Source organism: Ovis canadensis, chromosome 15 (genome assembly GCF_042477335.2).
Source record: "Ovis canadensis isolate MfBH-ARS-UI-01 breed Bighorn chromosome 15, ARS-UI_OviCan_v2, whole genome shotgun sequence".
Lineage (NCBI taxonomy): Eukaryota > Metazoa > Chordata > Mammalia > Artiodactyla > Bovidae > Ovis > Ovis canadensis.
The window spans coordinates 30,727,539-30,871,717 of NC_091259.1; the positions used below are offsets into that span (position 1 = coordinate 30,727,539).

The 144,179-nt window shown below is 44.5% G+C and overlaps 1 long non-coding RNA gene across 1 annotated transcript; it reads left to right on the plus strand.

Moving 5' to 3' along the window:
- Positions 1 to 136,039: 136,039 nt before the first annotated feature.
- On the plus strand, positions 136,040 to 140,414 carry LOC138420060 (uncharacterized). Its single transcript, XR_011249176.1, has 2 exons — positions 136,040 to 136,440; positions 138,656 to 140,414. It is a non-coding gene; the product is annotated as an uncharacterized lncRNA (long non-coding RNA).
- Positions 140,415 to 144,179: the final 3,765 nt, after the last annotated feature.

Consider the following 144,179-nt stretch of genomic DNA (forward strand, 5'->3'; position numbering starts at 1 on the left):
CTGCACCTAGAAAAGCCCCATAGATGCTCTGGGTTCCAGAAGTTAATCCTCTCTGCACCCACTGCGTGGCAACAACTTAGCTCCTTCTGGGGATCAGGGTTATTAATCCCGCTAGTATAGCAAATCCTGCCTTTGTCCGTCTGTCCACTAGCATGTGCTAAGTCGCTTCAGTCATGTACGATTCTTTGTGACCCTATGGGCTGTAGCCCTCCAGGCTCCTCTGTCCATGAGGTTCTCCAGGCAAGAATACTGGAGTGGATTGTTATTTTCTACTCCAGGGGATCTTCCTGACTCAGGGATCGAAACTGCATCTCCTGTGTCTCCTGCATTGGCAGGCAGGTTCTTCATTACTTGTGCCACCTGGAAAACCCACTGGCATGGGTAGCATCAAAGCACTAGGTTATAGTCTCAGCTTCAAGGCCAGTGGCACTCTGAACGGCAGAAGAGAGTCCTCCCTGACAACCAGCACTCTTACCTGGCAAAGTCTAGTTTGCAGACAGAGCATAGATTCTGCAAGTTGAGGAGAGAGGTGTGGGGAGAAGGCAAGTCCTCCATCCACTCCTTGATTCCCAGACTCTACACCACGGCTGCTGGGGACATGCCACCATATAGGATGCTGGTTCAGTGTGTATACCACCTTCCAGATGACAGTGCCCTAGCCCTTTGGAGTATTGTCACTGAGCTGATACCTTTGTTCATTCTGCTGTGCCTTTAGGCCACTCCTTCTGGATGGCAGGGAACATGGTAAGACCAGTGAACCCCAAATGATGCTTCCATTGTGTGTCTCCTTTGCTGAGCAAAGTGGCCCCGGGAACCAGAGCTGCGTGGAGTCCGTGCAGCGCTGATCACTGTGGTGACACTGGAGGTGGGGCAGTGGCAAAGGGCCTGAGACAGGTGAGGCTGAGAGGATCTGGGAAGATGCACAAGAAGCGTCTTGATGGACAGAGGCTACACTCCGGTCCAGAAAGCAAGATGCAAACACCTAAAAGATGGGGCAGAAGAAACGGTGAGCACCACGAAATTTGGATGTGGTCAAGGTGGAGCCGGCGCCCATGGCCTGGGGTGGTCAGGGGGTTTCAGGAAGGAATATGACGGGACCTGCTCTCAGGTCACACACACACGCATGAGACTGGTGGAGAGGAAGGGGAAGCTATCCCAGGTGGCCAGGGCCAGTGTAAACAAGGACCCAGATGTGGGAGTTTATTCAGGGACTGGAACACAGCCCGGAGCTGGCGTGTGTGTGGTGTGTGCTGGGGAAGTAATCATTCTTATTTTAGTAGTAATAGGTAACCTTTGTTGAGTACTTGCTGGATGCCAGGCACCCTTCTGTACTCTTACCTGCATTACCTTAATTCTCACAACCACGGATTTCAGACCCAGGTGGCCTGACTTTAGAGTTCACACATGTAATTCCTACTCTACATGGCTTCTCAAAAACCATTCAGGAGAAAGATTTGGAAACCATATTGGAAATTAGGTGGCAGTGACTTTTTAAGCCTCAGTGAGTGGGAAGTCAGGTGGGCCCGTGTTGTCGGGGTAAGAGAGGATGTGCTTCGTTGGGTCATCCATGGTCTACCTGGCTGTCTTCCCCAGAGAGAAGGCATATTCTCCAGGCCTCAGGTATCAGCAGACATGCAACTCTGCACATTGGTAGGTGGTTTGTGTGTGTGTTTTCTCTTTCCCCCCACAGTGTATTTACACTCAAGATTGAGATAAACATCCATTTGCTTGAATACACGTGAAAATACCTTAGCAACTTCCTGCAGCTCTGGCCTGTTGCTAAGCAGTGACCCTAGTGTTACCATGGCAACATCATCTGAGATTGCGGAGTGCTGCTGGTACCAGCCTGCTGTTCCTGACATGACTTTGGGAAACAGGGCTAGGAGGGCCTCGGGAGCACACTCAGTCTTTAGGCTCAACCTTGCCCTGTGTCCACCTGAGGGAAACTGCCTGGAGAGAGGAGCTCTCTGATGCCCAGCTGACAAGGCCTGTGGGCCTATCGGCTATGCCTCACCTTGTTGCTCTCGCCCCATCCGCAGGGAGCCCTGTTGAGCAGGCTGGAGTTCAGGAGGCCCGAGAAGGTGGAGGGAGCTATTTCTCCACTCTGCTACTGAGAAAGGCCCTTTTAAGTACCTCTGTCCAGAATGGAGGAGCTCTGCACACCCTGGGGTGTGGCAAGTCAAGCAGGGGTATCCACTGCGGTTCAAGGCTGAGGGGGCAAGGGCAAGGCTGAGGGAGTTTTTATAAAAACTGGATTGCAGGCCTAAATGGAGAAGGCAATGGCACCCTACTCCAGTCCTCTTGCCTGGAAAATCCCATGGATGGAGGAGCCTGGTAGGCTGCATGCAGTCCATGGGGTCACGAAGAGTCTGACACGACTGAGTGACTTCACTTTCACTTTTCACTTTCATGCATTGGAGAAGGAAGTGGTAACCCACTCCAGTGTTCTTGCCTGGAGAATCCCAGGGACGGGGGAGTCCGGTGGGCTGCCATGTATGGGGTCGCACAGAGTCAGACACGACTGAAGCGACTTAGCAGCAGCAGCGGCGGCAGGCCTAAAGAACATCCTTCAGGTTCTCCTAAACCTCTCCTCTTCCTACTTCCACTTGGCATTCCATCGCCTATACTCTGGATTCCTTTCTCAGCTCAGGTGCTTTGAACTGGTTTAGACCAGGGCTGCATTAGCACCACCTGGTTACTTGTCAGAGTTACCTCTTTGTGGGCCTTACCTTAGACCTGTCAATCAGAGATATTTGGGGCAGAGCCTAGCATCTGTGTTTTAACAAGCCCTCCAGGAGGGTGTGATAGCTCTCAAGTTTGAGAGCTACTAGTTCAGATCTTGTGAGTAGTTTGCAACCCTCCCTTTGGTTTGGGTGTTGCTCTCCTATCTTCCGTGACTATTTGCTCTGCAACCTCAGGCCAGCTCTGCCCCATTCTCATGTTGTGTCCCAGCTCAGAGGGTTCCCACCATGGGTCAGAGCCTTGAGGACCCATTTTCCTGGAAGGAAAATTTGGATTACTCTCTTTTCTTGGGGGATCATGCTGCTGCTGCTGCTAAGTCGCTTCAGTTGTGTCCGACTCTGTGCGACCCCATAGACAGCAGCCCACCAGGCTCCCCCATCCCTGGGATTCTCCAGGCAAGAACACTGGAGCGGGTTGCCATTTCCTTCTCTGATGCATGAAAGTGAAAAGTGAAAGTGAAGTTGCTCAGTCATGTCTGACTCCTAGTGACCCCATGGACTGCAGCCCACCAGGCTCCTCCGTCCGTGGGATTTGGGGGATCACAGTGATGGGCAATTCAGGTGGATGGCTATAGGTAGTTGGCGTTAGGGAAGCAGGTGTCAGTGGAAGAACTGGGGTTTGGGGGTAGGACACCAGCTCTGAGAGATCTAACAAGGGCAAGGGCAGACCAGCAACCCTGATCCTAAACATGAGTCAGAGGCTCCTGCCCAGGGTGTTAGAAGTGGGGTGCTGATGGGAGGCTAAGTCACTTCAGTTATGTTCAACTCTTTGTGACCGCATGGACTGTAGCCTGCTAGGCTATGCTATCAATGGGATTTTCCAGTCAAGAATACTGGAGTGGGTTTCCATATCCTCCTCCAGGGGATCTTCCCCCACCCAGGAATCAAACCCACATTGCTTGTATTCTCCTGCATTGGCAGGCGTGTTCTTTATGACTAGTGCCATCTGTGAAGCCAAGTCTCCATGGAACTCTTACATTCCTGCCCTTCCTGTAGGCAGAGCACTGGGCTATCTTTTCAAGGTTGTTTGTATAGTGAACAGCTTGGAAGACAGAAATTTTGTCTCGTTGGAGCAAAGGGCATGCATGCTTATTGCCCATTATAAAAACTGGCTTTCCTAAACTCAGGCTTCCTGTCCTATAATACAGTCTACTTTGAGTGTAGACACCATCTTGCCTTCTTTGTGCCCTATGGATACTGGGGCTCGGGAAACTGATGCAAAAATGATGCACTGCTATTGCTGTAAGTAATCAGCTGTCATTTGTCTTTGACCCAGGAACATGGTCTTCTGTCAGCGTGCATGAAAATGCAGCAGGCTAACTTCTCACCTTACAAGTATTGTAAAATCCAACACTCTTCATGGTTCTTGGCAGGCACAGATAGGTCTGAGCCTTGAGAAGTAAAGAGCTGGATAGTGTCTGGGCCAGCAACAAAGATGACTAAGCTTAGATGGAGGGACCTGGGCTCAGTCAAGGGTAGTCCCATAGGTTGGGCAGAGCTGAGCCTAAAGTGTGGGAGTTAAGGGACTCCATTTAAAGGGAAAAGAGGGAAGAAGAGACTAGAAATCAAGACACCCATATACACACCAGGTAATTAGTTCTAAAGGAGACATCTTGGACCTAACATTGCCTGTACATTTGAATTATCTGAAGAGCTTTCAAAAAAAAATACCACTGCCTGGGCTCCGTCCCCCAAATTCAGATTTATTTGCAGCAGGATGGGTTGGTTGCTAGTTCATTAGGTTATCCTAATGAGCCAGTTTTGAAAACCACTGATCTATCCCAACTGCTTCCTATAATGAAAAAGACTCAGAGCACTGAAGTGACTCTATTGAAAGTCTACTCACTTCACAGTCACTAGGCTGAATTCCTAGATCCCCAGACTTAGCACCTGGCTCAAGCACTCAGAACCAAGGAGGTTGTTATATGAGGCTCAAGACCTAGACTCAGTTTTGGCCAGAGTCTCACCTGAAGCTTGCTAGCAGAGGCTTTCTTTCCAGAATGCACCAACCTGGGGACTCAGAGGGTGGGCTTTATCTTGTCCAGTATGAGCCTGGGTTGCTAAGCAACCAGACCTTCTTAGGCAGCCTGCGGTTCTGTGGTGGTGCTTTGCATGCTAAGTTTCCCGAGTTGGTTTCTGGAGACCCTCAAGAGTTTTAAGTCAAGAAGAGAGTTTTGTGTGTGAGTGTGTGGGTCCCCTCTTCTTTACTTTCCTGTTCCACATCAAAGATTCAAAGGTTCTTGTGCCTCACTGGATTTGGAGTTAAGAGAGCCAGGACTTTGCTTCTTCTTTCTGGTGGCCAGAGGCTTTTCTTGAAGGAGGGTGGGGAGTGGGGGTGGCGGGGAGGTAGGTTACAGCCTAAAGGCCTCTTAAATTTTTAAATATTTGGAAATAATTTCAAGCTTGCAGAAATGTTACAAGAATAAAAAACAGTACCAAATACACTCAGATTCCTCTACTTTTAACACTTAATCTGTTTTATTATTTGTCATCTCTCGCTGTATGTGTGTATATATGTGTATATATAATATTTTTTCTTAACCATATGATAATTAGCTGGATACATCATGATGTTACCCTGAAATATTTCAGTGTGTTTCTGCCCCAAATAGGAGCATTTGCTTTCTCTTTCTCCTCTATATCCACAGGATACTTACCAACTTCATAATTTAATATTAACACAATACTTTTAGCGAATTCGTTGTCTATCTCCCAGTTTTGTCACCTAACCCAATAATGACCTTCAGGACCCTTTTCCCCTTCTAGTGCAGGCAGGATCAAATCTAGCATAATGTGTTATATTTTATTGTCTCGTGTCTTTCAGTTCAGTTCAGTTGCTCAGTCGTGTCCAACTGTTTGCAACCCCATGAATCGCAGCACGCCAGTCCTCCCTGTCCATCACCAACTCCCGGACTTCACTCAGACTCACGTCCATCGAGTCCGTGATGCCATCCAGCCATCTCATCCTCTGTCGTCCGCTTCTCCTCCTGCCCCCAATCCCTCCCAGCATCAGACTCTTTTCCAATGAGTCAACTCTTCACATGAGGTAGCCAAAGTACTGGAGTTTCAGCTTCAGCATCATTCCTTCCAAAGAAATCCCAGGGCTGATCTCCTTCAGAATGGACTGGTTGGATCTCCTTGCAGTCCAAGGGACTCTCAAGAGTCTTTTCCAACACCACAGTTCAAAAGCACCAATTCTTCGGCACTCAGCCTTCTTCACAGTCCAACTCTCACATCCATACATGACCACAGGAAAAACCATAGCCTTGACTAGATGGACCTTAGTCGGCAAAGTAATGTCTCTGCTTTTGAATATACTATCTAGGTTGGTCACAAACTTTTCTTCCAAGGAGTAAGCGTCTTTTAATTTCATGGCTGCAGTCACCACCTGCAGTGATTTTGGAGCCCCCCAAAATAAAGTCTGACACTGTTTCCACTGTTTCCCCATCTATTTCCCATGAAGTGATGGGACCGGATGCCATGATCTTCGTTTTCTGAATGTTGAGCTTTAAGCCAAGTTTTTCACTCTCCTCTTTCACTTTCATCAAGAGGCTTTTTAGTTCCTCTTGACTTTCTGCCATAAGGGTGGTGTCATCTGCATATCTGAGGTTATTGATATTTCTCCCGGCAATCTTGATTCCAGCTTGTGTTTCTTCCAGTCCAGTGTTTCTCCCTTAATCTGGAACATTTCCACAGCCTTTCTTTCTCTTTTGTAACAGTGACATTTTTGAATACAGAACCATCCTCACACCTTTTGTTAAAGGATGTTGCTCATGTTGGATTTAGTTTATACTTTCTAATCATCAGATTTGGGCTATGCATTCCAGGCCAGAGCAGTCCTTCAACGGTGTCCTGCTCAGGGTGTCACACCTGCACTCATACAATGTCAATCAAGCACTTCTTAATTTCCATCAACTGCTCAAAGTGTTGTTCAGTTTTGCTGTTGTATAGTTACTATTTTATCATTTACAACTAATAAAAATCTTTGGGAAAACATTTAAGTGTATGCAAGCATCAGAATTTCCCCCTAGTTTTAGCATCCTACTGATGATTCTTGCCTGAACTGGTCTTTACTTGGATGGTTTGACGATGATGGTTTCCCATCTCCAGCACTCTGAGGACACTTTTTAGAAGATGGTAAAAGGAATTTCTTGGCCAGATTCACTTCTGAGCTTTGAAGGCAATACAAGGCTGCTGAAAAGTCTCCATCACCACCAGAAGCACCTGCATTCAGCGCCTGCCCCTAAGTTTCTCTCCCCTCCAAGTGCTCGGTAGCTTTTTTATTTAGGTTCTCAGTCTCTAGGTCAACCTCCCTAATCAGTGGCATGAACACAGTGTTTCTGCCTTTGAGGGACAGTTCATCCTTGTATTTATTCATTCAGATAATTAGCAAAGATTTCAGTGTCTCTAATTATCATGCATTGTATTAGGTGCTGGGGGAAAGTAGGAAATAAGACAGGCATTGAGCCTACCATCAAGAGGCTTAAAGTTGAGTGAGGAAGACCAACACTGTACAGATGATTCAGTATGCTGAATTTTACAAAAGGGACAATCATGGAGTACCTTATGAGCATGCGTCAGCAGGAGCTAGTCTCATCTGGGAGCAGGAAACCCTTCCCAAGGAAATAAAATTATGGATGAGCACAGATAATCTCAAGAGACAGTGGGTGAGTTGGAGAAGCTGTAGACCCTTAGAACTGAGTGTGCAGGGGTGTACTCTTGTCTATGTTGCCAGGTGTGTTTTGGGGGGGCTGTGACTCATAATGAGACCCAAAAATGGGTGGGACTCAAACTTTGGAAAGCCTTTTGAGCCTTGAAACAATTTTGGTTTTTATCCTAAGAACCAAAGGAAGTCTCCCAAGGATTTTAAACAGAGGAGTGATAAAAATTTAATTGAAAATTGAAAGGATCACTCTGACTGCCATGTGGGGAGTGGCTCTGAGTGAATGGTGTAAGAAAGCCAGAGTAGAAATAGAAAAATCAGTTATAAGGCTGGAGGGGCCCAGCAGGAAAACGATGGTTGCCTGACTAGCATGGCAGCAGAAGGGACAGAGGCAAGGCTTTTGTTTTTTCTGATTTCCCATGTCTCAATAGGGATCCTGGATGCTGCGTGAAGCTTAAATTCCTAGGGACCTGGCCGTTCTGTTTAGAGATGACAATGCTCATTAGAGAAACCAACCAAGATCTCGGTCCAGCTGAGAAACACATAAAAATTTCCTAAGCAAGAAGCTTACTGATACTTACTAAAAGTAGCTGAACATGGACCAAGATCTCACTTCTAGTTAATGAAATAGGTTTACTGGCAATTTTGCATTTGCTCTTTCTATTTTTACAAAAGGAGATGATCCCATTACTAAGTATTCCACAACTTAATTTGATTTGTGTAACCATTTGCACTCAGAAGTGTTATGGACATGGCCATCCTGGCTCACAGACAATACAGAGTGATAGTGGAATCTTCTCCCCCCAGCCCAGCATTCTTTGCTTTGACTGCAGCTTTTTGGCATATGATACTTCCCCATTAACTTTTATTAGATCCATAATTTTTTTTATTAACATTGAGTAATAACTGTTTTCAATAGCATCACTCTTCCGAGGAGCCTTCAATTTGTAGTCCATGATAACAGTTGCTAAATTGAAGTTTCTTCTGCCAGCATTTCACCCACAGTAAATCCAACCATTCAACCTCATCTTGCTTAAAAAGCCATGAAATTCCTGGACATTATCAGAAAAATGACCACAGTCAAAGTGCTCTAAATGGAGATGGAAATTGAGCTCTGGCCTATTTGAAGAAAGATGTTTCACAGTTATAGACTGGGAGTGGGAACGTTTAACCCCAAGTGAAAACCCTCCTCTCTGTGGGATTTCTACAATTAAAAGGAGGTTGTTTGTTGATCCACAGTTCCAGATTGGGACCACATCTAATGGAAGCTAAGAGTATGTCTTACAAGTAGCCATAATGGTTGTTTGTCGTCCCTCCTTTAAGGATGAAATGAAACTCAGGTGGAAAGCCTACCCAAAGCGGAGTGGGAAGGGGTGTGACGCTAGTCGTTCTTAGGGATGTGCTGTCAAATTCAAACATCTCTTACCTTGAGTTTCCAGTAAAGTTTCTCTCATTTAAAAGGACATGACTTTCATATACCCAGTGAGCTCAGTTCAATTTAATTCAATCCAACTCAATTCTATTCAATTTGATTTAATAGAAGATTTTTGATATTTTTCATGTTGTGTCTGGCAGGAAGCCTATATTTGTTCGATTAGTTAGGCTGCAAGCAATAAAAAATTGACAGTTTCTCTCTTGGAAAAGAAATCTAGAGACAGAGAGTCCGGGGCTCATTGGGCAGGTCACAAAGTGGTCAGGAGCCTAGGCTGATATCTGCTGCCTTCCTGTTCTCAGCATGTGTTTTCAATTCATGGTTCAACGTAGTTGCCTGAGATGTAGCCATCTTACCTGCTCTAGTAAGAGAAAGAAGAGAAGACGACCATCTCCCTTTCCTTTAAGGAGTTGTGTACGACTGTTCCACTTAAATGCCATTGGCAAAATTCGGTCATATGATCAGACTTATATACAGGGGAGAGTGGAAAACGATATTATTACAGGCATCTTCGGCAAAGCTAAAATTTAGAGGTTTCATTACTAAGGAAGAATGGGAGAATACATATATGGGAGATATCCAATAGGCTCTAACAAAAGACATGCAAGCTATCTTCTCTAAATTTCTTTTAAGCATGCCTCAATTGTTTCCAAAGTACTCAGGAAACATATTTAAAAATGGATGCTATCTATCCTTGGAAAATGAACTTCAAAATTCAAGATTCAAAGACTAAATGCTGAGAAAAAAAGGTACATATGTAGCTGGTGACTTTTAGAAACATCCAGAGGCTTCAAATGGTCATCCATCTATCCATCCACGTAGCCAGTCAACATATTTACTGAGTACCTACAATATGCCAGACACTGTGCTCATAGCTGAGGAAATGAATATGAATAAGCTAGTCCTCATGCTCAAGGAATTTATGATCTGGTGGGGGAAAATAGTAGGCGGACTAGTTATTTCAGGTGATAAATGCTAAGAGAGAGATAATCATTTATTTTTTCATTCAACAAATACTTATTGAATTCCTACCATGTGCTGCTCCTCTAGACACTGAGGAAACAAAAATGAAAAGTCAGATTCTCTACCAGATAAATTAAAGTACAGAGTGATAAGAAGGTCTAGTGGAGCCATGGGTAAGGACAATGAGAACATACAGAGAAAAGCTTAAGTCTGGTGAGTCAGAAAATGCTTCCTAGACTAGGCAGCTCTGGAGGCGAAACACAAAGGTAAAATAGAACTTTCCCAGGACCACCTTGGTTCTCCTTGTTTTGCCCATCAAGCATCGAGGGAATTTAACTCCTTTTTAAGAATGCTCTTATGTAATACAATATGTCACGTGTGTGTGCCTAAGTTGCTTCAGTTGTGTCTGACTCTCTGCGACCCTATGGACTATAGCCTGCCAGGCTCCTCTGTCCACGGGATTCTCCAGGCAAGAATACTGGAGTGGGTTGCTATGCCCTTCTCCAGGGGATCTTCCTGACCCAAAGATGGAACCCGAGTCTCTTCTGTCTCCTGCGTTGGCGGGTGGGTTCTTTACCACTAGCACTACCTGGGAAGTTCTCAATATGTCATGAGTGGCTGGTGTTTGCCAACAATCTATACTGAAGACTTTTGAACAGTTCTTTCTACTACCTGATTGGGTGCACAAAGATATTTACTTGGTAATATTTCTTGTGTGAGTGGGTAATGGGAGATGTTTATGATTTTCCTTGGTTTTAAGCAGACTTGTGATGGCAATATTTTCATCCTGTCTTGGGGCTGAAGGGCCTGACAAATGCATTCTCACCATGGCAAGGGATTGGAAACCAAAAACGATTGTGTCTCCAGTGAAATGAAGAGTCTGACAAAATACATCCTATCAGTGGAATGAAATTAGATATCTGTCAAAATGCATTTGTCCTCTAAATAACCATCCATATGTTTTATGTTTTGGCATAAATAGACATTCGTCAGTTTATCACAATTGTGCTGTCAGAGACCTAGCAATTCGAAACAGAATTTTAAAGATCCTTCTCGAGCAATAACCTAAGGAAGACTTTTGGGGGCTTGTTTTTCTTGTTTCCTATCTCTTCTCTTCTCTTCTTTTGATTTCTTTTGGCTCCCATTAGAGCCCACAGCTCATCACTAAAGAGAAGTGAAACATCTATTTTAAATCAATCCAATAATACTATGTTCCAAAGCATTAATTCTTGCCTGCAATCAGCTCCTTTGCAGAGTGCTGTTTGCTTCCTCAGGCTTCCTTCTGCAGGTGTCGCCTGTGGTGGGGACTCTGGCTTTGTGACCACTGGGAGCCAGAGGTGTGGGGTTTCTCTGGCCCTGTAGCACCTTTACTACTGGGCAGGGGGGCCTTGAGTCAGGGCTAAGAGAAAGAATGGGTGAGGCGACTTCCTGGGAGCTCTCCCACCCTGCTGGGCCACTGTGCTTCCTAATTTGTATTGGGTAGCAAGGCACAAGCAGCCAAGGAAATTTTATTCTATATTGGAACATAACTGATTAACACTGTCATGATAGTTTCAGGTGGAACAGCAAAGGGACTCAGCCATACATATAAGTGTATCCATTCTCCCCCAGACTCCCCTCCCATCTGGGCTGCTGTATAATGTTGAACAGAGCTCCCGGTGCTCTACGGTAGGTCCAGCCAAGGAAATTCTGAGAAGCGGAGGCCTGCCATCTATAAGCCTCAGTGGTGGGCATTTCAGTCTGTTTCTGAGCAGGGAACAGGCTGCTAAAACAATTACTATCTTGTCAAACATTCTGTCCAATGAAGAAAATTAATAGAGTGACTTTGCAGACGAAAGCACATTTTGACCAAAGTCCAGAACTATGCATTTAAATAAACCCTGGAATGAATGCTGTGATTAGCATTAATATTTGCCAAGGTCATAAATTCATTATTTAAAAGATGGTTTAAGAGCCAAGCCAACCAAAGTTGCCCTGGAGGAAGGGAGAACAATTGTGGAATTTAAATCAGGTTTTCATGAGGGCACGCTGTTGTCCAGACGCAGGGCAGATGGCCAGCTTCCTCTTGGGAGGTCAGCTCCGTGAGCCTCTGCTGAGTGGTGCTCTAGAGCTCCGCTTCTAAGCCCTGATGGAAGGAGGGAACAAGGGCGTGGATGGGGATAGTAAAGTGTTCACTCCGATGCGAGCCCCTTATGACAGCTGTTGTACTATACTACTGTACTTTTTCAAGGCACTGTGTTGTAAGATTAAAAATGTTTTCTTGGGCTTTCCTGGTGGTATAGTGGTTAAGAATCTGCCTTGCGATGCAGGGGACACAGCTTTGATCCTGGACTTCCCTGGTGGCTCAGACGGTAAAGTGTCTGCCTACAATGCGGGAGACCTGTGTGCAAGCCCTGGGTTGGGAAGATGTCCTGGAGAAGGAAATGGCAACCCACTCCAGTATTCTTGCCTGGAAAATCACATGGACAGAAGAGCTTGGTGGGCTACAGTCCATGTGGTGGCAAAGAGTCAGACATGACTGAGTGACCTCACTTGCTTTCACTTTCCAGAAAGATCCTACACGCCATGGGCAACTAAGTCCTTGGGCCACAATTACTGAACCTGATTGCACCAACTACTGAAGCCCCCGTGCCCTAGAGCCCACATGCTACAACTAATGGAGCCTGACCACCTAGAGCTTGTGCTCCGTAAGAAAAGAAGCCACCACAGCGAGAAGCCCCTGCACTGCACCTGGAGAGTAGCCCCTGCTCACTGCAACCAGAGAAAGCCAGCGTGCAGCAGTGAAGACTGAGCACAGCCAAAGACACATAAATCTTAAAAAAATAAAATAAGTGTTTTATCTTTGCATTTGTCTTTATATGTTGTTTGTATGAAAAGTATTCTCAGCCTATTACAGTGCAGTACTATCCAGCTGATTGTGTTAGTTGGGTACCTAGGCGAACTCTGTGGGACATACCAACAAACTGGACTGAACGAATGCACTCTCGAAACAGAACTCATTTGTGTGTAGGGGAGTTGCTGGAGATGGAAGGAAACATAGTTTTATCTACACAGGACTCTCTGGATCCTGGCTTTAAACTCTTCACTCCCTCTCCACTCTCTGTTTGCCTGACCCCATCCCAGCTCACCTGGTCCTCTGAAAGTGAAAGTGAAATTCGCTCAGACGTGTCTGACTCTTCGTGACCCCATGGACTGTATAGTCCATGGAATTCTCCAAGGCCAGAATACTGGAGCGAGTAGCCTTTCCCTTTTCCAGGAGATCTTCCCAACCCAGGGATCGAACCCAGGTCTCCCGCATTGCAGGCAGATTCTTTACCGACTAATCTATCAGGTCCTGTGAGTCAGAGCAAACCTCTCAACAGGACAGGTCTCAGTGTTTCAAATGCCATCAGCTCATTGTGAAAAATTCATTCCTATTCTTAGGCCCCAAACGTACAAAATTCCTTTATGATATCCATAGCACATCGCCATTAGCCTTTATTCATTATATATAGATATATATAGTATCTTTATTTTTGGGGGTATCTAAACTGCCCATAAGACAAATTTTTTTGAAGGAAAGGGGTTGGTCTTTTCATCTTTACAAACCAGGCCCATAGCACAGTGCCTGCTCAGTATATTTTTCTCCTACTCTTGTAACCCCAGAGTAAAGGTACTTTGCTCAGTGTCACACAACAACTTTTGACATCATCAATCAAATTCAGAGTAGTGGATACCATTGTGTGATACCAGGTTGTTTTGGACTTTTTCAGTGGATTGGAGAAATAGTATACATTGTTCAAAGTGTTCAGAAGGACATCAGAGAATTGGCTTCAAAATATAACAGACCAATCTTGGCTCACAGAGAAAGCCTCGAATATCTGAAGAAGATTGCTTACAGTTTTCTCATAGATTAGCTATAAAACATTTTTGCCAAATCATAATGAATATTTGTGGTTGAAGTGATCAACACAAAATAAAACTGACAGCAACTAAAATTACACGTTTTATTGGTAGGGATCCATATGGTACATTTTAGGGATGCAAAATTGGACTCAGGAAAATGGGGCTTGTTCAACATGGTGGCAAAGAAAATTCCTAATGGCAAAAATAATAACTAATCGTTATTTGGTACGGATAAATTTGATTGATGAACCCAATCTTTGTTTTAAAACTTCAGTTCAGTTCAGTCACTCAGTTGTGTCCGACTCTTTGTGACCCCACGAATCGCAGCACATCAGGCCTCCCTGTCCATCACCAACTCCCGGAGTTTACTCAAACTCATGTCCATCAAGGCGGTGATGCCATCCAGCCATCTCATCCTCTGTCATCCCCTTCTCCTCCTGCCCCCAATCCCTCCCAACATTAGAGTCTTTTCCAATGAGTCAACTCTTTGCATGAGGTGGCCAAAGTACTGGAGTTTCAGCTTTAGCATCAGTCCTTCCAATGAACACCCAGGACTGATCTCCTTTAGAATGGACTGGTTAGATCTCCTTGCAGTCCAAGGGACTCTCAAGAGTCTTCTCCAACACCACATGGAAAATAATTCTGATAAAAATTAATCTTGTTAAAAGGAAACAGATATGGGAAGATGGAAATGATTTAAGGGTGGCTGTATATAAAACAGAATTTAAATCAATTCAGAGGAGTTCATAGTTGAAAAGACTTGCTCTCTGGAAGGAAATAAATCAATGCTGGTATAATTCTGAGTAAAATGTGTGTTTTGGTAAATATGGAGAGAAATGTTTCTGCAGTCAGGGGTAAAAGTATGGGTCAGAAGAGAGGGTACAAACAGTGAGGCTCAGAAGTTCTGTCTTTCCTGGCATGCACTCAAATGAAGTATAAGTAAGTCCTTTCTTTACTACAAAAAAAACCAGAATTTTAAAAAATCTAGTTTTTTGTTATTTCATTCTTTCTTTTTTAAATAAAGAATTGAATAAGTAATAGAAAATAGTACAGGGATATGTACACAAAATCATTCTTCCCACTTCTGGCCCCACAGGCCCCAATATCAGTCTCCCCAAAGGCCGTTTACCAATTGGTTGCTTGTCTCAGAGAAAATGGATGCTAATGGATTTTAAACATTTTTTTCTCTATAACCTAAAATAAGATGTATATTTAGCATCACAAGCCACTATACAATTATGTGACTGTAACAAAGTCACACAAAACAATTTTTACCTTTACCGTATATGATAAGGAAATAAATAATAAAGTTAATGCTAAATATAATTTCATCATTTAAATAAAACATAATAATTTCCAAATGAAAAATGCAAGCATTAACAAACACTGATTACAATCCACTAAATTGATTTGGTGATCTATTATACAAATGGTTGCCACCCAATTTGTATTTACACTGTATTTACACTGTATATATTTGTACTGTATGTACAAATATATATTGACATAATCAACTTTAAAAAAACCCACAAATGGTAGACTTATACAAACTGTTCTGCATTTTGCCTTTTGTGCTTACCATTTTTGAGATTGTTATAGATAGTACATATAGGTTTGTCTGTTCTTTTTAATGGCTATATCATAGTCTGTTGTATGGATGTACTAGAGTTTGTAAAATCAGTTTCTCACTGATGCACGTTTAGATATTCTTTCTATTGCTACTATAAGTAGTACTGCCGTAAATAGGCTTGTGTATCCTATCAGGTCCCTTTTTAGAACTGGAACTTAAAATTCTATTACATGCTGCCAAGTTGTCCTCCTACCATGATGTACTGTTTGGAATTCCCAACAGTGATGCATTAGAGGGACTGTTCCTCTAATCAGTGTGTTATCAAACTATTGCTCTGTGCCTGTCTAATAAACGAACAAATAAGAAATTGTGATTTTAGTTTGCATTTCGTCTGGGTGTCATGGAACCTTTCACATGGTTAAAAGCCAATTGTATTTTTTTTCTGTAATGCTGTTTTAAACAAAAATTTGTTTCTGTTGGGGTTTTTGGCATTTTCCAATTGATAAATTTAAAACTCTTTATACATATGATGGAAATGAATTCTTTATCATATTTTTGCAGTATTTTTTCATTTCTTGCTTTCTGACTTTGTTTGTGTGTTTTTTGGTCATGAAAACATTTTGAATTTTGTATAGAAAGGTTTATTCGCTTTTTTGCATTCTGGATTTAATGCTTTGCTTAAAGAAATCCTTTCCACAGAATTACATAATCTGTTCTTATGGCTTATAATCTGCAAAATTACATAGTTCTCTTATGGTTTTTACTTTTAAATATTTTATCCATCTGGAATTAATTTTGGTATGAAGAAATGGATGGCCTAGCCAGTTATTCCAAACCAGTTACTGAATAATATGTATTTTTCCTGTTGCATTGAAAAACTATCTCCAAATAAAACAAATATTTGTATATGTTTGTGCTTACTCCTGAATTTTGTATTTGCTTCCATTCATCTGATTATTAATTTTTGAGCCAGTGGAAGACTATTTTAATTACTATGATATAAAATTTATATTTTAATATCTGTTATGGCTCATACTTCCCCCCATGCTTTTCTGTATCATACATTTCATGGCTTTTCTTGCATTTTTATTTTTTGATATGAATTTTAGAATCCTGTCCTTCCTCTGCCCCATCCTAATTGTTTCCTTTTCTATTGATCATGTTAAATTTATAGATCAAAGCAGGAAAATGGACAACTTTGTAAGAAGTCTTTCTATCCACGAAAAGGGAATATCTTTCTATTTACCTAAATCTTTACTTTTCATTAGATAGTTATTTTATGCTATCTAGATAGATCTTAAAGTTTACTTCATGTGGATCTTAAAGATTGCTTTAAAATTTTTACTAGATATTTTTTCTTTTGGATTACAATTCTAAATAGTATCTTTTCTTTCATTAAATCTTGTGATTAGCTGTTGTTTCTAGAAAAGCTATTGATTTTTTAAATATTGATCTTGCAAAGTTATTTCAGTCTTATTGCTTGAGGATACTTTTTTAGTTGATTCTCTTTAGTTTTTCAGATATATAATCATAATATTTGCAAACAATAATCATTCCTCTCTTATCTACTTTTTACCTTGTTTCTTGTGACTTCAGGAGACGTTTCTGAAGTCTGACTTAGTGGATGGTCAGACATCTGTGCCAGCAGCTTTGACCTATAAACCCCTACTTGGAGGTGGCAGAGTGAAGGAGGAACCAGCAAGGTGTCTGGCTCCAAATTGCTGGATTCCCATCCCAGCTCCACCATTTCTCAGCTGTGTGAACTTGGACACACATAACCTTCCTGAGACTCAGTTTCTCATCTATAAAACAATGGGCTCCACCTCACAGTGTGGTCATGAGGACTCAGTTAGCACTGTGGTTGGCATATGGAAAGCTGGAAAATACTTTATCAATGTCTGTTAACATTGTCATTAGAGCCAGCAGCCATGGACATGTCTAGCAGGGTTTAACTGTACAAAAATCTATAATCTATTTACTAGATCTTTAAACGTTTATGAACCAACTTTCAAACTCTTCAGGCTTTGCTTAATTAAAATTTGTTCTTTGTAAAGAATCTAAGTCTGATAGGTTTATGTAAATAAAAGCAGGCATGATTGTGGGGTCTTAAAGTGGTATCCTCTTTTTCATAAGGGCTTGCTTATCTTTTCACTGGAGAAGGAACTTGAAGAAATGAAGCAGCTCAAAAGGACCCCCTCACTTGAGGAGGCAGCTGGCATCAGAGTCTGATGGCCATTTTTTAACTTGACAACTGTTAACGATCAGGTGCACTTGGTGACGAAAGATCAATAAGACCATTTCCTGTCATTGAGGGACACAGTCTAACAGGAGATAGACGCTCTGCAAGTAACTAGGACTTGTTTTGTAGGGGTGTCGGTTTGTCTAGATGGTTTTGGAGGACATGCTAAGCAAACCCTTAGGGATCTCTTTGTACGAGGCATTGATGAGGCTGGGGGACTCACTCGGACACAAGAGTTGAGGTATGACAACTTGATCCTGGGGAGGGACGGGGGGTCATTTTAAGTGTCTATCACTCAACAATTATAGCTACTATTAACTGACTTCCTGTTATGGACCAGACACTTTAGACACATCAGTATTATCTCATTTCATTCTCTTCACAACTCTCAGAGGAATGCACTATGGACTTCATTTCACAGATAGAAACAGCAGTTAAGGAGGTGAAGGACCTGCCCCAGGCTAACCAAGCAGTAAAAGCCAGAAGTGGGATTTGCCCGGCTGTCTGTCTGTCTGCTGCCATCAGCGTTGTGCTTTATCCCAGTTGTCCTCTGACTTGGCTCACATGGACTTAGGCAGGAGTTCCAAGCGAGGGGTGAGGGAGCTCCACCAGTGAAGGAGTAGGCGCTGGTAGAATTCATTGGCTAAAATCTCCAGGACATGGATGTTTAACTCAGCCCTGCTTTGTGACCCGTGTTGGGTCAGGTTGCCCAGCAGTTAGATAGGTTGTTTACTATGCATGGGGACTCAGCTGAGGGAGCAAGACAGGGCTGAAATCCAGACTGAGCTCCTCTTGCCAAAAGCACCTTGGTGAGGGGCTACATGTGTCAGGAAGGAGTGCCTTTTCCCAGCTCCTACTGAGATGGGCTAATGACGATACAGGGGCTGACTCCAGCCCTAACTCTCACGGCAGCACAAAGGGGAGTCGTCTTATTTTCCTCACTCGCGGTGGCCTCTGGAGCCCAGAAACGGCAGTGCCCCCAGAAACGGCAGTGCCCCGGGCCGTGGATCCAGCCGCCTTCAGATACCTGTAGGTCCATCATTCTGCTCTGGGCTTTTCAAGTGAACTCACTGATTCATGATGCCCTGTTGTAGGCATCTTCACTCTATATCTGGAGCTGGTCTGGTCTGTAGTCCACCCTTTCCTCCACTATTCTGCATCCTCAGTCTTTCTATTTTCTCTGCCTGGAACAGATTCGGGTTTTGTGGAACCTGAAGCTTATGAAATTTGGGACCTTCTTTAGGAAAAAAAAAAATCAAACTCTGAATACCAAATCAGGTGCAGAGCCTGGGAAGGGGCCTGGGCAAGTGAGAAGGCCCCAACGTGTGCGCTTCATAACTGTAGGCTAAATTGGCCCGTTTCCACCACACCCCTCGCTGACCCTTTCCCCCGGGTCTTGTCTCCCGTCCCTGGCCCTTTTGGGTGGACTTGGCCCAGACTTTGGCCTTCAGCGTTCTGCCAGCACATGGCTTTCGCTCTCTGTGTCCCAGCTCCACACTGAGCCACCTGGGGAAGTGCAGGTCCCCCGTGTACTGGTGTGCTGTCCTCAGAATCCTGACCTGCCTCCATGTGGCCTGGCCTGAAGTGGGAGGCAACAGGCTGGACCAGAGACGTGTGGATAGACACCTGGCTTTGGCAGCTTCACAGAGGAGGGGTGGTCGTGGCGGATAGTGCAGCAAGAGAAGACATCGTGAGCTGGAGCAGGGGGAAGACGGAAGACACCAGAAGTCAGTGCTGGCGACCCACACCCTCACACACACAAACACATAGACACTGAAAGTGAAGTCGCTCAGTCGTGTCCCACTCTGTGACCCTGTGGGCTGTAGCCCACCAGGCTCCCCCGTCCATGGGATTCTCCAGGCAAGAATACTGGAGTGGGTTGCCATGCCTTTCCCCAGGGGATTTTCCTGACCCAGGGATCGAACCTGGGTCTCCCGCATTTTAGACTGACGATTTACCCTCTGAGCCATCTGCCATTTAGATTCACAGACACTGGTTGGGAATAAGTTCAAGGCTCTGATCTTACTTGGGGCAGATGGGAAATGCGCCAGAGAAGGCTGCTGGGCGGTTGTGGTAGAAACTTGGGTTACACACCTGTTCATGGAAGAAACCTGGGGTGTGGGAGCGCAGGGGAGGGAAGCCCCGAGGAGGCCAGAGGGTGAAGGCTGCCCAGAGAGGACCTGAGAACTTGGCTTTGAAGGGGAGGCAGGTGTCTTTGAGGCAGAAAAGGAGGAATGGCCAGCATCACGGACAGCAGCGAAAAAAGCAAGGGCAGATGTCCGCGCAGGGTCACCTTGAGGGGAGGTGCGAGGGACCAGCACACTGACTTCAACTTTTCAGAGAAAGCCCAGAGGCAGTCTGGCCACAGGGAGTGTGTCCTTTCCCCGCCCAGGGCGGCAACCCCTGCTGTGGGAAGCATCCACACGGCCCTCAGGGCAGACTCCGTCCTGGAACCCGGCTTTCAGGCCCAGCAGGTTAAGGCCTTAGGAGGTACCCAGGGAAGCTGGTATATTACATGAGAGCATGAACTGCTTTCATTCACAGACAACCTGGATAAATACAAAAGAGCGAACTAGCAAAGGAGGGAGCATTTTTTTTTTTTAATTTAAAGAAATAAATGGTGAGCAAATCAGAAAGGTTCTGACAAGCTACCTTGGTCAGACACAATTACAGAGCCATCATCAGTGCAGAGATTTAATGGCACCCCAGTGTTCGCAGCTGCTGCTCGGGGAGGATAAAGGGGGCTGCCCTTGGTGGGGCGAAGGGAGCGCCCCTGCTCCCCGCAGGAGTCAGAGGCTGCAATGCTGTGTGTGTGTGTGTGTGTGTGTGTGTGTGTGTGTGTGTGTTGGTGGAGGTCACCCTAGTGGACCTGACCAGCCACCTCTGAGAGTCACAGCGTGGGGCGGGGCAGTGCCACCTTACGCCTGGGACTGAGAGTTTTTAGACAACTTTCAAAACCCCTGTACTACCTTTTACTATTATCTGCAATGTTGCTTTATTTTCCTTCATTTTAAATTCCGCACCTGCCATTTTATTTTTGCCACAGTTGCAGAAGAAAACTGAACTGTAATAGCCCAAGGGAAAAGAAAACCACGGAATCTAGAGTCCAACAGACCTGGCTTCCTGGGCCAGCCTGTAGCCTTGGGACCTTGGATGGCTCATTCAAATTTTCAGAGCCTCAGTTTCCTAATCTTAAAATGGGGAAAATAATTGAAAAAAAAGTTTTGTTTTTTTTTTGCAATATGCCTTTCATATTAGAATAGATTTAGATTCACGGAAAAGTTGCTTAGATAGCGCAGTTCCCACATAGACTGTAGGAATCCAGTTTCTCCTATTACTGCATCTTACATTATATGATCCCTTGGTCATAATGAATGAACTGATATTCGTGCAATATTAATAATCACTATCCACATTTGCTCTAGATTTCTTTAGTCTTTATCTAAAGTCTTTCTGACTCGGTATTTCATTCATTTGGCTGTGACAACTTCTCAAACCTTGTTTTTGATGACCTTTGCAATTTTGATGACTACGGGTCGGGTATTCTGTAGACTGTCTCTCAGGATTTGTCTCATGTTTACTCACAAATTGACTGGGGTGATGGGTTTTGGGGAGGAAGTTTACAGAAGTAAAGTATTATTTTCATCACATCACGTCAGGGTAGGTAATATCATGAAGACATCATTGTTGATGGCGACTTTGATCACCAGGCTGATGTTACTTCTGTAGAAACAAATTACTTTATGCCCCTTGACCTCTTTCCATATTGAACTCTTCAGAAAGAAATTACTATGCACTATAGACCACTCAAACTTAAGGGTGGGGTGGGGGAGGCTGGTGGTCCATCTCCCTGAGGGCAGAGTATCTACATAAGTTACTTGGGATTCTTCTGTGCTAAGGATTTGGTTTCTTTCCCCCATTTATTTATGTCAGGATGAACTCATGGATATTTATTTTATACTTTAAGTTTTAATCCAATAATGCGTGATTTATTTTATTGCTTAAGTAGTTCCAGCTTTGGCCACTTAGGCTTTTGTTTTGGTTTTAGTTGGATTGTTTGTCTACTTATTGTTGAATTGAAGAATTCTTTGTGTAGTTTGAATAGAAGTCATTTATCTGATGTATGTTTTGCAAAAATTTTCTCTTTGTCTGTGGTTTGTTTCTCCATTCTCTTAACAGTGTTTTTTACACAACAGAAGTTTTTTGGTTTTTTTTTGTTTCTGACCAGAACTTTTTTTACTTTAATAGAGACCAATATCAGTGTTTTTCTTTCAGAGATTGTGCTTTTGATATTGTATCTAAAAATTCATCATCAAGCCCAATATCCTGTAGATTTTATCCCATGTTTCTTTTGGAAGTTTCATAGTTTTGCATTTTACATTTAGGTCTATGATTCATTTCAAATTAATTTTGGGTAAGGTGTAAGGTCTGTGTCTGGGTTCATATTTTGCTGTATATTGAAAAGACTTCTTTCTCCATTGAATTCCTTTGTACCTTTATTAAAAAAAAAAAACTCAGTTGACAATATTTGTGTGGACCTATCTGGACTCTTGTTTCTGTTCCATTGATCTTTGTGTCTGTTCTTTCATCAATACCATGCTGTGTTGATTACTGTAGATTTGTAGTAAGTCTTAAAATCAGGTAGTGTGAGTCATCCAACTTTTTTGTTCTTCAGGATTGTTTTGGATACTCTGGGTGTTTTTTGCCTTTCCATAGGAATTAGTCTGTTTGTGCTGCCATAATAAAATGCCATAAACTGGGTGGCTTAAACAACAGACATTTATCTTTGCACAGTTCCGGAGGCTGGACGTCTGAGCTCAGTGTGCCAGCATGGCTGGACTCTAGTGAGAGCTCTCTTCTTGGTTTATAGACCTCCTCCTTCTCACTGTGTCCTCTTATGGTAGAAAAGAGCAGACCTGGTGTCTCTTCTTATAAAGACACCTATCCTATCAATGAGGACCCTACTCTGATAACCTCATTTAACCTTAACTACGTTCACAGAAGCCCTGTCTCTAAAGAGAGTGACAGTGGGGGGAGGGGACTTCAACATATGAGTTTTGCTGCTAAGTCGCTTCAGTTGTATCCGACTCTGTGCGACCCCATAGACGGCTGCCCACCAGTCTCCCCCATCCCTGGGATTCTCCAGGCAAGAACACAGGAGTGGGTTGCCATTTCCTTCTCCAATGCATGAAAGTGAAAAGTGAAAGTGAAGTCGCTAAGTCGTGTCTGACTCCTAGCGACCCCATGAACTGCAGCCCACCAGGCTCCTCCATTCATGGGATTTTCCAGGCAAGAGTACTGGAGTGGGGTGCCATTGCCTTATGTCCCTGGTGGCTCAGATGGTAAAGAATCTGCCTGCAATGTAAGAGACTCAAGTTTGATTCCTAGGTCAGGAAGATCCCCTGGAGAAAGGAATGTCTATCCACTCCAGTATTCTTGCCCAGTATTCCAAGGACTGAGGAGCCTGGTAGGCTACAGTCCATGGGGTCACAAAGAGTTAGGCAAGACTGAGCAACTAAAATTTTTTTTCAGTTCAGTCCACAACACCACTTAAGCTTTACAAACAGCTTGTTAGTATTTACAAAACAGTTTGCTGGGATTTTGATTGGGATTGCATTAAATCTAGAGATCAAGTTAGAAAGAACTGAAATCTTAATATTAGTCTTTTAATCAACATGGAATATCAATGTTTTGTATCTTCCACATAAGGATCCTATGCCAATTTTGTTAGATTTATACCTAAGCACTTCATTTTTAAGTGCTATTGTAAATGGTACTTTTTAAAAAAAATTAAAATTCCAATTGCTCATTAATAGTATAACGGAAAGCATTTGATTTTTGTATCTTGAACTTGTGTCCTGAGACCATACTGTACTTGTTATTCGTTAGATTTTGGGGGATAGATTTTTGGGTTTTCTGCATATACTACCATGTTACCTGTGAAGAAAGTCCTTTTTTCTTTCACATCTCTGTACTTTTTGTTTTCTTATTGCATTAGTTAAGATTTCCAAAATGAAGTTGAACAGGAATGATGAGAGAGGACATCTTTCCCTTTTACTAATTTTAGAGGGAAAGTGTTCAGGTTTTTTGCCATTAAGTTTGGTGATAGCTGTAGGCTTTTATAGGTGTTCTTCACTTTCACTTTCACGTATAAAGCTGAGGAAGTTCCTTTCAATTCCTAGTTTACTGAGAGATTTTTCATGACTGGGTGTTGGATTTTGTCAAATGCTTTCCTGCATCAACTGATGGGATCATATGCTTTTTTTTCTTCAGCTTACTAATATGGTGGGTTACATTGGTTTTTGAATGCTGAACCTTGCATATGTGAAATAAATCTCACTTGGTCATGATATGTAATTGTTTTTGTGAATCATTGGATTTGATTGGCTAATATTTTGTTGAGGATTTTTGTGTCTGTGTTCATCAGAGGTATTGGCCATAAGCTTCCTTTCTTGTAGTGTCTTTAACTGGCTTTAATATTGGGGTAATGCTATCCTAATAGAATAAGTTAGGAAGTATTCCCTTTGCTCTCATTTTCTGGAAAAGGTTGTAGAAAATCGGTATTATTTTGTTCTTGAATGTTTCATAGAATTCTTCAGAGAAACCTTCTGGGCCTAATGTTTTAGGTAGGCTAGATTTGTAGTCCTGACTTCACTAAGTTATCTTTTCTTCATAAATGATTACGCTCTGTGTGTGTGAGTTTTCCATTTTAGTCTTCCTAATATATGGCTGAAGATACAGAATATCCTGAAATAATTCCAGGAAGGTAACAGTCACTATTCATTTGGCTCCATCTGCCACATTAATTCTGATCAGATATGAACCCTCTGAATAGATAGCAGGTGTCAGATAGAAACCAACGTTTTGTGTGTTTGTTGTACTTTTCTCTTCCCCATCACATTTCCAGGGTTACGGGTCTAAAGATAATGCCCAATGGAATTGCAGAAATGTGTTCCTCTAATGGGTCCAAAAGGCACTGGTTTTTCATTTGTTCAGCATTTTCTTATTGTAAAGGTGTGACAGCTTCCAAGCTTTTTACATGTCAGAGCTTAAGCAGGAAGTCTCCAACACAGTTGTTTTTTTTTTTTAATAGTTTTTTATTTTTTTAATTTTAAAATCTTTAATTCTTACATGCGTTCCAAAACATGAACCCCCCTCCCACCTCCCTCCCCATAACATCTCTTTGGGTCATCCCCATGCACCAGCCCCAAGCATGCTGTATCCTGCGTCAGACATAGACTGGCGATTCAATTCTTACATGATAGTATACATGTTAGAATGCCAAAGCAAGGTGAAAAGACAGCCTTCTGAATGGGAGAAAATAATAGCAAATGAAGCAACTGACAAACAACTAATCCCAAAAATATACAAGCAACTTATGCAGCTCAATTCCAGAAAAATAAATGACCCAATCAAAAAATGGGCCAAAGAACTAAATAGACATTTCTCCAAAGAAGACATACGGATGGCTAACAAACACATGAAAAGATGCTCAACATCACTCATTATTAGAGAAATGCAAATCAAAACCACAATGAGGTACCACTTCACACCAGTCAGAATGTCTGTGATCCAAAAATCTGCAAGCAATAAATGCTGGAGAGGGTGTGGAGAAAAGGGAACCCTCCTACACTGCTGGTGGGAATGCAAACTAGTACAGCCACTATGGAGAACAGTGTGGAGATTCCTTAAAAAATTGCAAATAGAACTACCTTCTGACCCAGCAATCCCACTACTGGGCATACACACCAAGGAAACCAGAATGGAAAGAGACACATGTACCCCAATGTTCATCGCAGCACTGTTTATAATAGCCAGGACATGGAAACAACCTAGATGTCCATCAGCAGATGAATGGATAAGAAAGCTGTGGTACATATACACAATGGAGTATTACTCAGCCATTAAAAAGAATTCATTTGAATCAGTTCTGATGAGATGGATGAAACTGGAGCCGATTATACAGAGTGAAGTAAGCCAGAAAGAAAAACACCAATACAGTATACTAACACATATATATGGAATTTAGGAAGATGGCAATGATGGCCCTGTATGCAAGACAGGAAAAAAAGACACAGATGTGTATAACGGACTTTTGGACTCCAACACAGTTTTTATGAGAACTCATGCACGTAAAAACTCTTTTTAAGCTATAAAATAGGCTTCTCTGGTGGTTCAGACAGTAAATAATCTGCCTGCAAAGCAGGACACCTGGGTTTGATCCCTGGGTTGGGAAGAACCCCTGGAGAAGAGAATGGCCACCTACTCCAGTATTCTTGCCAGAAGAATTCCATGGACAGATGAGCCTGGTGGGCTATAGCCCATGGGTCACAAAGAGTCGGACACAACTGAACAATTAACACACACAAACTGTAAAATATTATAGCTTCTTGGTTGGTTTAGTATATGGATTTAGGTAAAGAGTGGGGCTTCCCTGGTGACTCAGTGGTAAAGAATCTGTCTGCCAATGCAGGAGACATGGGTTCAATCCCTAGGTTGGGAGGATCCCCTAGAGAAGAAATGGCAACCCACTCCAGTATTCTTGCCTGGGAAATCCCTTGGGCAGAGGAGCCTGGTGGGCTACAGTCGATGGGCTTGCAAAAGAGCTGGACTCGGCTCAGTGAGTAAACAACACTAGAAACAATGAAGTTAAGAGTAAGTGGAGGAGAGAAGAAAAGCTAGCTGTGACCAACTTCAAGAACACAATTTCTTTCAAATGTGAGATGGCAAAAATAGACATGAAAGAAGAAAGAAAGGAGAAAACTAAAGATGAAACATTCATTCTCCTTGTCCACCTGCCCTGCTTTCTCTCCTATCTCCGTTCCATCAGTCACATCTCTGAGTTCTAGCAACTCAGTCCTCTGACATCTGCTAAGCAACCAGCCTTGGGTTCTGCCAGGCTGTCCACTGCAGATGCTTAGTGCTGTTAAAGTGGTTCTGAGCCCACAAGATCACGTGGAAGGGCTGCAGAGGACTCTCAGGACTGACCGTGACCATCCTCCTATGGAAGGCACAGTTACAGAGCCCATCATCTCTGGGTGCCCACACCCAAAAAGTATTTCCTTCATGAAGTTAGCCTGGGATACAAACGGGGACAACCTCCACTCCTTAAAAAGAAAAAAAAGGAAGGTGAATATGTGATGTCAGCTCACATAGAGAGCAAATCCCACTGTTCTCCCAGAGGAATGGGCAGGCTGAGGCCAGCTGGAGTCTCATCTCTCCTGTTCTACAACTGAATGTCTCTGGAGAAGTGCGTTATTCGCCCAGTCATGTCCCACTCTTTGCGACCCCATGGATTGTAGTCTGCCAAGCTCCTCTGTCCACGGGATTCTCCAGGCAAGAATACTGAAGTGGATTACCATTCCCTTCTCTGGAATGGCTCTGGTGTCCGACCTAAAACACACAGAGCACTTAGGGGATGCACTATCCTGGTGAAGAGGAAAGGGAACTAGCTGTGACTCACATTGGCTCAAATTATAGTTTCTGTCTTATTACCTGTGTGGATTTGTGCAAGCTATTTGATTTCAGTGAGTCTGAGCTCTCTGATGAAATAATAGCTAACCTTTAAGTAGCACTTCCTGCGTGTTAGACACTTTGACTCTTTGCATACATATCATTCAATTCCGACAATAATCTCTTGAGGTGGGATCATATTCCCATCTTTCAGTTAGGGGAATTAAGGCTCAGTAAATGGAGAGAGGAACAGAGGTAAAATGTACTTCTCAGGATCATTAGGATGATTAGATGAAGTTGTTTATGTAAAGTGCTTCCCATAATGCCTGACACTGGTAAGTGTGCCATATATAACAGTTATAAGAAAGTATGACTCCATTTCTTGTCTTTAAAACTGTTTTGTGCTGTGAAATTTAACATAGAACAATGAACAAAAGTGTCCAGATTGATTATTTATCACAAAATGAGCACCTGTAGGACAATACCTGAGTTTAACAATGTGGAAATGTGTTTAGCACCTCAGAAGTAACCCCTAATCACTACCTTTCTTCACCCTCAAAGATACTATTCCCTTGACTTTTATGAAAATCATTACTTGACTACATTTGTACATTCCCAGGTGGCTCAGTGGTAAAGAATCCACCTGCAATCCATGAGACCTGGATTCGATCCCTGGGTCAGGAAGATCCCCTGGGGAAGGGAATGGCTACCCGCTCCAATATTCTTGCCTGGAGGATTTCATGGACAGAGGAGCCTGGTGGGCTACAGTCCATGGGGTCACAAAGTGTCGAACATGACTGAAAGAGTAACCAAGTTATAACTACGCACTCTTAAACATTAGTTTTGCATGCTTTTTGAAAGGTGTATAATAAATTATGCATTCTTTTATGTCTATTTCTCTCAACATTGTTTGAGACTCATTTATTTTATTGCATGTAGCTGTAGTGAGCTTATTTTTAGTAAAGCTTTTTCTTTTCAAAATAGCTGCAGATTGTTTTACTACGTGAATAAACCACAGTCTTTATCCATCCTGCTATCCATAGGCATTTGTGTAGTTTCCAGTTTGGGGCTATTAAAATAGTGCTGCTATAAATTTTCTTATATGTGTTTCTCAATACTTATGCCTGAAATTACTGAATCATAGAATATATGTTTGTTCAGTAGGCACTAAAAATTAGTTTTTGAAAGCTGTTTTACCGTAAGCGTATGAGAATTTCCTTTCTTCCTCATCTTCATCAACACTTTATATTGTCTACCTAGAAGCCATTTTGGTGAGTGTGTTATGGACTATCATTATAATTTTAATTTATATTTTCTTGTTATTAGTAAAGTTGAACATGTTTTTGTATGTTTATGCCCTTTGGATATCCTATTTTATGAAGTGCCTGTTCAAATTTCCTATCCTTTATTCAGTTGGGTTCTTTGTCTTTTTAATTTTAATTGATTTATAGATATTCTTTAGATATTAAGAGTAAGGGGTCCTTTGGAACCCACCTGATATTTTCTCTGGCTGGTATTAAGATATTTTTGTGTGTGTTTAATTTTCTGAAGTTTATGAATTGTATGCCTACTTGTGAATGTATTTTCATTTATCCTTATTGTGAATTCTTAAATCCATGACTTGGTATCTTTCATCAGTTTTGGAAAATTATTAGCCAACCTCCGCTTCTATTCTGTTTTCCATCTCTTCTCCCTTTGGGACTTTAATTAGATTCATATTAGACCTTCTCATTGTATTTTCTATATCTCTTACTCTTTCCCTTGTGTTTTTCATTCCTTTGTTTCCTGTTTCTTTCTGAAAGGTTTCTTCATGAATTATGCTTTCATCTTTGCTAATATGCTGTTTAACTTTCAGTTGGATTGGATTGTAACTTTCAATTATTATAGTATTTTGTCCCCGAAATTCCATTTTAAAGTTTCTAGTTCTTTGTTAAAATGTTTCATCTTCTCTTTTATATTCTTGAACATAAGAAGCACAGTTGCTTAGCAGTCTAAGTGTGATAAAACTTACATATTGTAGCCCCTATGGGCCTGATTTTATTGCTTTTGCTAGTGTTGTCCATGTAGTATTACTTCTCCATGTGACTAGTTATTTTTAATTGTGTGTTGGATATTGTTTTGCAAAATTGCTTGTAGGAATATATTGAGGTTGAAAATGTTATCTCTTTCCAAAGATTTATTTTCATTTCTGCTAGGTACTTGGGTGTACTAACAATTTGAGATCATCTCAATTCAATTTTAGGGTCTGAAATTATTTGAAGTACCTAGGAAGGTCTATATTCTTCTGTTCCAAGCCAAGAGAATTCATCAGAACTTGTTATGTGCTGACCTCTGGACTAGTAACATTGTCCCCCCCCACCCCCACCCCCAACAAGACTGTTAGAGGCATTTATTAATTTATATGTCATCCCTTCTGGAGTTAGCAAACATCTCAAAGGGAAAAGCAACCTCAAATGCCAGTTCATTTCCCAGGGGTCCCACCATTTCCCCCAGTCCTGGAGCAGTAATTTTATCCTTTTATTTATTTATTTTTAGCTCTTTGATGTTTTAAGAAGATGTTCTTATATATTTCTCAGATATTCAGTATCATTGCGGTGGTGGTTTACTCTCTAACTTGTGTCCAGCACTTGCTGGACACCGCATGGATTGTAGCCCACCAGGCTTCTCTGTCCATGGGGATTTTCCAGGCAAGAATACTGGAGTGGGTTGTCATTTCCTTCTCCAGGGGATCTTCCAGACCCAAGAATCGAACCTGGATCTCCTGCATTGCAGGAGAATTCTAATGATATGGTTTGCTATTATCAGAATCTTAAGTCTCCCATCTTCACTTCTCAAATTTAAATCCACATATCCTTCCTTTTTGTCCTTGTTTGTATCAATAAACCTACCAGTTACTATACTGTGATTGTACCAGATTAAATTTTTAAATTGATCTTTAGTTTCTGGTTTTCACTTCTTCACATTTTGTCTTTCAGGCCGTTCAGATATCCAGACATCTACCCCTCCTATCATTAATTGTCACTCCACCTCTTATCAATCCTAAAGGAAATCAGTCCTGAATGTTCATTGGAAGGACTGATGTTGAAACTGAAACTTCAATATTTTGGCCGCCTGATGCAAAGAGCTGACTCATTTGAAAAGACCCTGATGCTGGGAAAGATTGAAGGCAGGAAAAGGGGATGACAAAGAATAAGATGGTTGGATGGCATCACCGACTCAATGGATATGAGTCTGAGTAAATTCCGGGAGTTGGTGATGGACAGGGAAGCCTGGCATGCTGTAGTCCATGGAGGTGCAAAGAGTCTGATATGACTGAGCGACTGAACTGAACTGAACTGAACTGAACCACCTCTTGTCAATAAGTTCCACCTCTTTTCTTTTTATCATTAATCTTATCTTTTAATGAACTCAATGGACATGAATTTGAGCAAACACTGGGAGATGCTGTAAAGAACAGTATTATATAGGAACCTGGCACCTTAAGTCTAGGAATCAAAATAAACTGGAAGTGGTCATACAGGAGATTGCAAGAGTGAACACTGACATTTTAGGAATCAGTGAACTAAAATGGATGGGAATGGTGAATTTAATTCAGATGACCATCATATCTACTACTGTGGACAAGAATCCTTTAGAAGAAATGGAGTAAGCCTCTTAGTCAACAAAAGATTCTGAAGTGCAGTACATGAGTACAACCTCAAAAATGACAGAATAATCTCAGTTCATTTTCAAGGCAGTTCAGTTCAGTTCAATTGCTCAGTCATGTCCGACTCTTTGTGACCCCATGAATTGCAGCACTCCAGGCCTCGCTGTCCATTACCAAATCCCAGAGTTCACTCAAACTCACATCCATTGAGTCCGTGATGCCATCCAGCCATCGCATCCTCTGTCGTCCCCTTCTCCTCCTGCCCCCAATCCCTCCCAGCATCAGACTCTTTCCCAATGAGTCAACTCTTCTCATGAGGTGGCCAAAGAACTGGAGTTTCAGCTTTAGCATCACTCCTTCCAAAGGACACCCAGGACCGATCTCCTTTAGAATGGACTGGTTGGATTTCCTTGCAGTCCATGGGACTCTCGAGTCTTCTCCAACACCACAGTTCAAAAGCATCAATTCTTCAGCGTTCAGCTTTCTTCACAGTCCAACTCTCACATCCATACATGACTTCTGGAAAAACCATAGCCTTGACTAGATGGACCTTTGTTGGCAAAGTAATGTCTCTGTTTTTCAATATGCTATATAGGTTGGTCATAACTTTCCTTCCAAGGGGTAAGTGTCTTTTAATTTCATGACTGCAATCACCATCAGCAGTGATTTCGGAGCCTCCCAAAATTAAGTCTGACACTGTTTCCACTGTTTCCCCATCTATTTTCCATGAAGTGATGGGACCAGATGCCATGATCTTAGTTTTCTGAATATTGAACTTTAAGCCACCTTTTTCACTCTCCTCTTTCACTTTCATCAAGAGGCTTTTAAGTTCATCTTCACTTTCTGCCATAAGGGTTGTGTCTTCTGCATATCTGAAGTTATTGATATTTCTCCCGGCAATCTTGATTCCAGCTTGTGCTCCTTCCAGCCCAACGTTTCTCATGATGTACTCTGCATAGAAGTACGCTTAGTTTCATTGAGTTAGACAAGGCTGTGGTCCTAATGTGATTAGATTGACTAGTTTTCTGTGATTATGGTTTCAGTGTGTCTGCCCTCTGATGCCCTCTTGCAACACCTACCATCTTACTTGGGTTTCTCTTACCTTGGGTGTGGGGTGTCTCTTCAGGGCTGCTCCAGCAAAGCGCAGCTGTTGCTCCTTACCTTAGATGAGGGGCATCTCCTCACCACCACCCTTCCTGACCTTGAACGTGGAGTAGCTCCTCTAGGCCCTCCTGGGCCCACGCAGCCACTGCTCCTTGGACATTGGGTTGCTCCTCTCGGCAGCCACCTCATTCAAAATCAAAATAATCCAAGTCTATGCCCCAATCACTAATGCAAAAGAAACTGAAGTTGAATGTTCTCTCAAGACCTAAAAGATCTTCTGGAAATAACACCAAATAGAAATGTCCATTTCATCATAGGAGACTGGAATGTAAAAGTAGGAAATCAAGAGATACCCAGAGTAACAGGCAAGTTTGTCCTTGGAGTACAAAGCGAAGCAGGGCAAAGGCTAACAGAGAATGCACTAGACATGGACAACATCCTCTTCCAACAACACAAGAGATGACTCTATACATGGACATCACCAGATGGTCAATACCAAAATCAGATTGATTATATTTTTGCAGCTGAAGATGGAGAAGCTCTATACAGTCAGCAAAACCGAGACCTGGAGTGGACTAAGGCTCAGATCAAGAACTCCTTATTGCCAAATTCAGACTTAAACTGAAGAAAGTAGGGAAAACCACTAAACCCTTTAAGTATGACCTAAATCAAAACCCTTATGATTATACAGTGAAAGTGACAAATGGATTAGAGAGATTAAGTTTGATAGACAGAGTGCCTAAAGAACTATGAATGGAGGTTTGTAACATTATACAGGAGGCAGTGATCAAAGCCATCCTAAAGAGAAAGAAATACAAAAAGGCAACATGGTGTTCTGAGGAGGCCTTACAAATGGCTGAAAATAGAAGAGAAGTGAAAGGCAAGGAAGAACTGTAAAGATATATCCATCCGAATGCAGAGTTCCAAAGAAAAACAAGGAGAGACAAGAAAGCCTTCTTAAGTGAACAATGCAAAGAAATAGAGGAAAACAATAGAATGGGAAAGACTAGAGATCTCTTCAAGAAATTAGGGATACCAAGGGAACATTTCATGAATTGATGGGCACAATAAAGGAAAGAAATGGTAAGGACCTAACAGAGGCAGAAGATATTAAGAAGAGCTGGCAAGTATACACAGAAGAACTTTACAAAAATGTCTTAATGACTCAGATAACCATGATGATGCAATCACTCACCTAGAACCAGACATTCTGGAGTGTGAAGTTAAATGGGCCTTAGGAAGCATCACTATGAACAAAGTTATTGGAGGTGATGTAATTCCTGCTGAGCTGTTTCATATCCTAAAAGATGATGATGTTAAAGAGTTACACTCAATATGCCAGCAAATTTGGAAAACAGCAGTGGCCACAGGACTGGAAAAGGTCAGTTTTCATTTCAGTCCCAAAGAAAGACAATGCCAAAAAATGTTCAAACTACCATACAATTGAGCTCATTTCACATGCTAGCAAGGTAATACTCAAAATCCTTCAAGTTAGGCTTCAACATTATATAAACCAAGAACTTCCAGATGTATAAGCTGGATTTAGAAAAGGCAGAGGAACCAGAATTCATTTTGCCAACATCCTTTGGATCATAGATAAAGCAAGAGAATTCCAGAAAAACTTCTCCTTCATTGGCCACGCTAAAGCCTTTGACTGTGTGGATCACAGCAAGCTGTGGAAAATTCTTAAAGAGATGGGAATACTAGACCACCTTACCTGACTCCTGGGCTTTCCTGGTGGCTCAGAGGTTAAAGCGTCTGCCTGCAATGCGGGAGACCTGGGTTCGATCCCTGGGTCAGGAAGGTCCCTTGGAGAATGAAATGGCAACCCACTCCAGTATTCTTGCCTGGAGAATCCATTGGACGGAGGAGCTTGATGGGCTACAGTCCACGGGGTCACAAAGAGTCGGACACGACTGAGTGGCTTCACTTTCACTTTCACTTTGCCTGCCTCCTGAGAAACCTGTATGCAGGTCAAGAAGCCACAGTTAGAACCGGATACGGAACAACAAACTGGTTCAAAAATTGACAAAGGAGTATGTCAAGGCTGTATATTGTCACCATGTTTATTTAACTTATATGCAGAGTACATCATGCAAATGCTGGGCTGGATGAAGCACAAGCTGGAATCAAGATTGCTGGGAGAAATAGCAACAGCTTCAGATGTGCAGATAATAGCACCCTATCGGCATGAAGTGAAGAGGAACTGAAGAGCCTCTTGATGAAGGTGAAAGAGGAGAGTGAAAAAGCTGGCTTAGTACTTAATATTCAAAAAACGAAGGTCATGGCATCCAGTCTTCTCACTTCATGGCAAATAGATGGGGAAACAATGGAAACAGTGACAGACTCTATTTTCTTGGGCTCCAAAATCACTGTGGATGGTGACTGCAGGCATGAAATTAAAAGACGCTTGCTCCTTGGAAGAAACGCCATGACCAACCTAGATAGCGTATTAAAAAGCAGAGACATCACTTTGCTGACCAAGGTCTGTATAGTCAAAGCTCTGGTTTTACCAGTTGTCCTGTATGGATGTGAGAGTTGGACCATAAAGAAAGATGAGCACTGAAGAATTGATGCTTTTGAACTGTGGTGCTGGAGAAAACTCTTGAGAGTCCCTTGGACCACAAGGAGAGCAAACCAGTCAATCCTAAGGAAATCAACCCTGAATATTCACTGGAAGGACTGATGCTGAAGCTGAAGCTGAAGCTCCAATACTTTGGCCACCTGATGTGAACAGCCATCTCACTGGAATAGACCCTGATGCTAGGAGAGATTGAGGGAAGGAGGAGAAAGGGGTGACAGAAGATGAGAGGTTTGGATGACATCGTCATCTCAATGGACATAAGTCTGAGCAAACTCCAGGAGACAGTGAAGGACAAGGAAGCCTGGCATGCTGCAGTCCATGCGTTTGCAAAGAGTTTGACATGACTTAGCAACTGAACAACAACTTATCTTTTATGAATAAACTCCACCTCTTATCTTCTCTCAAGATAACATAGTCCCCCATCTTTGTACAGGCTACCAAATTACCAAAGCTCAATATGACCTTTCCTTCTTTTGAATTCGTCCATCATATTGTGGGTAACACAAGTTTAACAGGTAACCAGATATATGTTCATTCATTCTTTAACATTTTGTTTGTGTGTTATAAATGAAGGCACATATTATGTTCTTTATAATCTTCTCAGCTCCTAGTTCTTTACCTTGCACATGGAGGGTACTCAAAACATTAAATTGATTGAGCATGTCAGGGCTGCCTTCCAAAACCATACTCGGGCCTTCATATCTTCACATCTGCAAGGATATTGTGTATTTGACAACAAACGATGGCAAAAACAACATGACTGCAGGGAATGTTCTGGTTAAGATGAAATACTAGAAGTTTCAATCTTTATATAAGATTGACGGGATGCAAAATGATTTTGCGGAGGAAAGAAATGAAACAATAGATTTGGAATATCCCCTTAAGGATGGGATGTACTGCTGGCATGTGCCTTTTCCCTCCTTTCCCCTCTTCCTTCTCCTTCATATCCAAAATGTGGACTTGATGGCTGGAACACCAGCAGAGGTACTGGAACCTTAAAAATGGAAGCCATGAAATAAAAATGGTTGAGTAGAGAGATGAAAGGTTTCTGTGATTTTGATGATCAGGGAGGCACCATACCAGCCTCCACATTTCTGTTACATGGGTGAACTCATATGTGTTCAAGGCACTGTGGTCTGATCTCTGTTTCTAGCAGCTGAACGCAATTCCTAATGGACAGAATCATTATTATTATTATCATGATTGTTGTGTTGGCCACCAGATTGAGTCTTTAGCAGCATGGCTGTTGTTCGCTGATTTCAGAATTCCCGTCACTTCTTCATGTTCTCCAAAAATAACTGAGAGGTGGATAGTAATTTTTTAACAACAACAAAATAGAACACTGAAATGAACTGGGTATAGATTTTTTTAGAAGACTTTTACAATGCACTTTGAAAAACTAGCCAATTCCCTGGCATATCACTTGCTCCCAGGTAAGGGCTCTTTGCTACAAATAAAGAGCAACACTGTTTTAGAGCATATTACAACCATCCATTATTGACAGTGATACAGGGTGGAGGTAGAAACCAAAGGATGAAAATCCAAAACACAGAGAACCGTAAAAGCAGTTTTAACTTTTGATGTTTTACAATTTTATATTAACATTTGAAAAATATCTAAAAAACAAAACCAGCTTGTGAATACTCGACCTGGGGTAGGTCAGTGTCTAGGTCTTCCTTGGCAAACCTCCACTGGCACGCCTCAATTGTTCCTGATTCCCTTCCCCTCCGGCACAGACAGCAGACAGCATCTCTCCCACTCCAGCCGTGTGGGAACCAGAGGAGCCGTCCGATTCCTGTTCAGATCCTTCCTTTGTCAGAGATGAGTACTGGGGTGGCGGTGACCAAAAAAAATGAGGTAAAAGAGGGCTGTGAGTGCTGAAGAATGAACTGAAAAACTGTCTAAAGGTAATTAGGTGTTTTGTTCTGTCTCCAGCTCTTGCTGGATTTCAGGCTGCATTCTGGAATAAAACAAAACATGATAATATTGTACAGACATTAAACAAAGAAATTAATTAAGTGGAGGAGGCGATAATAGCAGAGAGAACTTGAAAAGGTGGCGTAGCACAGATTACCCACAAGGAAAGTGTTGGCAATGTAGTCAGTTCAGTTCAGTCACTCAGTCATGTCCGACTCTTTGTGCCCCCATGAATCGCAGCACGCCAGGCCTCCCTGTCCATCACCAACTCCCGGACTTCACTCAGACTCACTCAGAGTCAGTGATGCCATCCAGCCATCGCATCCTCTGTCGTCCCCTTCTCCTCCTGCCCCCAATCCCTCCCAGCGTCAGGGTCTTTTCCAGTGAGTCAACTCTTCGCATGAGGTGGCCAAAGTACTGGAGTTTCAGCTTTCGCATCATTCCTTCCAAAGAAATCCCAGGGCTGATCTCCTTCAGATTGGACTGATTGGATCTCCTTGCAGTCCAAGGGACTCTCAAGAGTCTTCTCCAACACCACAGTTCAAAAGCATCAATTATTCCGCGTTCAGCTTTCTTCGCAGTCCAACTCTCACATCCATACATGACCACAGGAAAAACCATAGCCTTGACTAGACAGACCTTAGTTGGCAAAGTAATGTCTCTGCTTTTCAATATGCTATCTAGGTTGGTCATAACTTTTCTTCCAAGGAGTAAGCGTCCTTTAATTTCATGACTGCAGTCACCATCAGCAGTGATTTTGGAGCCTCCCAAAAATAAAGTCTGACACTGTTTCCACTGTTTCCCCATCTATTTCCCATGAAGTGATGGGACCAGATGCCATGATCTTTGTCTTCTGAATGTTGAGCTTTAAGCCAACTTTTTCACTCTCCACTTTCACTTTCATCAAGAGGCTTTTGAGTTCCTCTTCACTTTCTGCCACAAGGGTGGTGTCATCTGCATATCTGAGGTTATTGATATTTCTCCCGGCAATCTTGATTCCAGCTTGTGCTTCTTCCAGCCCAGCGTTTCTCAATACAGAGTGTACTCCAATTGTCAGCAATTACGGTGTTAAGAAGAACATTAATACAGGCAACAGAGGCTTTCAGAAACCAAAGTCTAAACCATGGGGAATTATGCAATCTCATCTTCCACAGGTAAATTTTTCTTATTTTGCCTTCAAAATACGATTTCAAGCTCCCAGAGAGCAAAGAACCACATCCACATACACTAACCCACCCTTCTTTTAATGGCACCCTGCGTGATGCGTGCATGCATGCTAAGTCATTCAGTCTTGTCTGACTCTTTGTGACCCTATGGACTACAGCCCACTGGGATCCTTTGTCCACTGGATTCTCCAGGCAAGAATACTGGAGTGGGTTGCAATGCCCTCCTCCAGGGATGGCACCCTGCAGAGACCTTTGAACAACAACTGTTTAACAAATGTTTCATAATGAGGTTTGCAGAGAAAGGAGCCAAGTGTTGCTAGTTAACTGATTCTAGAGGGTACTACATGGCAGTGTGGAGTCTGAGAAGCCTGGTCCAGGGCCCTGCTGAGCAATGAGGAAGGCAGCATGGCACCATCTTGCCAGACCAGAGCCAGAACTGGGTTTTCTGCTCCCATAGCCACCCCTCCACTTTTCAGTATGTGGGGGTAGTTCCCAGCCTGAAAGTAAATAGCCACCCTTGGTATTGGCATGTCCAGGTAAGTTTGAAGACAAGGAGAGAATGGGTCTCTGGAAGGCTGTTTCTCTGAATAGCTGGGGAGCTCAGGGAGAGAAGAAGATCGAGGAATACAGGAGCCAGACCCAAGTTTGTCCAGTCAGCAGACCCTTAGCTGTCTGGGTGGCAGGGGAGAGGAGGAGTAAGCCTTTCTAGGTGATAGAAGTGCATTCAGGGTGCCCCAGCTGATGGTGACACGTTGCGGAACACGGAAGCAGACGCGGAACCACAGTCAGTGGTTCCTGCAGGCCTGGAATGTCCAGAAGAAACAGCCACTCCAGCTGTCTCTCCTTGCCCTGCGGTTCCGCGTCTGCTTTCTCCTTAACAGCTTAATCCTTCAAAGATCAGCATGGCCCTCCCTCTACTCAGCTTCTCTACCCCTTAGGGCTGCTCTCCATTCCTAACTTCACATCCCATGGATCCTGCTTTCTACTTTCCATCGGGAGTTTTTCTGCTCCTGCCTTCCCTGCAGCCTATCTCAGAGGACCCCTGGGTGAGTTGAACCATCACACAGGATCAAACCTTCTTTGGTCATTATCTTCCTGCCAAGTTATGTTGTGTTCTGAGCCAGAAACCTGTTTGGTCTTACAGATGGGATTTGGGGGGGGTCTGATTCCTACCATTAATTCTTTCTTCCCTTTCAGAAAGGGAAGATACCCAAAAGAAAAAGAGCCAAATAGAAAACAAAGCACTGTTTGTATAAAGCGTTACCCTGTCTACCACAGGATGGTGAAAATTGCCTTGGAAAATATGGCTGAAGCTGGGGATGTTCAGTGAGGCTTCCAGCTTCCTCGCCCTGAGTCTGTCCACTTGGTCTTTTCAGATGGAGAAGCTAAAGTGGAGGACAGAGGAGGAAGGCCAGGCCTGACTCAAGGGCACAGCCCTGCCAGGTTGGAAATATCCAATATCATCTGAGAAGTCAGACCCGCTTATGGGACCAAGCAGCGGAAAGAAAGGAAGCAGAAGAAAAGACCTTGATCCTGACTGTGAAGGCACAGTTACCCACTTCAGATGAGACCCCCTTAGAGCTTCACTATTTAACATGGGAGCCACTAGCCACACGTGGCCACTGAACATTTGTAAACATAGCAAGTTTGAAGTGAGGTGTTCCGTAAGGGTATAATACAAACCTGATTTTGAAGACTTAGTACAAAAAAAGGTAAAGTACCTTATTTATCTTTCATATATTGCTTATTTGCTTAAATGAAAATATTTTACATATGTTGGATAAAATGAATCATTGAAATTAAAGTTACCTGTTTTTTTTTTTCCACTTCAAAAATGTCGTCTCTAGATAACTTAAAATTACATATGTGGCTCCCATGATATTTCTGTTGGGCAGCGTCATCTTAGTTCAGACATGTCAGCTCTCCGGGGAACAGGGAGCAGGGAGGCAGGCGAGGAGGGGCTGCAGCAGGGGGAGGCAGGCGAGGAGGGGCTGCAGTGGGGGGAGGCAGGAGCACCCCTCCCCAGCATTGCAGATCACTGCTTCAATCAACAGTGGCCAGGGCCACAGAGTCACGTGATCTGAAACATGGTAACCGAGGTGGAAGGACCTGTTTGTGGCTCCTTTGCTCAGATGTGGACCCTGGGCTGGGCAGGCACCTGGGCACCTTAGATTCTTCTCCATTATAATTAAAGTTATTTTACTTGTTCATCTACACAAAACACCTCTACTGAACTTCTGCTATGTGATGGCACCCTTCTGGGCTCCAGGAGTACAGTCTGGGGTAACAAAAGAAAAATCTGACCTTATGGAGTAGATACTAGCAAGGCAAAAAAGGCAATGGACAAATAAGAATCCCAGTCTACCCGTGCCATGGGGGATACTGCTGTGAAGCAAAAGGAGGCAGGTGAGGTTGCAGAGAGCACATGGTGATGCTGGTGGTTTAATCACTAGGTCGCATCTGACTCTTGCAACCCCACGGACCGTAGCCCACCAGGCTCTCATGGGATTTCCCAGGCAAGAGTACTGGAGAGGGTTGCCATTTCCTTCTCCAGGGATTGAACTGAGGTCTCCTGTATTGCAGGCAGTCTCCTGCATTTCAGGTGGATTCTTTACCAATTGAGGCGCCAGGGAAGCCCACAGAGAGCACATGGGGAGGTGCTATTTTAGAGGGTGGTGAGGGGAGGACCTCACTGACATCTGTTGGAGACGAGAATACGGTGAAGGTGAGAGCTCTGAAGATACCTGGGGGGAGAGAAGACCCTGTGGCAGGAGAGGACCCTCCACTGCCTGTTCTTGCAGGAGGCAGGAAGACAACGTGCCTGGAGTGGGCTGTAGAAGTGAAGGCCCGGGGTCAGTTCCTCAGATTGATTGGAAGCCCCTGAAGGGCTTGGAGCAGAGCAGTGATATTATCTGTCTAGGTTTTAAAAGGATGAGTCTGGACACTTGCTGAGAATAGAGTGGGCAGGCAGACCCGGAAGCAGAGAGCCCAGTTTCTAAGTTATTATAATAATCTGGGGAAGAAACGGTGGGGCCTTAGGCCAAGGCTGTAGCAGTGACAAAGAAGCCTTGGAGGCAGAGCTCAAAGGATTTGCTGATGGATTGGATATGGGGCGCGGGAGAGGGCAGGAGTCAAGGATGACTCCAAGGGTCTCGGCCTGAGCAATTAGAAAAATGCAGCTGCCATCAGCTGAGATGGGAAGACTGGGAGGAGCAGGCTTAGTCAGGGAAGATGCGATTCAGGTTGGGAGCCATACAGGGTGAGATCTCTAGCAGACAGGAGACAAGAGGAGATGGCACGTAGGCAATTGAATATATGAGTCTGGAGTTTTGAAAACAGGTCAGGGCTTGAGAAATCAATCTCTCAGACCTCAAGGAACAAATGAGAATCATAACATAGAGATAATACCTCAAGGCTTCAGAGATTATCTGAGGACTGAGTATAGATGGGAACGAGAAGGTTGTAGGCAGGGGCCCCTTCTCTTAAGAGTGGGGAAGATGGCGAGGAACTAGCAACAAAATACAAAAGAGAATGGCCTGCGGGATAGGACTGGGAGCCTGGAGACCAGTGCCCTGGGGATGGGGCTTTCCCACCCACCTCTGTCTGGCCCTCAAGATCACACTTGGTCGCCTGGTACCTATTTTAACACTCACTGCAAAGAGTTGTTTTGATGTCTGACTTCCCTTTGTAACCCCAGGTCTAATATAGATTCTGGCATTGAGTAAGCTCAGTAAATATTTGTCAAATAAATCAGCAAGCATTTAAAAAAGGAGAAAGAACAGTCTGGCGTTTTTTGTTATATCGTTTTCATATGCATTGAAATGCAAATTTTTAACACATATTCTCTTGGGTTAGCAGTAGGGAGGAGGAGGTAGGGTGAGGGTGATAATAGGAGATGGCAAAGGGTGCTACTGAGCCCCGCCTTGTCCAACTCTGCCCCTCAGCTCCTCCCCTGCCCCCCCCCCCCCGCCCCCAACCCTGCAGACAGGGAGGACAGAGACTTTCATCACTATTGCAGCTGACAAACCACGTGACGAGTGAAATCACCAGCGGGCAACCCAGGCATTTCCATTGTCACAGTCACTCATGCTGCTGTCAGGGGACTTATCTGAGGTGTTGCCACATCCAGAGCTCAACCCTGAATCGAGAAAGCAGAGGGCCCCCAGGAATCATCCTCCTCGTTGGCGTCTGTCTGAAAATCAAACTCCATTTTGTGCTCAGCCAGTGTCTGGATGGCTGCTTTATTATTGATCAAACAGGTCTCTACAGAGAGCCCCTGAGATAAGAAAAATCTTAAAAGGCTCCCTCGGCTATGATTCAAGTCGGAGAATCAAGCCCCGAGCTTATTTCAGGACCAGAGGCCTGCCTGTGTGGAGACGGATGCTGAAAACCTTTCTATCTGACTGTGCTGGACCTGGAAGTCTGTGTAGCTCCCACTGCACACTGTAAGGCTTTCACTACTGTGATCAGAGCAAACCACACACACACACAACTCCTCCCAGCCCATGCTTCCTCCGCTGGTGATATCCAGGTTATAGGGAAAATGTCAGCCACTTGGATACTTGCCAGCATCTGGGTGCTCAGTGCTGAGTAATGAGTCCTCCTCGCACCAGCATGGGGCTGTGTCTTCCTGCACGGGTTTTATGGAAAATGCCTCTCAACTTCCCAACATCAGCGCATACATAGGACGCAGATTTCTTTTGAAGAAGGTCTACTAATCAAAGAAGGAGAGAAAGAAGTAGGCATATTGACCAGACATTTCATATTCCTTTCTCCATTTACTCTGCACGGATAGTGTGAATCTGACCCCAGCTGTGACAGGTTGCAGCTTATGAGGAACAGAGATTGGAAACAGATCCATGAAGATAGCAGAGGTGAGAGTAAATCCACCAGTTTATGCTAGCGAAAACTCTAGAAAGGGAGAGGCTGGTGGGGATTACTGACGGAACCACAGTCACTGGAGGAACAATCTTCCCCCTCCAATTCTTCTCCCAGATTGAGAAAAAGAACGGCACCTTGTTTAAGAACTTCCTTAATCAAGCCCTTGTAAGTGGTGATTTCAAACCATCAGCAGGTCTTGATGTAGCTAAAGAACCGTCATTAAGGAGGGGGAGGTTCAGTAATAGGCCCATTTTTATTCTCAGTGGCCCAAAGGGGTACAATCTGAAAGGAGTTTGGGGACTGGGGGAGAGGAATTAAATGAATACTGATCTACATAGTGATGTAGGTTATTAACTCCATTGTGGGTTGAGATGGCCTTGCATATTATGGAGTAGTTGGTAAGGTTTCTTTTCCTTCTTATGCTCTGAGAATTAATGTTCATCCTTGAGAGGTATGTGTGAGTGTGTATGTGTGTGTGTCTGTGTGTGATGTCTCTGAGGCTCTTTGTGTCTGTGTGTTTCGTGTTTGATTAAAAAATCGCTTCTAGACCTGAAAGTCTGCTATGGTAGCCATGAGCCACATATAATAACTATTTAAATTTAAATTAATTAAAGTTAAAATTAAATGTGATTAAAAGCTCAGTTTCTTAATCACACTAGTAACTAAGAGATGGAACATTTCCATCATTACAGAAAATTACCTGGGACAGCATTGCTTATGACCCCTGGAGGAAAAGACAACAACTTAAGATCTTATATTTTTACTTATTCACCTAACTCATTTTAGAAGATTTGCTAGGACGTACCATGCCCAGGGCTATAGCTGGATCCAGGGGCACAGGAGACAAAGCGCTTGACCTTTAGCTCCTTGCAATGTCATGTATGGCTAGGTCTGAATTTCTGTTTTCCTTTGTGAAGGTGATAGGGAATGAAACCTTCTTGTGTTTCTAATTTGTGGAGTTTGGGTAGGCACATGGGGACGGAAATTGGAGATAGCAACGGAGCTAAGAAGTTTTGAGAACAAGCCTGCCATGCTCAGAGTCCCACCTGCAGCCACACCCTAAGTCGGAAGGGTGTCTTCTTACCCTGGATGCTTAAAGGAGCCTAAAAATGTGACCCAGACGAGGTGTTAATAACATCACCTCCACATTTTATCCCAGTGCAAATCTCATTTTGGGATGGCTATATAAATCATATTAATGGAAGTTCTTTTGCAAAGAAAATCTATTTTGATACCACTGCAATTTACGGCAATGAACAATTTTAATATACTCAAGAGTTATCTGGATGTGATAATGAGCCATCCACACAATGGGATTTAAAAAATTATCTTTTTATTAGAATTTGATATTGACTCATTAAACAATAATGAATTTCCCTCAGTTCAGCCCAGGGGATAGGGATGGGCAGAGGGAAAGCGCTGAGGATTATTTTTTCAAATGAAATTGATGAGACCTGGATATCCAACTGGACACTCTTCCTAGACTCTGCCGCCTGCCCCCCCACCCCACCCCCCCCACCCCACCCTCCCCCTCTCCCACTGCCACCTTCCTAGAGCCTGCCAGTTCTATCCCTGGCTTGGGTATAACGGTCCCTGTTCCTTAGGAGGGAACCACTTGCACATACTTTGTATAGAAGAAAATGCCTAAAAAATGGCTCTAGAGTTCATGGTGCATAATTGGACTTTGCATTAATGACTCCCTGACGCCATCAAAAAATTTTCTCTCACAGTGAAGTGCTTTGTGCTGGCCCAATTCACCCTATGGTGGAAGGACATTCTGCTGGTACTGGATACATCTGATAAACAACCTTGCTCTTGCCTACATTAGTCCTTTAGAAAGATCTACAATGGTTTTTTGCAAAGCTAATGTGAACACTGAGTGTCGCAGGGCTCTCTCTGGGTGACCTCCAATTACTGTGTCATTATTAATAGGAGCTCTTCCTCTGTTTCCTCTCATTATGCAGCTCAATTACAGAGACTCCCTCTCAGCAGTTACGTCCTTTCCATTCGTTGGTCACTGCTGGGTGAGCATTTTCAGGTGGGGCTGATCCACCGGGTGCAAAGGAGTGCGGCCAGTCCTACACCTTCTAATAGAAGCCTCTGTCACACTATTATTTTTCAAAACAAGGAAATTGCAGTGGGGACAGAAGAAGAGTGATTGTAAGTGAAGTACTACTAGAAGCAATTAAAGGGCTTGGAAGATGAATTTCATTAATGCTGTGTTATCGTGAGAGCTCGGCCACCGCTGCTGAGAACCATCCGGCAAATCTCATTTTCTCTGTTGAGTGGTGAAGGTCTAGGGAGGTCTTGGGGAGTCTAATGAGGCCATGGAGAAGCTGGTCCAGGGAGGATCCACAGTTCCTCTGACGGCTGTCCGGAATTTGAAACAAGCTTTCGTTTGGTTTAACACACAGATGACCTCCCTTCTACCGAGACAGTGAGCCTTCATGTACAAAACTGTAACTATGATGAGATAAAGTGGGAAATAAGGCAATTAATTGAATTGGGTGACAAGAACCTGCTAGGGAGAGTAAACATTATTTTTAGCCCTGGATTCTCCAGGTTTATCTTTTAAAATGTCCATCTAAATTCCTACCTTTCAAATAGACTCCAGACCAAACTCTTTATTTGGCATTCTTAACTGTCAAAATGTTTCATTACACAAGAAAGCATGTGTACTGCTAATATTTTCAAAACAGACACATTCGCTGCAGCAATTACAGGACAGGCAAACAGATGCCTTGGGGCTGTTAGGAAAGTCACGTTTCTGGAAGTTCCTACCCGTGTCGCTTTCTGAGGGTAGATCCAGCCAGCAGTGGAGACAGAGGAAATTTGTTTCCAAAGCACTCTGCTTGTTAAGATGATCCAATCAATGGGAAAAGTGATAATACTCTAGAGACTGGGTTTAAAAGAGTGTTTCTGTCTCTTGGTGGCATGTCATCCCTCTTTGCAGGTGTGTCTTGTCAGCTCCAGCATGCCCAGCCCAGGGTCCTCCAGGATTGGCACTCAGTGTGCAGCACATGCTATTTCATGAGTAAACATACAAGACCCATCGCTGCTGATTCAAAACAACCTTCCTGATGAAATTCATTTTTCCAGCCATTAGTATAATAACCATAATCAATCTTCTCATTGCCAAGCACAGAATCCCGGTACAGCCAGTTCTCAGTGACGTGAAGTAACTGATATGCCAATCAGACAAATATTGTGTTAAATTGCACTAAACAACATGACAAATGGCACGTTGCACACACATTAAAATTGTGCTTCTCCTTAGATCCATCATAGGATTCAAGGGCATCCACGTGGAGTCCATCAGCACATCACTGAGGGACAGAGTGGAGGCTGGCAGGTCTATTGCATAACAAGCCACTGCAACCCTTAATAGCCTACGCAATGACAATGCTTTATTTTTCATGAGTCTGCACTTGGGACTGGGTTTTGCTGGGTGGTTCTTGGGCTGCATGAATGACTTTTGGGGCTGGACCACCCAGGATGAATTCTTTACTCCAGGGCTTCCCCGCCTGCCTCAGCCGGGGTGACTGGAGTGGTTGGAGGCTGGCTAGGGCTTTCTCTCTCTTTCCAGGTGGTCCTTCTGTGTTGCTGGACCTCTTGTCAGAGTGGCTCAGGGGTCCAAGGGAGAACATTCCAAGAGGATAAGCCTCAGGGTGCAAGCACTGATTTAGCCTATTTGAGTCATGCTTGGTCATGTCCAATTGATCAAAGCAAGTCAATAACCGAGCCCAGAGTTCTTGCGGGAGGGAGCTATTCAAAGAGGGTGTGAAGACAAGGAGGGTGGCTTACTGGTGGCCACCAGAATAACAGCCTGCTATATTAGGAGTGTTCCTGACTTAGCCTGGGTAGTATACACACACACACACACACACACACACACACTCACACACACACACACTCAGGCTTGCACTATCTGGGGACTAGAGTGTATTACTTCTGCCATCAGAGGGCTGTGCTCTGTGGCTTTAAAATTCTCCCCTTGTCCTTCTTTTCTTCCTCCTCTCTCCTCCCTTCCCTTCCTCCTTCTTCTACAGTTTTCTTGATGTATAATTTACATATCATAAAGTAAGCCTGTTTAAAGTGCACAGTTCAATGGTTTTTAGTTTACAGAGTTGTACAATCATTACCATAATCCAATTTTAGAATATTTTATCACCCCCACCAAAGAACACTTATTTGCATTTACTCCATGCCCTGCCCCCACTCTCTCTGCCTCCCAGCCAAAGGCAACCACCACTCTATTTTCTTTCTTTACAGATTTGCCTATTCTAGACATTTCACATAAATGAACTCAGACACTGTAGGGCCCCTTTTGTGAGTGGTTTCTTTTGCTTAGCATAATGTTTCCAAGGTTTATCTAGGTTGTAGCATGTAACAGCATTTTATTCCTATTATTGATGAATAATATTCCATTATTTAGCTAGATATACCACATTTTGTTTATCCATTCATCAGATGAGGATATTTGGGTTGTTTCCATTTGGGGCTCTTACGAGTAATGCTGCTTTGAACATTCACATATAAAGTTTTCTGCGGACATATGTTTTCAATTCTCTTGGGTAGTTATCTAGGAGTGTAATGGATGGGTCAAAACTCTATGTTTATCACTGTGAGGAACTGCCAAACCGTTTTGCAGAGTGGCCGCACTGTTTCATCTCCCCACATTTGTTTGTTTTTATGCTAGTGGAGGACAGATCCTCCCCTGTTTAAGATGGCTCCGCAAGGAGGTAAAGACAAGATGCTATCTCAAAACCACTTTGGGCCCCAGGACTCTATGATTAATGGCTGATTCCCAAAGCCAAAACAAATATTGGAATCAGCATAAATGTTAGAGTATTTTGCTATCCTATATTCCAGCTTCTAAGGCAGCAAAGGACAGCAGTGTTTTTGGGCAGTGGTCTAGCTTCCCTGGGCAGTGGGTCTCTGCTGATAGCCAGACTGGCGCAGGCTTGGCGCTTTTATCCACCTCCAACACCAAGTGCCTCCTCCATGAGGCTGAAGGCATTGGCCCCGCAGAACCCTGGCAGAGGGACAAGCTGAGGGAGGCTTGATCCACTTGGTAAGAGTTTCATAAACCTGTGTCTAACCAAAATCGGTTTCCAGGCATTTCTTATTTTTCTGACTCCCAGTCCTGCATCCTGGCCAGCCAAGAAGCTTGTGCCCCGCATTCCTGAGGCAGAGCTGAGAGAGAACCAATTCAGATCCCAAAGTGTCTTCAGCATGGAAAGCTCCAGCTATTATGTTCTGCCCCATGGAGCCTGCTGGGATGCTTCTGTTGTAAGAATCAGGGGTTCTGAGGGGCCAGGCAGCTCAGGACATAGACTGGGGAGATGCCGTCTTGCTTATTGTCTTGGTCACAGGGCCAAGGAGCTATTTCCCCTTCCTTCCCCACCCCAGCTCCTCTTTGGAGAGTTAATCTCTCAAGATAACAACTCAAGGGATTGCCTCTGACCAGCTGTGTTTGGGGTGACTGGATCTAGACGGATCTAGATGGCAGAATCTGTCCACCAGCTTGGCCCTCCTCCTTCCAGCTTGCTTGCATTTACAATGATCCCCTCTGGATCACTGCCTGCAGTGGAAAAGCTACAGCTGGATCCTTGTACATCACAAAATAACTTTATAAAAATACAACTAACTTCACTTTAGTGGATTCATGGGATGTCTTAGAAGGAGGGGCCCTTCTCTGTTTCTAACCTCTCTGTGTTGACATTGTCCATGAACTCCCTGTCTCCCACAGGAAACACTGGGCTGCTGAGGGCAAGGCTGACTTTTTTTTACAGCTGTCTTGCCAGGACCCAGTTACTGCACATCCCAGAGCAGGTTTGTAGAGGCACTTGAGGGAACGCATACATGGATGAACGAGGACAGTGGTATGCTTGAGAGGATGTCTTTATGGGTCTAGTGAGCTCTCACATGATGAGGAGACCATCTAGTCTACGTAACCTCCCAGTGAAGACCAAGGTTCAGGCAAGTCATAAGTGATAAAATATTCTAATGAATGAATGTCATAGCCAATGTCATTGGCTCTCACTCTGAGAAAGAACATCCTCAGCATTAGATATGCTTTCTCCTTGGAAGAAAATCTATGACAGCCTAGACAGTGTATTCAAAAGCAGAGATATCAATTTGCTGACAAAGGTCTCTATAGCTATGGTTTTTCCAGTAGTCATGTACAAATGTGGGAGCTGGACCATAAAGAAGGCTGAGCACCAAGGAATTGATGCTTTTGAACTGTGGGGCTAGAGAAGACACTTGAGAGTCCTTTGGACTGCAAGGAGATCAAGCCAGTCAATCTTAAAGGAAATCAACCCTGAATATTCATTGGAAGGACTGATGCTGAAACTCCAATATTTTGACCACCTCATACAAAGAGCCAGCTCACTGGAAAAGACCTTGATGCTGGGAAAGGTTGAAGGCAAGAGGAGAAAGGGGTGACAGAGGACTAGATGATTGGATGGCATCATCAACTCAATGGACATGAGTTTGAGCAAACTCCAGGAGATAGTGAAGGTCTGGGAAGCCTGGCGTGCAAAGAGTCAGACCTGACTGAGTGACTGAACAATGACAACAGCTTTAGAACTGCTGCCTTAGGAAGGGGGGATTGCTCGGTCACTCTGTGTTCAGATAGAAGCCAGATGTCTTTCTGGAGAAGGAGGAGAGAGGATTCCTGCTGAAAACCTGGATCCTCTTTGGATCACTTCCAGTTCTGAGGAAGTCCAGCTGCATCAGGGGGCAGCTTCTGTTTTTCCCAACCAACTATAAAGCAGATTCAACTTTTCATCAGTTTGCTCCACTAGGAAATGTAGATTGTATTGAAGATCTCACAGTAGAAACTGGAGGAGGTGGCAGCTGCTCTGTGCCCAAGTTCTGTTCTGATGTCTCTCCCGGGTCCCCCTCTTGGCCCCAGCCCTGGGCCTCTTGTTGGTTTCACCGTCTCTGTGTCTCTCCCCAAGTTCTCCCCAAGTTCTGGAATCTTCCCTCCTCGCTCAGGATGCCTCTCTTCCCTTCTCCTTTTGGGACAGAACCCTTTGCTGTCTCGGCATCGCTAACCTTGGACACCCACACCCCCACCTCAGCTCCACAAGCTCTTCACCAGTAGAGAAGCCTGCCACCACCAGTACCCATGCAATGGAAAGTGGCCAGTGGGTTTCATGACATGGAGTTTCCTTTAGAATCTTTGTGTGAATTCAACATTTTCAACTACAGAAGAGAGAGAAGGAAAGAAAAAAAAAAAAAAACAAGTGAGCTCATTTTTCTCTTGGATTTAGTAGAGGCAAGAGCTTCTTTTCAGCCCCACAATCTCCTCTCCACCCAGGAAGAAGACACATGTATATCATGTGCTGAGGTCAGGGAGAGGAGTGATTGTGAAGTTAGTATTTCTCAAGAAATGGAGTCAGTGTCCTCAGGCCCTTCCTTGGTCCCCAGGATGACATGAGCAGTCCCTCCCCGATATTCCACATGCCTCTCCTTATCACACTTACCATAGCTGTGATTCAATATTCATATGTGAGCGTATTTGATTGCCTCTTTGCTTTCTCATAATACTTTAAGGTCCACAACCACACGGACTGTGTTTGTTTGGATTTCAACATTGAATCCACGCAGGGCCCAGCGAAATTTCTGGACAGAAAATAAGTGATCAATTAATGTTTGTGAAATGGATAAATGATGGAAATAAAAAGAAAGGACATGATTTGTATGTGGATATATTTTCAATAACAATGAATTTATATAGACGGCAGAACAGTCTTTGGAAGGAAATTAATGCTCGTGGTTGTATTTGATTTCAAGGACTTGAGTTAAAACCAGGTGAAACCCAAATGAGAATCCTTGCCATCCCCAGCCTCACTCCCTTCATCTTCCAAGGGACTAGAATTCACCCTCCTATTTCCCAGCCAAGCCTGCAGATGTCTAGCCTGGAGCCCAACCCTCCCTTTAGGGAGCCTGCCAACCAAGACAGAGAAAGTCTGTGACACGCTTACAAGCATATCACAGGAAGAGACCCAAGCACAAAGACTTCTTTATTTTCTAGGGAGGGTGTCAAGTCAAAAGGAAAAGAACAGTCAGGAAAATTGGTGCAAAGTAAGGGCTTCTAAGGATAAGACTAGAGGAAGAAAGAGAAAGAAGTAGGGGAGTTAAGGAGTAAGGGAGGCTCTGTGAAGCTTGTCTTCTAGAAATCCAGGCCATGAAGAGGCCAGATCAGGGACCAACACTGATAAGGAGAAGGTCTTTACTAGGTAAGTGGGCAGAAGGTAAGAGAGGGAGGAAGAAAGAAGAGGAGCCAAAGGCAGGGGCAGAAGGAAAATTGTAGGCAGGCCAGGTTCACTCAGCAGCTTGTTTGCATCTGATATGATCCCCGAGATGGTGAGAAATGATGCCAACAGTTTCAGGGTAATTACATCCAACTATCACACTCTCTCCATCTCCCGCCCAGGTGTTGCCTCCAGCACCAACCTTGTGGTTTCACTCTAGACCTTGAAGAATGCTGAGGGAGGAACAGAGGAGTCAGGGGATTGCTAGAAAGGGCACTCAAGAAGCAAGGAGGTTTCCAGGAGACCCCTGAGGAGGAGGTGGCAGTATGTCAAGAGTCTGCCTCCATCTCCAGCAGTCGTCCAGCCCACTGCCAGACTGCCTATTGATATTTATTTGTTTCTTGTTTCTCTAACAATGCTACACAGACATACACACACACTGTTGTTGGCATACACGTATAGTCAGGCGGAGTATTTCACATTTACCTCTGCCTTGCACTTAACAGGTTTAGGTCCCAGGGCCCCATGGCTGTCTCACATGGTTCCCTAGAAACCAAATAAGACAGGGAAATGTGCACAGTTTCATCACCACAAGATGTTAGGTCAATTAATATTCATTAGCAGTGCCTGTGTTTGGCTGCTAGCAGACATTACAGAGGGGAAAAAGAAATCTTTGATGCCTGAGTGGGGGATGGAGGGGGTGTAGGGACCAATGCATGTGTACATTATGTACCGAAGATGTGTTTTCTTACACTTATGCTAGCACATTGGCTGGTGCTTGCAGAATAAAAAATTCATTTGTGTATTTACAATTATTCTTCTAAGTTTATTACATGGGAATAGGTTTCAGACACAACAGAAAGATTCTACCCTGAAATATTTATCATAACCCATTCAAGTCACCTGAAATTACTTCATTAGTAATCATTTTATTGACTCTATATTGGTTGGTGTTGCATTTTCAACAGAGTCTGAAAAATATAAAAGAAAATCTGGATATTTCCTGTTTCCTCATCATGTAAAGATAACCACTAATCGCTTGGTGGTATACTCCCTTTTGTGTTTTTTTTCTCTCCATTGTTGTGGTTGTTCAGTTGCTAACATGTGTCTGACTCTTTGCGACCACATGGACTGTAGCATGCCGGGCTCCTCTATCCTTCACTATCTCCAGGAGTTTGCTCAAACTCATGTCCATTGAGTCGGTGATACTAACCAACCATCTCATCCTGCCCTCAGTCTTTCTCAGCATCAAGGTCTTTTCCAATGAGTGGGCTCTTCGCATCAGATGGCCAAAGTATTGAAGCTTCAGCTTCAGCATCAGTCTTTCCAGTGAAAATCCAGGGTTGATTTTCTTTAGGATTGACTGGTTTGATCTCCTTGCTTTCCAAGGGACTCTTAAGAGTCTTCTCCAGCACCACAGTTTGAAAGCATCAATTCTTCGGCACTCAGCCTTCTTTATGGTCCAACTCTCACATCCGTAAATGACTACTGCAAAAAGCATAGCTTGACTATAGATCAGTCTTCCTTCATAGATCATACATTCTCCCCATAGATCACACACACAAATACACAGAGTCACATACAATTAAAAAAATTTACTGGAGTGGGTAGCCTTTCCCTTCTCCAAGGGATCTTCCCAACCCAGGGATGGAACCCAGGTTTCTCACATTGCATGCGGATTCTTTACCAACTGAGCCACAAGGGAAGCAATATTCAGTACATCCACTGTTCTATAGGCTGTATTTTATAATTCAGCATTATTAGGATGAATATTTCCTTGTGTTTATAAGCATTCTTCTACAACATCATTGTTATCAGTTTCGTGATATTTCAGAAAGTGTATTTCCTATGGTTCATTTAACCAAAGTGAGTGTGGAAGCTGCTCAGTTGTGTCTGACTCTTTGCGACCCCATGGACTATACAGTTCGTGTAATTCTCCAGGCCAGAATACTGGAGTGGGTAGCCTTTCCCTTCTCCAGGGGCCCTTCCCAACCCAGGGATCTGACCCAGGTCTCCTGCATTGCAGGCAGATTCTTTACCAGCTGAGTCACAAGGGAAGCCCAAGAATACTGGAGTGGGTAGCCTATCCCTTCTCTAGCAGATCTTCCCGACCCAGGAACCAAACCAGGGTCTCCTGCCTTGCAGGCAGATTCTTTACCAACTGAGCTATCAGGGAAGCCCTAAACTCTTACTTTTATTCGTGCATTTAAGTTGTTTACACTTTTTGATGTTATAGATAATGCTTGAACGAATGTCCTTGCACGGTCATCTTTGAGACTTTGTCCAATTATGTTCTTAGAGTAAAATCCTAGCAGAATTATGCATTTAAAGGTCTTTTGAGTGCTTTGTTATGTTTCCCTTCAGAGAGAAGGGAACAATGTCTACTTCTAACCGATAGCATGTGAAAGTACGCTTCTCATCTTCCTTTTTATTTTTTCTAACACTTTTGATCTTTTAAAGTAACCCTCCCAATGATCACACACGAAGTCCACAATATCCATTGTCAGAGTTTTATCAGAAACTCCCATTTGCCATAAACTTCAGTCTTCCCTGGTGGCTCAGAAGGTAAAGAATCTTCCTGCCATGCAGGAGACCTGGGTTCGATCCCTGGGTCGGGAAGATCCCCTGGAGAAGGAAACGGCCACCCACTCCAATATGCCTGCCTGGGAAATCCCACAATCAGAGGAGCCTGGCAGGCCACAGCTCATGGGGTCTCAAAGAGTCAGACAGGACGGAGCACCTAACAGTTTCAGTTTCCGTTCACTACACCAAGACTGGAGCTATGAGCCCCTTTAAGTGGGAGGGTGTAAACCCTAAACAAGGGAGCCTGTGGGTACAGAAGATTGGCGATCTTACCTCAGTTGCACCTGTGTTTTTGGGCTCACCTGCCATAGCCCCCGAGTGCAACCTGAAAACAGAACAAAGTGGTGATACGCTCCACAGGCTTCCAGCCTCCTGCCCACGCTGTGTTCTGGAAAGACGGCTCCTGGGCCTGGAGGCAGTCCCCATAGCTCTGGTTTTAGTCTTGGGGCTCTGGCAGCCCCTAATTCCAACTCCAGATGGATGATATGTCGGGGAGAACCAGAGGAGGCCCTAGGGGTTAACGGAGGGCCAAAAGGACTTGCCGTAGAGAGAGAGAAGGCAGCTCTAGGCCCCCTTGGGGGTCCTGGTGAGGGAGACAAGGGTGGGAGCAGCAAGAGCAGGGGCACCTGGGCCTCTGAAGTCCTTCTGGCATTGCTCTAATGTGGCACGTTTCCTTTCATTCCCAGCAAACAGAAAACTCTCACTCTCAAGCAACGTGGTCAGGAGGTGGGGTAGGGGTATGGGAACAGGAGGCCTGTTTGGCCCCCTTTCCTGGATTCTGCTCAAAAACAGGTTCTGGTTAAGCATGACCCCAAGTACTACCAAGTAGTACAACTTGAACTTCCAAATCAATGAGACCAGCACAAACGCTTGTGCCTACTGGGCCAGACTGATCCCACTTTGGGGACAGATAGCAGGCCTTGGTGTGGTCTGATGGCTTGGGATAAGGACCAGTGGCCAGAAATGGGGTAGGATAGAGCAGTGGTTCTCCAAGTGTGGTCTGTGGACCAACTGATCGGCATCTGGATGCTAATCAGGAGTGCAGTTTCTTGGGCCTCACCCTGATCTACTGAATCGGAATCTCCAGGGAAGAAACCCAGGAATCTGTTTCAAAAATCCTGCAGGTGACTCTTATGCAGATATAAATTTGAGTACCCACAGGATTGTAAGTTTTCAGTTCCGACTTTATCTGTCATCCTGTGAGACACCAGATGAGGCAGCTTGTCTTTCTTGGTTTTAATAAAGAAAGAGATTTGGCCCTTTTCTGTTGCAACTCTCTCCTCTTTGAGTGTATGTATGCATGCTAAGTTGCCTCAGTTGTGTCTGACTCTTTGTGACCCTATGGACTGTACCCAGCCAGGCTCCTCTGTCCGTGGGATTCTCTAGGCAAGAATACTGGAGTGGATTGCCATGCCTTCCTCCAGGGGATCTTCCCAACCTAGGGATTGAGCTCACGTCTGTTTTGTCTCCTGCTTTGGTAAGTGGGTTCTTCACCACTAGGGCCACCTGGGAAGCTCCCTCTTTAAGTAAATCCTTGAAATAAGGTGTTTGCTGCTATATTTAAAGTGGATAACCAACAAAGACCTACTATATAGCACAGGGAACTCTGCTCAATATTATGTAACAGCCTGAATAGGAAAAGAATTTGAAAAAGAATAGAGGCATGTGTATATATAACTATTTCATTTTGCTTTATACCTTAAACTAAAACAACACTGTTAATCAACTATGTCCCAATGTACAGTAAAAAAAAAAATTAAATAAATATCCATGTATGTATGTGTGTTTGTACATGTATATGTATGTGTGTATGGGTGGGTGGCTAGCTTGGCCTGATCCTTCTATTCCCTCCATTTCCTCGTCCATGAGATGATAAAGATAAAGCTGCTGCTGCTGCTGCTGCTGCTGCTAAGTCGCTTCAGTCGTGTCTGACTCTGTGCAACCCCATAGATGGCAGCCCAGCAGGCTCCGCCATCCCTGGAATTCTCCAGGCAAGAACCCTGGAGTGGGTCGCCATTTCCTTCTCCAATGCATGAAAGTGAAAAGTGAAAGTGAAGTCGTTCAGTCGTGCCCGACTCTTAACGACCCCATGGACTGCAGCCTACCAGGCTTCTCCATCCATGGGATTTTCCAGGCAAGATAAAGCTAGTTGGAAACAAAAGCCCGGAGTAAAAACCAACCACTGACATTTACTGCAAAAATTCATTGCAAAAGAAGAGTTTTGGTTCTTCAAGGAGCTGCTTGGCCAGTCCCAGCAGGATAACAGCTTCCATGGAGAAAAGGGAGAGAGCTCGTTACATTTAAGAGAACAAATAAAATACTGGCTTGGATTGGACATGATTTGAATTTATAAATTTCTGTCAGCTTTATCACTTCAAATATGCTCAATTCCTGTTTGGTTGGCTTACAGTGTGCTTTTTCTTTTGTCTGAAAATTAACTGGTTGAGCTCGTGGTTCAATAAAACACTGCTCTCTGGGTTTGACTAAGAGTTCAGCAAATTGATGGCGGTGGACTGTCATGTCTGAAGCTTGAGACCCCATAGACTGTAGCCCACCAGGCTCCTCTGTTCATGGGATTTCTGAGGCAAGAATCCTGGAGGGGGTTGCCATTCCCTTCTCCAGGGGATCTTCCTGATCCACGGATCAAACGCAAGTCTCCTGCATTGCAGGGGGCTTCTTTACTGTCTGAGCCACAGGGAAGATCCTCAGCAAATTGAAGAGGTTTGTTTCTGGGGAGGAGGGTATTCCCTGGAGCCAGTGTGCCAGTGTGTACTCTAATGCTTAGAAATGCATGACTTTGGGCAAGTCACTTCACCTCTCAAGGTCTCAGTTTTTTCATCCATAACTACCATAAAGTATTGAGAGGATTACATGGTTAATATAAGGCAAGTACTGATGCACACGTTGAGGTGGCAGCTTGGCACGTGCCGGCTCTGCTCGCTATTCAAATAAATTCGATTCAGGTCTCTTCAGTTCAAATTCAGACTCACGTGTGGCTTCCATGCAGCTCTGCCTCACTGGGGACAGGGCTGGTATTAACTTTTTCTGTCATTTCTACAGCAGGATCCAGCTGCATTTGGAGCTAACTGCGTCTCATTTGTTTACAAGGTAACTGCTTTCTCTCTTTTCAGCTCCCTCTCCCTTCCCTCCAATTTCCATTTCTTTTGTGAAATGGTTAAAGTGCTTGACATAATTAGCTGTTAATTGTTAGCAGCTGTACCCATTATCAGTTTAATGCCTAATTAATTGCAACAATTAATGCTGCCTATCCTGTCTTAGGAACTGTTGATGAGGGAAGGCTGGTGTTGTTTAAGTTATATCTTAATTAATTTACCTCCAATTTTTAGCATTTAACTGAAATTCCTAATGGAGAAGAAAATGGCAAACCATTCCAATACCCTTGCCTGGAGAATTCCAAGGACCGAGCCTGGAGAGCTACAGTTCATGGGTTCGCAAAGAGTTGGACACAACTGTACGACTAACTTTCACTTTCACAAAATTCCTAAACTGGGGGCTCCTTCCCTTGTATGAATAATGAGCAGAGGGTCAGTGCAATAGGCAGTGGCCTGGGGTCCATCCTATGAAGGCTGGGGGTCCCTTCTAGCAGCTCCAGGACAACCTAGTGCATTGTGGGGTCTTGTACACAAAGGCAAATTTGTAGATTTTTCTGTGCTGCCCTGTTTTGAGAAAGTGACAAGGCGAGCATCTCAAGAGCAAATGGCTTCCTCCCCAACGACTTTGTTTAAATCTGTGGTGAGGCACTCATGCCCTGGTGGGTGAATTGTGTGGAACCCAGACCTGGGGCTCTGAACTCCTGCAGAGCAAGACTGGCTGGGTCATGACTGCGGCTCCAATATCAGTAGGATGTTCAGTCAGTGACTGGATGGAAAACGGAATGAATGAGGCATTGCCTCCATTTTGCAAGCTTTTCCTGGGAGCCAGACTTGGGGCTACATGCTTCACTCACATTAAAAACAATTCTTACAACAACCCTATAAGGTGGGCATTATTATCCTTCTTATCTCTGTTTTACAGATGAGGAAACCAAGAGGTTACAAACTCAGCTCAAACCTACATTGTTCCATATCCGGTCTGACTGATATGGACTGATATGTCACTGAACTGCCTACATTTTCTTTGAATAAATGAATATGTGAGTCCATCAGCACTGTGTTCCAAGGTGATTGGTTTACTTTTAGGGTGAGACCACATTGCTTTGGGCAATCTCACTGTCAATTATCCAAGGATGAGACCAAATCCTAGTACAGGAGATGATGGTGGGGTGGGTGGGCTTTTGACTTAACAGTGGACTGTGAAGCCAGGGAGCAGAGGCAAGCATGGGAGATAGATTCCTCTCTCTGGGCCTGAGGGACTTGGGAACTCTCACCCTGGCTATGGGATACGTGCGCCAGGATTCTGTGCAGGACGGTGAGCTTGTTTCAGCAGCATGGCAGCAGACTAATGGCTGGGAAACAGCCATTGCTGTAAGGCATCACTGGGGTCACAGGTCTTAAACTCTGAGAGGAGACAGATGGGGAAGGCTAAAATGATGGTTCCAAGGATACCCACATCCTAAGCCCTAGAACCTGAGGATGTTACTTGATAAAGCAAAAATTACATTTGCATATGTAATTAAGGATCTTGAGATGAATTGATTGCCCTGGATTATCTATGTGAGCTGGAGATGCAATCATATATATCTTTATAAGAGAAAGGCAAAGGGAGATTTGACACAGAGAAAGAGATGTGAGTGATGTTGGCCACAGCCAAGGAATGCTGGGGCCACCAGAAGCTGCAGGAGACCAGGAGGAGACTGCTCCCCAGAGCCTCTGGAGGGAGCAAGAAATTTCCTGTTGACACCATTTCAACCATAGGACATGGATTTCAGTCTTCTGGACTCTGGAACTGTGCGAGAATAAATTTCTGTTGTTCCAGGCCACCAAGTTTATGGTACCTTGTTATCACAGCTCTAGGAAATGAAAACATCAGGTTTAAGGTTTTTCTGGTTCTAATCTCTTTATGTTATCCCTGAGTGTTCAGCAAAGTGTTAAAAAAGAAAAAGACAAAATTTTAAAAATAATTTATGATGAGAGCTTAAGATTCCTCTTCTCCAAATTATCTAGTTGAGAGGCCCCTTGGTGTAAATATATAACCCATTACAGTAATTTTAACGTGGTAAGTTGAGGGTTAAGTTTGAATGCATATTTAAGAAAATCCTCAAATATTTAGCAAGAGAGAAGTTTATTATTAAACAAGAGAGAAGTTTATTTCTTGCATAAAATGAGTCTGGAGCTGGGCAGTCCCTGAGCTGCTGTGGCAGCTCTACAGTGCCGTCAGGAGCTGAGGCTCCTTCTGTCTTATTGCTCCAGAATGACATTTTGATCCTCATGGTCCAAGATGACTGCCAGAGTTCCAGGCATTACTTCTGAGTTCCAGAAACAATGGAGAAGAAGGCAAAGAAGGAGAGTTGGCCCTCTCACTCTTAAGCAGGCTCCAAAGAAATTTCTTACACATTTCTGCTTACATCTCTTTGGTTAGAAATTAATTTCATTATGATACAGCTGCAATGGATGATTGGAATTGAAATATTTTACCTGGGCTGGTTCTGTTTAGATAAAGAAGGGGGAAAAAAAATATCTGGAGGCAATTAGCCATTTCTGCCTCACCAATTATTCAAAATTCTAGAGTTCTGGCATTGAGGGATATGGAGAAGGATGAAATTGTGTTTAACTAATGGGGATCTTAATTTTTAAATATCTTACCAGGAGTAGGTCTTGGTTATAATGTGACAACAAAGTCTGATGTGTATATACTGAAAAGTGTCCTGGCAAGAGTGAATAGAATGGCTCTGGGTCTAATAACCAAAAGGAATAGAAAGGGAAAGTGGTTGTTTAGTTGGAGGAAAATTCTTTTAAGGAAAAGAAAAACCTATTTTTATATAAATTCAGGGCTGTCCTATGGATATGAGAATGAGTTGTTTCTTTGATGAGGTAGAAAAGGAATGGGGTGAAAGAGAGATCAATTTTAGCTCAATAGGAGAAAGAGCTTCCTAACTACTGAAAAGCCAGCAGTGGGAGAGCTGCCTCTTAAGAAGTGACTCCTTTACGAGGCCAGGAGCTGTTGGGGTTGCAGAGGGTGGGTCCTGGGTAGGAAGTTGGACTGCATGACCTCCCTTCTGACCCTGAGCAGCTGCGGGGAGTCAGAGGAGACCCTCCAGGGGTTTAACAACCACAGAGGAGGACACAACACTGTGGGGGTCTGTGTCTTAATGAGTCAAATGATTTATGCTCCCAGGGAGGGAAATTTCCATGCCCCCAGATAACAAAGCCATGGTTGTTGCCGGGCTGAAGCATGGAGCTCTGTGCCAGGATCCCAAGGAAAGAATGCAGGGAGTGTGGCCTGGGCTTGGAGCTGAGCCCTGAAATGTCTGGTCCAAGGTGACAGGGGGCCAGCAAATTTCAATGGTGGGGCCCTCATTCTATTTGACTCTTGAAGTGCTGAACTTGGGAGGAGCAGTCAGTCAGTTTTCTGCATCTTCTGAGATAAGCCTGGCAATCTGGGGTTTCCAAGGTCAAGGGCAAGAGCCAAAAGGGAAGAAGTGGCCTGGATCCTTTCTCTGGCTATATCTACGTGAAATTAAAGACCAGAGCCTTCTGCAGGCTTAATGGTGCAATTTCTTGAAGAGGTTAAAACACACTGACTTTCAGTTCAGTTCAGTCCAGTCGCTCAGTCGTGTCCGACTCTTTGCGACCCCATGAATCTCAGCACGCCAGGCCTCCCTGTCCATCACCAACTCCTGGAGTTCACTCAGACTCACGTCCATCAAGTCAGTGATGCCATTCAGCCATCTCATCCTCTGTTGTCCCCTTCTCCTCCTGCACCCAATCCCTCCCAGCATCAGAGTCTTTTCCAATGGGTCAACTCTTCGCATGAGGTGGCCAAAGTACTGGAGTTTCAGCTTTAGCATCATTCCTTCCAAAGAAATCCCAGGGCTGATCTCCTTCAGAATGGACTTGTTGGATCTTCTGGCAGTCCAAGGGACTGTCAAGAATCTTCTCCAACATCACAGTTCAAAAGCATCAATTCTTTGGTGCTCAGCCTTCTTCACAGTCCAACTCTCACATCCATACATGACCACAGGAAAAACCATAGCCTTGACTAGACGGACCTTAGTCGGCAAAGTAATGTCTCTGCTTTTGAATATACTATCTAGGTTGGTCATAACTTTTCTTTCAAGGAGTAAGCATCTTTTAATTTCAACACTGACTTTAGGCTGATATTTTTGTGCATTTGGATTGTGTTGGCTCTGGTTTGAGGGTCTTATAGTTAAAGCATAAACAAGAGATGCCTCTCTAGTCAGAAGAAGCACCATGGCTCAATTTCCATGAAATGATGGCTCACCTCCACTGATATCAATGGTGAGCATATGCAGAACATGGCATCCATATAAGACTGTTCAACTAGCTTGTCAACCCTAAAGGAAATCAACCCTGAATATTCACTGGAAGGACTGATGCTAAAGCTGAAGCTCCAATAGTATGGCCACCTGATGTGAAGAACTGACTCACTGGAAAAGACCCTGATGCTGAGAAAGATTGAAGGCAGGAGGTGAAGTGGGTGACAGAGGATGAGATGGTTGGATGGCATCACCGACTCAATGGACATGAATTTGAGCAAACTCCGGGAGGTAGTGAAGGACAGGGAAGACTGGTATTCTGCAGTCCATGGGGTCACAAAGAGTTGGATACAACTGAGCGACTAAACAACAATAAAACTAGCTTGAACAGCAAGGAACTCTTCTCAACTCCCCAAACCAGAGGAGATCCGGCACAGAGGCTACGTGGCCTCACACTCTGCCACAGGGCTCTCATCCCTCTCCCTCTTTTGGCTTGGCTTCGATTCTTTTTGCACAGCAGCCAGGCAGTTGCCTGGGAGAGATGGTTCAGAGGCTTCCATACCCACAGCTCACATTCCAGCTTCCTCGTGTCTTCTTCTGCCCTCTGTCCTTAAGCCTGGAGGCCAGCTCTCCCTGAGACAATTGTCCTCATCAGAGGGTCTTCAGGAAACAGGAAGGCCCTTAGCAGGGAGCTTGTAGACACATCCCAGCATGGCTCCCAGGGCCTGCCATGCCTTTCTTCTTCAGCTCCCCAGGAGTCTGGGAAGGTTAATTTGTTTATCCTCAACCAGGCACCCTGCCAGCCTTTCTGTTAGCAGTGCCAGGAGGACCCTTATGGTCTTGAGTATTGGCAGCTCCCAAGCTCTGGCCAGGAGGAGTCGCAGACAAGGAGTCACACACACATCCCGCCGCATTGGCCCGAACTCTGCTGTCTCTCCTGTGGCTCTTCTTGCCTTTCCTCCGCCTGGAATCTCAGACCCCTCCAGCTCCGGACCCAGGTGTGACTCTGGCCCCTCGGCTTGACGTGCGTCAGCTCTCTGGGGGAGGTCTACGATGTGGCCCCTGGAGCCAGCATCTGCCATCATCCCAACCCAGACAGACCCCTGCTGTGGAAGAAGCTTCTTTGCCAAATGCTCTGATGCTGTTCACTCCTCCTCAGATCACAGTGCAGGACCACAGCCTCCTCTTCTTGCCTAGAAACCATGTGAATCTGAGTTCTTTTCCCCTTTGGGGCAAGGCTAGGGGCACAAGGAATTTAAAGGAACTGAACAGATTTATTAAGAGATCTCAATAAAACTCAGCTTCTAACTGTCACCGTGTGTCCCAGTAACCCTCACCTGTAGGAAGCGAAGCTCTTCATTGGAAGCAGTAGCAGCTGATTCTGGCTGATTAAGCAGTTAAGGTTTGGTCCAAGGATATTGGGTGTCTCACAGACTCAGTGGAGACTGGAGAGCCAGGCCTGAGGCTACACTTCCAGAATAAATGTTCCATTATAGGCTGTAGAATTGGCCTACTGAGCAAACTGCTGTTACCGCTGCTGCTGCCAACTGCAAGCTGCAGTTTGCCTCACTGCCAGGAAGCTGCTTATCACCGTCACCGCGGCCTTCATGTCAACACCGCATCTGGCCCAGGAAGGTGACCTTGGCCATCCCTGCTGCCCCTCAGTCACCTGCTGTGTCTTGCCTACAGAGGAGGCTGGGGAAGTGACTGCTCTAGTTTCTAACTCTTGGGAGGCAGAATCCACAAGGTGGGAAATTCCTCAAATGTAAGAAGAATGTTCAAAACGTGCTGGGCAGCCAGAAACTTGGACAACTGCCCACGTGTCCCCGCTCTCCAACCCCGTGTAAGGTGTATACCTGCACTTTTGTGATGTAGAGGTTTCTGTGTTACTCAAGGGTGCTGCTGGAGGGGGTTGATGCACTGACCATGTTTTGAGGGCAGCAGGCCAGAGGAGTGGGGAGCAGGCCCCAGAGGGAGTGAGACCTCTAGGACCAAGTTGTAAGTAGGAAGCTTAAGTTCCTGCTGGCAGTGATGGGAGGGCAGGAGGCTGCAGCGACAGTGTCCAGGGTCTTTCCGGTTTGTCTCCAGGGACAGATGGTGGGATTCACAGCTGGTCACCCTGGATGGTGCTTCCCCTTCAGCCCTGGGTTGCTAGGCTGAAATAGCAGGCTTTCTAAAGCGTCTCTCCCCTCCAGCTGTTTGATGTAAAATGCTGGGCCACCGTTTAAGACTCACCCACAAGAAATCAAAGGAGGAAGACACACATGGAGTCCCAAAGTGGGATTGCTTCCATCAATGTCATCTCATTTAAAAATATCTTCTTCTTGGCTCTCCCATCAAGATGTGGCTCCTATAGAGTCTTGCTTGGGGACAGTGCTGCCTAACACCTGAAAGAGGCTTCTAAGACTAAAGCTGATATTTACTGATGCTGTGTGTTGGGTACTGTACAGAGGGCTTTACATAAATTATCTCAGTTAATCCTCATAGCAACAACCAGGAAGGATGAGCTATTATTATTCCTACTCTACAGTTGAGGAAACTTAGGCTTAAAGAGGATCAGTAGCTCAGCCAATGGTGAGCCACTCAGCAGCAGAGCTGGGACTTGAAGCTCAGCCGCCTGACCTCAAAGTCCACGCAGCCTACTCCCTCTCCGGGATCTCACTCTAGAAATTATTTTGACACCTCAAACATGAGCCTTGGAGTGTCCTCCTCTCTTCTAGGGTACAGTTCAAGTCAAGATTAGAAAAACTGCTGTAGAGATATCTGTGTTAGGTCTTGCATACAAATAGAAGATCAAGTCACAGGGTAGCAGCCCCCTTCCTAGGTCACACAACTTGTCATCCTCAGAAGCTTAAATGTGGAGCTGAACTAAGTCACTCACTTATGAGCAGAGGATGACCAGGCCATAGAGGAGCTGAGACGGAAGGCAATACCTTCCAGGAGAACTTTGTGACATGCTGGAGGCTCTTAACTATTTAGAGGAGAGCAAGGAAACTGGTGGGTAGGAGGGCCCAGGTGTCTACGAGAAATCACCAAAAGGGAAATGAATGAGGAGAAGAGGCTTTATTGGGAAAGAATAAAATGAGGATTACCCAGAAAAGTCCCAGGAGGCTGGAGGTATGCCCTCCAGTTGTATTAGGCATCTTCCTCTGAACCCCCTACTTTCCACTTGTTTTCTAAATGTGTCTCTAGGCAGTTGCCTCCCTTGGGAGACTGAAAATTACTATAGACAAAGGGCTCAGCATGCAGTAAGCATTCTATACATGTTTGTTTATTGAGATGAATGAATAAATCCTATCTTAGGCACAGCAAGGATTTGGGGAAACTGAAGAAAGATCCAGCCTGAGAAAGGAAATCCTGAAAAAGGAAAAAAAAAGTCCTCTTTGAAGCTAACTTCTGGCTCTAGTCTGGGCAGAGGCAGTTCCGGAGATGTGAACCCCTGCCTAGTGACGTCATCCTTTTGCCCCCTCATTCCACTGAGGCTGCTCAGGCTGATGGAGACCCCAGGGTGACAGCCAGCAGCCTGGTGTTTTTCCATCCCTGCTGCTCCAACAGAAGGAGGTGGGTGAGCTCTACACTCTAGAGACTGAAAACTGTCAGGAAAGAGACAGAAGTGGCAACAGGGGTGGAGGATTGTAGAATGTCAAGAGTTAGCACGGACTTCCCAGGTGGCACCAGTGGTAAGAATCTGCCTGCCAACACAGGACATGTAAGGGATACAGGTTCAGGCCCTGAGTTGTGAAGATCACTTGGAGAAGGGCATGGCAACCCACTTCAGTATTCTTGCCTGGAGAATCCCCATGGACAGAGGAGCCTGGCAGACTAAGTCTACAGGTCAAAAAGAGTCAGACGCAGCTGAAGTGACTTAGCGTGAACATAAGAGTTAGTGAAATATCTTGGAAGAAGCTTTGCATTGGAGTGCTTCATTCAGTAGATATCTACTGAGCATTTATTACGCATCGGGGGCTTCCCGGTGGTGCGGTGGCCAATGCAGAAGACCCAAGAGATGCGGGCTCAATCCCTGGGTCAGAAGGATCCCCTGGAGAAGGAAACGGCAACCCACTCCAATATTCTTGCCTAGAAAATTCCATGGACGGAGGGTCCTGACAGGTTACAGTTCATGAAGTCGCAGAGTCAGATATGACTGAGTATGCCTGCACACACGTGCATCTGACTCTACTAACCGCAGAGGAGTGATGAGCAAGACAGACAGTCCCTGCCCTTATGGTGTTGATGACCAAGCGGAGAAGACAACCCACAAGTATGACGTAATCTGAGAAAGCCATGTTGGAGAGGTGCAGGGTGCTATGGCAGACAAAGGGAGACCTAGAACCGGATTTGGGGAGCTTAGAAGTGGCACCTAAGCTTGAGTAGGAAGCGGCAGGGAGAAGACGATTTCAGATCCAGGGAGAAAAAGCTTGACCTATTAAAGGAGCTGAAATAAGCTGCATCTGCGTGCATGCTCAATTGTTTCAGTCGTGTCTGACTTTGTGATCCCATGGACTGTAGGCCACCAGGCTTCTCTCTCCATGGGATTCTCTAGGCAAGAAGACTGGAGTGGGTTGCCATGCCCTCCTCAAGGGGATCCTCCTGACCCAGGGATCAAACCCGCATCTCCGGCATTTCAGGCAGATTCTTTACCCACTGAGCCACCTGGGAAGCCAACTTGAAATCTGGCTGGATGTAAATTGTAACCGTAACAATGGTGACAGGTGACTCTGGAGAGTTAAGCCTGTGTAAGATCTGGTTAACTGTGTTGAGGGGTTTAGATTCTGTTCAATACAACCTGAAAAAAAGCCATGGTCTTGTGAGGAATACTTTCTATACAGAGTTGCATTTAGAGATGTGCACCCTAATCACCAAATTAAAAAGCAGAGGCATTACTTTGCCAACAAAGGTCTGTCTAGTCAAGGCTATGGTTTTTCCAGTGGTCATGTATGGATGTGAGAGTTGGACTGTGAAGAAACCTGAGTGCTGAAGAATCGATGCTTTTGAACTGTGGTATTGGAGAAGACTCTTGAGAGTCCCTTGGACTGCCAGGAGATCCAACCAGTCCATTCTGAAGGAGATTAGTCCTGGGTGTTCATTGGAAGGGCTGATGCTGAAACTCCAATACTTTGGTCACCTCATGGACGTGAGTCTGAGTGAACTCCAGGAGTTGGTGATGGACAGGGAGGGCTGGCGTGCTGCGATTCATGGGGTCACAAAGAGTCAGACACGACTGAGTGACTGAACTGTACTGAACTGAATGAATCACCAAATAATCATTTACATCTTGACTTAGATCTCATAAAGAATGTTAAGAGAGACCCATCTCAACCCATGGTAAACCTTCTCTGAAGTCCTCTATTCTCCTCCCCAACTGTCTCAGTCCCCATGGCTGCCTCTGACACTCCAAACCCCAAACTACTTCTCCAGTCCTGCTCATGTGATTTCCCTTCTCCCGCTCCTCTTACCCCTTTTCCCTAGCCCATGCTGTGTAGATTGATGACCATTGCATTGACTCATTTAAAAACAAGATTAATTCTGGACTCAAAACATGAGCCCGGCCAACCTTTCTCTCCCAGCCCCAGTACACATCTTCTGTATTTCCAACCAGACTTACAAAATTGGAGCATTTGGGCCATCTTCACATTTGGGCTTTCTCAAGGCTACTCTAATGGTGGACAGTGAAAAGGAACTAAAGAGCCACTTGAAGAAGGTGAAGGAGGAGAGAGAAAAAGCTGGCTTAACACTCAACATTAAAAAAACTAAGATTATGGTATACAGTCCCATCATTTCATAAAAAATAGATGGAGAAAAAGCATAAACAGTGACAGATTTTATCTTCTTGTGCTCCAAAATCACTGCGGATGGTGACTGCAGCCATGAAATTAAAAGATACTTGCTCCTTGGAAGAAAAGCTGTGACAAACTTAGACAGCATATTAAAAAGCAGAGAAAAATCACTTTGCTAACAAAGATTGGTATAGTCAAAGGTATGATTCTTCCAGTAGTCCTGTACAACGTGAGAGTTGGACCATAAAGAAGGCTTAAAGTCAAAGAATTGATGCTTTGAAACTGTGGTGTTGGAGAATACTCTTGAGAGTCCCTTGGACTGCAAGGAGATCAAACCAGTCAATCCTAAAGGAAATCAACCCTGAATATTCATTGGAAGGACTGATGCTGAATTCCAATACTTTGGCCACCTGATTCAAAGAGCTGACTCACTGGAAAAGACCTTGATGCTGGGAAAAATTGAAGCCAGGAGGAAAAGGGGTATGAGGACAGAGGATGAGAAGGTTGGATGGCATCATCGACTCAATGGGCCTGAATTTGAGCAAACTCCAGGAGATGGTGAAGGGCAGGGAAACCCAGCAGGACATGACTTAGCAACTGAACAACAAGGCCGCCACACACCTTGATGCCTGTCCTGGACAGACCTTGACTCAGGTAGAGTAGAGATGAGGGAAAGGGACTCAAGAAGATCCAACAGGAAAGGAACTGAAGTCAGAACCAAGGTCACCCAGCCAAGCCGTGAATCCAAAGGAGCTGGGAAGAGATGACCAATCCAGATTCAAGGATCAGGGCAGAAAATAGGGGACTCTGTGAAAATAAGAAAGCTTTAAAGTGAAAGGTGGAATCAGCATGATTTCCCTAAATTGGAGAGGGTGTCACCAGGGTTCTCAGAAGGTGACTGCAGCCTTATGATCCAGCATCGAGGGAGAGAAGACAGGCCACGGGAGGCAGGCTGAGTGCAGCAAGATTTCATACTTTAATTCCTGCAAACCACAGAGGGAGGGAGAAAAGAAGAGGAAAGAGAAGCAGTAGAAGGATGAGGAGGAAGTGGAAGCAGAGAAGAAGAGGAAAGGAGAGAGGAGAAGAAGGAAGGGAGAGAAGGAGGAGAAAGACGAGCAGGATGAGCACAAGGAGGACGGGGAGGGGAAGCAGGAAGAGAGAATGGAAAAGGGCGAGGAGAGGCACTCTGTCGTCCCCTCTCTGCCCGCAGATCCATCACAAGCTGAGTCTTCTGGACTCTCTCTCCAGTGGTCCTAACTCCTGATTTTACCTCAAATAGGTTTTTGGTAGGAATGACAGTGGAATATTTTTTCTTAAAAAAAAAAAAAATCCAAGCATATTTATGCCTCCCATTAGCTTTCCCACTCCTGGACCTCTCTGTGGAAATACCATTATTGCAGAAATGATCTCTAATCCTCAGTAGATAGGCAAGAGCTCCCTGAGAGATGCTTCCCAGGAACTTCCTGGGGCAGAGCTGCCCTGCCGAGAGCCTGGCGGGAAGGACCTCTAGGAATATCGGACTGATGCTGAGAGTGTTTGGACTCCAAACCACCAGCCATCCAGATGCTCCCAGAAGCTGAATCCTGGGCCAGAGCCCCTGTCATTCTGATTAGCGGGTGAGCAACGGAAGGATCTAGATAATGACTGTCCTGGTTGAGAAAGGACACAGTCATTACGACATTCACATGTCTACTTCTCAGGCCTTATGTCTCACCCTAATGTGCCCTTGTCTGGTAACAGCTGACGCTGTGCCTGACAATGTGTGTGGATGAACCCAGAAGCCAATGTTGATGGGGCTTTTTGAGTGAGCAACTGGGCCAGCCCCCAGCTCCCCCAGTTCCTCCTACCAGACCCTGAAAGAGGCCAGTTGGGCCATTTCCTGGACCACAGTCTCCAAAAACGTTGTAAAGGAAGAAAACTTCTCTCAAGAGTAGTATTCCATGAACTTATTAGAAATGTTTTGATAAACCCTTTGGAGGTCAAGGGTGAGACCCCCACCCCCCACCCCACCCTCAAAGGGCAATCTTGATCAACAGAAACAGTTGCTAAATGGTCTTTTAAGGATGTTGGGTCCGATTAACATGGGACTCATTTAAAGATGGAGGTACCGTGCGTGGTAGGGGAGCAAACTGCTCAGGGAGGTGAAAGCTGGCAAGCTTCCCTCCTTCTCTGCCTGCCCCCCTCTTAAGCACAGGCTCTTCTGAAGGTTTAGATTGCCCTGTCCTTTACTGATGGCATTGACATGAGCACATGGCTTTTACTGAAAAGCCAACTCTTGTTTTTTCCCACCCTTCCAGGAGCTTCCCCTCTGCCAGCCCCTCAGTGCAGGGCTCATAACGGCAGGCTCCCACTCCTGCGGGTCCTCCGCCCTCTTCCCAGGCCCTCGCCACCTGCAGGCCAGTCCCTGGCTCCTGCCTGAGTTCCCGTGGGCTCAGTCCTGGCTCTGGGCCCTGCTCACTGAGGGCTGGACTTTACTCTCCAGCAGTCTGATTTTTGTGACCTTCTCTCTTCCTGGGGCTTTGAAGTTTGGATTCTTGGACAGTTTGATGCTATCGCTACTCTTTGGGTTTGGGAAGGCCCCTGCAGCCTCAGATGCGAGGATTCTGCCCTACTTACCTATCACGGAACCTGTTCTCCATCAGTCCCCGTGCATATGAGGGGGAGACTGTGTGGCCAAGCTTTTAAGAGGCAACCCGTGTGGATCTTCCTGGGTCTCAGGCTTTGTATTGAGATGTGCAGATCTGAGCCTGGGGGAAAAGTGGGTGGAGAAACAAGGTCTCTCTGGGTGAGGAGGTCTTTTAAATCCATTGGCAAGCATTACCTTTTATTGAGACGAGTTCCTCCACGTTTGAACCCTGAGACCACCCTGTGTAATTTTAATTCTTATCAATGAGCACCTAGGACAGTCAACTCTTGTTTGCAGAGTCGGGGTCTCTAAAGTCTCCCCAGTGCTGAACTAGCAAGGTGTGAGCTGCAGCGCCCAGTTAAGTACCCAGTTAACTTCCTCCCAGCCTCTGGTCACAACTTTGTCATCAACCGCTCAACACACACCCTTGTTTTCTGCATGTTTATGACTAAAGACACCTTGTTTGTATTTGTGTGCTCAGTTGTGTCTGACTCTTTGCGACCCCATGAACTGTAGCCTGCCAGGCTCCTCTGTCCATGGGATTTTCCAGGCAAGAATACTGGAGTGATTGCCGTTCCCTCCTCCAGGGGATCTTCCTGACCCAAGGATCAAACCTGCATCTCCTGCAGTTTCTGCATTGACAGGCAGATCTGCTGAGCCATCAGGGAAGCCCACCTTACTTAATATATACTGTTGATTCACTAACGCTGAACTCATGGTCTACAGTTCGATCACTCGTGCTCCATGGAGCTCCTCTGACATGGAGACTTCCTCCGTGAGGCACCCTCAGCCTCCTTGCTTGTGGGAACCTGGATGGCACTGCAGCACAAGGCTCAGTGGCATTTTAAACAGTGACATCATACGCACACGCACGCACGCACACATGTGCATGAACACAAAAGCACAGAAATATGAAAAATATGGCCGTAAACAGACCATGAAAAGAACACTTGTTCATCGAATGAGCTGAACAAGGACACTCAGCATCGCCTGTGCCCCTCAGCTGGGACCGTGAGCCCCAGCTCGCTCAGATTTTTCACTGCTCCCTGCGTGCCTGTCTGCAAGTGGTTGAGGATGTGCCATGAGTATCGATTTGGGGATGACAGATACATTTAGCAAGTAGGAGCGTTTGAAAATCAGGATCTGTAAATACTGAGGATTGACGTGCTGTGCCAGGCTCTGCCCTGTGAGTTCAGGCTGGGGTAACCCGTGTTCTGCGATGTTCTTGGCGGGTCTGCATTTGACCTTCCTTCTTGGCCCACTGGGATCTGATGGCCCGAGGGGGCTTTTTAGTGGCTCCACACAGTCTGTGTTCCACATGAAACATCTCCTGGGGTTCAGCTGCTCGGCAGGTGGAGGAGTGACCTTCAGTGGGAATCACCTTAATATTTAAGGGGCAGAACATCCATGGGAGCTCTGTTTGTACTGCACAAAGAACAGCCCCCTTGTAATTTGGCTCTTTTTGAAGAATTGCTAATAATTTTGCACTCAATTTCCATTTAAATGGGAACATTAACCTCTGGAGCCTGGAGAGGAGCCTAGAAGGGGCACGTAAGTACAGCTCTTATCTCCGTGGCTCAGAGTGTCCCTGGAGTCAGTCCAAACAGACTTCTAAATCCTGTTCCTCAGCAGGTGAGGGGCTCACTCCTGCTTTTAAAGACCCTTTCTTTCCTCCCAGAAAGCAAGTCCACTTTCTCACTTACTCTCCTGCTGCATGGTGAAGAAGCGCTTCCTTAAGTCTACCCTAAAGCTTTCCTGCTGTAACACAACCCTTCTTCCTGGACCAGCTCAGGGCACAGGCAATGGAAATCCGCTTCCAAAGCCGACAATGAAGTGCCTAAAAAACTGAGCAGGAGACCCAGGCAGAGGCAGGAACAAAGTCTGGGGATCATTGAAAATAGCGTTTTCTCATTCAGCAACTGCAGGAGACCTCGTGATACTATGTGAGTCACAAAGCATTTTCATATGTGTTCTTTCACTTTATTCTTATAGTTCATCTGTGAAAAAGGCACTCAACTTACCCATTTCTATCGAATAAGGAAGAGGGGAGTAGAGTTACCCCAAATCATTTAACAATTGACAGGGCTGGGACCCCCAGAGCTTCTGGCCTTTACTCTGAGAAGGGCTGGGAAGAGATCCACTTCTATATCAAGAAGTTGGTGATGATGGTGATGATGATGTAACTCAGAATTCAATCACTGGCTATCCCTAAATCCTCCAGCTTCTTCCTTTAAGATTTCAGTAAACCTGGACTTTGCTGGCCTTTCAAACATGACAGAGAATGCCATGCTCCTCCCAGTCTCTGTCCTGGGGAGGCTGTGCCCTCAGACCTTGAGTTACTTCTAAATCCTTGGTTCTCACCTCATGTCTTGCACTGGGTCTGGCTTTTCTGCAGATGTTATTCCTACATATGGAGAGGACGAGTGCCTCAGTTCCTACATAGGTGGTGCACAGCTGTGGAGTGACACCCGTCTGCCGTGTTCGGTGGGCAGTTGTGCCCTGTTGAGAAAAGTGAGTGAGGAGTGGGAATTCGGCACGATGTGCTGAGTTAGGAACCTTGAGGTGTTCTGTCTAACCAGATGTTCTCTTATTTACCTGCCCGAAGGGAGCATCTTCCAATCTGCACAGAGACACTCTATAGTCTGGAGCTGCCTCACACCCCAGGTGAGGCATCTAGAAAGTGAAGTGGCCAGAGTGGAGACCCAGGTCAGCTTCCACCGCCTGGCCTGGTGTGTTTGTCTGCCAGCCTGTGCTTAGTTCCTGGGGTGGGAGAGGGAAAGCACAGCCACAGCGGGGAAGGCAGGTGGGAAGGTGGGGGGTGGGGGAGAGCAGAGGAGGGGGAGGGGCAGGACCGCCCCTGGCCTCCTCTTGGAAGTTCAGCTTCTCTGGTCCCATCATTCTAATCCCCCTTCTTAGCCTCTTCCCCTTCTCTTTCCAACAATGGAGTGAACCCTTTGGTCAGAGTCCCTGCTTTTAGCGGGCATGCTCCTCTCTTTTCTGCCATTTACTGTCTGCTTTTTTAAAATAGTAACGATTAGGGAAGTCTGCCCATCATTTCTGGTGGGGTTATTTTTTTTTTCCGCTTAATTTAAATTCCATTGGTTTTACCTCCTGTAATTCTTGACTGACTGAGCTGGAGGGTCCTCTGCAGACTGAGCGTATGTGGACTGTGGATGTGTGCACACGTGTATGTGTGTGCCTACGTGTGTGTGCCTCTGTGCATGTGCGTGTGCCCATGTATGTGTATGCTTCAGTGTATGTGTGTGCAGGTGGCACATTTATCTATGTATGTAAGAGGTTTTGAGATCAACAGGAGGCAGAAAAGAGTGTGGACCAGTGACCTGTTGTTGTGCTCAGGTTGCCCCTCACTGCATCCAGAGGGATACCTCGTGGATGTTGGTGACTAGTAAGATACTCTCTGTTTGCTTCCCTAGATTCCTGCCCAAGCTCTCTGCTCTGCTCTCACCCCCTGGGGCGAGATAGTATCAATGTGCTCCTCGATCTCTAGCTTTCTGTTGAGTTTGGCCAACAGGGGTCCCTGGGAGGGAGAGGGGAGTGTAAGGTCAGGGCATTTCTCTCCAGCCTCTCTCCTGCAGGGTTGCCTTGGCCATGTTCCTTGACCACAGCCCATCTCAAGGCAGCCCTCTCTGCTGGCTCATTCCTTCCAGGTTCTGGGCACTGCCCCTTCCCTTATTCATCTGAGTTACTGCGCTCTCCCTTTCCTCTGGGTCCTGCCTAACAGTTTTGTAAGTAGTCTTTTGTTAAACCCTCCCTGAATCTTCCTGATCTGAGTGTGCTCTGTGTTTTCTATTGGGATCCTGACTCACCCAGAGGCTCTTTTGGTGCTGGCCACCGGCTAGCTGCATTTCTGATTCAGTCCCTCTGGGTCTGGATTGCCCCAGCCTCCATGGAAGGGGGAGCTGGGTGATGAGTTTGTAGTCTCCCCAGCTGAGCTGGTTGCTGTAGGTTGTACTTCTTTCTGCCCAGGGAAGCTGCTGTTCTGCCAGCAAGAAAGAATGGCATCAACTCTCTGCCACCTATTTTGAATATCCCTCCTGGATTGTTCCTAAAGAGTACCCCTCCCTGGGCTAGGGGAAGATTTAGCAGATTTTTTTCTCAGGAATCAAGTGTTGTAACTCTTGTCTATTGCCTGGCTCCCTCCTCCACGCTTAGGGTGAATCTTTGTGGCTGAACTCTTGACATCATTTTCCATGTGGACACTCCTGGGCTGTGGGTGGATTTCCAGCACAGACCATGATATTCCTCTCCCCTCCTCATTTTCTTTTAATCTTTCTTCCTCTGGTGTCCCACCTCTTTTTTTTCCCGGACATTTCCCCTTCTTGCAGAGAAAGCAAAGCCCATGTGAATTTGGCACTTTCTTTTCCTGGTGGTGTTTCAGTCTTGGGTGACCCTGTAGCTTGAGAGCTATGCTCTTTGGCCTACTTTCTGCCTATGGGGAGACTGTGGCCTCAGTGATTGCTGGCTAGAGAGGGGTGGGTGGGAAGGAAAGAGTGAATTCAGCTTCCATGAATTGGGAGCAACATGGTGGTGGCAGGGGTTAGGATCAAGACCCATTTGGAGCAATGGTTTCTTTTGCTGTTAATGTCTCAATTAATAGAGGTTAATTTCCTTCCAACAACCCTCTTCTATTTAGTAACTTAATTTCATCTCTCTTTGTTGTGAAAATTTTCCTGCTCCTGAGGAGAGTGAAAAAGTTGGCTTAAAGCTCAACATTCAGAAAATGAAGATCATGGCATCCGGTCCCATCACTTCATGGGAAATAGATGGGGAAACAGTGGAAACAGTGTTAGACTTTATTTTGGGGGGGCTCCAAAATCACTGCAGATGGTGACTGCAGTCATGAAATTAAAAGATGCTTACTCCTTGGGAGGAAAGTTATGACCAACCTAGACAGCATATTCAAAAGCAGAGACATTACTTTGCCAAATAAGGTCTGTCTAGTCAAGGCTATGGTTTTTCCAGTGGTCATGTATGGATGTGAGAGTTGGACTGTGAAGAAGGCAGAGCGCCAAAGAATTGATGCTTTTGAACTGTGGTGTTGGAGAAGACTCTTGAGAGTCCCTTGGACTGCAAGGAGATCCAACCAGTCCATTCTGAAGGAGATCAACCCTGGGATTTCTTTGGAAGGAATGATGCTAAAGCTGAAACTCCAGTACTTTGGCCACCTCATGCCAAGAGTTGACTCATTGGAAAAGACTCTGATGCTGGGAGGGATTGGGGGCAGGAGGAGAAGGGGATGACAGAGGATGAGATGGCTGGATGGCATCACTGACCCGATAAATGTGAGTCTGAGTGAACTCCAGGAGTTGGTGATGGACAGGGAGGCCTGGCGTGCTGCGATCCATGGGGTCACAAAAAGTTGGACACGACTGAGTGACTGAACTGAACTGAACTGAACTGATTCTGGACTATACTGCAAAACTCCATTATAGTCCATGATAATTAAGGGTATTGTTCTCAAACGTCTTCTTCCAAATCTTAGGGTGAAATCCCATTTTAACCCACTGTAAGAGCCAAAAGACAGAGGGACTCTGAGGTGGAAACCCCTCTGTGAGGGTTAATACTATGCATCAACTTGACTAGGCTCTGCTGCTCAGCTATTTAGTCAAATACAAGTCTAGATGTCGCTGTGAAGGTAGTTTTTAGATGTGATTAACATCAAAATCAGTAGACATTGAGTGAGTGAAGCAGATGACCCTGTAATGTGGGTAGATCTTATCTAATCAGCTGAAGGCCTTAAGAGGTTTCCAGACAAAGAAGAAAAGGATTGAGGTTCACAGAATTAGAAGCTATTGGGCCCCAAGACCACAACACAGAAACCCTGGATGAGTTTCCAGACTGCTGCCCTGAGGAATCTGGACTTGAGCTGTAACACTGGCTCTTATCTCTATCTACAGGTGGCCAATCAGCCTGCAGATTTTGGACTCTGCAGCCCTTCCTCATAGTCATGTGAGCCAATTCCTTAAGATAAATCAATCTCTCTCTCTAGATATATATATGCAAAGTCTCTCTCTCTATATAGCTATCTAGATATATAATAAATAATCTTTATATATATATACATACATATATATATACACACACACATTATGTGTGTGTGTGTGTGTGTGTGTGTGTGTGTGTGTGTGTGTGTGTGTGAATCCCTTGTCTGGGTCACTCTACTTTTAGTTTCCCTCTTCCTTTTCTGTAGGTGTGATGAGAGTGATTTGAGATTACATCTAGAGACATGCAATGCATGCTAATTCTACTTTCTTTCCCCTTTCCTGGAAACAGAATCAGAACATTAATATCATAATTGACTTCGAATAAGTCGTTCCCCTGTCTGCACTGTAAGAGTTAAGCATCAGTAAATGTTAAGTGAATGCATGAAGGAAAGAATGGATGGACAAGAAGGGACCTTAGTTAAACCTTGTAGCCAGGAGTTTAGAAAGACTTTTTTAAAGCAGTGGGATACTCTTCATCAAACAAAAGCTTACATGGGGGCCCAGCATTTAAAACTAACAAAATCACTCTGGTTCTAATTGCAGTGGGTGTGAGGGCTCAGGCCCTGGGCAGTTTTGACCTGTGTCTCTTTCACAGCTTTGTCCAGTTCCCTACCCTCTGCGGCCTTGGACAGTGATTGCTAGTAAGTAGGTTCCAACTGTCTCTGGAGTTGGGGGTTCCTGATTTGTATTATTTCCTGATTTCCATGGAGTAAATACTTTCACTGATTTTAAGCTACCAGTGTGACATCACTCGGAGAAGGCAATGGCACCCCACTCCAGTGCTCTTGCCTGGCAAATCCCATGGACAGAAGAGCCTGGAAGGTTGCAGTCCGTGGGGTCGCTAAGAGTCAGACACGACTGAGCAACTTCACTTTCACTTTTCACTTTCATGCAGTGGAGAAGGAAATGGCAACCCACTCCAGGGACATCACTGGCTGTGAAGTTGGGGATATTCCTCAGAAGCACATCATTGTGTAGTATTTTCACCGTAAACATAAAAATGATGTACACAACCTCAAGAACAAAGGTAATAACATGATGTGATAAAATAATTGAGTGATAAATTCTGAATATCTATAACCTTTGTTTGAAATATAATTACAAGTCTGTATACCTGTGGCTTAGATGGTAAAGAATCCTGCAATGCAGGAAACCTGGGTTTGATCCCTGAGTCGGGAAGATTTCCTGGAGAAGGGAATGGCAACTCACTCCAGTATTCTTGCCTTGGGGAGCCTGGTGGGCTACAGACCATGGTGTCACAAAGAGTCAGACACGATTGAGCAACTAACACAGCATCATCATACCTGTGATTTAATGTTAATAATGACTTTATGTAACAACATGCTAGCAACATTTCATAGAACTTAGCAATCCGTGTTAGAAACCAGTACCAGCTGGCTTCAGCACACCACACACTCTAGGGTAGGGTCTAGGGTTCCAAGGAACATCCTTTGAATAGCAGATGTATCCCCCCTAATTTTACAGGATGAGGAAAATAAGAGGCTAAGAGCTTTCCAGGGTCATAGAACCAGAGCCAGCATATTTTGTCTTTGAGTTAGACATTAACCCTTTCCCTGTGCTAGAGAATCTGTGTCTTCTCCCTCTTGGACACACAACTGCACCTCATCCCACAGTTCCCTTTGCACCTGGGTGATCCACATGCTTGACTTTGGTGGGTGGATTATTAGTATAATGGTGCGTGCCGATTCTAGACTTTCTTATCATAACACACTCAGTGTAACAGTCTGTGGTCTCTACCCCATCCCCAGCCACATGGCAGGAAGTGAATGGTATGGGGCTCTAGAGGGCAGAGAAGTTGCCTATTGGAAGGAGCCCAGATCTCTGAAACACTCTTTGGCCTAGAGACACCTAGGACAGATCTCCAATTAGGAAGATCCACACTAGACTTTGTATAAATGAGAAATACACTTTAAGTGTGTTAAGTCACTGGGAGTTGAGTTGTTTGTGGCAACTGCCAGTGCTGCTTATGGGGACTAATACACCTTGGAAGTAATCAATGTAAAACAGTCCTAGTTAATTCATAAGGTGTGAATTTGTAACTGAAAAGAAGTAGAGGATGGACAGCTCTGTGGGTGGTAAGCGCAATGGTGGAACACAGAAAACTAGTCTGGCAGACTGGTAAGCATGCAGCGTCTTGGCCATGATACAACAGCAGTTATGATTAATTATGGTGTTAACACTAGAGATTGTGTTAGAGATTCTTCAGATGCAAGGATCGAGCAGCAAGCTGAACTAGCTTAAACTGAAAAAGAACGTTTATTTCAAGTACACAGGAGCATCTCATGGTCGCCAGTGGCACAAACAGAGCTGGGCTTCTGAAGGGTCTGGAAATCTCCAGGAACCCATCTCTTGCCCCTGCAGCTCTCTTCTTGCTTGCATTGTTGCAGATCAGCTTCACCCGCTATACATCCTCCTTAGTGGATGGAAAGTTCTCCAGATTCCTGGACTCACTGTTAAGGGTCTAGCTGGCCACACAGACTGAACTGGCTCTTCCCCTTGTCCTAATTCACACAAACCAACTCGGTCACTTTGGATGTTACCTCCAAAGTCCACAGAGACTGTGGTGAGACCCAGTGAGGTCAAGTCTCCTCTGAGGCTGAATTGGCCGTGACCAGGAGGTGAAGCCATTTTGTATGAATATGGCTGCCAGGGCCTTCCCTCCACACAGAGGGCATATTCTCTGAGAAAGTGAGGTATTTGTGCCTAGCACCTGAAAACTTACTGCAAGGAGGAATGGCTCACCAGGAGAGGAAAGAGGTTGGCTATGTGGAGCAGGTCTCCTCCCAACCCACCAGCTCAGTGTCTCCCTGGGGAAGGAAGAGTGAGGGGGTGGGGCAGGAAGGTCACAGCACAGCCAGGGGAGCTGCCTCCATCCAGAGGGAACTGTCCTGAGGGGGATAGATGGTTCTATCCCCTAAAATACAGGACAGAAAGTGGCAGCGCCAGCATCTGTCCCAGAGCGAATCCTTGAAGGTGGTCTTTCCCAGCTTCCCCTCACACTCTCTCTTCTTTCTCTCACTCCTGTGTCACTGACAGAAATAGTGCCAGATGGAGCCATATTGGAGCCTGAGGCAAAAGGGGGAAACAGTAATATTGGTCCTGTCTTTATTTTGTTCTTTGTGGATTTCTTGCATTGATTTTGACTTTTAAAATATTGCATTAGCATATTCTTTATTTGATTACTGAGGATTTGGTGACTCTCCTCAATTTTGCGCCTGAGGCAAACTCCTTACTGTCTTCACTTTGGTTCCACCCCAGCCTGTCAGAGGTGTTTGAAGGGTAACCTGAGTTACATTTCCTTCCTCAGCAACCAACCTTTCCTGACTCCTTGGGTTAAAGTTTAATGTACTGTGGTTTTGAAAGATAATTCTTCCCCTGCATATGCGTGTATGTGCACAGAGTATCACTGAAAAGTTATCCAAGAAACTAGTAAGAGAGGTTGCTTCTGGGGAAGGGAAATGGAAGTGAAGGGGTAGGATGGAAGGGAGAGTCATCTTAGAAAATGTACTTTTAAAATTTTTAAGGAGAATCTTATTAAGATAGATATTTTTCCTTATTATAAAACCAATACTTATTCCCTGCAGAAAAGGGAACAGAGACTATAAACAATCAGAATTTCACCACCCAGCGATAACTCTGTTAAACTCTTAGTGCTTTTATTTTTTTATTCATTTAAGTAGAGATGATCAAAAGGGTATATTTTGTAAACAACATTTTCTGACTTTTTGTCCATTTGACATACATAGTGAATCAATTTCTAAGTTAATAAATATTTCCCTTCAATATTATTTTTAATGGTTGCCTACCACTCCATTTTTGAATGTGAACAATTTATTTGACCAGTCCCCTATTTCTAGATATTCAATCTATTTCCAAGTTTTAATGATTATTAACTCTGCTCAGAGGAACAACCTTGCTATGAGATCTCTTGGCACATGCCTGATTACTTCCTTATGATGAATTCCTAGAACACATCTTGCTAGTTCCAAGAGTAAGCAGTCACTTTGAGAATTTTTTTAGTACCTACTGCCAAGCTGAAACTGTTAGCTGCTCAGTTGTGTCTGACTCTTTGTAACTATACGGACTGTAGCCCTCCAGGCTTCTCTTATCCATGGAATTCTCCAGGCAAGAATACTGGAGTGGGTACCTTTCTGTTCTTCAGGGGATCTTCTTGACCCAGGGATCGGACCCAGGTCTCCTGCACTGGAGGCAGACTCTTTACTGTTTGAGTCACCAGGGAAGTCCATCTCCTGCCAAGCTACTCTCTAAAAAGCTGATACTGGTTTGTACCCCTACAATGTGTAGGAGTCTTAATTTAAAACCTGAGCCTTTGGCAGTCTGAGCAGATTATGATGTGAACCTGTCTAAACCCATATAACCTGAACATGACTGTAATATTCTCATCTTGTAGTAAGACCAGCCACACAACTAATGTCCATCGTGGACTGGAATACTGAAAACAGCTTGGAGGAGGGGCTGAGATAGAGTCTGAGACAAGAAGCCAGGAACCCAGAAATAGAGCTGCAAAGGACAAGGTGACCACCTCCCCCAGCCCTGCCCTTTCTGTAGGTCACCGCAGCAGTGAACTCTGATCAACTGGGATATGAAGAAGAGTCCCTTCCCCATTTATCTTAACTCTCATCACTTTCTAAGCTTTTTCCACATTTCTATTCCTTTCTTTAAATTTTGGATTCTCAAGTGCCTTAGTTCCCTCAAGAAGCACTTTAGGCAATGAAAATCATCACAACAATATCCTCTTTTTAGAGGGGCTGGAAAAGGCATTTCTGTTCAAATTTGCTACCTGCTATTTCCCTGGGTCTCAGATTTGCATGTTCCACAAATTGCCATCATCATTATTGTCAGGAGAACTTCACAAAGCCTCTTGCTGAGGCGGCTCTGTTTCAGACTGGCTATCCTTTCTTCCCGAAGACTCCAGGGTTAAGCTGACTTTTTATCCCTTTCACAGCTGCCACAGCCTATTCTCCACCTTGGGCTTTTCTTTCTCAAGTAGGACATCTCTTTCAGGAGTCTAATTATTGTTGTGATCGTCTTACCTTGGGGGTTAAGAGGAACAAGGTGAAGAAGCTTCATTCTGTGCGCTCTCTACACAGGAATCTCTAGTGCAGCTATTTCTCCTTTTGGGAAAAGAGGAGAAGTCAGGGCCATTTTTCAGTCCAAGGTTCACAGAGTAGCTTCACAGATATGAACTGAAAGCAAATTTCTCTAGTCCATATGACTCCACAGAAGAATGCTTTGGCTTATTAAACATCCCTGTAAGTCAAATAAGAGTTGGAATTTGAGGACCAGGTGGAGAGAAAGTCTGAGTGCTGGGCATATCCTTGGGTGCTGGGGGTGAGAGTGGACCCCTCCTGCCAGAGTGAGGGCTTGTGATCCCATATTTCTCCTCTGGCTCTCATCAGCCTCTTCTATCAGGTCAGTTGTAAACCTGGTTCCTTAAGTCTTAAATGTACCCAGGGGCTCAGAACAGACAAGGAGGACTGGAAGACTGGTCCCTTTTCTGTCTTTTTCTTTTGTCCCCACGTGCAGTAAATAGGCTTCTTTTCAATTTTTAATTGCCTCGTGTGACAGAGTGTTTGACTCAGATAAGCCATTTGAATGGACCGAAGAGAATAGTAATAGGCTATAAAGGATTGAAGTTAGCCCACCAAAGTCATTCTCCAGAACCCTCCGAGATGATCTATTTCCTCAGTTTCAGAAGCATATATACCATGTCTCTCGCAACAAGGGATTTTAAACCACTAGTTAATAGAAAAAAAAGAATTTGGGTAATAAAATCAACAGACACATGCCAGGCGTAAAGATTAAGGCAATTTTCTGAAGTTCTCCTCTGTTGTTCTTTGATCTGCATAGACATGTAAATGGACTGCCTGTTGTTTTCCAGAACCCTGTGTCAGACTCCCTTTTGAGAGGACCTGGAGAATAGAGGCCCCCTCTCCCTTTATCACTAAATCTTCAGGTGGAGGGGAGCTTCTTAGGGTGCTCCTCATTCTGGGCCATGGGATCGCTCCTTTTCCTCTCCAGGCCCTGGAGACACTTTGTGTAGAGCCTCAGGTATACACCATCTTCAAGCTAAAAATGAGCAATGGGGGATGGGGGGGTGGTTCTTTTCGCAATATTTGGAAAACATTGTTAGTGGATAGAAATTTCTCTACTTTAAATTTCATTCTCTTCAGCCTTTGACACCAGATCCTCCACTTATTTAAACTAGAATCTAGCATTAGATGCTGTCGGATAGTGTGAAAATTTTATGTTGAGCTATTTTAAGTTTAATATGCCCATATTTCATGATGTTCCACAAAGAGCACCACCACTGATAGCTGTGTAGCCATAAAAGACAAGCTTGATCAACACTGGAATAGATCGTCCACATTCTTTCTAACCCAAGTGGGGCGTTTACATCTTAGAAAGATGGTGGGTCCATTTTAAGGTATGTGTTTGTAAACATCTTCTGTTTGCCTCTAAACAAAGCATAAGCAAACTTCAGCAGAGGGATGAGACTCTCAACACTCTGGCCCCTCTGCTCCCTGACCTTGTCACATCCAGCTACCGTTTCTTCTAGTCTTCCCCGTGCCCCTCACTCCTATGACCTTAAGAGAGCAGTTAACAGAAACTATACCTATTCTCAGAGCTTCCCCAGCGGCTCACCAGTAAAGATCTGCCTGCAATGCAGAAGACTCAGGAGTCATGGGTTTGATCCCTGAGTTGGGAAGATCCCCTGGAAGAGGACATGGAAACCCACTCCTATATTCTTGCCTGGAGAATCCCATGGACAGAGGAGCCTGGCAAACTACAGTCCATAGGGTCGCAAAGGGTCAGACGTGATACATGTGCAAACCTCTTCAGATCTCAGTTTCAAACATTCTCCAATCCACCTCCTCTCACTCCAGTTTTCTTGCCTAAATACTTCCTCTATCATGGATCTTTGACTTCACAGAGACCCCTAATCCTTTGACCACATTCATTTTCCATTTTCTTTCAGCAACTGCCTAGCTTCACATCCTTTCTTGTCCAGCCTAGATTCTATGGCCCACCATTATAATTCCTTCACAAATACTCTCCACTCCTTTACTCTTCTGTCCCTGCACTGAGCTTGTCTTACAGAACTCCTCTATCGGACTTTGAAACACTGCACTTCTTCTCTGTGCCTGCTCCCGAGCAGCTGACTCTTGATGGAGACTGTCAATAAAGCAAACTGGTTTGTAATTAAATTCATGATGCTCTATTTCAATTGGGTCCTCATCACTGCCTGGCAATCTTACACAGTCCTTCTGGTAAACTTCCTCTCCATTTCTGAAGATGATCATTTCATGCCTTCCCTTCTTCTCCCAACTCCTCATTCCCTGACTATACTCGTTCTCAGTTGATGACCTCAGCCTTTTTTGAGGAAATAGAAACTATTGGATGCTAACGCCCTACTGAAACTGAAAATCCACCTGCCTCAGCAATAATTTTCTCCTTCCCTCATTCTGCCGTGGAGAAGATATCTCTTCCCTATTAAGGGCCAGCTCCTCAGGAACCTTGGTTCTGTCTTCCTTTATTTCTCAAAGATTGCATTTATTTGGCTATCTATCCCCTGTCTCTATCACATCATTTTTCTCCTCCCACTCTACCAAATCATTCATGTCATGTAAGACATGTTCCAAACTTATAAAACATAAGAATGAGAATGACTTTCCTTGATCCTACCAATATGATTTTTGTTCGTTCGTCTTTTGGTTTTTGTTTGTTTTCTTTTGCTGGGAGAAGGAGTTGCTTGCTTTAGTCTCACACACTATATTTATTACTTGACCCTTTCCCATCTGGCTTCTGCTTCCACGTGACTGAAACGCCTCTCCTCACGGTTACTGATGGTTTTCATGTGACCACATTAATCCTCATCTTGAACTTCCAGGAGAATTGGGTGCCACTGACTACACTTCCTTCTTGAAACATACAACTCTCTGTGTACGTGTGCTTTTTAGCTCTTAGTTTCCTTCAAAAACTTTAAAACTGTGGTGCTGGAGAAGACACTTGGGAGTTCCTTGGAAAGCAAGGAGATCAAACCAGTCGATGTTAAAGGAAATCAATGCTGAATACTCTTTGGAAGGACTGATGGTGAAGCTGAAGCTCCAATAATTTGACAACCTGATACGATCAGCCGACTCATTGGAAACGACTCTGATGCTGGGAAAGATTGAGGGCAGGAGGAGAAGAGGGTGACAGAGGATCAGATGGTTGGATGGCATCACTGATTCATTGGACATGAACTTGGGCAAACTCTGGGAGATAGTGAGGGACAGGGAAGCCTGGCTTGCTGCAGTCCATGGAGTCATAAAGAGTCAGACACGACTGAACAACAGTTTCCTCCTTACTCCACTGTCCACTCCTTTTAGTTTCTTTTGTTGGATTCTCCTCTTCTGCTGGAATTCTCAGTGCTGGACTTCCTTGAGACCAGATCATGGATTCCCTCATTTCCCTTTCTTCATTATCCTTCTGGATGTTGTCATCCCCATGATTTTAAAATACCACATATCTTCTGGTAATTATCATATAATCAGATTTTCATCTCTAGTCCAGCTCTATCATCTGAACTCTAGACAGACCTCATAACCAAATCCCTACTTCCCATATTCCCCAAATGTCCCATTGACAATTCATAGTTAGTATGTCTAAAAGAACTCTTCACTCGAACTTGCTCTCATCCTGTCTGCTCATCTCAAGAAATGTCACTGCCACCCATCCAATTACCTAAAGTAGAATTCTAGAAATCTTTCATGATTCTGTCCTTACCCTCACCAGTGACAAATTCTGTCAAATGTCAAATGCCTCCAATATAGATTCTGCATTCATTTACCTCTTTTTCCGCTGCTTTCTCCAACACACCACCATCACTTTCCAGTAGGATTACTGAATTCCCCTTCTAATTAGGCTTCTTGTTTCAACTTTATCCTCTTTATTCCCCAGACAACAACAAATGTAACCTTTTTACAATATATAGATCACATCTTCTACCTGTGTAACACCCTTCAATACACTGTACTGAGGCTGAATGCAAGCTCTTTTCCTTACCTAAGACAACAATTATGCAATCTGTCCCAACTTCCATTCTGTTCATTCCAGCAAATCTGGTTTCCTTTAAACATTTTGCAGAGTTTCCCTCCTCTGCAGTGGCCAGCTGCCCCAGACTGTGAACCTCAAATGATCCCCATGGTCTCTTCACATACTTCTTTCTTCTCATCTTTCCACTGAGACTTCTCAAAGAATTCTTTTTTAGCCAGGTATCTAAGGAAAATACTTCTCTTCCTGCTCATTATCTACGTTTAGTAGATACCTTTATCTACTAAAGGTAGTTAAAGGTACCTTAGTACCTTTCTTTCTTTCTTTCATCACACTTAGCATCGCGCAGAGGGCTTATTTTGTTGTTCACTTGCTATAATCGTCACTAGCATTTAAATTCTGAGAGCAGGATCTGCATCTTCTGTGTTTCTCATCCTGCCCCTCTGCCTGGTACAGTGCCTGACTTTCAGAAACACTGTAGAATGAATGGATGAATATTACATAAAGAGATACCCTGTACCCAGCTCATTCAATATACTTCATGGATCTCAGCTCACCTTTAGACCTGAGTCTCTTTTTTTATGGGATAGAAGTGGGTGACCCTAAAACTGCTTAAACTATTTCTCATGGAAGAGTAGTGTGTGCCCAAAGTGACCAACTAGGGTTCTTATTTTTAAAACCTGTTTTGCCTCCTCCAGTCCAGCCGTCACTGTAGGATAGATTACCTGGTTTAATAGAGAAACAAGGCTGTGAAGGCAGAACCCACGGATCAAAGCCCAGCACCGGCACTGAGGATTTGTGTAACCTTGGGCAAAACACTGCCCTCTCTTGACTCCATTTGCTCGTCTGTAAAATGCAGAGTATTATCTGTTTAATCTACTTCAAAGGGCTACGGTGGTGATCAAGGAAAACCCATTGTAAACTGTAAAACACTGAACAAATGCTTCCCTAGGGTTTCACGGAGCTTTTCTGGCCAGAAAGTAACCAGAGACATTCAGATCCCTCCGCGGAATGGTTTAAAGGATGCCCTACCCCAGTGCTTGACTTCTGCTGGGCGGAGGCTTCGCCAAAGGTCTACGATCTCTTCTCATCCCGACCTCCCGCCTCCTACTTGTTCTTTTCCCATAGTGAACGAACATGTCAGCTGTTTCTGCTCCATCACGCACAGTTCCTGTTTGGTGGGGCACATAGAACCCGGGGCTGACTAACTATACCGTCGGAACTGTGCTCCAGCAGTGGAGGGTGGTATTTCCTGTTTGGTCCCATGAGGCTGAGAGTCCGGAGCGGCCAGCACACCAGCTGCTGCTCTGGCCCTCGCCCACCCTCAGCCCAGCCTTGCCTTTCCCAGTGCCTACACAGATGCTCCAGTCGGCTTGGCTACTTCCCATTCTAGATCCCGTAGGAGGAGAGCCCCTCTGCTCTCAGAGAGAACTGCCCACTGCCCACTGCCCACTGCTCAGGTGTGCTTTACAAAGCAGTTTCCCTGGCTTCCTCAGCTTGGGAGTGTGTGGATCCCAGGGTGATTCTGGTGAGCTCGCCCGTGGGTACCCAGAGCCTGCACGGCCGTGGTCTCCCCAAGCCTTCCCAGGACTCAGAGCTCGGCTTGTGCTACGCCTTTCTGTCTTCTGTCCCACCAGCCCTGGCTCTCTGTCCTTCCCATCCTCTCTCCTAACCTTCTGTCACCCAGAAGATGAGCTGTTTTAGTGGCTTTCCTTATTCACAGTCTCCACACCCTGCCTCACAGTCTCTACTGTGAGAAGAAAGGGAGGAGGCTATCCTCCAGTCACCAAGCAAAGCACATCAGGATAAAATTTTTCTCAATAACCATTTTTAAACTGCAGTATAGTTAAGGCTTCCCTGGTGGCTCACATGGTAAAGATTCTGCCTGCAATGCAAGAGACCCAGGTTTGATCTCTGGGTAGGGATGATCCCCTGGAGAAAGGAATGGCTACTCACTGCAATATTCTTGCCTGGAGAATTCCATGGATGGAGGAGGCTGGCAGGCTACAGTCTATAGGGTCACAGAGTCGGACACAACTAAAGCGACTTAGCATGCACACCAGACATGTGTGACTGAGAGCAGCAAGCCTGCCAGCCCCTGCCTGTCCTGCACCCAACCCTTCCACCCTCCCTCCTCATGTTCAAAGGCCCCTGCTGCAGGAGTGCAGGAAGATGGAAGGTGTCATAAGATCTTTCAAGGTTGTTCACGATGGAATTTGTCAGTTAGTCCTGGATTGGCCTGGAGGAAGTTCTGGCATCTCCTCCCAGCTTCTGTCATCCTAGTTCCCACTGCCAGGAGGACTCACCCCTATCCTAAACTCCATTAATTATAACCATATTTCGCCTACACACAGTGAACCCCCAAGATGCCAAATCATGCTATCCCTTTGTCTTCAAAATGGCCGCAGGATGCGGTCCCAGGATGGAGTGCGATCTGTCTCTGTGGATGGCCAGAGCTCCCCAGCCCTTGAGGCATGGAGCATTGAAGCTCCGGTCCCTTGGGGTCCAGCTGCAGAGGTGGCCTCCATTCAGCGTGCTGAGGAGAGGGCTGCAGAGGCCACGGCTAGCAAAGTGGGGAGAGGCGTGTAGCTACTCAGCAAGCGCCAGTCGGAGCCTGACAAATGGAGGGACTTTCTGTGAGATCAGCAAAAGAGGAGGCACAGACACTTGACCTGGTTTGGAATTATTGCAAATCCATCAGGCTCTGTGCAAATTGAGACCATAATTCAGATTGTTCATATCATCACCAGCCTCCCCATTTCCATTAAGCCCTGCTGTCCATTTCCCCTGGGCCCAGCTCTGTCCAGCAGCTAATGGAAAGGGTCAAGCTAGTACTGAATTAACAAACCACTCTGGAGGGGTGGGTCCCCAGCCCAGCCCTTCCAGCCCAGAGGCCATGATTAACCTTGGACAGGGTCCTGTCACCTCTTTCTCAGCCTCGGGTGCAGTTTTGGCAGAAAGATGCTTATTGACAGGGTGTGGTGGACCAGGTGTGGAGCTGGCGACCATATGAAGTGGGTTTGAACCCCAGCTCTGTAGCGCCTCAGCCTCATGACCTCAGGTGATTTATATAAATCACTGAAACCTTGGATTTCTCATCTGTAAAATGAGAAAGGTAAAAGACATACCTGTTCTATTTGCCTAATACTGTATCTGGTATTAAGCCAATGCTAATGATGTAGGTGAAGGTGTTTTTTAAGAATGATTTTGGCCATGCCATGCAGCTTGTGGAATCCTAGTTCCCTGACCAGGGATTGAAACCAAGCCTCCCATGTTAGAAGCACAGAGTCCCAACCACTGGTCTGCCAGGGAAGTCTGGTGAAGGTCCTTTGTGGTTTATGATACACTATGAAACGTGGGTGGCTATGAATACTCCCCCCAGCCTGCCCCCTGTCCCCGGCCAGTTGGCATCATGGGCCCTGTGCTAAATGAGAGCCCAGCAGACATCTGGCTGCTGTTCAGATCATCCTTGTCTCAGGGGCTGGGCCTCCGTCCAGTCCCACTGTGGATCATGCTTCCTCACATGAGAGGCTTAACTGAAGTGCATCAGGCACCATTAGGGCAGGCAGCAAAGGAGGCTGGGGTCCCCATCCTCCCCCTGGGCCCTTGCTCAGAGGAAAGGGAAGTGGACAGCACCTGTACTGGGCACTTATGTGACAGGCCCTCCACTGGCTGTTCTCCTTGCGCTTGTAAACTCTGCTGGCCTTCACAAAAGCCTTTTGAGGAGGGTATCATTACCCTCACTTTACAGAGGAAGAAAGGGAGGCATAAAGAAATAGTAGATGAATTAATCTAATTAAATGAATTAAAGCCAGTAAGCAGGATCTGGGTTTGATTCACTCTGCCCCAAAGCCCAACTCTTCCACTTCCTTTCTTTGAACTGACCTCTCCGGGGCCCAGGTTAAGGACCAGGGATAATTGATAATGGGATTCCTTGTTGAGAAAGGCGGGGGTCCCCCAGCAGCAGTAGCCCAAGAGTTTCCCCGACCCCCATCCCTGGAGAAACAAGGCAGAAAGTTATCTTTAGGATTGCCCTGAGCCTCGGGTCTGCTCTCCAAAGCTCAGGGCTCGTCCTGACTCCGGTTACATCTGGGAGCCCCTCTGGTTCACCTGCGCAGTGCCCCACACCCCACCAACCCCCAACCCCACCCTCCTGACCGCATCACCCGGAGACCCTGCTGGGGCTGAGGCTCCCTTATCTGGGGGTGCCCTGGCCTGGCCCGCAGGCACGTGTGGCCACTGCACTCTGGTCCCTGTTAGTCTTGTCCTCACAGCTCCCCACAGCTGGGGCTCCTTTCCTAGACCATGAAAATAACATTCAATTTAATATTTTAAAGGCTTCTTTTCTAAATTAAATTGAATGGGAGAGCAGCCTAGGGGAACAAAAGACCTCTCCTTAACATTGAAATGGAAATTAGTTGGAAGAGGGGAAAATAATGTCCAAAGAGGGTTCATCCTGTTCTCCACGTGGAACCATCTGATGTCTTGCTGGGCCTGTCCACCTGCTTCTAGGACATGCAGATACTGAAGCAGGAATTAAGTTGGCTGCCACAGAAACCCCAACTCTAAGCTCCCAGGAAACCTTTGGAAGGTTGACTTAATTTTCCTTATTTTATGGAAGATGCATGGTCTCATGTGTGTGGTGATCAGGCTCTGGGATACCACGGAAGTGTATCATTCCAAGGCCCTTGTGTGGTAGGTCTCCTCACTGCTGAGGAGGGCCTGCTAACTCTTCCAGAGGGAGGGATCAGAGCCAGGACCTGAGTGGCTGTGGACAGTATGCCCTCCATCCCTTCAGCTGGGATGCACCTGGTCTGGGTGCTGGCCCAGGACTGACGCAGGGCCCATCTGACTCGGGTAGAATCCCAGGGAAAATGGCAAGGCCTTCTGTCCCCAGTCAAGAAGGATGTCAGGCACCCAGCTGCCTCAGTGGTTGTCTGAAAACAAGGTGGCGTTGGCACCAGCCTCCAGAGGCATGGTTTCCTATATAGGTCATTCTGGTCTTGCCTCTGTGCATCTAGGCTGCTGGTTCCCTGCCTTCTCGGCGCCCCAGGTGCTGGTCCCAGCCTAACACCTCTTGGCTGTTGCACTCTTTCTGCCTCTTCTCCTTCAGCCTTCCCTCTAAGTGCTGTCCAGATGTGGGTCTCGCCCTCAGCATTCAAAGGTTTGTGTTGGGACTTCACTGGTGAGCCAGTGGCTAAGACTCCGAGCTCCCAATGCAGGGGGCCTGGGTTCGATTCCTGGTCAGGGAACTAGATCCCACATGCCACAATGAAGTGTTCACATGCTGCAACTGAAGGTCCCATGTGCCCCAAGGAAGACCCAGCACAGAAAAACAAATAAAAGAAAACAACAAACAAAGATTGTGTCCAGACGGCTGGCCAGACTCTCAGAGGCTAGGCTTCCCCTCTCAGCTTCCAGGCTGGGATATGACCCCTGCTGGTCACACTTGAACTGGCCTACTGGGGAGATCTGTCCTGGGCTGGGTATCTGGCGGCAGGGTCTGGTGGGTGTGTGTGCATTTGTTTAATCACTAGACAACCAGGCACTCCTGAGCAAGCTCCGTAGACAGTACAGACACACTGGAGGGGTGGCCATGGTACCCGCTCCTGGGGCAGCCTCAGGGGCGTGATGGCACCATGGGGCCCTGCAGACCACAACCAGGAAGCTGAACCTGTGTGCTGCACTCCACTGGCTCCTCCCGATCCCTTGTCTCTTAATAAGTCTTTGCTGGTTGGAGAGGAAAGCCCCCTCCTAGGCTTCCTCTGGGGTATTCCTTTACACTGAGGTGTGATGGTGGGTAGGAACCTCATACCTTCATTTTCCCCATGGGCAGTTTTTGACAGAGAAGGTCCTGAAGCCAGCAATGGCTTCACCAAACTCCAGAACAAAGAGCCTGAGGAGGAGTGATCCTTAGACAGGGGCCGGCCAAAGCCTTTCTCAGAACACTGATGGTGGCAAATAACACCTGCTGCTCAGAGTGTCTACTGGTGCCAGGCATGTGCTCCTTTAATAACCTCTGCTAGCAAGCCCCTGTCCTGTCTGAATTCTGATTCCCAGGAGCTGTGGTCTTGGGCAAGCCACTTAACCTCTCTGAGCCTCAGGTTTGCAGGTAAGAATACTGGCCTCGTGGAAAACTTGAGGTGATTGTATTTGCATGTTACTTATTAGACTCCTGGTCCTGTGATCAACCCATATTAAACCCTCTATAACTGATAGCTCTTTCATTATATCCATCTCCTCTGTAAAATGAGTATGATTTTGTGAAGTCAAGTGAGAAAATGTAGGTTAAGATGCTTTGCCAGTGTCAAGGGTTGAGTGCAAAGTATTTCTGTTATTGATTTTATTTTGTTATTGTTGCCCTAGGGGGTTCCAGGCAGCCCTCTTCCCTTGGTGCTAATCCAGCCCAAACCTCCCTGGGGTAGAGCAGTTCTTCCACCTTCCAGGTCTGGCTCTACCGCAGTGCAATCCCATGTCACTCCCTCCAGAATCATGAAATTGTCCACGGATTGGCCTTTGACTCCCCAGATGGTGTCTCATCAGATAAGCCACAGAGATCAGCCACATCTGAAGGTTATTTATTTCTGAGGATCTGAGATAACTCTTACCAGAGCTCCTCTGGGGTTTTGTCAGAACAAAAGAATGAGAGTGGGTCATATCTTCCAGCTTCCCAAAAGCCGGCCTTTGGAAAACACTGTCTTCTCATGATTGCTCTTCCTTTCTGTCCTCGCCAAGCTTTTTTTTTAACTTTTTATTTTACAATGGAGTATAACCAATTAACAATGTTTTGATAGTTTCAGGTGAACAGGGAAGGAACTCAGCCACATGTATACATGTGTCCCTTCTTCCAAACTTCCTTCTCATCCAGGCTGCCACATAACATTGAGGGAACTTCCCGGTGCTTTACAGTAACTCTCCAAGCTTTTATGCACCATCCTTTCCGAGTATTCATGGTAACAGACTATTTTGCTGTCCTTCTCATTTCATTTAGTTTGCTGGGTAACTCTTCTGATTTTTGTGGGCCCTACTCAAATGCATTGGGGCACAAAGAAAAAAGTTTAGAATTTAATATCAGAAAACTCAGTGTTGACCCTTACTAGCTGGGTGATTTGGGGAAAATCACTTAATTCCTTTGTGCCTCTGTTTTCTCTATTGGGTAAAGTGGAATGATAGTCAAAGGAGATAATAGGTATTAAACAGTTTTGTGAACAGCAAATGCCGTACAAACCTGGTTACAAGTCTCAGGATCCAGTGCTATTATTTCTAGATATTCAATAAAAGGGAGGAAGAGAAAAGTCAGCACTTATTTAGAAGCTACTAAGTGCCAGGTGCTTTTACATATCCTATTCATTTAATACATTTGATTGTCTGCGCTATTGAAATGAGAAAAACCTAGGCTTAGTTAAATGGTTTTGTTCAACATCATACCGTTGGCACTCAGAGGATTTGAATCTGTGATGCCATAAGAAGGATATTTCTGCTTGTGGTCAGCTGAAGAAGAGCCCCAGATGGTCCTAAGGGTCCTAATCCCCAGAAGGTGAATGTCACTTTGTATGGCAAAAAGGGACTTGGCAGATACGAGTTAGTCATAGATTTTAAGATGGGGCAAATATTCCGGATCACCCAGGAGGGGCAGAGTGTGGACAGAGAATGTTGCCTGCCATATCAGACAACAAAGGATGCTGTGATCATCAAGCCATCAGCCACTCCAGCCTCCCTGACCGAACACTTTGAGGGGATTCAGGAGGAAGACAGATTACTGGCTGTAGATAGTTAAAGCGCATATCAAAGGAGGGATTTCAAGGAGCCCAAACTCTTGCATCTTCCCAAACACAGAAAATTCATTAACTTACAGTGGCTGGTTTTCTTTATTTAACAATAATCTCTTGATGTTCTGACCACCTGAATTGTTTTGCAAAAGCTCCTATATATCCTGATTCCTCACTTACCTCTTTGGAGCAGTCCCTCAGAGCTATCTGAGAGACTGCCTTCCGGGTTTACATCCTCAGTATATCTGCCAAATAAGACATAATTCTCAGCTATTAGGTTGTGCTTTCCTCCTCCCGCACCACCCCCACCCCCAGTGGACAGATGTAATCATAAGTGTCTTTACAGAGAAAAGGTGACATGAAGACCGTAGCAAAGAAACGTTTGCAAATGCTTTCCTGCTCACTTTGAAGATGGAGGAAATGGTTGTGAGCCAAGGAATGCAGGAAATGCATCTCTAGAGGTCTGAAAAGCTACGAAAGGGATTCTCCCCTAGAACCTGTAGAAGGAACCAGATCTCCTGACATCTTGGCTTTACTGAAACCGACTCTTAACTTCTGGCCTTCAGAATTATAAGAGAATAAATTTGTTTTAAGCCATCAAGTTTGCAATAACCTGTTAGAGCAGCCATAGGAAACTAGCCAACTGCTAAATCCTTCCACGTCCTCAGCTCACCACTTTCTTTGTTGCCCTAAAGGATAGCTTTTCCTGGTGTCTCAGTGGTGAAAAATTTTCCTTCAATTCAGGAGTCATGGGTTTGATCTCTGGGTCAAAAAGCTCCCCTGGAGGAAGGCAAGGCAACCCACTCTAGTATTTTTGCCTGCAGAATCCCATGGACAGAGGAGCCTGGCAGACTGCAGTCCATAGGGTCACAAAGAGTCAGACACTGCTGAAGTGACTGAGCATGCCTGCACACATAGCTTTCCCCAGATTCTCTATGCCCTGGGGCATCAGGCAGTCATCCCTCCTGGTGAAAGCAATTGACAAATGACAACTGACCACTGACACATCTCTAATATATACCCATTAGGAGAAAGCCCTGTGAAAGATGGCCCCAAAGTGGTCCGCAGGGAGCCCTTTAGTATCTGTGGTGGAATCCTAGAACTCAGCACCTCAGAACAATATACCCTTTCTTAACCTCACACAGCTTCTGGGGGTCAAGAATCCAGTTGCTCTTTGGCAAGTAAGTCATTCTGGCTCAGGGTCTCTCAGGCTGCAGTCAAAATGTCAGCTGGACCACAGTTATCTGAAGGCTTGACTAGGGCTGGAGGATCTGCCTTCTGTATGGAAACAGGTTTATAATTTAGTATCAGGAAATTCTATTCTGAAATTTCTCCCATTCTCTAGTAAATGATTCAGGGCTGTTGGCAGACCTCAGTTGCTTGCTTGTTATTGGCCCGAGGCCTCACTCACTCACTCACTACACGGGCCTGTCCCTAGGGTCGCCTGCCTGTCTTCATGTCATAGCAGCTACTTCCTGGAGAGAGAGAGAGCAACAAGAAGCTGCTCAGCCATTATGACCTAGTCTTGGAAGTTACAAGCCATCACTCATTGCATTTTGTTTATCAGAAGGAAATTATTAAGTACAGTACATATTCAAGGGAAGGAGAATTAGGCTTCACTTTTTGAAGGGAGAATTTGCGGGTATACTCTAAAATTACCACATGGATTTTACAGTGAGATGAGTGCCCTGAACGTCCCCACACTGGAGGACAATTCAGGGCAACCTCCAATTACAGGCAGAATTGGCCAAAAGTTCCTGTCCCTGGAGTGAGGACCCAGTAAATGAAGGTGTGGACTCCAGGGGTCAGCAAAGACCTCCAGGAGCCAGCCTTAAAAAATGGTGCAACATTAAAAAATGAACACTACCTCGTTAAAAAATTATTAAATGCCAGTGGTGAACAATATAGACATTTTGAAAATGTCTGAAGAAATATCTAAAATGTAGAAGAATATAAAGAAGAAAAGTACAACACATATGGGTAGAACAGGAGGAAGGGGTGCCTTCCTGATGGGACCATAGCCATGAGCAAAGGCAAGAAGATGGGGATAAAGATGCCACATGCCTGTATTTTTTCAACAAAAGCAAAAGGTATCCGTTATAGAGAAGGGGCTAGATTTTGTAAACAAACAAGCAAAGCAAAACTCAGAAATGACTGTACATTAGAGGGAGGCCAACTATGCCCAAGCCAGAGGAGATAGACTATAATTCAGAAGGAGAGGGGCATGTATTTGGAGAGGGTCCAGCCTGGAGATAAGTGTCCAGACGTGGTGGTAACTCATAGGAAGGCACAGTGTGTGTTGATTCTGAGAGATTTGGGGAGAATGTACTTAGGGGGTCAGGTAGGGGAGCACCAATGTGTGTGTGGGGGGGAGGGTGATATTGTACAAATACGTAGTGCAGAGTAAGTTGTGATGAAGAACAAGAAAGTGCTGAAATCAGTACACCAAAGTCTATACATGACTAACTACCATGACTATACAAGGCTATACAAATATATCAAGACTATACAACAGAAAGAGAACAACTGTTATTGGGGCAGAATTCTGGAGATGCTGGAACAATGGAGCTAGGAGAAAAGCTTCTGATAAAAGACGGAAAAACAAACCATCTCTCATCCCTCATAGCTTTCTATCTATTTTATATGGTATACCAGACGTTTTCTGTATATCACAATATACCAAGCTTTTTACATCTATTATTTAGTTTCACCCTGACAAAAATTCTATAAATTAGCATTATCTTCTGTATCTGATAGGTAATGTGTTGGTTACTCATAATATAAAGGCCAGATTTGAACATATAAGGATTGATTCTTTCAGGTTAAAGAAGCTTAGCCCAGGGCTGGTATGGAGGTTTTTCAGAGTTGGGACCCTGATGCTGGGAAAGATTGAGGGCAGGAGAAGAAGAGGGCAGCAGAGGATGAGTTGGTTGGAGCACATCACTGACCCAATGGACATGAGTTTGAGCAAACTCTGGGAGACAGTGAAGGATAGGGAAGCCTGGCGTGCTGCAGTCTGTGGGGTCGCAAAGAGTCATACATGGCTTAGAGACTAACCAACGGCAACAACAGACTTATCCGGGATCCAGGGTCCTCCATCCTGTTTCGTCATTCACACACCTCATGGTCCCGGATGGCTGCTTAAGATCTAGCCATCACACCTACATTCTGGGCAACAGAAAGGAAAGAAAGGTGGAAAGACAAAGCTTATGTCCTAGCCAAACTAGCTCTTTATAAGCAGCTTCTCTACAGGTTGCACACAATATTTTTATTTCCATCTTGTGTGAGGCTTAGTCATTCAGTCATGTCTGACTCTTTGTGACCCCATGGACTGTAGCCCACCAGGCGCCTCTGTCCATGGGGATTCTCCAGGCAGGATTACTGGAGTGGGTTGCCATGCCCTCCTCCAGAGGATCTTCCCAACCTAGGGGTTGAACTCAGGTTTCCCACACTGAAGGTAGATTGTTTACCATCTGAGCCACCAGGAAAGCCCAAGAATATTGGAGTGGGTAGCCTATCCCTTCTCCAGGGGATCTTTCTGACTCAGTAATCAAACTGGAGTCTCCTGCATTACAGATTCTTTACCAGCTGAGCTGCCAGGGAAGCCCATTTCCATCTTATTGGCCAGGTACTAGTCACTGTGCTGCTTCTAGCTGCAAGGGGGCTGGGTCTTTTAGCCTTGCATATTTATGCCCAAGAAAAATCAGAGTCTACCTCTAAGGATGAAAGGGAGAGTGGGTATATGATGGCGTGCAGCATCGCTGCGTTTTTGCTGCATGCCTTTTGCATGTGAGGCTTGAGGAGATCAACAGGCCTAAAATCATGTGCTGAATATTAAGCAACAGAGCTAGGTCTCAAATTCAGAATGTCTGACTCTGAATCTTCAAAGAGAACACAGGTGAGAACGGGAACACAAGATAAAGTGTGGGAAAAAGTTTATCAGAGCATTTTCCTTGGACCTCGAGGTGAATTAGGGGGACAGAGACACAGAGAAGTCGGCAGCCTGGCTCCTAACAGGGGCTCAGTAAATAGGAAGTGAATGCAAAATAAAATTCTGCAGGCAATTAAGCAGTGATTTAAAAGTCAACAGAATCCATTGAGTTCAGTGAGCTGAGAGAGAGTCATCTTAGTCATTCACAGTTTATATGTCGAGTTCTCTCCCACTCTAACGGAATAATTCATGTTAGAGGTGGATGGAAGGCCAGAGTTAGAAATGACTTAAAGAGGGTCTTGTAGCCCTTCAATTTAGAGAAGAATGAATGAGGATGCCACTGACTTTGTATGCTGGGCTGCTGGGATCTTGGGGTAGGTGAGGGTAGGAGAGAAGGGCAGGCAGAGTGCATTAGTTGGCTATTGCTGCCAAAACAAAATACCACAGTCTAGGTGGCTTCAGCCAACAGAAGTTTATTTCTCTCAGTTCTGGTGGCTGGAAGTTCAAGATGGAGGTGCCAGTAGGGTTAGTTTCTGGTGAAGGCTCTCTCCTTGTCTTGCAGATGGCTGCCTTCCTGCTATGTCCTCACTTGGCCTTTTCTCTGTACATGGGCATCCTTGCTGTCTTTTCTTCCAAAAGGACATCAGTCCTATTGGATTAGGGTCCTTGCTTATGATCTTATTTAATCTCAGTTACCTCCATAAAGGCTCTGTCTCCAGATGCATTCACATTCTGAGGTACTGGGAGTTAATAGGAGGACTTATAGGAAGGCACAATTCAGTCCATAACAGAGAAGGAGGAAAAAGACAAGAGAAAGAGGCAAATATGAGAATCCCAAAGGATCGGTGTTTGAAGATAAACTCTCCTTAGTCCTTCGCTGGTGGCTGTGGAGAGTTAAGAAGGGAAAGTGTAATGGAAACTGCCCAGTAATGGCAGAGAGCCTAACAGGGGGCATGCTGGAGTCACCCTTTGTCACGGGCTTCCCAAGTTCTAATCCACTCCCAGTATCAACTCCCTTCTCTCAACCACTAGCTCTTTCCTTCTTACCTAATCTTCAGTCACTCCTCAGATTGTGGTGACCCCTATACCTTATTATTCATCTGGGAGCATATAGTAGAAAAGCAATAAACTTGGGGATTGGACAGATCTATATAGTTTGGACTTCATTGCCCTACTTACTTGACCCCATGTATATCTTCATGCTTAAAGGTAACCATTTAAGAAACTGCATATAGTGCATTCCGTTGAACTGGTTGGATCATTCCCAGCTGAAGCTTGTCTTTGTAAAAGAATACTGGAAGTTTTGGGTGGAGAGATAGGTGTGATTTGGAATTCTGGTACCTGCAGTGAGTAACTATGTAAACAGTTCAGCTGATAGCATGGTGACAAAGGTGATAGCCTGGAGGAAATTTACTTCCTACTTCTGTATCTACAAGGGGCACCTCTCTGATTTTTCCATCTCTAGTTGGCCACCTTGAAAAACTATCTTTTTTTAGAAGACACTTTTGCATGGTTCTGAACACAGAGTCCAAGTCTTGATCTGCACATTTTATCTTAATGGGCAGATGTTGTTATAAAGCACTTCCTCTAATCTTCTAAACCTTAATTACATTTAAGACTATACCATTAAACTCTACTGCCATCTCTCCCGTGGCTTCTGCCCCAAATTTCAGGAACTTGGCTGCATGGTCGTTCTCTTGACCCTGGGCTACCATACTGCCTAGTTTTCTGCTTTGGAGAAGTGAATGGAAAATTAGAACTGTAGTTGTTTGCAGATCAGAGTGAGGTCTACAAAGCATTCTAGATGAGCTTACATGAGGAGATGTTGCTGATGGGAATACAGGCTGTGGAAATGCAGAGGAGGCATCCACTCATCCCACATACCTACACTAGACTCTGCAAGTGGAGTCATGAGCTACTGTGTGCAAAGTCGCTTCAGTCATGTCTTACTCTTTGAGACCCTGTGGACCATAGCTGGCCAGGCTCCTCTGTCCATGGGATTTTCCAGGCAGCTGGTGATGGTTTTATTTAGAGGATACTCTGGCAGGCTTGGGTTGGGTAGCCATCCCTCCACTCATGGTTTTGGAATAAGAATGAGTGAAAAAAGCCCCAAGAGCCTTTTTCCCTTCTCCTCTCCATCCCCCCACACCTCCATCCCTCACCCCACCAAGCTCCTGCCTTTTCCAGCAGAAACTTTATCTAGATTCCTTCAGTCTTGCAAGTTTTATGATGCTACTTGAAAGAGGCTGTGGATGTCTGTTGGTTACACACTTGGGATATCTGGTTTATGTTGTCTCTTATGGTCTCTCCGCTCTCCTTAGCTTAGAAGTCTGGCAGTCATCTATTATGTACAGCGTTATGCATTTCAAAGGTGCTTGCTAGGTTTTGTAGCAGGGCGCTTTCAATGCCCTGCCCATGCTCCCTGGCCCTCATCTGCATTCCAGCCAGCCGTCTCCTGCCAGTGCCTAAGATACATTACCCGTTGGCTCTCTCTGGCCATCAGAGCGAACTTTGCCTGCCATGGCAGCTGGCAGGAAGTGCCTGGGAGTGAGCAGACACAGACCCCAGCTTCCTTGACCCTCAGTCTCTGAGGCATATGCTGTACACTGATCCCAGAGATCCTAGCAGGACTAAGCCCGGGTACCACACTCGTAAGGTGTAAACCACCATATCCCTATTGATTTTCTTCCTTACCCACCTCACTTCCCCATTCCCCTACTGATGTTTCCTGAGATCACATCTAAAGAAAATTGTTTCTCTATTTACAACACTTCTGATGCCAAATGTGTGGAAGGTATTTCTCCTCATACCAAGCAATTTCCAACTCACTGGACACCAACTGGTGTCCTATAATTTAATTCAGTTCTGATACTGACTACCTGGAGTCCATGTTAGACCCTACAGGCTAAGGACTCAGTTCCACAAGACTGCCTCTACTTCTGAGGCCAGTTGCAAGCCATGGGTCCTCAGGGTCCCCACACTTCAATCTGACTTGGCTACAAAGTCAGGAGTTCCCACAATGATCCCCAACTCTAGTTTTAATTATTTGCTGAAATGGCTCAAAAAATTCATGGAAACATTTACTTACTTTTGCCCATTTCCTATAAAGGATACTGATGACCATCCAGATGAAGAGTCACATAAGGCACAGTCTAGAAGGGTCTAGACTGCAGGAATTTCTGTCCCCATGGAGTTGGGGTGCACACCCTCCTGGCACGTAGATGAGTTCACCAACTTGGAACCTCTCTAAAACCCATGGTTAAGGGATTTTTACGGAGCTTTATTATGCAGGCATGATTGATGATCGACTCCGTCTCAGCTCTTCTCCCTTCCCAGAAGATGATGGTGGGGCTGAAAGTTCCAAGCTTCTAATTCTGGCTTGGCTTTTCCGGTGACCAGCACCCATCCTGAAGCCATTCAGGAGCCCACCAAGAGTCACCTGATTAGAACAAAAGATGCTCCCATCATCCCGGAAATTTCCAAGGATTTAGGAGCTCTGTGTAAGATTCTCCCAGTGTCCCCATCACTCAGGAAATTACAAGGATTTTAGGGGCTTTGTGTCAAGAACCAGGATCAAAGACTAAATATTAGAGCAGAAGAGGTTTCTAGTAGCCCTAGCACTCAGGAAATTACAAGGGTTTAGGAGCTCTTTGTCAAGAACTGAGGACAGAGACAAATATACATTTCTCATTATATCAAAATCTCCTAAATGAGCTATTTGCTGGAGTACCTCAGATTCCCACGATTGAGTGCCAGACATTCGGGGAGGTGCTTGTGTCACGACCTGGGGGCCACACAACACAGTGGTCAAGGTCACATCCTTCAGAGCTTGACTGCCCATGGTTCACAGTCTCAAGGTAGCTGTGTGACCTTGGGAAAGTTACTTTACACTCTTTGTGTCTTGCTTTCCTCACTTATAAAAATAATACAATAATTCCTATTTCATAGGGTTGTTGTGAACATTAAACAAAATATTGCATGCAAAGCACTCACAATACTGTCTGGCACATAGTAAGTTGTTAATATGATGGCAATTATCACTATTATCTCAGTCAATGGCACTACCCTTTCCAGAGCTCTTTGATTCAGAAATTTCAAGGTGATTCTTTTTTTAATTGAATTATGGGCTTCCCTGATAGCTCAGTTGGTAAAAAATCCACCTGCAATGAGGAAGACCTGGGTTCGATCCCTGGGTTGGGAAGATCCCCTGGAGAAGGGAACAGCTACCCACTCCAGTATTCTACCCACTCCACTTCTGTATAGTCCATGGGGTTGCAAGGAATTGGACATAACTGAGTGACTTTCATTCACTCACTCACTCACTCAGCTGATTTACAATACTGTGTTAGTTTCAGGTGTACAGCAAAGTGACTCTGTTATATATAAAAATATATAAAATATATATTATATATACAATATATATATGCTATATTGTATATATAATATATAATGTGTTTTTTATATATAAATAAAACATTCTTTTCCACTTTAGGTTACTATAAAATATTGAATATATCAGTTCCTTGTGCTATACAGTAAATCCTTATTGCTTATCTATTTTATACATAGTGATATATATCTGTTAATCTCACCTAGTTTGTTCCTTCCCCACCCTTTCCCCTTTGGTGCATGTGAGCATGCTTAGTCATGTTCGACTTTTTATGACCCCCTGGACCGTAGCCCACCAGGCTCCCCTGTTCATGGAATTTTCCAGACAATGTTACAAGGAGATACAAGGGTTGCCATTTCCTCCTCCAAGGGATCTTCCTGACCCAAGGATCAAGCCCACATATGATGGCAGCTCCTGCACTGGCAGGCAGATTCTTTACCACTGAACCAACTGGGAAGCCCTTTTAACCATGCATGATTTTGTTTTCACTGTCTGCGAGTCTCTTTCTGTTTTGCAAATAAGTTCATTTGATTTATTTTTTAGACTCCACATATAAGTGATAATATTTGTCTTTAACTTGCTGCACTTAGTATGATACTCTCTAGGCCCATCTGTGTCACTACAAAGGGCAATATTTCATTCATGACTGAGTAATATTCTATTGTGCATAATGGACCACACCTTCTTTATCCTTCATCTGCTGATGGACTTTTAGGTTGTATCCGTGTCTTGCCTCTCGGGACTGGTACTTCTATAAACATTAGGATTCATGTATCTTTTTGAATTAGATTTTTCATCTTTTCCAGATGCCCAGGAAATGGGATTGCTAGATGATATGGTAATAATTTTTAGTTTTTTAAGAAACCTCTGTACTGTTTTCCATACTGGCTGAGTCAATTTGCATTCCCACCAACTGTGTATGTAGGAGGGTTCCCTTTCTTCCACACCATCGCAGCATTTATTATTTGTAGACTTTTTGATGACGGCTGTTTTAATTGGAATGAGGTGATACCTCATTATAATTTTGATTTGCATTTCCTTGGTGATTAGCAATGTTGAGCATCATTCCATGGGCCACTTGGCCATCTGTATGTCTTCTTTGGAGAAATATCTATTCAGTTCTTCTACCCATTTGTATAATTGGGTTGTTTGTTTTTTTGATATTGAGCTGAATGATCAAGGTCCTTAATGCCTTTCCCTCCCCTTAAAGCCTCATGACCAAGTCTGGTCAACCTGTCCTCTCCATACTGCTCAGATTCACCCAATAGGCTCCATACTCTTTGCCAACACCTGTACTCCCTCCTGGATTGTAGTGACAGCCTCCTCCCTGGCCCCTGCTCCTCTGGAGGTCCTCTGATCACCCCTTCTCCACATCACAACCTGAGTGACCTTTCTGAAAAGCAGATTTCATGTCTCTTTCCTACCTGACTTCCCATTTTCCCACAGGAGAAAATTCAAGCCCCTACCTTGGCTTGAAGGACCCTACAAAAGCCTCCAGACTTGACCCCTGCTGCCCTCTCATCCCCCCTGCCCCCCGCCCAGCCTTGCCTCTCTTATTCTACTTGCTAGGTGCATGTAGTCACCTTCCACCGCCTCTAGCTTTCTGCACACATCACGGGGCTTCACATGTTTGTGCTTTTACTCATGTTGGCTGTGCTTCCTGGAATACCTTTTCCATCTCTTTCATCTGAATGCTATTTTCTGAGCTCACTTCAGATATCTCCTTCTCCAGGAAGCCTTCCTGGATGTTCAGGCTCAGCCTAGAGCTCTTTGTCTCTTCTATGTCACTTTGTACACCTCCAAATCACCATATACCATTCTATAGAAGTATTATGTGTTTGTTTTTCCAGTTAAATGGCAAGCTCTTTTAAGACAGAATCTAATTCATCTTTTATCTCCAAAATCCAAGAACTTGGCGCTTAATCTGTTCTGTGTATTTTTGTGGCAGTGAACAGGGCAGGCAGACAGACAAGCTGGCAGAGAAGCCAGTACACAGACAGGGCTTAAAAAGCTGCAGTGAAGTGGGGACAGATAAGCCTCCCTGTCCAGTGCCGACAGCTCCAGCGAGAGTGACGTTCTCTCCTCCAGCAGCGCTACAATCCCTGCCCCCTCAGGGCTCCATTTTGGTCAAAGCGGTTTCTGGCTTGCAGTGTCCTGTTCTCTGTGCTGCAGAGGATTTGCTGTCACCTTGTTGTCGGGCCCAGGAAGCTCTCTCTGCTCTTAGAGGTCAGCGACAGCTCAGGGGCCCACAGAGACAAACCACCATGTGTGGGCCAGGGGAGGCTTTATTTATTTTTTGATGCTGTTTTTTCTTTCTTTCTTTTTTTTTTTTGGGCTGCTTGGCATATGGCATCTCAGCTCCCTGACCAGAGATCGAACCTGCGCCCTCTGCATTGGGAGTGCAGAGTCTTAACCCCTGGATCGCCAGGGACGTCCCTGCAGGGGAGGGTTTGGATAGAAATGTGAGAAATGTAAATCAGGCTTCTCTCCCCGCCTGTGGAGCTCACTGTTTATTGTTCTAGCCTCAGTGCTTAGAAATGTCAGGCTCTGGCTGACTTTTCCCTCCTCTGGCTTCACCGCAGGGGTCAGAAAAGCACTGAGGTTTTGGAAAGGCCTCCTCTCTCTGGCTGTCTCTGCAGTTCGGGGACACCACAAACCACTCGTGATTATGATTTCCACAGGGGCCTTGGTGTTGGGGGTTGGAGTTCAGCATAGTCTACTTGGTGGTGCTGCGGGGGCATGAAGGTCATGGGCACCGGTTGCCCTGACAGCGTCTGGCCTTGAGGGACTCGTCCACTAGAGGGAGCAGGCTTGTCCCCATCAGATGCGGCCATGCCTTGGCCTTTCCACACCTAGGGCCTTTACCTGATTTGGGGCTCCAGTTCAGACACTTGAGGTCTGGTATTATGATTTCTTATTCATTTTTTCTCGAAAACAACTTATTGGGGTCCCCTATGTGTTAGGCAACTGGAAGATAAAGTACGCTCCATTCCCTCAGGAAGTCATGGTTGGGAAGAGAGAGAGAGAAATAACAAGAGGTCAGTACCTAACACACCTAGTACAGGACCCCTTGTGAGCACAGAGGAGGAAGCGTCAGACTCTGCTTGTCAAGAGAGGTGGTGACCTGGCCCAGGTCCTGGAGTAGGAGCAGGAATTCTCCGGGGGGCCATGCCCTCTGTGGTGCCCAGTGCCAGCGCACCACTGACCTCACCAGGCAGCAGCTCTCCATTCCTGCCCCTTCCTAGACTCCTGTGACACTCAGCAGTTCTCACGTGGTGGAAATTCCTCTTCACCTGCTACTCACAGCCTTCATTGTCCACTACAATGCTTTTCTTTCATTCTTTGGACTACTTCAGCTGCAGAATTCTACTGAGAGACTATTCCAACCTGGATCAGAGTTCAAGTTGGTCCTCTTTTTCACATCAGACCCATCCTCAGGGAAGACTGAGACATTAGCCAGAAGCCACCATGCCCCAGAGTCTCGGAATCAAAAGCTGCATTTGTTCCTCTTGATTCCCAAAGGTCTAGAACATCAGTGGGGCTGCAGATAAGGAGAGCCTGACATCTTTAAACCCCTTGCAGCTCAGTGTAGCTGCTCTGTGGATGTAGACAGTGAAATGAACACTCCAAGAGAGTTGAGCCTTGGCTTCACATGGACTGTCAGAAGGAGCTGGAAAAGCCAGCCAGGGCTGTAATTAACAAGACCTATAATTGTGGCATAAATAAGAGTCCAGGCACTGACAACTATTGTTATTGAAGTGTCATGTTTTGAATGCAAAAGTACAGTTAAAATGTAGAGAAGCTGGATGATATTAATGTATGCAAATATGCTGTAATTAACACACAGCAGCCAGTGGCTTAAAGTAAAGGACTTGATTTAAATACTTAAGCAAATATTATAATGGCTCCTATGACAGGCGACAAAAATGGTAAATGACACTGCAAACACCACCAGAAAATATGGATTCCCAGAACTCCCCCCTGTGTGTACAATGTTGATGGAAGTAAAACCAGTAGTTCCCAGAATGGGGATTCTCCAGACTGATCTCTGGGACATCTAGGTCTCTCAGAGAGCAAGTCCAATAGGGTGTGAATGGAGCAATGATGACGTCTGACTGAAATGGTCTATTGGCCAGCTGTCTCCTTAGCAGAACTTCAGCCATCTGAGGGTAGCAGTCACCCTGACTCACCCTACAGTTTCATCCCTCCATTCTCGGCCCCTGGATCTGTGCCCTGTAGCGCTCAATATATGGTTGTTGAGATTAACTTTGTATCTTTACCTCTGGAACAATCAATATTCACTGAAGAAATCTGACAACCACTGATGGGTCCCAAGGTCCACGCCCTCTCTGGCACCTGGGCAACCCTGTTTTCTTAAATGTACAGATGATCCCTAGGACCCTGCGTTTTCTGGCAGGAATCCCAGCTGCTATGCTCTCAGCAAGAAGAATGAATCACTGCTGTGTCCTCCTGTAGAGAGTGTGTGCTCATTAGCAGATGTCTTAATTTTATACATTAGTCAAGGCAGAGAGGCCTGGGTCCTTGCTATGCTATTCAATATTATCAAATTCGAATATGCTTATGGGAAGTAAAATTGATTATTACTCTTTACTAAGCAGGCATTATTTCAATGAGGGTAGAAGGAGTTACTCCAAAAAATAATGTTCAGAGTTGAGGGAAAATGTATAAATCGGATCTCAGTCTATAAAATTTACCAGTTCATAATGCTAAAAACATTGTAATATCTAGTGGTGCTATAAGAAAAAATGTATAGTAATTTTATGTCAGATTCTGGGTGATACAAAAGAAATCATGCTTTTGGGGATGATACATCTATAATCTTTTGCAATCACACCATCCTGTTAATGCTTTCCTCAAAGTCAAAAGAATATAGGGCCAAATGAATAGTGGCCCCGATTGACTGTACATGAATTTAGTAATTGTTAGTGTTCTGTGGTATTGGTCGGGGCATGGACTTGGATTACTGTGATATTGAATGGTTTGCCTTGGAAACAAACAGAGATCCTTCTGTCATATTTGAGATTGCATCCAAGTACTGCATTTCAGACTCTTTTGTTGACTATGATGGCTACTCCACTTCTTCTAAGGGATTCTTGCCCACTGTGGTAGATATAATGGTCATCTGAATTAAATTCACCCACGCCAGTCCATTGTAGTTCGCTGATTCCTAAAATGTTGACGTTCACTCTTGTCATCTCCTGTTTGACCACTTTCAATTTGCCTTAACATTCCAGGTTCCTATACAATATTGCTCTTTACAGAATTGGACTTTACTTCTATCACCGGTCACATCCACAACTGGGTGTTGTTTTTGCTTTGGCTCCATCTCTTCATTCTTTCTGGAGTTATTTCTCCACTGATCTCCAGGAGCATGTTGGACACCTACCAACCTGAGGAGTTCATCTTTCAGTGTCCTATCTTTTTTCCTTTTCGTATTGTTCATGGGGTTCTCAAGGCAAGACTACTGAAGTGGTTTGCCATTCCCTTCTCCAGTGGACTACGTTTTGTCAGAACTCTCCACCATGACCCATCCATCTTGGGTGGCATGGTTCATAGTTTCATTGAGTTAGACAAGGCTGTGGTCCATGTGATTAGAATGGTCAGTTTTCTGTGATCGTGGTTTTCAGTCTGTCTGCCCTCTGATGGAGAAGGTTAAGAGGCTTCTGAAAGCTTCCTGATGGGAGAGACTGACTGAGGGGGAAACTGAGTCTTGTTCTGGTCAGTGGGGCTACGTTCAGTAAATCTTTAATCCAATTTTCTGTTGATGGGTGGGGCTGTGTTCCTTCCCTGTTATTTACCTGGAGCCAAACTATGGTGGCCCCATTCAATATCACAGTAATCCAAGTCTATGCCCCAACCAGTAATGCTGAAGAAGCTGAAGTTGAACGGTTCTGTGAAGACCTACAAGACCTTTTAGAGCTAACACCCAAAAAAGATGTCCTTTTCATTATAGGGGACTGGAATGCAAAAGTAGGAAGTCAAGAAACACCTGGAATAACAGGCAAATTTGGCCTTGGAATCCAGAATGAAGCAGGGTAAAGGCTAATAGAGTTTTGCCAAGAGAATGCATTGGTCATAGCAAACACCCTCTTCCAACAACCCAAGAGAAGACTCTACACATGGACATCACCAGATGGTCAACACTGAAGTCAGATTGATTATATTCTTTGCAGCCACAGATGGAGAAGCTCTATAGAGTCAGCAAAAACAAGACCAGGAGCTGACTGTGGCTCAGATCATGAGCTCCTTATTGCCAAATTCAGACTTCAATTGAAGAAAGTAGGGAAAACCACTAGACCATTCAGGTATGACCTAAATCAAATCCTTTATGATTATACAGTGGAAGTGAGAAATAGATTTAAGGGCCTAGGTCTGATAGATAGAGTGCCTGATGAACTATGGAATGAGGTTCGTGACATTGTACAGGAGACAGGGATCACGACCATCCCCATGGAAAAGAAATACAAAAAAGCAAAATGGCTGTCTGGGGAGGCCTTACAAATAGCTGTGAAAAGAAGAGAGGCAAAAAGCAAAGGAGAAAAGGAAAGATAGAAGCATCTGAATGCAGATTTCCAAAGAATAGCAAGAAGAGATAAGAAAGCCTTCCTCAGCAATCAATGCAAAGAAATAGAGGAAAAGAACAGAATGGGAAAGACTAGAGATCTCTTCAAGAAAATTAGAGATACCAAGGGAACATTTCCTGCAAAGATGGGCTCAATAAAGGACAGAAATGGTCTGGACCTAACAGAAGCAGAAGATATTAAGAAGAGGTGGCAAGAATACACGGAAGAACTGTACAAAAAAAGAGCTTCACTACCAAGATAATCACGATGGTGTGATCACTCACCTAGAGCCAGACATCCTGGAATGTGAAGTCAAGTGGGCCTTAGAAAACATCACTATGAACAAAGCTAGTGGAGGTGATGGAATTCCAGTTGAGCTACTTCAAATCCTGAAAGATGATGCTGTGAAAGTGCTATACTCAATACGCCAGCAAATTTGGAAAACTCAGCAGTGGCCACAGGACTGGAAAAGGTCAGTTTTAATTCCAATCTCAAAGAAAGGCAATGCCAAAGAATGCTCAAACTACCGCATAATTGCACTCATCTCACACTCTAGTAAAGTAATACTCAAAATTCTGTAAGCCAGGCTTCAGCAGTACGTGAACCGTGAACTTCCTGATGTTCAAGCTGGATTTAGAAAAGGCAGAGGAACCATAGATCAAATTGACAACATCTGCTGGATCTTGGAAAAAGCAAGAGAGTTCCAGAAACTATTCTGGAACTATTTCTGCTTTGTTGACTATGCCAAAGACTTTGACTGTGTGGATCACAATCAACTGTGGAAAATTCTGAAAGAGATGGGAATACCAGACCACCTGACCTGCCTCTTGAGAAACCTGTATGCAGGCCAGGAAGCAACAGTTAGAACTGGACATGGGACAACAGACTGGTTCCAAATAGGAAAAGGAGTACGTCAAGGCTGTATGTTGTCACCCTGCTTATTTAACTTCTATGCAGAGTACATCATGAGAAACGCTGGGCTAGAAGAAGTGCAAGCTGGAATCAGGATTGCCGGGAGAAATATCAATAACCTCAGATATGCAGATGACACCACCCTTATGGCAGAAAGTGAAGAGGAACTAAAAAGCCTCTTGATGAAAGTGAAAGAGGAGGGTGAAAAAGTTGGCTTAAAGCTCAACATTCAGAAAACGAAGATCATGGCATCCAGTCCGATCACTTCATGGGAAATAGATGGGGAAACAGTGGAAACAGTGTCAGACTTTATATTTGGGGGTTCCAAAATCACTGCAGATGGTGATTGCAGCCATGAAATTAAAAGACGCTTACTCCTTGGAAGGAAAGTTATGACCAACCTAGGTAGCATATTGAAAAGCAGAGACATGACTTTGCCAACAAATGTCCGTCTAGTCAAGGCTATGGTTTTTCCTGTGGTCATGTATGGATGTGAGAGTTGGACTGTGAAGCAAGCTGAGCACCGAAGAATTGCTGCTTCTGAACTGTGGTGTTGGAGAAGACTCTTGAGAGTCCCTTGGACTGCAAGGAGATCCAACCAGTCCATTCTAAAGATCAGCCCTGGGTGTTCTTTGGAGGGAATGATGCTAAAGCTGAAACTCCAGTACTTTGCCCACCTCATGTGGAGAGTTGACTCATTGAAAAGACTCTGATGCTGGGAGGGATTGAGGGCAGGAGGAGAAGGGGATGGCAAAGGATGAGATGGCTGGATGGCATCACCGACTCTATGGACGTGAGTCTGAGTGAACTCTGGGAGATGGTGATGGACAGGGAGGCCTGGTGTGCTGCAATTCATGGGGTCGCAAAGAGTCGGACACGACCGAGCAACTGAACTGAACTGAAACTATGGTGGAGGTAATGAAGATAATGGTCACCTCCTTCAAAAGGTCCCATGCATGCACTGCTACACTCAGTGCCCCCATCCCTGCAGCAGGCCATCGCCAACCCATGCCTCCACCAGAGACTCCTGGACACTCATGGGGAAGTCTGGGTCAGTCTCTTATGGGGTCACTGTTCCTTTCTCCTGGGTCCTGGTGCACACAAGATTCTGTTTGTGCCCACCAAGAGTTTGCTTTCTAGTCCTGTGTAAGTTCTGGCAGCTCTGTGGTGGAGTTAATGGTGACCTCCTCCGAGAGGGCTTATGCCATACCCAAATCTGCTGAATCCCGGAAACCCTGCAGCAATCCACTGCTGACCCATACCTCCACAGGAGACACTCAAACACAGTTCTGTTCCAGATAGGGAAAGGAGTATGCCAAGGCTGTATATTGTCACCCTGCTTATTTAACTTCTATGCAGAGTACATCATGAGAAACGCTGGGCTGGATGAAGTACAAGTTGGAATCAAGATTGCCAGGAGAAATATCAATAACCTCAGATATTCAGATGCCACCATCCTTATGGCAGAAAGCAAAGAAGAACTAAAGAGCCTCTTGATTGACGTGAAAGAGGAGAGTGAAAAGGTTGGCTTAAAATTCAACATTCAGAAAACGAAGATCATGGCATCTGGTCCCATCACTTCATGGCAAATAGATTGGGAAGCAGTGGAAACAGTGTCAGACTTTATTTTTGGGGGCTCCAAAATCAGTGCAGAAGGTGACTACAGCCATGAAATTAAAAGACACTTGCTCCTTGGAAGAAAAGCTATGACCAACCTAGACAGCATATTAAAAAGCAGAGACATTACTTTGCCCATAAAGGTCCATCTAGTCAAAGCTATGGTTTTCCCAGTAGTCATGTATGAATGTGAGAGCTGGACTATAAAGGAAGCTGAGCACTGAAAAATGGATGCTTTTGAGCTGTGGTGTTGGAGCAGACTCTTGAGTCCCTTGGACTGCAAGGAGATCCAACCAGTCCATCCTGAAGGAAATCAGTCCTGAATATTCATTGGAAGGACTGATGCAGAAGCTGAAGCTCCAATGCTTTGGCCACCTGATGCGAAAAACTGACTCATTTGAAAAGACCCTGATGCTGGGGAAGATTAAAGGCAGGAGGAGAAGAGGATGACAGAGGATAAGATGGCTGGATGGCATCATTGATTCAATGGACATGAGTTTGACTAAACTCTGAGGGTTGGAGTTGGACAGGGAAGCCTGACATGCTGCAGTCCATGGGGTCAGAAAGATTCATATAGGACTGAGTGACTGAACTGAACTGAGTGTTCCGTGTTAATGGTCATTAGCAGGTAAATGATGTCATTTATTGAGCACTTACTATTTACTAGGCATTTAATTAACACCACCTCACTTTATCTGCATAATAGCTATACACAGTTGATATTGTAGTTTGTAGATGTTTGGACATGATAGGTAATGTAACTGATAGAGAAACTAAAAATCATTAAGTAGTTTCCCAAAGTCTTTTTTTTTAAGAGAGAGAGTCAAGGTGATCAGATTACTACAGGACCACACCTATGCAATAGGTGAAAAGCCTCACTTCACTCCATGACAACTCTCCAAATTCTTACAGTTAGTGAGCAGTAAAGGTAAATTAAAAATAAAATCCAATCTGACTGTATCTTTCAACTTGTGTTTAGATAACATCATTTAATTATTGATATGGTTGGATTTACATTTACCATGTTGTTCTTTTCCTATTGTTCCTTCAATTTTTGGTTCTCTTATTAACTTTGTAATTACTGCTCTTGGATTACTATTATTATTATCATTATTATTTTAGCATTCCACTTTATCAGACTTTTCACTATTTTCATTGTATTATTTTTTAGTAGTTGCTCTAAATATTCAAAATTCTTATGTACCCATTCATAGTATAGAGTTAATATTTTATCACTTCAAGTAAAATGAAAAAATACTAGATCCATATAGGTCTGTTTATGTTTTAATTGTGTATATATCACCTCTGCATACATTGAAAATCCTATCAAATAATGTTATAATTTCCATTTTCAACTTGATCATGGCATCTGGTCCTATCGCTTGATGGCAAATAGAAAGGTAGCAGTAGTGGCAGATTTTATTTTCTTGAGCTCCAAAATCAGTGCAGACAGTGACTGCAGCCATGAAATTTCCTTCCTCCTTGGAAGGAAAGCTATGACAAACCTAGACAGCTTATTCAAAAATAGAGACACTATTGTACTGACTAAAGTCTGTATAGTCAAATCCGTGGCTTTTCTAGTAGTCATGTATGGATGTGAGAGTTGGACCATAAAGAAGGCTGAGCACTGAAGAATTGGTGCTTTAGAACTGTGGGGCTGCAGAAGACTCTTGAGGGTCCCTCGGACAGCAAGGAGATCGAACCAGTCAATCTCAAAGGAAATCAACCCTGAATATTCATTAGAAGTCTTGATGCTGAAGCTGAAGCTCCATACTTTGGCCATCTGATGCAGAGCTGACTCACTGGAAATGATCCTGATGCTAGGAAAGATTGAAGGCAAAAGGAAATGGGGGCAGCAGAGCATGAGATGGTTAGACAGCATCACCTACTCAGTTGACATGAATCTGAGCAAACTCTGAGAGACAGTGAAGGACAAGGAAACCCGGTGTGCTACAGTTCATGGGGTCACAAGGAGGAGGGCATGACTTAGCGGCTGAACACAGCAATGACAACTGTCAGTACTTTAAAGAACTTATGAGGAGAAAAATATTCTTTTATTTTTAAAATGTATCTTGAGATATCTTTTTCCAGATTTACTTCCTTTAACAGTTCTTTATAGTAGGTCTGCTGGTTATGAATTCTCTGAGTTTTCTGTCATCTGAGAATATCTTTGTTTCATATTCATTTATAAAGAATATTTTTGCTGAAAATTATGAGTTGACAGTTTTACCTTTTAGTGCTTTAAAATGCTGTTCCACTGTCTTCTGGCCTCCATGGTTTCTGATGAGAAATCCATCATATATTTTAAATAATTGGTTTGCTTATATATAATATTCTAGTATAGCTACTTTCAGTATCTTTTCTTTATTTCTGATTTTCAGTAATTTCATTGCTTTGTGTCTAGTCATGATTTTCTATGAGTTTGTCTTCTTTAGGACTTTCTAAGGACTGTAGAGGAAGTTTGACTTCTTTAGGGCTTCCTGCCTTCTATAAATCTATGTCTTTCACCAAATTTGGGGAATTTTCAGTTACTTTCTCTTCAAACACCCTTTCTCCTCTCCTCACGGGGCACCAATGACCTTCTCATATTGTCTCACAAGTCTGTGATGCTCTGTTCTTTTGTTTGTTCAATTTTCTCTCTGTGTCTCAGGTTGAGAAATTTCTATTGATCGACCTTCAAGTTCTATCGAGATCATCCATTGTGAATTTTTTTTTAATTCAGAATTTTTACTTTTCAGTTCTATACTTTCTATTTGGTTCTTTTTTATAATATTTACTTCTCTTCTGGGAACTTGCTTTCCATCTTTTACAAGTACATTTACTTTTACCTCATGCAAGTTAATTCTAATAATTGCTTTAAAGACTTTAAAGCCTCTGACTGATCATTCCAATATCTGGATCATCTGTAGGTTACTGTCTGATGATATTAGGTCTTTTCCCTTGAGATTAGGTCACATTTTTCCTGCTTCTTCGTCTCTCGAGTAATTTTGGATTGCATCTTGGATAGTATAAATGCTATATTGTGCATATTCTATAATGATTAAAACTCTCTAAAGAGGGTTGATTTGTTTTTATTTGTTCTATTTTAGCTTAGATCAGTTAGGCTCAGATTACCTTCTCTGGATGGTGATTCATATTTCATCTTTTTCTCAAAACCCTTGTTATACAGTCGCATGTATGTGCAGCTTGGAGTGTCCTGGGATGTGTGTGTGTTCGTACACAGAATTATAAGATTTTCTTCTCTAGCATTTTCCTCTTCAATTTTGCCTTCACATTCTCCAGTACCAGAAGAGTGGTGTTTCAGGGTTTAACTTCACATGTCACCAGTGGGATACAACTCCATGTGTGGGGGCACGCTCAGGGCAAAGCTGTGAGCGGAAAGGGAAAGACAATATTCATCTTATCTTCAGATGGTTTTCATCTCATAGTGTTAATTTATCTTTGCAATCTGCTTCTTGTGATTTACTTTAGGGTCTTCAGAGAGTTGCTTTTCCTATTTGGTTCACAGGTTTTAGCTATAACCAGTGAGAGAGAGAGACTTTCTCAGGCTTGCTGCATTTTGGAATGTCCTTACAATAAAGGTAGGGTTTGAACCCAAGATTATTTGATCATAAAGCTTTCATTTTTTTCACATATCACAAGTCTATGCTTTTAAAATACATGACTACCAAATTAGCCAGAAAATTATCCATGTAGCTTCAATTGCTTTCTCTACTTTTGTACACAGTGTTTCTGATGGTGTTAAGAAGGCAGAACCAACAGAGGCCAGCAGTTAGTTTATCTTTACAATAGAAACTAATTGTACCATGATTTGCTCACTTACTGAACAATTGGCTTCTCATGGATGACACCACCACTCTCCCACCCCTCACCCAAGCAGCACACAACTGTCCTGAGAATCCTTGGTTTGTTTGTGTTTTATGGCTATGATCAGAGGCCAGGAAGAACCTGAGGGGGTGGGGGAGTGGGGGAAAGAAAGGAAAAGAAGTGGAGTAATTGCAGAACCAAGTGCAAACAAACCCTTCCTTTCATATTTCATTCTGTAAAAGAAGCACAAGAAATGCAAACAAGTGAAGTAAAATCCCCCAAGGGAAATAGATTTAATTATAGAACAATCCTGCCAAAAAATCTGAAAAGTAACTAGTACAAGTACATTGAGCTTCAGACACACATACATACACACAAGGGACTGCGGAAGACAGATGAGCAAGCAAGGAAAAGGAGAGAGGGTCCTGTATATTTATAATTCATAGTTTCAGGGGCAGTGCTCCATTTTGAGTATGAACATGTACTTTTGTGTGTTTGTATTTTTTTTTCCTCTTAAAATTCTATACGGAACAGTTCTGAACTGCACATATTTTACTGTTTCAATTAGCAAAGATTACTATTTGTTTTTCTTTCTTTCTAAGCACTGAGGCAGTAATTACACCCATGATGAGAGAGTTTTGCAGGCCACTTTCTCATTTTGTAGGCAGTCCCTGAACAAAATACAATAATAAACCATTATGAAATAAAGTTGGCTCATTGGAGAAGACTGGCCTCTCCTAACAGACAGGCCATTAAAGGTGGATTGTGGAAGAGGATCAGCAAGCAGCCATCATAAATGTATCATCAGGCAAATTAGCCAAACAATTACTACTTAATGGTGGGAGAAAGTCCTTTCCGACAACTTCCCTAACACCACCATAATTGGAGAAATATCAGCTGCTGCACAGCTGTGCAGCTTGTTATCTGAACGGGCACTCAGCCCTGCTATGTGGGACCAGGTGTATTCTGTAGAGAGGTTTTCCATGAGGTTGAGGCACTGATGGGGTGTGAGCATTTGAGGTAGTGTGCCCCTTACTTTCATGGCTCTCTGAAGTTTGTGACAGAAACATGGAAGAGGGTGTGGTTAGGAGTATTTCCTCCAAGACTATGGTTACAGAAGATTCAGAAGCCAGCTTCTATGGTTTTGAGATCTGAATAGGATGAGGAACATTTTCACCACTAGGGCTTATCTTTCAGGGGTGAGATTTGGGCATGCATTTTTTAAAACTTGCAGATAAATAATAAACTTCATCTTTCTTCACAGTTTATAAAACACTTTCACAAGCATCATTTCATCTGATCTTCACCACAATTTTGGGGGTGGATGATTATTATTCTCATTTTACACCCTGATGAGCTGAAGCTCTCAGAGGAATAAGAACCTCACCAAAGATTAAACAGTGAGTAAAATGAAACAGTCAGGGATTTTGACTCTGCTCTTCTCATAATTAAAAACATACCTCTTAGCATTGTCCCATCCACTGCTCAGCTTGTCTTGCAGGACCTGTGTGGGTCCTGTGTCCTTCACAGGCTGCCAGCTCCAGCCAATAAGGGATTGAATTGATCACCCTTCTCCTCCTGCGCACACCTGGGACCTACCCTGGTCCTCGTGTTTGCATGTAGCAAATTCTTGGTGAATCTAGGTTGGTTGTGGTCTGGTAGGGAGAATGGAGGAGAAGGCAATGGCACCCCACTCCAGTACTCCTGCCTGGAAAATCCCATGGACGGAGGAGCCTGGTAGGCTGTAGTCCATGGGGTCGCTGAGAGTTGGACACAACTGAGTGACTTCACTTTCACTTTTCACTTTCATGCATTGGAGAAGGAAATGGCAACCCACTCCAGTGTTCTTGCCTGGAGAATCCCAGGGACGGGGGAGCCTGGTGGGCTGCTGTCTATGGGGTCGCACAGAGTTGGAGACGACTGAAGTAACTTAGCAGCAGCAGCTGGGAGAATGGAAATCAGGGGCCACCAACCTCTGGTACAGTGCCTGGTAACAATATATGGCGGGTGCTCCACGTTTGAGGAAAGAATGAATAAACATACTGAGCAGCAGCCATGTGGGGCAAGTATGAAGTGTGGCATGAGAGAGGGAGGGGAAATAAGAATAAAGGTTGGCACTGGCAAGGGGTCTATGGAACATGGACAGAATGAAGCTCTGGGAGGGAAGGGCAGAAGCACACGATGAGGTCAAGCTTCAGGCCCTGCACCTTGGCCACAATGGGAAAACTGTGTGATGAATGATTCCTCTGACAAAAGGAGGTTGTTGGAGGAGAGCCCCTCCATGCCCTGGTGTGACCACCTCCAGTCAAGGTGGAGCTCCTTGACTTTCAAGCCTAGAGGTTTTAGAAGTGATCTCAGATCAGCTCCTCTTCCATCCACTTCCTCTGTCCCCTATATCTTGATTATTTTGAGTGCTCACCTTGTCTGTAGGCATAGCAACAGATTCAAAAGCAAATGCCATCCCCAAACATATGGGCCACACAGACTCTATGAGAAGGCATCTGGGATTCAGCTCATCCTTTCCTGTCTCTGTGGGGAGAAGTCAGCCTTCTCCATGTACACAAGTGATGCCTTAAATCCCTGAGCCACCTGAGCTTGGTAATTCTACTGGGAGTAAGACATTCAGAGGCCAAGAAATCCTTTCAACAGCTGCTTGAGCAGAGTTCTCATAAAAAAAGAGAAATCATGGACTTAGCTACACATTATCAAATCAATGGGCACTGATTACAAGTTATGAATTTAATCAGGTTACCTTCAGTATCACAGTAATCCAAGTCTTTGCCCCACCACTAATGCCAAAGAAGCTGAAGTTGAATGGTTCTGTGAAGACCTACAAGACCTTCTAGAACTAACACCAAAAATAGATGTCATTGTCGTCATAGGGGACTGGAATGCAAAAGTAGGAAGCCAAGAGATACCTGGAGTAACAGTTAAGTTTGGCCTTAGAGTACAAAATGAATCAGGGCAAAAGCTAACAGAATTTTGCGAAGAGAACACACTGGTCATAGCAAACACCCTCTTCCAACAACACAAGAGATGACTGACTCTACACATGGACATCACCATATGTTCAATACCAAAGTCAGATTGATTACATTCTTTGTAACCGAAGATGGAGAAGCTCTACACAGTCAGCAAAAACAAGACCAGGTGCTGGTGGTGGCTCAGATCATGAACTCCTTATTGCAAAATTCAGACTTAAATTGAAGAATGTAGGGAAAACCACTAAACCATTTACATATGACCTAAATCATAATCCTTTATGATTATACAGTAGAAGTGACAAATAGATTCAAGGGATTAGATCTGATAGACAGAGTGCCCAAAGAATTATGGATGGAGGTTCATAACATTGTACAGGAGGTGGTAATCCAAACCCTCCCCAAGAAAAAGAAATGCAAAATGGCAAAATGGTTGTCTGAGGAGGCCTTTCAAATAACTGAGAAAAGAAGAGAAGCAAAAGGCAAAGGAGAAAAGAAAAGATATACCCATTTGAATACAGAGTTCAGAGAATAGCAATGAGAGATAAGAAAGCCTTTTTAAGTGAACAATGCCAAGAAGCAGAGGAAAACAATAGAATGATAAAGATGGGAAATCTCTTCAAGAAAATGAGAGATACCAAAGGAATGCTTTATGCAAAATAGGCACAATAAAGGGCAGAAATGGTATGAACCTAACAGAAGCAGAAGATATAAAGAGGTGGCAAGAATACTCAGAAGAACTATACAAAAAAAATCTTAATGACCCATATAACCATGATGGTGTGATTACTCACCTAGAGCCAGACATCCTGGAGTGTGAAGTCAAGTGGGCCTTAGGAAGCATCACAATGAACAAAGCTAGTGGAGGTGGTGGAACTCCAATTGAGCTATTTCAAATCCTAAAAGATGATGCTGTGAATGTGCTGCACTCAATATGCCAGCAATTTTGGAAAACTCAAAACTCAGCAGTGGCCACAGGACTGGAAAAGGTCAGTTTTCATTCCAATCCCAAAGAAAGGCAAGGTCAAAGAACGTTCAAACTACCGCATAATTGCACTCACCTCACACACTAGCAAACTAATGCTTAAAATTCTTCAAGCTAGGCTTCAACAGTACGTGAACTGAAAATTTCCAGACGCTCAAGCTGGATTTAGAAAAGGCAAAGGAACCAGAGATCAAATTTCCAACATCCATTGGATCATAGAAAAAGCAAGAGAGTTCCAGAAAAACATCTACTTCTGCTTTATTAACTACACCAAAGCATAGTGTATACTGTGTGGATCACAACAAACTGTGGGAAATTCAAGAGATGGGAATACCAGACCACCTTACCTGCCTCCTGAGAAATCTGTATGTGGGTCAAGAAGCAACAGTTAGAACTGGACATGGAGCAACAGACTGGTTCCGATTTGGGAAAGGAGTATGTCAAGGCTGTATATTATCACCCTTCTTATTTAACTTATATGCAGAGTACACCATGAGAAATGCTGGGCTGGATGAAGCACAAGCTGGAATCAAGATTGTTGGGAGAAATATCAGTAACCTCAGATATACAGATGACACCACCCTAAGGCAGAAAGCAAAGAGGAATTAAAGAATTTCTTGATGAAGGTTAAAGAGAAGAGTGAAAAAACTGGCTTAAAACTCAACATTCAAAAAACGAAGATCACGGCAACTGGTAACATCACTTCATGACAAATAGATGGGGAAACAATGGAAACAGTGATGGGCTATTTTCTTGTGCTTCAAAAGCACTGTGGATGTTGATTGCAGTCAAGCAGTTAAAAGACACTTGCTCCTTGGAAGAAAAGCAATGACAAACCTAGACAGTGTGTTAAAAAGTAGAAACATTACTTTGCTGACAAAAGTCAGTATAGTCAAAGCTATGGTTTCTCCAATAGTTATGTGCAGATATGAGAGCTGGACAATAAAAAAAGCTATCTGCCAAAGAACTGATGCCTTTGAGCTGTGGTGCTGGAGAATACTCTTGAGAGTCCCTTGGACAGCAAGGAGATCAAATCAGTCAATCGTAAAGGAAATCAACCCTGAATATTCACTGGAAGAACTGATGCTGAAGCTCCAAAACTTTGGCCACCTGATGCAAAGAGCTGACTCACTGGAAAAGACCCTGATGTTGGGGAAAATTGAAGGCAGGAGGAGAAGAAGACAACAGAGAATGAGATTGTTGGATGGCATCATCGACTCGATGGACATGAGTTTGAGCAAACTCCAAGAGATTGTGAAGGACAGGGAAGCCTGTCATGCTACAGTCCATGGGGTCACAGAATTGGACACGACTGAACAACTGAACAAAACAGAACCACTTGGGACTTTAGACCATGAGTCCATGATCCAGGGCCATTAACTGAACCATGACCTTTTGTTCCTCAGCCCCTATAACCCTCCCACCCACTGTCTTATGCCATCCCTTCAACCTCTGTGTTCCGTCTTCTACCCCTGACCTCTTTCCCACTCTCCCTGCTGTTCTCTCTGGAATTATCACTCAGTCCTAACTGTCTACATTTCTGGACTCCTCCTTCTATCCATAGGCCTTAACCAAAACTTGGGTCTTCCCTAAGGATGCAGCCTCCTTTCTGCTGCATGGACCACAGAGTAGGTGCTGGCATTTCCTGAGCTTCATGGCTGCCATTTGCAGACTTAATTTGCAAATGGGGAAAGTTTGCTTTTTGTGGCTTCAGCTGTAGGACTAAATTACCTTTTATTTCTTCCAGTTGTCTTCATCTACAGAATTTACTGGGATTCCTTGGTGGCTCAGCAGTAAAGAATCTGCCTGCCAGAGCAGGAGACTTGGGTTGGGAAGATCCCCTGGAGAAGGGACTGGCCACCCACTCCAGTATTCTTGCTGGAAAATTCCATGGAGAATGGAGCCTGATGAGCTACAGTCCATGGAGTCACAAAGAATCAGACACAACTTAGTGACTAAACAACTGCAACAATGTTCACTGCCTCTATTGTCTATATTTTCTCATTTTCTATATTCTTAAGGCTCTGGCATTTAAAGGGCCTAGCTAGCCAGTTCCCAGAGAGCACCAACAGTTCCCCTTAGACTGAACCTCTGATATGCAAGCCAAGCAACCCAGTGCCTACATCCTCAAACAACTCTTTTCTCAAACTCTTATGCACTAAGCTTGGATTCATCCAGCCCAGGGCCAGGTGTTGGACAGCTAGTTAACTCTAGCTCAGAGTTAACTGAAATTATCCGCACTGTCCAGTCCTAAGCTTACTCAGTGTACTTACTCTGGCTTACCTGTTCCTTCCCATTGTTACTGCTGTTCAGTCGCTCAGCTTCTGCAACCCACGGACTGCAGCACACCAGGCTTCCCTGTCCATCACCATCTCCCGGAGCTTGCTCAAACTCATGTTCATGGAGTCGCTGATTCCATCCAACCATCTCATCCTGTCATCCCCTTCTCCGTCTGCATCTTTCCCAGCATCAGGGTTTTTTCCAATGAGTCAGCTCTTCACATCAGGTGGCCAAAGTATTGGAGCTTTAGCTCCAGAATCAGTCCTTCCAATGAATATTCAGGATTGATTTCCTTTAGGATTGACTGTTTGGAACTCCTTACTGTCCAAGGGACTGTCAGGAGTCATCCCCAATTCCACGTGTTGAAAGCATCAATTCTTCAGTGCTAAGCCTTCTTTATGGTTCAACTCTAACATCAGTACATGTCTACTGGAAAAACCATAGCTCTGACTATAGAAACTTTTGGCGGCAAAGTGATGTCTCTGCTTTTAAACACACTGCCTATGTTTGTCATAGCTTTTCTACCAAGGAGGAAGCATCTTTTAATTTCATGGCTGCAGTCAACATATGCAGTGATTTTGGAGCCCAAGAAAATAAAATCTATCACTGTTTTCATCATTTCCCCATCTATTTGCCATAAAGTGATGGGACTGCCATGCTCTTCTGCTTTTGCTTTCTGATTGACCCTAGTCCATCTCCATGTGACCTTGGGTGGAGTCATGTCTGCTGTCTTACCATGCCTGAATAAAATAAATCCTGAGTACAATTTTAAAATATACACACTTACTTGAGCTTCAAATTTCCCATATTCCTCCGTTAGACTTCAATTTCTGCTATCATCACTTGCCATCATCACAAGGAACTTTAAATCCTGTACAAGGGTCAATAAATGAATGAATAAGTGTCAGATTTGGTTCCAGTTCTGACTCTCACCCTCACCAGGCAAGCGGCTTCACTTGTCTGAGGCTGTTTCCTCATCTGGGAAACTGGGACAATACTTATCCACAAGAGACAAGGATGTGAAGAAAAACTAGGTAAAGCTCCCAGAACCTGAGCTGGGGCCCAGAGGTGATGTGTGTCAGTTCTGTTTTTCATTTTCCACTTCCTACCTGAGGATGTGTGGATGAGGTGGGAATGAGGTCACTAGCAGGAACCATAGGAATCTGATAATTTTTCCTTGGCTTGAGTTCCCAACCATTGGCACGAATTCCTAATCATTGGTCTCTGCTCACAGCGGACCTCTGGGAAGAGAAGAGGTGGTGATAACAGAAACCAGTTTTATGACCCTGAGAGCCCAGACTCCTCAGGAACTGTCACAAGTTTCCACTCTCTCTCCTTTCTCGACCTGCAAGGCCTCTGAGATGAAGCAGGGTGGCCTGGACATACGCACAGGCTGTGATTTCTAGAGGCAGCCTGCTGGGAAGGATGGATCCCAGGTCACACGGGCCAAACCCAGGAAGTCTCATGGCTGGTGGGAAATGTTTTTCAACAGACCCCAGCAAATCAGGAAGGATGAGAGATGAAAACTTCCCAGCACCCCCTTTATTTGGAGCAGCATCAGACAGAATATATGAGTCAAAATTCAGTTCCTTCTTCTGACTAGGTGTGGTCACCACCCTGAAGGGACTTGGGGTGATAAGGGTTACCCTCCTGTTCTCTTCTGTGCTGTGTGGCCCAGGTCTAGGCTCTCTGATTGTTTAAGTATTTCATCTCTCTCTTCTGGAGGGGGAGTTAGCACTGAGAATGTGACTGGATATTCAAGCTGGTGCTGGTGCCAGTGGCTATGGCTGTCCCTGGGAAGGACTTTGAATGAAATAGCCATCAATCAGTCAGTAAATGGTGCTGTGGGCACAGCCCTACGCAGGTTCTTATTAGGGGTGGAGAAAGACAGGAAGCATGTCCCGACAGCATGTCCTTCAGCAGTTTCTGGTCTTGTTTAGGAGACAGACTTAACATGTCGAAGAGCAGTAGACTGTATGTGGTGTGTTTAAAGACTGAATCGCATGTATGCACCTATGTGCAATCAGAAGAGAAGTTTCAGGAAGGAGTTATAGGAGAAAGCTTCAGAGAGGGGTGAGGCTGAGAAGGGGGAGGGAGCAATGGAGAGAGAAGAATGGTCAGAAGGAAGGAGCCATCACATTCTTCGAGAACAGACCATGATACTGGCGCTGTGGAAGGGTTTTATACACTATTCCTTTAGCCCATTGGCAGCCTGTGTGGCAGAGACTTTATTATTCTCACCCTCATTTTTACATGAGGAAATAGAGGCACAGAGAAACCAGCCTTGAGTTACATGGGCAGGAAGCGGTGGGAGGCAACTGGCTTTCAAATCTATACTTGTAACCCAAATGGTGTGCTTCTGGATCAGGGTGCTCAATCTTGACTGCACATTTGAACTATTGGAGATGCTTTTTCCAAAAACCAAGGCCAGGTCCCAAGCCTAGAGATTGATTAACTTGGTCTAAGTCAAGGATAAGTCATGGACAGTTTAACAGAGCCTATGAGGGTGATGTGAGTTGGAGAACCACTGTTCCTAACACCCACCATGAGCTTCCGCTGTGAGGAAGAGGACTGGGAGAGGAGTCGGGGGGAGGGCAGGTAAGGACAGGTGCTAGAAACATGCAAGTGTCAGCATAAAGGAGAGGAAGAGAAACAGAACTTACCCACGCGAGGCATATTTGTCAAGTGGTTGCTACAGGCCAGGCACTACCCATGGGTTATTTTGTCTCTTCAACCCAAAGTATTATTATTTCAATTTAACAAATGAGACTTAGGAGGTTATGTAGCTTGCCCTTACATAAGGTAAGCAGAAAAACTAGGATTTAGAAGCAGGTCTGTTTAATCACAGCCTGTGAACTACCTCACATGCTATAATAGGTGATGAGAGACGTGGTTCTTGTGTGGGTGGCAGGCATCAGTCAAGGTAGGCTACATTATGCTGCAGTAAGAAACAGTCTCCAATTACCAGGGCCTCAGACAACTTTTTTGGTCTCATGTCCCTCATGGATTAGCAGAAAAGGTCTTCTCATCCTGGTCAATTAGAGACCCAGGCTAATCTCAAATGCCGATGATCAGGGCGCTGAAGAGAAAGAACGCGGGAGGGTCTCATATTAGCAGTGAAGTGCTCAAGCCCAGAAGCAATACCCATCACTTCCGCTTCCAATTCATTGAACAGAACTAGTTCCTATCATACGGCAATAAACCGAGAAGCAGAAATACTGATTAGCAGTCCTAATGGCTAGTGCAGGGCAGCAAGATGAAAGTGGTATTCTAGAAAGCTGGCCTGCACGGCTCATAGGGGAGACAGGAAGCAGTGAACTGCTTTGGTGGCCATTGACATCAGGGGATAGGTGATGAGGTCTGACTCTCTTGGGTCAATAGTGAGAATGGAGAGAAAAGGAAAAAAGTCATTGCACCAGAGCTGACTGATATATGGTGAGCGAGCTGATGCTGGACTGGGAGAGGCCAGAGAGTCAAACAGGACTCCCAGGCAGGACCGACAGGAAAAGCCATCAAGAGGCCACCTTGGAGGCTTCACCCACTGTCTTCTCCCTGTTTCTCCCCTCCTGTTTCAAGTCCTTCTGACCTGTATGCTTTCCTCTTGAGCATGATTCTAGAAAGTATCTATGTTCCATAATGTCATGGCAGAGTCTCCTACCCTCAAAATTTATTAGCTGAGAACTCTTATTAAGACGTAAGGTGCTATTCTTGGGATGCTTGCATTTTAATAACTTTGAAGCCTTTGAAAACTAAGTTAATAAATCTTCAACAGTAAGAGGGCTTCAGGCCACAATAGAAAAAACAGCTATTTAATGAAAATGACCTATGCGCCTGTCAGTGTTTTATGGAAAGGGGCTGCAGCTGTGAGAGACAAAGCCCCAGCCTCATGGAGGCCGATTCTTTAGCGAGGAAGACAGACAGTATACAGACTCATGACTCTGCAAATGTTAAGTACCATGGAAAAAATAAAGCAAGAGAAGGGGCTTAGGAAGTGCACTTAAATGTGTTTGTGTGTGGTTGTGGGTTATCTTCCGATGATGCTACCATTGCCAAATATATGAAATTCCTTTTAGGGAATTCCTACAAAGGCTGATCTTTCATGGATGGAAGCCTAGAGATTTTCCTATATTTTCCTCTGGTGTTTTTGGAAGCAAATCATAAAATTACCTGCTGGGTCAAGTCAGAGAATTCCAAACCAGCCTGGGGAGTGGCTCTGCAGTCCCTGCAGAGGGACATAGCCCCCGGCAGTGGGATGCACTTGACCTATCATGCAGCTCCCTGCTCAGGCATCCGCATCCTGCCTCGGCTTTCTCCCTGCCTGTGAGGACACAGCCTGCTACTCAATCTGATGGGACAACTGTCAAAACAGGGGCCTCGTGCTGTCTCTCAGCAGCCTTGTCAGGCTATTAGACTGATTCACTCCAAGGAATAAAAAATGACAACGAAGCTACCAGCATCCTAAATGGCCCCGCATTTGCAGAAGTCCTGGCCTCAGGACCAGCCCACTGGTTGTTGCTTCAACCTCCAATGAAAACCAAATAAATAAGCCACATCACACGTTTATTGGTCTCTCAGAGAAGGCTGTTTCCCCACAGAGCTCAAGCCCTCAGCACAGGTTTCTGAATCCCTATATTTTATTTTAAAGAAACAGCATCACCAACCCAAACTAGGTCATGCATCTTTCCTTAGAACTGAACAAAGGCAGCGCGGTGCTTCCCTTTCTCATGCTTATCATTCTCCCAGGCTGGTGGCAAGGTCTCCTGCTCAAACAGGTAATATTTTTCTGACAGAGCCGTGATTGTGTTTGGAATTCCAAATGGGAAGGATGTCGGGGTCTACATTTCAGAGGAAAACTTGGGAGATCAGCCAGGTCATTCATCTGCCAGATTCTGTGCTTGCAGTAACAGGGTAGGGAGGAGGGGAGAAGGCAGAAGAAAGGAGAAACTTTCCAGGATAAAACCCACCAAAGGAGAAAGCTAAATAGATCATGGTCCATTGGCAAGAACAGTAAATGAGCCTTAGGAGAGCTGAGTTCCACCCAGCCCTGCTGGAAATGATCTGGATAACTCTGGGCAAGTCTCAGATGTTGTTGCTGTTGCTCTATTTCCTTATTTAGACATGAGCTTATGTACAGGTTAGATATGAGGATGTTATAAAGATCCAAAAAGTTGGATCAGAAAAGATGGAAAACATAGAAAAGATGTAAATGTTCTTCTAGGGGATTAGGGGAGAAGTATGCTACTGGTACCAGGCATTGTTTTTCTTGCTTTTGTACAGTCTTATCATTCAAGCATTGAGGGCCTGGGTCCCCAAGGTTTAATTTCGAGGAAAGTCTATGGATTATATGAGGAAATACTTTGCAGACAGAGATTATGATTTACATAGAATCATAGGATAATTGGAGCCCAGAGACCTCAGGAGTCATCCCATTCCACCTTCCTCCCCAAATGCAAAATCCCTCCAACAAAATCCTTTGTGTTCCCATATCAGCTTAGAGTGTAATACAAGCAGTCATTTGCCTTTTGTGAGTGATTAGATCCAGGGGTTAGCTTTTTCCTGTTTAATCCAAAATTCCCTAGACTAAATGAGAACACATAGTAGGCACACAGATGAATAAATAAGTGACAGTATGGACATCCTGGAAGATGCCCAGCAACGAGGGCTCCTTGCTTAATGATGCCACTCACTGTATTCTGAGCATCAGTCATTCATTGCCAGAATGTTCTGTCCTACCTAAGTTGGAATCAGACTTCTTCAATTCCTCCCCCTTTTGCTGCTGTCTTCTGGGGCTCTCTCCTTCACCAAGGAAAGTCTTTAAATTACCTTCACCTTCTTTGTCCTTCCATCTTTCCTGCTTGCTAGACCTCCCTTCATTTTTGTCTTTTGAACAGACTGTAAATACCTGTCTTAAAATACGATACCTAGAGTAATCCAAATATGATCTTGCTGGCTGATGAGTTAGAAGGATAATGAATACTAAAGTTCATTCTTATAAGGGTCCAAGTGTCTTCCAGCATTACAGGTTCTTTATATCTGTTAGCTGTCCCATTCCATTAAATCTGCAAATCAACCCTGGGAGCTGAGGATCATCATTCCTGTTTTGCTTAGGAGGAAACTAAGGTTCAGTGAGTTGCCTCAGCTAAGGTTGGGACTTGCTCTCAGGTCTGGCAGGAAGTCTTCCTTCCCAGGCCTTCATTCATCAATTACTTAGTAAGTATCTACTCAGTGCCAGTTTCTGTGCTTCCTGGGGAGGAAATGACCCCAATGCTGATTCCCTCTAAAAGAACAGTTTGACTTCTGTGGCCCGAGAATATACTTCTCGCCTGGGGGGAAATCAGCATTAGCACAGCACTTTGCAAGCAGCATCATTTTATCGCTTTTTACATAGTAATGTGTGTTTTTGCATTTCTCCCCAATACTGCGGACTCCTGGTATTTACCTTGGTTCTCACCCCTCTCAGCATTAGAAGAGGTGTTCAATATAGCGCTTACATATGATAGGTACTAAATAAATATTTGTTGAGTGCACAAAGTGCTTATTTGCTAAATCAAATGTTATGTCCTATATGGCTAAAGATAGAGCTTTAGGAAGGGAAATCAGACAAAAATGAGAGAAGAGGAGAATTTCTAGCTGCAGAAAAAAACATCAAATTATCCTGGTCATTTCTAGGGTGGCAGAAGTACCTGAATCAGCTTCCTGTCCAGTATGACTATGATTTCCTCTAATTTAGAACATGATTGCTACTGAATGTGGCTTCTAAAATTTTCTCAGCTCTCTGGACAGTTGTATCAACCTGAGCTTGACTTCATACTAAGTTCCAAGCCCTCTGAAATCCCCGGAGGTTTTCTACTTAAACTCCTGTCAAGGCAGATGACTTTCATAAACTGTGTTGCTTCATGGCCTAAAAATGGGGGTTTATGCTTATCTTTGTTGAATGTCCATGGGGTCGCGAAGAGTCGGACACGACTGATCGACTTCCCTTTCTCTTGTTGAATGTACTCTATCACTTCTAGCCTGTTTCTCTGACTGTGAGTTTGTATTTGTTTTAGTGACCTTCTCAGCACTGTATCATCCACAGACTTGATTAGCATGCTGTCTGGATTTTTTTTTTTAATTCAAGTAATTGATACAAATGTGGGACAGAGAAAGGCCAAGGACAGAGTCCAGAGGCACCTTGCCAGAGGCAAACCTTCAGGGTGACCTTGATCAACATTGTCTAAATAGCACTTTAAACAACTAAGATGTGACCGAACTATTACTATATTGCTCATATTTCTAGCCGGACTACAAAAATATTGTAGAAATCAATGACAAATTTCTTATTGAAATCTACAGACTTCCCAAAAGGAAATAAGCAAATGTGGCTTGGATATTTTGAATGGAGTCTTGGAGAATGGGAGCATCATTTATTTAATAAGGGTTCAGAAACTATCTCCCTAGTGATCTGGTCTGGACTTTTACTGGGATTCAATGATGAAATTTTGTTTCTGAATTTCCCACGTATCTTTTTTGTGGAAAGCCAGACTAGTATTCCCCTGTTCCAATTACTGGCTATTGACAACCTGATAAAACTAGGAACCCTCAATATAGCATTCTGCTTCTACTTTCAGAAACCCGAGGCCAAAAACCCATGATTAAGTTCTTCAAAGAGAATGATTTCTATATAGTAAAGAATAAAACAAACACTTTCAATGAGAAATTGAAACTTCAAAAAGCACCTTCTTGTGTGAACACTTAAAGCTGTAACCTAAGTATTGCTATTGAGATGCTTCTAAAGATCCAGAGAAAGGATCAAAACACCAGCTCTGAGCACTCGTCCTGCCTTTTCCTTGATTTACTTGTCCTAAATATAACTAAAGATAATCAGGCAACAACAATGAAACAAAAATCACAGCATGCAATTGCCTCTTATTTTTTGTAAAGCTTGTACTCACTTCTGGGGTTCAGGTGAAGCTCTCTTTTACTGAATCTCAATAGAGGCATGAGGTCGACTGGATTAATGTGCAGAAATATTCACTCTGCCATCACCTCATTGGTGATGATATATTTCCCTACTTTATAGATTTTGGGACTTGACTAGGGACTTGTTTGGCCTCATAGTAGGTGGGAAATAGCTTCTTGACCCTTAATTTGGTGTTTAAGCCAAGTGACTGCTTTAGCTAATGGAATATTTGTAAATATGAACAAAACAGAGGTTTACATGGTTGGGCTGGGCTTTTCCCTCTGCAAAGACCATGAGATGAACATTCCTGGAGTAGCTTGGGGGGCCATAGATGATGAGAAACATATAAAGCATTGTCTCCAGCTGACCCACAGACCTTAGACCATCTGACTCCAGATGACACCAGATGTGTGGAAAAGAAATGTAATGCATGAGAAAGAAATCCCATTGTGTATTTTGTCGTTATATAGTATTGTTGTAGCAACACACAGTTACCCATCCAACTGTATGACACAGCATTGGGAACTTAGTAGATGCTGAATAAAAAGTCTGTTGATCTGAACAGAATTGAAAATGTGCCTGTTATCTTTACAGCAACCTCAGAGCAAGGTTTTTGCTGAAGGGCCCCAACTTGTAACATAATCCTTCAAGTACACGTCCACAGCTCTGAATCTCAGTTCTTCTGAGGTCGTTAAACATTTACATACACACACGCCCACACACATCTATTAACTGTCCATCAGGACCTAGCCTGAAGCTTCCTGGAAGGGCTGAGCTATTTTGAAACCAAACCAGTTAAGAGCAGCAAGGCCCTTAGGCTGAAGATCCAAAAACCACAGAGCCTTAAAATGCTCAATCCGGGGACTACACTAATATGTGTGGACAAGATTCAGGTTTATGATTCGGATAAAGCAGTTCCTGGGCCTCCTGTGTAAGTGCATAACCTGCCATGATTCTCTATGAGAAGGGACTTAAGTACTAATGCTTGTGATTATGGCTGGAGGATAGGGAGGGACCTAATATCATTTCATGCATAATGGCAACTGTACCGTGTTCAGCAATCATTCCACTAATATTTAGTAATAATATTAGTACTTAGTAGTACATTGATAATAATACCTACCATCTATAAAACACTTCTACGCCAAGCCCTTTATGTACATCACCTCATTCTATTCTCATTATTAAATGAGAAGGTTATTGAGCCCTCTGATGTAGCATAACTGCCTCTATTTTAAGTGACGTGCCCAAAGTCACACAGTCAGAATGTGAAGAAGTTGGAGTTTGAATCTAGTGAGACCACATTCGAATCAGTAGATGAACTCATCAATTATGACTGAAGGGTATTTTTTAAAACTCATTATTAGTCGGTGGTGGGGCACAGGAGGAAATAATAGAACATGTGTATTTTGGCAGCTTCATTGCTGAGCTGTGATGGAGGCCAGTTTGCAGTCTGAGGTCAGAGGTGGAGTAGGTGTGGATCAGCAGACAAGTGTGATAGGAGGGGAAATGCGGGAGGAAGAAGGCACAGGACAGGAACAGTGCTGCTGCGAGGGAGCGGTAGCCTGCTGCCGGGGAGGGCTGGGAGGAGGAGGCGGCAGCCTGGTGATGCTCTTGGTGGAAGTGGACCATTTGTGGGGAGAACCAAATGGCTCAGGTGGATTAGTGAGACTGTGGAGATTCACAATGTTCCATCTTCTGCCCCATGAGACTTTCAGTAAAGTCTACCAAAAAGCCACAAAATGCTTAGTGTGACTGATTAATTTTGAAAAAACAGTGGAAGAGCTGAGGTCATGCCCAAGGGTGTTGCTGGTAGAATCAAGCTCACAGAGACAGAGCGGGGTGGCTGTGAGTTCATCAGTGTCTCTGGGCTTTGCAGGGAACGAGGCACCCCTGCGCTGACTCAGCCAGGGCTAATAACTAACAGCCTTTCTAGAAAGGATAAAGGCTCCTTTCACACAGGTAAGTTTAGCCCCAAGCCAGGGAGCACCCCTTGGTGGAGTGAGAGCCAGACTCCAGCCTCCACTCGCCCCCTCTGCTGGCTGTCTCTGGGCAGGTACAAGCTGTGTGAGGTCTGTAGGAAGCCAGGTGTTTGTCTGGATCAGAAGTGGGACAGCAGGGACCTGGGTTACAAAACTGTGATGCTGCTGTGCTGTGTGGGCCGTGTAGAGGTGTGGCCAGGGTACCTCTGAGCCCGGAGAAGGGAGCTGTGATCCACCTGGCCGGAAGGGCATCAAGGTTGGAAAGAGCTTACATTTAAGCTGAAACTTAGGGGATGAGCTTATCAGACAGATGACAGAAAAAAGGACCTTCCTGCCCCTGGGAAAGGCATGGATTTTGGACACTTTCAATGGCTGATAGCACCATGGAGTACAAACATAAGCTTCCCACAAAAATTCTCCATGAGACGCCCTAAATAAACAAATACCAGAAAGCATGGCTGCTTCAAAGCAGGTCTTCTAGCTCTCCTTTCCCAGTAGCCTGAAGCTTCTACACAGAAGATGCCTCTGGACCATTAAGAGACTAAATTATAGGGTATCCATGATTGGTGTCAGAGTGCTCAGCAGGAGGGTTGCTGCCCAGAGACGAGGCTGGGAAGGAACTCTGATCAATGTAAAGTAGTCACAAAGAGGAGTGCTAAGGTTCCTGTTACAGGATTACCTGGGAGAGTTCATGATCTCAACATTAGTTACCAAACCAGTCAGTACATCTGATTTGCGACCCTGTCTCTATCAGGACACCAATGGAGCAGGACACAGGGCAGATGGTGGCGAGGGGTTTAGAGAGGCACCCCACCTCTTCAAGAGGATATGGGTGGGGTGGCAGAGGGGAGTCAAAAATTATCACAGAGCAACTCACAGCCAAGGAGTTGGATGGCAAAGGGCATAAGAAGGAAAGATAAGCTTCATTTGCCAATTCTCTTTTTCAAATAAGGTATGGTAAAGAGCTGTCATGTGCCAGGCACATGGCTAGGCATTGGAGTACGTGAATGAACAAGAGTTTTCCTCCTCTGCCTACTTCACTGGCTTTTCTGGGTCTGGCCCTGGGTGGACACGCCCATCACCTTGCCCATCCTAACTGTGTACCAGAATTTGTGATTCAGAATTCAGAGCAGAAATGCTAGCATCTCTCTTATCTCTGGAACACAAGGGGTGTGGAAGAGGAGAGTTCCTCCAAGGAATGGCGGCCAGTCAGTGGACAAGGATAAACAGGCTGGGTGGAAGGGAGTTGTGTCTAGTCAACTGGACAGAACAATGGGATCTGGTGATGGATAGCTGTGCATTAGCTCTGAATTCTTGGGGAAAATTCCGCCTACAGCAGAGCCATAATTGCATATATCATCTCTTCCCTGGGAAGGAGAAACAGTTGCAGTTGCACCTTCCTACCTATTAATCACATCTTCCATTAAGCAGGATAACTCACCATAATTGTGATTACACTTGGGAATCAATTAATGTTCACCTTAAAATAAAGTGTAGAGAGGAAGGCAATTAATGTAATAGAGTTAGAGCATCAAAATGACACAAATGTTATTGACAATAATGAATCGCATATTGCAGTTTTTTGGTTCTCTGCTCTTTCACGGAGAGGTTTACTGTGGAGGAGAGGAAGCAGCATCAGATCTTCTGGGTGAAGACATAAGTTCCAGCTCTCCCATCACCACCTGCTAAAAGCAAGATGCCAGGGGCTTCCAGGCCATCTTCTATCTCCACCTCCCAGCTCCATTTCTAGGCAAAGAGGCTTCAAGGATTGGAAGGAAGAGGCTCAAAGGAGGGCCAGCATTTCCCTGTTGGTTAGAAAGACTGATTTCTCTTAGACTTGGCCTCGCTTTTTTCCTCAAAGACAGTCTGTGATCTTTCAGACACGGACTGTTTGGCTGTTTGTTTGCTGGATATCATCTGGAAGAGACTTATAATATTAAATAGATTTAATTCAACCTAAACAGAAAAATGGCATTTAAAATCCATACTGAGATTTTTAGCTTCTTGCATCTCAGGATTGCAAAATCCAAATCACTGCATCCAAAATCACTGCAGATGGTGACTGCAGCTGTGAAATAAAAAGACACTTACTCCTTGGAAGAAAAGTTATGACCAACCTAGACAGCAAATTAAAAAGCAGAGGCATTACTTTGCCAACAAAGGTCCATCTAGTCAAGGCTATGGTTTTTCCAGTAGTCAGGTATGGATGTGAGAGTTGGACTATAAAGAAAGCTGAGCACCAAAGAATTGATGCTTTTGAACTGTGGTGTTGGAGAAGACTCTTGAGAGTCCCTTGGATCCAACCAGTCCATCCTAGAGGAAATCAGTCCTGACTGTTCATGGAAGGACTGATGCTGAAGCTGAAACTCCAATACTTTGGCCACCTGATGAGAAGAGCTGACTCATTTGAAAAGACCCTGGTGCTGGGAAAGATTGAGGGCAGGAAGAGAAGGGGATGACAGAGGATGAGATAGTTGGATGACATCACTGACTCAATGGACATGAGTTTGAGTAAATTCCAGGAGTTGATGATGGACAGGGAGGCCTGGCATGCTGCAGTCCTTGGGGTCGCAAAGAGTCGGACATGACTGAGCGACTGAACTGAGCTGAATGGATCTCAGGATTGCACCAATCCTGAGAAGGAAACAGGAAAGAAGGTTATTATTTTCAATTTTTAGATTTGGAAAGCAAAGTTTAAGTGAATAAATGACTTATCAAGATTACAAGATGAATTAAAAGAAAGCTGTCTTATCAGTAGGCCAGGTCTACAAAAATGGTTTTAACACACTTGCTGCAATGGTTGTTCAAATTCATATTCTAGTCCCCAAAGGCTTCTGTTCTGGATGAACACTCCTTGGGAGACCTTCCAGGTGTTAGTAAAAGATCCTGAGTTCAGTCCACTCCAGGCCCTGACTTCAACTGAAACCCAACTAATTAAAACTTACAAAAGAACATTTAGATTTGAAGAATTCAGATTCAGCTGGAAGATTTCTGAAGGGTAATCAAACCGACACTTTCATTTTCCGGATGAGAAAAGTGAAGCCTGGGTTGGGGAGGGCGTTGTGATTTGGGCCCATTCCCAGCTTTGGACAGAAACCTCATAGCCTCAATAGACAGAGAAGAAAGGGCTTGGCTGTAACCTAGGAGAAAATGAAGCTGCAATAACAGAGAGAAATCTTTACAAATCTCAACCAAATGCTTTTTGTGGATTGCAGTGTTGATTCGAATGTTTTGGCTCCTACCAAGTTTCTTGTCCATCTTAAAGACAGACTTGTGCTCATTCGCTGATTCCTTACGTAGTTAACCTGACTCCTTTCCTAAGCTCCCTGAAAACTCCAGATCAGCAGTTCTTTGATTTGCTCTGTCCTCAGAACAACCACTCTAGGTAATCACAAGCTTGCATAGAAGGAAGTTATGGAATCCAGGGCTGGCCCCTTTTGTCTTCCTTCTTCAAGTAAGGGGCATACCCACCACCTGAGGGCTGAGAACTGAGGGCTGCCCAGACAGACTGACACACCCTCTCTGAGGATGGCTCTAGGGATCTGAGTTTCTGTTTCTTAGCTGAAGGCTTCCTCCCATCACCATAGCTACATCTCTCATCCAATCTGGCCACTGCAGCCTGCACGGGGAGCTCAGAACAGAGCAGTAAAGCCATCCACAGCCCCAGCCTTAACTAAGTCTTTGTAAGGATCCCAATGGCAGTTTTGATTCAATAGCCAAATAAACTCCAGAACATTGATGACCCACAGGTAATGAATATTTAAACCTTTCTTTTTTCTCTTTTAATCTATGTTAAAGAGGAATAGTTACACACAAGGATATTCCAGGGTGATTGAGCCATAATCCTACCTACAGGCCACCCGAAGATTTGCTGCCCTAATTAAGCATCGCTTCTCTCAAAATCTATTCCCAGCATTGTTTTCTAAGGTGCTAGTGACTGAGCGACTTCACTTTCACTTTTCACTTTCATGCATTGGAGAAGGAAATGGCAACCCACTCCAGTGTTCTTGCCTGGAGGATCCCAGGGACGGGGGAGCCTGGTGGGTGGCCACGACTGAAGCGACTTAGCAGCAGCAGCAGCAGCAGCAGCAGCAGCAGCAGCAGATCATCAAAGGCCTCCAAATCCACTAGATGGCAGTAGTCGGTTGATCAAATAGAGAGGGCCTGCCTAGAGAAGCCAGATACCCACAGAGCAGCCAAGCTCTAGGATTTATAATCAAGTCCAGAATATCTAAATATAAAGACGCTCTCTCCCCTCCTCCATTCCTTGAGGGTGACTCTTACTCTTTTTAATTATTATTTAAGATAACAGCTACTCTGGACGAGGCTATTTATGCAGGACTCTGGCAGAAAAGAAATAGAGGCCTGTATATATTAGCTCGGGGAGTCGTTTCTGAGCTGCCCCTTACTGAGTCAAGATGAACTGGAGGCAGCTGTGAGCTCCTACTGCAAGAGGAAGATTGCGCCTTTGCTCCTTCTAAGCCACAGCTCTCCAGGCATTCCAATCAGGGACCTCAGCCAGACCATGAGCCCCAAACCACAGCTTACCACACAACTGTGCTGAGCTCTGAACCAAGCCCTAATATTAATTTATGAAACCACAAAGCGATTACAAAGTTGTGTTCTATTTTTCTTCTGAAAATCCCCTATTGAAGAATGAGTTTGAACCGGAACCAAGCCTACATACTTCCTAGGACTTTTAAAAAAGATTATTAAAATTTGTTTTTTATTTTACATTGGAGTACTGGCTTAGATGGTAAAGAATCTGCCTGCAATGAGGGAGATCCAGGTTCCATCAATGGGTCGAGAAGATCCCCTGGAGAAGGGAATGGCTACCCACACCAGTATTCTTGCCTGGAGAATTCCATGGACAGAGGAGCCTGGTGCGCTATAGTCCATGGGGTCGCAAAGAGTCGGACACGACTGAGTGACTAACACTTTCACTTTCATAGTTGATTAACAACGTTGTGTTAGTTTCAGGTGTAATGCATATACATGTATGTATTCTTTTTCAAATTCTTTTCCCATTTAGGTTATTACAGAATATTGAGCAGAATTCCCTGTGCTATACTGTAGGTCCTTTTTGGTTATCTATTGTAAATATAGCAGTGCGTACATGTCAATCCCAAACTCCCAAGCTATCTCTCCCTCCCCCTATCTTGCCTCCCTGGTAATCATTTAATTCATTCTCCAAGTCTGTGAGTCTGTTTCTGTTTTATAAATAAGTTCATCATTGCTGTTGGTAGTCACTAAGTCGTGTCTGACTCTGTGACCCCGCGAACTGCAGCACCAGGCTTCCCTGTCCTTCACTATGTCCCAGAGTGTACTCAGACTCATATTCATTGAGTCGCTGATGCCATCCAACCATTTCATCCTCTGTCACCTCTTTCTCCTCCTGCCCCCAATGTTTCCCGGCATCAAGGTCTTTCCCAACGAGTCGGTTGTTCGCAGCAGGTGGCCAAAGCTTTAGCTTCAGCATCAGTCCTTCCAATGAATATTCAGGGTTGATTTTCTTTAGGATTGACTGGTTTGATCTCCTTGCAGTCCAAGGGACTCTCAAGAGTCTTCTCCAGCAGCACAATTTGAAAGCATCAATTCTTCAGCTTTCTTTATGGCTTAACTCTCACATCCATGCATGACTACTGGAAAAGACAAATATCACATATCACTTATACGTGGAAACAAACAAACAAACAAAAAAGTTACAAATGAACTTACTTATTCCCACAGCTGTTGAACTGGGATTTCAGTATGTTCTCTGACCCTGACCTGAACGGAACCTATCTTTCACATACCCAGACTCCTGGTTGAGAACCTTCCTTTAAGCTGAAGCTGCCTCCAACTCTGTTCTGGACCTCCATTGTGCAAAGTCTCCTATCGGGGTTTTCTGTCAGTGCCCACAAGGCAGCCTTTCATATGGAGATACCCCTAGTTCTTGCAGCAAACTCCTTATTAGGCAATTTTCTAGTTGGCCACTTCTGTAGCAGCCAGAGAGTCTGGTGGTTGGATGGGAGATTTATGTAGGACACTTGGCTAAGATATAAACAGTGGTTTAGAGAAAGAGAATCTGCTCTGTGTCAACAGTAATTCGAGGCTGGGGGCCTCCAGCAAGCTGCGCTAGATGTTTATCCACTGAATCAAGCTACTACATCATCAGGCCCCGGCTGACCGGAGGGGTCCTGGCTGGAGGGCAGCAGGCTCCCTGCCAACTCTTCAGTCTGTTTCGCAATCCAGGGGGGAGGTCTCCCGACTGCCTTTCTCCTCCTACTCCACCTTACTTGGGTAGAGGGGAGTTGAGCAGGGACCTCAGAATTTGATTTATTGATAAGAAGCATTTATTTCCAGCTTTCTGGGTCCAGCTTTTAGTGGTCATTTTATTTTTTCCACACAACAACATTTTGAGGCATTTAGGGGTGGGTGCATGTTTTATGAGATCTGAAATTGGTACAACTTATAGGGAGGGGGCTTTAAGAAATAACAAACAAGCATAAAATTAGCTGTGTGTGACAGTTGCTCAGTCCGGTCCAACTCTTTGTAACCCTATGGACTGTAGCCTGCCAGGCTCCTCTGCCCATGAAATCCTCCAGGCAAGAATACTGAAGTGGGTAGCTAGTCCCTTGTCCAAGAATCTTCCTGACCCAGGTGTCAAACCGACCGTTTCCTGCATTGGCAGGATTCTTTACTGTCTGAGCCACCAAGGAAACCAAAATTAGCTATAAAAGGGAATATTCATTTAGTATGATGCAGAGCTCATCTCTCAAATATGAAATGACTATAGCTTTGGAAAATTCAAGTTTCTTTCTTCTGAGATCTCTTTAGGCAATTTACCAGAAATGTTTACGTATGAACACTTCCCATTGGCAACCTGGCTTCCCCCTTCTCCAGGAACAGTGTGCCCTCACGGGGGGAGGGGGGGGGCTGAAGCAGGGAACCAGAAGCTGTGCTCGGGTAGCTTCCAGATAAACTTGTTCTGCAGGTATGTGATGAGCCCTATTTCACTCTGGTGACTCTGATGGAAACAATATGTGACTCGGGCCAGGGCACAGCCCTAACAGAGGGAGACTGAAATCTGCGAGCAGACTTTGGATTCCAAGCCTAACGGGCTTTTCTCTGCACTCTGCTGCCTCCCACATGGCTCCAGATGGGTCTGGGACTCCGATGGTCTAGCTTGAAACTCAATCAACGGCCACTTTTCATCTGAGCCACAAATCCCACAATCCTCTTTCCTAATCTGGAGACCAAGCAGAAGCCCTAGGAGAGGAAGAGGTGGTCTTTTCTAAAGAGGTGGGCCATTTCAACTTATTGCAGCTCCTTTCCACAGGATGCTGCTTTCTTGCCTGTTTACTCCTGCAACCTGAGATCTGTGCTTCATCTTCTGGGAGGGGCTGTGTGTGGGCAGGCTGTGTGGGAGGGGCTGTGTGTGGGAAGAGCTGTCTGAGGGAGGGGCTGTGTGTGGGAAGGGCTGGGGGAGTGGGGGTGTGTGGGAGGAGCTGTGTATAGGAGGGCTGTGTGTGGGAGGGGCTGTGTGTTGGAGGAGTGTGTAGGAAGGCTGTGTGTGGGAGGGGCTGGGCATAGGGAGCTGTGTGGGGGGGGGCTGTGGGTGGGAGGGGTGTGTGGGAGGAGCTGGGCATAGGGGGCTGTGTGTGGGAGGGGCTGAGGGTGGGAGGGGTGTGTGGGAGGGGCTGTGTAGGAGGGGCTGTATGTGGGAAGAGCTGTCTGAGGGAAGGGCTGTGTGTGGAAGGGCCAGTCAGAGGAAGGGACTGTCTGAGAGGGGCTGTGTGGGAGGAGCTGTCTGTGGGAGGAGCTGTTAAGGGAGAAGTCTCAAGAGGGGCTGTGGTGGGGAGGGACTGTGTGTGGGAAGGACTATTGAGGGTCCCTGCCTCAATAGTGCCTGCCTCTGAGAGAGGGGTCCCTTGGTAGCTCTGTTTGTAGCTCTGTTTGCCTTTGTTGTGGCCTCCTTCCAGGCTCTCCTCTTGAAGATTTCCTCTGTTTCTCACCTCTGAGTGCCCTTCCTCTGAACCCTGTCTTCTTACTCCCGCCTCCCTCTCCCTATAAAATCTTTCTTTCTGTGCAAGGATCTATTGTTAGTCATTTGTGTCTTAGGGTAGAATTTAAGTCATTTGGCTTCTTCCTTCAGGATGAATTGTAAGTCTCCATAAAGGAACAAAAGCTCTAACCCTTCAAAGCAATGGGGGACAGGAGGGGTAGTCAGGGAGGTAACCAGAGTTGGTGGAGGAGGTGGAGAGATTTCCCAGATATTTGAGGCAGCTTTTATTATTGTTCTTTTTAGTCTGTAACAAAAAGAAAACAGATTTAAAACGTATTGACCATCTACTTGTGTGTCAAGCCCTGTGCTAGTTGCTCTCAAAACTGTTTTTATTTAATCCTTGTACCAGCCTCTGTGGGATAGGTATTATGATACCCATTTCAACAATGACTAAGCTGAATGTGGCCACTGTACAGGGTCACACAGAGGCAGAAGAAACTGCTTTTGGTACATAGCTACCTTGTGCCTGGCTGTGATGTGCCTTCTCACAAATGTCTCATTTATTCTCACAGTACTTCCCTGTATATAGCTTTAGCTCCATTTTTCAAAAATGAGAAAACTGAGGCTAAGAACGGTAAGGTGAGATCCCACTCATGTGGGAGATTACCTTGTTGCAATGATAGCTTCTAAGTACTCGATAGGGTAAGTTATTTCAGAGGATTCATAACAGAAAGGCTCATGGACGAAAGGAAGGTGCTCAAAACACATTGTTTCCTTAAATGTATTTAAAACACGAATTGAGAACCAAGGGAAGAGGGCTAGAGTGGACTAACTCACTTAGGATCAAGTCAAACAGGTGAGAGGACCATATTCCCTAAATCCTGTATGTCCCCAATGCATGTATGTCCCCTCTCTCAGCTGTATCTGCCTTCCCTGCTGATAGTGTAGTTATGAGGATGGGAATTAAGACATGAGCAAGAAGGCCCAGTACACAGAAGGTCCCTTGGGCCAAAGCATGCATTTGCTCTCTGATGGGAGGTTCACAAGGGCAAGAACAGGTATGCTTGGCCACAGCTATAGCTTGCCAATTAATCTTCAGAACAGCCAAGAATGTTATTTGCATTTCTTGCTCTGAGCACATGGGGCCAAAATGTGACCATATGGATGTCAACCAATGCCTTGCTGCTTTAGGCATGACCAAGCTGCCAGCCCAGAGGGGGTATATCATAATGTGTTCTTTCCACCACTTGGTTCATCATACATTTATTCTGTATATCTGCAGCATGTGTTACAGGTTGCTAACTTATTACCTATATTCACCATATCTTATGAATTCTGCATATGTCTCACAAGCTACTTACTTACTTATCATCTATACTTAACACATCATATGTGTTTTGCCTGTATCTCATAAGCAACTTGCTTTCTATCTAGGGTAGTTTTAGTTATCTATTGCTGTGCAGCAAATTATCCTAAAACATCTTTCTTTCTTTTTTTTTAAATCCCTCACAGTTTGTGCAGGTCAGGATTTTGGAAGCAGCTTTTCTGGATGGTTTTGGTTCCAGGTGTCTCATGAGGTTGCAATCAAAATGTCAGCAGGGGATGCAAGCATCTAAAAGTTTAACTGAGATGGAGGATCCATCCATGTCAAGATGTAGTCAACATTGCTGGCAAGTTGGTGCTGGCTGATAGCAGGAGCCCCCAGTCTATTACCACATGAACTTCTCCACTGAGACGCTGGAGTAACATCATGATGTTGTAGCTGTCTTCACCCAGAACAAGTATAACCCAGGAAAGAAAATGTCTTTTGTGACCTAGATTTGGAAGTCATGCACCTTCCACCATTTCTGCAACATTCTATTGGTTATACAAGATAGCCCATCCCAGCATGGGAGGGGATTTAACAAGGGCCATGGAGCCAGGATATGCAGATGACACCACCCTTATGGCAGAAAGTGAAGAGGAACTAAAAAGCCTCTTGATGAAAGTGAAAGAGGAGAGTGAAAAAGTTGGCTTAAAGCTCAACATTCAGAAAACGAAGATCATGGCATCCGGTCCCATCACTTCATGGGAAACAGATCAGGAAACAGTGGAAATAGTGTCAGACTTTATTTTAGGGGGCTCCAAAATCAGTGCAGATGGTGACTGCAGCCATGAAATTAAAAGATGCTTACTCCTTGGAAGGAAAGTTATGATCAACCTAGACAGCATATTCAAAAGCAGAGACATTACTGTGCCGACTGATGTCCGTCTAGTCAAGGCTATGGTTTTCCCAGTGGTCATGTATGGATGTGAGAGTTGGACTGTGAAGTAAGCTGAGCGCCAAAGAATTGATGTTTCTGAACTGTGGTGTTGGAGAAGACTCTTGAGAGTCCCTTGGACTGCAAGGAGATCCAACCAGTCCATTCTGAAGGAGATCTGCCCTGGGATTTCTTTGGAAGGAATGATGCTAAAGCTGAAACTCCAGTACTTTGTCCGCCTCATGGGAAGAGTTGACTCATTGGAAAAAACTCTGATGCTGGGAGGGATTAGGGGCAGGAGGAGAAGGGGACACCAAAGGATGAGATGGTGGGATGGCATCACTGACTCGATGGACGTGAGTCTGAGTGAACTCCAGGAGTTGGTGATGGACAGGGAGGCCTGGCGTGTTGCGATTCATGGGGTCGCAGAGTGTCGGACACGACTGAGCAACTGAACTGAACTAAACTGACGGAACCAGGATCATTGGGGCCATATTGAGGGTTGGCTTCCTCAGTGAAATATTTATGAATTTCATACATCCAATCATTTGCATCATCATTGAGGCTAACTACTCAATAAGAGCACTAAGACTAAGGTTCACAGCGCCACCTTACGGGGACTTAAAAAGAGCTCTGGGTCAACAAGAGAAGGAGGTGTGCTTGGCTCTACCATGATCTCTTTTCAGGGGCTGCAGCTTGTCGAAACCGCCTTCATCCCCCAGGCTTAGGAAATATAACTGAACAGGATCTAGAAGAGATCTTTTAAACTCAAGACTTGAGACACTATAGTTCTTGCATCCAGGCAAGCACCAACCCCATAAATCCTGACCACCCATGGTGATGTTTTCTCACCACTTTTGCTTATGATATTATCCTGTGTGTTTGTTTTGCTCCCATTTATGGTATTAAATTTGCTTCTAATGAGTGACATATCTTTTTGTGGAACATGAGGAAAGATCATAATTGATTCATGCCTGATTTGTTCCAGAGCTGCCTTTGTCAAATAAAAAAAATTTTTTTTGAAAAGCAAACACAACTGTTTAGCCCATACTGGTACAGATGTTCTATAGCTAGACACACAGAAAGGTTGTAGTCAAGTTGTGCTTGGCTTTGCTAAGGTCTTTCAGGATTTCTTCTAACTGGTTAAGAAAGTATAACTATCTTATATATTATCTTAGAAGTATCCTACAGTTGTTCCAGGCTATCTCATGTTAGTGCATAGCATTTCTTCATGTCTTGGTTACCAAGGCTCTTCCCTTGGATTGAGAAGTCCTCAGTATCACTAGATTTGGATATGCATAAAATCAGATTTTCAATTTTCCACTACTTTTGAATCTTACTTCCCCCACAAAATTTAATGGAATGAGCCTCTTCAGACCAAGTTCATTTGAAGTCTTACAATTATCACCCTTCAATTCCTAGCATGTTTAGTTAAAAAGTGCAGTGGCTTTTGGAACATCATGGTTTTCTGGGATAGTTAATTGATAATGCTTTGTCTGCCTGTCTTTGTTCCCTGATAACATCACTATGAATGGGCAAATTACAGCTGTCAACTCCAGGTCTATGTGGCCATTGATCTAGCCAAAACTATCTATTCTTGTCCCCTCCAACCACTATTTGGGGATCTCAGCAATACAGGTTCACTGTTCATCCCTCTGTCATCAAATGGTGCGACAAGACCATTTTTCTCCTCCCACTCTGTCCCAGGAATTGTCCTGAGATAACATATTGATGTGTCCTCATTCAGGGATCATTTGCTGATCATCATGAGCTCATCTTCCATGTGACAGAGAGATGGCTTCTCAGGGAATGGCTTCATAGTCAAAGTCCAGGGTCCCAGCTACACTCTCTGGACGCTGAATTGTCAGGACCATAGGCTAAAGTGTCATTGTAGGAGCCCTTTACCAAACAGATGATTCAGCACCTACTCATACTATTGTTTGACAGTGCATCTTTATTCCTGATCTCATACTCTTACACAAAACTACCAGGTTTCATGCATCCCTGCTATCTTTGAGTGGACACAACAAGAGGTTTTGAGTTGGTGTAGAGGCACAACTGAGCAACTTCACTTTCACTTTTCACTTGCATGCATTGGAGAAGGAAATGGCAACCCATTCCAGTATTCTTGCCTGGAAAATCCCAGGGATGGGGGGACCTGGTGGGCTGCTGTCTATGGGGTTGCACAGAGTCGGACACGACTGAAGCGACTTAGCAGCAGCAGCAGCAGAGGCTGGTACAGTGAGTCCTGTCTTAGTATCTTATTACCCTGACTTCACATTATTCTGAAGCACCTTCCTTTGCAGATAAGTTAGATACATATGCCTTCTCAAGTTTCTGGTAGGTTCTTCCCTGTAGAAAAAGTTCCTCCTGAACTTCTATGCAAGCAAACTCATGCTATTAGTCTTTAGGTACTTTGCTATGGAAAGTCAACTTTTATCCGCTTATAGAGCTCTCATTAAAACTTAGCCTTTTATGATGGCCATTAGGCCCATTTACTTTAGAAAAACATCAAATCCACATGCACCCCGCTTTTTAGTATTTTACTCAAGTTATACCCTTTCTGGACTCAAACAATCTTGGGCATGCCATAGATGACTATATTTGAGAGGAAGTGGTATATATCTGGGTCATGGTATCCTTCCAAGGATGTCTTTCACTTCCATGTAATGGTGGTGATGTATGCCTTGGCCATGAACGAGGTGCAATCAGGGGGTTGTTAACTATCCCGTGCTTTATGGTTAGATATGACTTTTGCATGGATGAGGAAGTCTTTCTGCCTTGGTTCCGGATAATTCTACGTGATACTCATAACTGATTGGAAAATGAAAGAAACCATGGATTATCCATCCCTGAGAGATTTCTACATAAGTGTATAAGGACTCTGGTGCCTCATCTAGTGGGGTGGTGTGGAGGCTTTACATATAGTCATTACCATGGTTGCCTACTTGTCTGCTTCCTCCATCTCCTGCTAAATGACTCCAAGACTAGGATAATGGTTTCATTCACTGGCCATCTCCGTAGGGAGATATTTCCCATTAAGACCAAACTGCTTTGGCAGAGGCAACTGTGGAAACATAGTAAGCCTATTGTATAGGGTCTGTATCCAAATCTGTTACGATGGAAACAATGAGGAAAATCCCCTTCCTGCCACTGTCTTTAGCACAGGTGCTGTGACTCACACCGTCTTATCCCCCATTCTGATGCTTGTCTCCCTACATGTAGGCAGCGGTCATTACTAAAGAATTCTATCTTCTCATTATGCAGATGCATTTTCTTTGGTACTGGCGACTAGCAGGCTGGGTGCTGTTGGCCTGTTGACTGTATGGAGCACTTCATTTTTTGTTTGGGGCAAAAACAATTATGTTGATTTACTCTGGGTCTGATGTTGCTTTTTGGTTAATTTGTTTATTTGCTGTTAAGGCAGCCCATTCTGCCATTTTTGTTGTTGTTCAGTGGCTCCGTCAGGTCCGACTCTTTGCAACCCCATGGACTGCAGCATGCCAGGCTTCCCTGTCCTTCACCATCTCCCAGAGCTGGCTCAAACTAATGTCCATTGAGTTGGTGATGCCATCCAACCATCTCGTCCTCTGCTGTCCCTTTATCTTCCTGCCTTCTATCTTTCCCAGCATCAGGGTCTTTTCCAATGAGTCAGTTCTTCGCATCAGATGGCCAAAGTATTGGAGCTTCAGCTTCATCACCAATCCTTCCAATGAATATTCAGAGTTGATTTCCTTTAGGACTGATGGTTTGATCTTGTTGTCTAAGCAACTCTCAAGAGTCGTCTCCAGGACCACAGTTAGAAAGCATCAATTCTTCAGTGCTCAGCTTTCTCTATGATCCAACTCTCACATCCATATGTGACCCATACATGACTGTCCATACACTCTGCCATTAGACATATGGAATTTCATATTATGGCACCCCATGGAGCCTTCTTTTCCATCTTCAGTGACCAGAGAGTTTCATTCAGCTGATGCTTTTGCCTGATCTAGAGTATGAAAGAGGGGCAGTTAGGTGGACTTTCTATTTAGCCTCTACCTCCAGGCAGTCAGCATCACAGAAAAGTAGAATGACCTTTTGAAAGCCAACTGTGCCAGCTTCCCGGCTCCCAGTCTTTCTTTCTCTATACTGCCTTGCCCACTCAGTAGAAGTACTGAAATACCACCTCCTTCATGGCTTCATTTCTTCAACCATTCATACAAGCATGATTTGGGTCAAAGAGTAGAAGTTTGGACTTGTTTTTGAGATCTGCTTATTGACCCGCATTAGTATCAATAGCTACAGTCTACCAATAACCAATTGGCAGGAATCTTTTTAGATTCCTAGTTTTTAAAAGCGAGAAATGCCACCCTAATTTTCCTGCCATGATACCTGGATTAAGTTAAAGAATTCTGCTTCCTCTTTTGGGGGCTATCTTTCTGTTTTCCATCTTACTGAGAGTTCTGTTTCTTGCCTTTGAAACTGAATTTGAGTGTACTTATTTTTTTCTACTGTTTTTACATTGCTTACTATTTCTATGAGTTCAGCAAAGGGGGAGATCTTATCCTGTGCTCAAGCTGCCACCATGATCTGATTTCCCCCTTCCAAACTCAGTTCTCCTCTCTATTGTGTAGATCAGTTTACCTCCCCACCCCCTGCTCAGCTCTGAGCCCCCGTTTATGTATGCAAAGACGCTTTGATGTGCGCAACTAAAGAGTAGGTTTATATGTTCCAAGTCTCCTCTTTGGCAGCCTGGAATAATTGGCAGAAGCTTTGAAATTTCGATCTTTCCCTTCATCCTCCCCCATTAATCT